Source organism: Peromyscus leucopus, chromosome 14 (genome assembly GCF_004664715.2).
Source record: "Peromyscus leucopus breed LL Stock chromosome 14, UCI_PerLeu_2.1, whole genome shotgun sequence".
Classification (NCBI taxonomy): Eukaryota; Metazoa; Chordata; class Mammalia; order Rodentia; family Cricetidae; genus Peromyscus; species Peromyscus leucopus.
This window is the reverse complement of record NC_051075.1, coordinates 30,168,955-30,313,133: the sequence shown is the minus strand read 5'-3', so window position 1 is coordinate 30,313,133 and position 144,179 is coordinate 30,168,955.

The window sequence follows — 144,179 nt, the reverse complement described above, 5'->3', positions numbered from 1 at the left end:
AAAGTAAAGACTCGACCTAAGTCCAACATGGTGAACCACTGAGTTTACAGGGGCTATTTGTGGGGATAAGCATGAGGGATTACTTATAAGAAAATGACCAGGAGAAAAGCAGCTGCATCATCACAAAGCCCATCACAATTCACAAATGCTCCATTACTGAAGCTTTCTTCAAGATTTGTAGGTGGTTTGTCATGTCCATCAGTATTCTCTCAACTAATAGAAGGGTCAAATTCTCCTTCCCTAGCCATTGTTTTTTGCTTCAGTAGCCTTGGGGAGAGCTTCAGCTGAATCTTCAAAGTTCCAGGTTTCCTAGGCCCCTGGAGCTTGTCAGCTTCTGTAGTCTCAAGATTCTACCCTTTCTTCTGGAAGGAAATGTCTATAAATGCCCTGCTACCACTCCCCTATATTAACTATGTTAAAATTGCTTCTGATAATGTATTTGTGTCTAAATTTAAATCAAGGTACACAATGGATACAAAAAAAATTCTTAGGTCCTATATTGTATCTTTGTGTCTTACAAATGACAAAACAAACACTTGTCTTTGCAGTGGCCAACAAGGTCTTACAGCATCTGGTTTCTTACTGTGTTTCCAGAAGTATCACATGACATTTTGCCTTAGGTTGCCCTCTGTACCATCCCTGACTTTCAGATATTTCTGCCTCTTGGAGATTTTGCAAGAGCTGTTCCTTCTGGTAGCTCACTTTACCCCATGGTTGTACATGAATGACTACCTCATGCTCTTTGAGCTCAGCAAGTTTGCCCAGCTTTGCTTTACTATGATATCTTACTTCGGGAATGAACCTCCTGTGTATTACATTGCTCTAAACTGTTGGGTTAAAAGGAAGCAGTTAATAGTCAAATTGTCTAAAGAAAAATAAAATTAGGAAATGTTCATGCTTTTCTTTATATTAATAGATGTACTGTGATTTTGTTCATTGAGAAATATATTGAAATCAAGTAATCTGCAAATTATTTTTGTAGGATTTTATTTTTTTGGTATCACCCATAAAATATACATGTAAATATGACCTTAATAAATATATAATTTGAATATTTTCTTTTCTTTCTTTCTTCTTCTTCTTCTTTTTTTTTTCTTGGTTTTTTTGAGACAGTTTCCCTATGTAGCTTTGCACTGTTCCCAGACTGGTAGCCCAGAATGGTCTTGAACTCACAGAGATCCACCTGGCTCTTCCTTCCAAGTGCTGGGATTAAAGGTGTGCGCCACCAGATATTTTCTTTCTTAGAATGGAGTACTAATAAGACATGGCAAATTGGAAATATTATGAATAGAAATTACACTGTGAAAGTTCATTGTATATTAAATATAATAACTTGCCTCACTTACACTAAATGTTCTAAATACATTATCCTAGAGTTAGGTAAACACTCCAGCAAAGCTGATATTATAATAGAGTGCAAAATATCTTATTAATGTTTTGAATAATTTACTGAAAGTTATGAGAATGATTGTATTATTAAATTTTTATAATATTTCAAAGTGTAAATGTTGAGGCTGGAGAAATGGCTGGGTAGCTGAATTCAGTTCCCAACACCCACATCAGGCACAAGGCTGTATGTCCATTTCCAGAGGATCTGATGCCCTCTTCTTGATTCCTTGAGCACCTGTACATACACACACATATACCAAGACACAGAAGAACACAAATAAACATACAATTAAAGAAATAAGTCTCCAAAAGTGAAATTTCAAAGTCATAATAAACAATGTCAGTCAAGGACTGTTCATATAGTCAATATGTCCTAAAAACTATAAAAGACTGAGTCATACTGGTTACTTATACATTGACTCCTAAATTTATTGATTGTTTTGTAAAATTTTAAAAATAATTTACCTTAAATCCAAATAATAAAAGATTGCTTCAGATAAGTATTATTTTTATTGTTTGTAAATTGAAGAAAATTTTTTTGTTCACTCATTCTCTTTTAGAAGAATTAATGAAATTTAGATTGTTTACTGCTAATAATGAAAGAGATATTGATACTAGACACTAAAATTCATAGAGCATTATGTTTGATAAGCTTATTTTACCACTGTATTATATTCCCAAACCACAAGTTACTATAAAAATATACAATAAAATGTTTTGATTTGAATAAGCTTTTAATATATATATATATATACGATACATACACACACGCACGCATATATTTATATATATATGTATGCATTCGTGTGTGTGTGTGTGTGTGTGTGTGTGTGTGTGTGTAGTGTATCACTGCTGCCCAGCTTTGTTGTATATTTTTAACCCTACAGATCAAATAAAAAGGCAAGGCAAGGTTTTCAAAGAAGACAAGTTACTAACTAGTGATATTCTTTAAAACCAATGACTTTATATGGAACATGAGTTTAGTTATTAAATGGTTTAAGAATATGACAAATGTTAAAAATTAGAAAGAACATAATATTTATTTAAAACGTCAAAAGTAAATTTGATGATTAATTATAATATTACATATTCATAGATCTGCAAATTGACAGTTTATAATATGTAAACAATTTTAACTTTAACAAGTGAACTAATATTATTGAATTGCTAGGCAATGATATGTAACTATTCAATTTCAGATTCTTCATCTATTTTATGGTTATAATGTTTCTTTAATTCTGTATTAATTATAATCCTCCAAACTAATATGTATTCACTATATATGTATATATATGCACATATACAAAATATAAAACAGCCATTTAATCTAGCTAAAGATATTAGGTTTAATAATGTGAAGTAAAACTAATACATATCTTTAATCATAGCACTCAGGAAGCAGCACCAAGCAGATCTCTGTGAGTTTGAGGCTGACCTGGTCTACAGAGCAAGATCCAGGACAGGCACCAAAACAACACAGAGAAACCCTGTCTCAGAAAAAAAAGGCCTATATTCATACTCAAAATATATAGGACAAGTAAAATACATCTGGAATTATTAAAGGGGATTCATCAGATGGACATATATAGTAGAAGGCTGGAAACTTGTCTTATATTTTCCATATACTGAAGAATCATAGAAACCTATAGCTTTTCTTTTTTTTTCTTTTCTTTTTTTATTTTATTTTCTTTTATTTTACAATACTATTCAGTTCTACATAACAGCCACAGATTCCCTTGTTCTCCCCCTCCCTGCCCCGCTCCCCTTCACCCCAGCACCCCCCCATTCCCACCACCTCCAGATCAAGGCCACCCCCGAGGACTGAGATTGACCTGATAGACTCAGTCCAGGCAGGTCCAGTCCCCTCCTCCTAGACTGAGCCAAGCGTCCCTGCATAAGTCCCAGGTTTCAAACAGCTATCTCATGCAGCGAGCCCAGGACCTGGTACCACTGCCTAAATGTCTCCCAAACAGATCAAGCCAATCAACTGTCTCACCTATTCAGAGGGCCTGATCCAGTTGGGGGCCCCTCAGCCTTTGGTTCATAGTTCATGTGTTTCCATTCGTTTGGCTATTTGTCCCTGTGCTTTATCCAACCTTGGTTTCAACAATTCTCACTCATATAAACCCTCCTCTTTCTCGCTAATTAGACTCCCAGCACTCCACCCAGGGGGCCTAGTTGTGGATGTCTGCATCCAAATCCCTCAGTCCTTGGATGGGGTTTCTGGGACAACTATTAGGGTGTTTGGCCATCCCATCACCAGAGTAGGGCAGTTCCGGCTGTCTCTCAGCCATTGCCAGCAATCTTTTGTGGGGGTATCTTTGTGGATTTCTGTGGGCCTCTTTAGCACTTTGTTTCTTCCTTTTCTCATGTGGTCTTCATTTACCATGGTCTCCTATTCCTTGTTCTCCCTCTCTGTTCTTGATCCAGGTGGGATCTCCCGCTCTCTTTCCCTCGACCCTCACCCTTCATTGCTCCCACTCATGTCCAGGCTGTTCATGTAAATCTCTTCCATTTCTCCGTCACTGGGTGATCCCTATGTCTTTCTTGGGGTCCTGTTTTACCGGTAGCCTCATTGGTGCTCAGCTATGTTTATATCAGCATTGTTTGTAATAGCCAAAACCTGGAAACAACCTAGATATCCTTCAACTGAAGAATGGATAAATAAATTGTGGCACATATACACAATGGAATACTACTCAGCAGAGAAAAACAATGACATCATGAGGTTTGCAGGCAAATGGATGGATCTAGAAAAAATCATCCTGAGTGAGGTAACCCAGACTCAGAAAGACAAATATGGTATGTACTCACTCATAGGAGGATACTAGATGTGGAATAAGATGACTGGACTGCTACTCACGAAACCTGTAGCTTTTCAATACAGTCCTTAGAAGAAGAGACCAATGATACAGTCTCAGCCTGAAGCAGAAGGTCTGAACACTGATTGTAGGATTGCTGGTAGTAGGCCATATCCAGAGGTTGAATAAAATGATCTGATGCCCAAGATCATCAGCAGCAACATCACTGTGCTAAAGAATTGGGCAGCAAGAGATATTGAGACCATGATTGGCAAAAGCACAGGGACAAATAGCCAAACTAGTGGAAACACATGAACTGGAACCAGTGGCTGAGGAGTCCCATGCAACTGGACCAAGCCTTCTGGATAAGTGAGACAGTTGATTAGCTTGAATTATTTAGGAGACCTCCAGGCAGTGGGACTGGACCTGTCCTTGGTGCATTAGCTGGCATTTTAGAACCTAGGGCCTATGCTGGGACACTTTGCTAGCCTTGGTATAGGGAGGAGGGGACTGAACCTGCCTCAGCTGAATCTACCAGGCAGGGCTGAATCCCCAGGGGAGACCTTGCCTTGGAGGAAGTGGGAATTAGGGGTGGATTGCGGGGAGGGGTGGGAGTGGGAGGAGGGAGGACAGGGGAATCTGTAGCTGATATGTAAAATTAAATTAATTATAAAATAAAAATATATAAAAAAGAATTGGACAAGGCAGGTTGTACCTTTTCACCATTTCGTTATATTAGGGTTCCAGCCTATTGGGTAGTATCAACCTGATTCCAAGTCAATTGTGCCTGGAAATGCAAACATTTCCTGAAACCTGCTTTGGAATATTGTTAGTCATCTCTCAATTCAATAAACTGATGACCAAAGTTAACTATCACACTGATATTTTAGCATTTAAGGCAATTACAATAAATTCCTTACAAAGACAATGGAAAAATGTAGTCACTTTCCTTATATGAATCTTCTCTACAATCTTCATATTATGTCTGAGATTTTAAATTATTAACATTTTAGTTTTATACTCACATTTAATCAAGTGAAGCAAGGTAATTAATTTTGAAGTTTGCTTATTTTTTATAGTAACATATTTATAACAGCTTATGTATCACTTAAAATTTTAAAGTCAAAACAAAAAAACATTTCCCTAAACATAATTGCACTTCTATTACTCTAGATACTATTTATAAAACAAAGTAGATCAAGTACAGTATATAGCTACCTATGCTAAGCAATTGATATTCCCATGTTTCTTGCATACAAATTGCATATATATTCAAATATGTATTCAAAATGGCAATTAAGTGCATGAAATACAAGTCAGAAAAACTGATTTACTTAAAATCTGAAAAGTATGATTTAATCTAATAATCTTGATTTCAATATTTAATTCATTCTTAAAACTTTAAAAATTATCTTTGTATAATTTTATTTATTTAAACATGTATAATTTTTGTGTAATCTTTGATTATTTTTTTTAAATTCTTTTTGTCCAAAAGGAGGATTAGTACAGAAATTATAAGAAGTTAAATTTTGAATAAAAATACTCAGTTTTCCTCATAACTCTTATATTGTGTGACTATTAAGATGAAAATATTAGGAAAAGGAATATTTTATGTTACTATATAGTAAGCTTATTTTTTCCAAAATCTACACAATTAACAAATATAGTAATTATATTAAACAGCTAATGTATGTGTTCCTTTTAACAAAATAAACAGATTTAAGAACTCAGTGAAAAAAACTCCAAAATAAATCCTTTCCTGAACACACATTATGTTTATTAAAAAAACGCAAAACTTATAAACATCAATAGGAGTGTCAATGAACTGTGGGAATAAAATGTTCCATAGCAAGATTCTTTGTCAATAAGTATTTATTGATTGATTAGATTATCTTTTTTTTTCATTTTTTCTTTTTCTTTTTTTTTTTTTTTTTTTTTTTTTTGGTTTTTCGTGTCAGGGTTTCTCAGTGTAGCTTTGTGCCTTTCTGGGATCTCATGATGTAGACCAGGCTGGCCTCAAACTCACAGAGATCCTCCTGCCTCTGCCTCCCTAGTGCTGGGATTAAAGGCTTGTGCCACCACTGCCCAGCTGGAATTTTAAAGGACATCCATAAAAAAAAAAAAAAAAAAAAGTATCTAAAATTGGCAAGGAAAGCACACTGACTTAGCCAGGCTAATTTGATTAGACTTACTTCAACTTCAACATGGGAACCACTGATTTCCATATTGTGTGGCAGACTACAAACACACAAGTATGTTTATAGTGTTTTAGAATCTATACTAGGGAATCTTAAAGTGAACTTTACAAAAATAGGAGCAGGGGGGGCTTGCTTATAGTTTATAGTAAAATAGCTTTGTAACACTGGGCTGCAGTGAAGAATACTTGAGCTAGTTTTGATGAGAAAACCTTCAGTTTTGAGGAATTTTTTTGTTGTTGTTATTGTTCACTCTTTTACACAAACAAGTTTGATGAGCAAAGTATTTTTCTCCAAAAATATAGCATGGGAATTTTGCATGTTATTAGTTTGGTTTAAAATGAGGCTCAGGAGAATTTGCTTAGTCCCCAAATAATTTTATATGAGCCAAAACAAGAGAATTAATTCTTGCTCAACATAGAGACAAAAAATAACATATTTTTACCTGCCAGACTTATTTATATTTTTCTGTACCTTTGTTGGTATATTGATCTCCAATATCTGTTTTTGACTCTTTTGGAGTAATGACAATTTTCATTAATCTAGGATTTGGGAGTATTGAAAATTGTGTCTCAGCATTATTAACAGCCCATAAAAATATAAGACCAAATGACATGAAAAAATAAAGCAACTGCTCATTCAGAGAAATATCAAAAGTATCTGCCACCACCATCACTTGCATCTCTGAAAGATTCAGAGACATATAAGTGACCAGGGGAAACTCAATAGTGAAGCGTAGGAAAAGCAAGTATCTCAGCTTTAGTCTCATTAGAAGTTATTGGTATGAGGAATACAGGGTCGTCGTACCTGTGTAGACCAGGAGACTTATCTACCTGGTTCATTTGTACTTGGAATTAAGCTTAAAGCAACAGTATCAGGCCATCATGGACTAAACACTAATAAACTAATGAATTATATTTACAGTTTCTGCCTCATTTATGGAAAAGTTAGGTATGGTTTCATGCCAGGTTTTGCCACAGAGATGATCTATCAGAGTTGATCAGTTGCTATATACTTCTGGTCTTTTCTTCTTATGTGTTCAGTCTTTCAGAATCAAAGAGTTACACTGTGGTATTAATCTTTATGGTTCCCCCAGGCCCCATATACACAAACACTACCTGTTCCTCGTTTTACTGGTTTTATTTTTTTAATTTAATTTCATTTTATTTTACAATATAATTTAGTTCTACATATCAGCCACAGATTCCCTTGTTCTCTCCCCTCCTGCCACCCTCCCCTTCCCCCCAGCACACTCCCCATTCCCACCTCCTCCAGGGCAAAGCCTCCCCAGAGGATTGAGATCAACCTGATAGACTCAGTCCAGGCATGTGCAGTCCCCTCCTCCCAGGCTGAGGCAAGCATCCCTACATAAGCCCCAGGTTTGAAACAGCCAACTCATGCATTGAGCACAGGACCCGGTCCCACTGCCTAGATGCCTCCCAAACAGATCAAGCCAATCAACTGTCTCACCTATTCAGGGGGCCCCTCAGCCATTGGCTCATAGTTCATGTGTTTCCTTTGGTTTGGCTATTTGTCCCTGTGCTTTATCCAACCTTGGTTTCAACAATTCTCGCTCATATAAACCCACCTCTTTCTTGCTAATTGGACTCTCGGAGCTCCACCTGGGGCCTAGCTGTGGATCTCTGCATCCAGTTCCCTCAGTCATTGGATGGGGTTTCTAGCACAACAATTAGGATGTTTTGCCATCCTATCACCAGAGTTCGGGCTATCTGTTGACAATTGTCAGCAGTCTAATGTGGAGGTATCTTTGTGGATTTCTGTGGGCCTCTCTAGCACTTTGCTTCTTCCTATTCTCCTATGGTCTTCATTTACCATGGTCTCCTATTCCTTGTCTCTTGGGCATATACCCAAGGAATGCTCAATCACACCACAAGGGCACTTGCTCAGCTATGTTCATATCAACATTGTTTGTAATAGCCAGAACCTGGAAACAACCTAGATGCCCTTCAACTGAAGAATGGATAAATAAATTGTGGCACATATACAGAATGGAATACTAGTCAGCAGAGAAAAACAATGACATCATGAGGTTTGTAGGTAAATGGATGGATCTAGAAAAAAATCATCCTGAGTGAGGTAACCCAGACTCAGAAAGACAAACATGGTATGGACTCACTCATAGGAGGATACTAGATGTGGAACAAGGATGACTGGACTTCTACTCATATCACCAGGGAGGCTACCTGGAAAACAGGACCCCAAGAAAGACACGGGGATTGCCCAATGAAGGAGAAATGGATTAGATCTACATGAACAGCCTGGACATGAGTGGGGGTAATGAAGGGCAAGGGTTGAGGGAAAGAGAACTTGGGGGAACGGGAGATCCCAGCTGGATCAAGAACAGAGAGGGAGATCATTTTACTGGTTTGAATTGCCTAGACAGTGTATATGAGCTCCAGGAATCTTACTCCATCATTATCAAAGCACAAATGCTAAGGTCTTATGTTGTTGTTAGTGTCATTGTTATTTATTTTATCACACTGAAACGTAATACTACTGCAGTACCCACAAAGATGAACTGATATATTTTTAATTTTATTTATACTTTGATAATTTCAATTTTTGATTTCCTTTTCTCTTTCTTTAATTTATGAGATTGAGAGTTGGAGAGGGGGTTGGTGAACATGAGATGAACATAAAACTGGGTTGGTAGGATATGGAGAGCATCTGAGAGTAATTGGGAGAGGGAATATAATTTGACCAAAATATATTCTATGACAAATAATCTCAATACCCATAAAGCATTTTGATAACATCCATCACCCACTGACCAACTCTTTCCAGACCCTTGTCTCTGCATATCCTTTCCCAATTTCATGTCTTCTCCTCCTCCTGATCCCACTTCTTATCCTTCTTCTGTTAACCCGCTGAATCAAATTCATACTGTTAATATGCACATGGAAATAGGCCTCTCTAAGGGAGATTGAGCAAGCTATTAGGACCCACATCCCTAAAGAAAATTGATTCACATTTTGCTCACTAGCTATCTACTGCCCATAGCTTGATATTTTACAGGCAATAACAGCTGTGGTGAGTTCATGGCTACAACAGCCTTATCTTAGTCAGAAGATAATGTTTCACAACAGTACTCTCTATCCACTGGACCTCACAGTCTTTCCAGCTGCCATTCCATGATGCTCCCTCCATTATGAGAATAGAAAGGGGTAGGGAGATGTCCTATTTAGTGGTGAGCTCTTGACAATCATTCTCTGTATTTATAATTTGTTCTCTGTCCTAATGTCGAGATCTGTATTAACCTCTGTTCATTTAATTCATTCATTCATTTATTCATTAAAAAGTTTTTCTGATCAGAAGTAAGAGTTGAACTGGTCCTTGGGTATAAAGGGATGATTTTAGAGGGTAATTTAATAAACTGATATTTTAAAGTTGAATTATTTTCTCATTTACATAAATGCAACCCTACTTACTTACAAGAGCCTAAATTCTGTTCTTTGTGATATAAAATGGATGAAAAATCTCAAACTATTTAATTTTTAATCTGATCATATAGATACATTATAAGTTTTTCAAATGTGGAATTTAAGACCAATTGTTTTTCTTTTAGAAATAATGTTTTTAGAAGCTAACAAAACTTGTGAATGAAAGGTTGGTCTTTCTCTCATGTAACATCAGTGTCTTGGATTTTACAGATAAAATATACTGCTTTCCAAATGAGACCACTTATTGGTGACAAATCTGTTTATTTATGTATTTAGAAACCAAGGAATATAGTCAACTTTATAATAAATGACATCCACTAGAATTGGGAGCTATATAAAACATTCTAATGAGCCAAAATAACAAACTGAGATTGACTATATAAAAAAGATATGCATGTACACTTGAAAAACATGTAGTTGATAGTTTCCAATAATCACTAACAACAAAATAATACAACTTGTAATGCACAAAAAAAATATCACACTCTAGCAGGAATTGAGTAGCCCTAGATTTGGAGCTTTGGAGACCAATATAGTTTCTTCCAGATCACTATAATTTGCTATGTAATTAGTGCTGTATATTTGTGACTGTGTCATAGCAAATTAGTCTAGATTTCTACTATAATTTTCATCTATAAATGTTACCAATTACTACAAACTTGTAGTGGGTAAATCCAATGTAGTACAGTATAGAAATTGTGTGGCTTCAAAGCCTCGTTTACTCATTTAGTTTTATTTAGAACTTTCTTGGAGAATACTTTTAGTTTTACAACAAATCTGAACAGTAAATAAAATTTTTCACACAATTTCTAGAACTTCTGCTCAAACTCCCTTCTACTAAGAGCAGATTGTTCCCTTTTTTACAACCCATGAATTAGCGTTGGCATAGCATTATCACCCCCATTCTGTGATAGTTCATTATCACTGTTGTATACATTGTGGATTTTACACACTAGCTTATATCTGCCTTTATAGCATCCTACTGAAAAATTCTCTCTGCTACGTATACTTGCTTTTTCAAACCACAAACCTGAAAACTACTAGGTTTTTATTGTCTTCATAAATTTACTTTTTCCAGTAACTTATTACTGAAACTGTGCTGTATGTGGAATTTTCAGATTTGCTCCTTTTACTCAGATATACCTACCTATGGCTGTTCAGTTCCTTTCCATCAATAGAAAGTTCATTTCTTTTTAGTTCAGAATAATATTCCCTGACCTGGATGTGCCACAATTTATTTATGCATTTACCTATCAAAGTGACTTCTGGCTCTTTTCTGCTTGGGAACTTATGAATAAATTTATTGTAATAGTCTGCACATAGCATTTTGTTTCTACACATTTCAGCTCATCTAGAAGAATACAAGAAAAATAATGACTGAACTCTACAATAAAATACCTTTATTTTCATAGAATTAGACAAACTATTTCAAAGTAGCCATGTCATTTTACTTTCCAACAAGTGAATGAGAGTTTGGTTGCTCTAAATTCTCATCTACATTGGTGTTCGTAGTATTTTAAATTATATTCTATCTTTGTTATTAAATTTGTTATTTGGCAGTTTTATAACTGTGTAATGCATTCTGATTATTTTCATTCCCACCTTCTTCAATATCTTTCCCACCCTTGTCAACTTGCCTCCTCTACACAGGCCACTTTCCCCTACCCATATTTTATTTTTCTTTGTGCCCCTGGGTATAACCAGTTTAAATAGTGCAAGAACTGTAGCTTCTGTGAGTTCATGGCTGCAAGCTGAGTCATGCCCAGAAGACAGTGTTTCATCATTATCTTTGTTAGGGCTACTATTGCTGCGACGAAACACCATGACCAAAGCAATTTGGGCAGGAAGGGATTTATTTGGCTCACCCTACCACAGCACTGTTCATCATTAAAGGAATTCAGAACAGAAACTGAAGCAGAGCAACCACCTGGAGGCAGGAGCTATGCAGAAGCCATGATGGGCCCTGCTTATTGGCATGATCTTCATGGATTGCTCAGCCTCTTTCTTATAGCATCCAAGGCAACCAGCCCAGTGGTGTCGCCACCCACAATGGGCTGGGTCCTATACCACCAGTCACAAATTAAGAATATGCCCTATAAACTTGCCTGCAGGTTGATCTTATGGGGGCATTTACTTACTGGTAGTTCCCTCCTCTCTGGTGGCTTTAATTTGTGTCAAATTGACATAAAACTATCTAGCACAATCACCCTTCTCTAAATCATTCGGTTCGTTTCTCACATCATATCTGCCCTTTTCACAATATTCTCATAGGTTTGAACATTCACCTGCATCATTTTCTCAACTGCCTTAAGCAAACAATAATGTCAGCATTTATCACCATTCACTATAAAGGCTAAGGGTGATATTTGTCTGTCAGTACAATTATAGATTAGTTATCAGTATAATTGTAGAAGGCAGTTTGATGCTTCTTCTTAGACCCTCCTTGGTTCCAGGTTTTTGACCAGGTTACAGTTACAATTTTGCATTTGTTCCTGTGAATCAGGCCTCAAATTGAATCAAAAAGCAATTGATTGGCCCTATAACAGTTGTTATCAATTTCACTAGTGGGCGTAACCTGCATGGTCAATTCCTATTTTGTTTCTTAGAATTCACATCTGGGTAACACTGCATAAGTCTCCCCATCTCTTCCAGTATCCCTCACTGTACCTTATAGCTTTGGGAAAGTTAGATGGCAAAAAGAAATGTCTGGCTTGCCTTCTCTGTACCTTGTAGCAAATGGGTGATATCTCAACTAGGAGGATTTTATCCTCTGTCTCTCTTGTTCAATCTGATGCACAACTAGATGCTTCACACTTATTGAGGAGGATTCATGGTACGAAAATATTCTCTACATGCTATTTGAGGAGAAATGCAATCAAAATATCATCCAGCTACAAACTTTGCAATTTACGACAGCAAGATGACTACAAGATACACTGGTATAATAGTGGTATAGCTGCTATAGGAATAACCATTTACTTTTTGATTAAATTTATGACCCACTCCATTTAATGGAGTCCATACTTGAGCCTTAGTAGAATTCTAGTACTATTATTCTGGTCAAGGAACAGAGCAATAGCATGACACTTATAAGCATACTGCTATAGCCATCAATCAGAGTATCACTAAACCCTCATCAGAGAAAATTCTTATTTCAACAGATGGTAATTAACATAGTGACTCAAAACTGGATACTGTGCAGAGAGTTACAGAATTTGGAGCAATTTGTCTTAAATGAGATGACATATCAAGCCCTTTACCTCAAGGATCAGGGATCTATGAAGAAGAGGAGGCAGAAAGCTTATAACTACTTTCTATAAGTAGAAAGTGGTGGATGACTACAAGGACATGGGACTTTTTAGACACAGCAGGATTGATACAGATACGAACTCACAAACACTGTGAAGGAAAACAGAGGAAATACACAGGTTCAAATTAGACAGTCCCAGCAGTGAGAAAAGCAGGTGACCATGAAGTTTCACTCCAAAATTAAAAGCTGATAGATATTAATTCTTTCTAGGATATAGAAAATTAGTTTTCTCTAATAGAGTGTCACTAGGTACACTCTAGGGAAAGCCCCATTCTCCCCCAGTGTAGGGGAGCAACAAAAACAGGAACAATGTTGATTGTTTTATGTTGGAATTGAATTGTATTTGATTTTGTTTGATGAGAGAGAGAGAGAGAGAGAGAGAGAGAGAGAGAGAGAGAGAGAGAGAGAGAGAGAGAGGGAGAACATGAAGTCACTTAGGTAGGGAGATACAGAAAATCTTGGAGTTGGGGGCAGGGAAAGAATGATGTAAATATAATGTATGCAACTTGTAAAATAAAAATGCTAACAAAGGAACAATATAGAAGAAATGAAGTTAGAAGTCATACTTAGTTTGGAGTAGATCTAGATGTATTTAGGGCAAAGAGGAGTGTGGGGTAAATACGGTCAAAGTACGTGATATAAATTCTCAAATATATAATAAAATAATTTTAAAGAAAAGATATTCTGCAGGGCGGTGGTGGCACATGCCTTTAATCCCAGCCCTTGGGAGGCAGAGCCAGGTGGATCTCTGTGAGTTAGAGGCCAGACTGTTCTACAGAGTGTGATCCAGAACAGGCACCAAAACTACACAGAGAAAGAGAAACCCTGTCTCAAAAAAAAAAAATTCTTGTTTAATGAGCAAAAGGCAAAATGTTGGAGGCATTATGATACATGATCTCAAACTGCACCACAGCAATTAAGAAAAAAATCATGTGAAAGCCACAAAAAAGTTATGTACATAAATGGAATAAAATAGAAAACCCAGATTTAAATCCCAACAATTCCAGACACAATATTTTTAACAGAAGGCCCAAAATATATTCTGGAGAATGCACAGCATCTTCAGAAAATAGAGTTGTGAAAACTGGATTTCTACCTGCAGAAGAATGAAATTAGAAGAATGAAATTAGAAGAATGAAATTAGAAGAATGAAATTAGAAGAATGAAATTTTGCTTACACAAAATTCAACTCCAAATGAATCAAAGATCTCAACATAAAACCTGAAATGCTGAACAGCTAGAAAAAGGTAGAGTACTTGCTACAAAACATAGGCATAGGCAAAGGGTTTCTAAACAGAACTATAGTTGTTCAGGACATAAGGTGAAGGACTGACCAATGGGAACGTATGAAACTTAAATCTTTGGTACAGAGAATGACAGATACCTGAGTGAAAAATCAGCCTATACAATGGAAGAAATTATCATTTATACATCTGATGGTAGATTATTATAAATGTACAATGGAAGAAAATATTTATCAGCTATACTACTGATGGCAGATTAATATAAGACTACATGAAGTATTCACAGATCAAAATATTAAAAGAATGAACAATTTAATCAAAATATCAACCACAGCTAAACAGAAAGTTCTCAAATGAAGAAATATAAATAGATATATTTATTTATAAATACTAAACATTTATTAGAAAGTGTTCAACATCATTGGCCATTGAGAAAATGTATTATAAAACTGCTTTGAGATTCCATCTCATCTAAGACAGAATGAGAATCATCAAGAAGTCTTATCAGCAAATGGTGGTGAGGATTTAGGGAAATGACTAATTAGTAATCTTTTTATTTGTTATCAAAATCATTATAATAATTGTCTCTCTGATTTATTTGAATTTCCCAATTACATATGGTATTAGTATTTTCACATACCTAATTTCCAATTTTATCTTTGGCAAAGTGAAGGTTCCGATATTTGGCCTGGTTTCTAAATGAGTACCATATTTATTATTAAATAATAAAAAGTGTTACACAATTTTTTGCAAATTTTATTTTCCAAATGTTATTAAATGTCTTTAGCAATTCTTTCTCTCCTGTTCTGTTGTCTGTAACCATGTTATATTTCCACTGACTTTTATTAAATAAACATGATTTTACTTTTTTTTTTTAAATGTAAGGTGATGTTTCATTTTATAGCTAATGGTAGCATCAAACTCACTCTGTAAACAGTCTGACCTGAAACTCATGATTTTTTTGCTTCAGCCTTCCCAGTACTGGAATGATAAGTCCCATTACTATACACATTTTAATGATAATAAAGTTACCAATGAATTTTTTTGTGGCTTATGCATCTGGTATAGAATAAAAAAAAAAACATTACTTAGTAAAAATATGCCACTCCTGTTTATCTCCCTAAAGGGCTTTATATTCTATTATAGAGGTGCTTATATATTTATTTTCATTTTATTCACAATAGCTAGGAAATGCAGTCAATTTAGATGTCCATCATAAATAAATGAATAAGAAGCAAATATGGTACAAATACACAGTGGAATATAACTTAACTATAAAGGAAAAAATGAAGTAAAAAATGCTTATAAATGCCGGAATTGACAAAAAGAAAACAAAAACAAAAAACAAAACTACATAGTGAGAAAGATAACTCAAGCTCATGATACCACATGCTTTGGTGGCAGGACATAAAAAAAAAAAATTTCAAATCAACTAGGAAATTTCCTCCCTTCTAGTTAGCATTTATGGTGCTATAACTTAATATTCAGGCTTCGCTTAGAGAAAAGACATCCAATATCAGCACATCTGAATCACACAATGCACAAGAAAATGTTATTTTAATCATCTTACTACAAATATCTTACTACATGTATTGTAGTGGGTAGCCATTCCAGCTTGGATCTGGAAGTTCCAACCCCCATTGAGACTCTGGCAACTGTCAAGCCTACGAGGCGGGGCAAGGGGAGGTGCCTGGAGACCTGAGAGCTGGATGGGCCAGCGCTCTCTCTGTGCGCACTCTCTGTGCTGGGACGCTGAACGTTGGAGGTGGACTAAGCAGAGCTCCAGAGAACACTGCTGGATTGCGATACACCTTTCCCAGACCCTGTGACCTACCTTTCACTTAATTTGTGAGTTACGCCATTAAATAAATATCCTTTTAACTACGTGGAGTGGCCAAAATAATTTCTGCAATAATGTATCCTTAAAAACAGGTGAAATGTTGATAATAATAGATATAAACATTTGGATTGTGGAAGTTTTACAATGATCACATGGATTTCCCATCAATATGCACACCTAAAAGACCTATAAAATAAACAAAATAGTAACAGCTACATATCTTAAAATAAAATTTCTGCATATAGATATAATGATTCATTTAAATATAAATAAAAACACTGGGGTTTAATGTCAAGGTATTTGTTTAAATGTACAAGACAATCACATAAATTTATTTATTAGGCAGTTACAATAAGTAATAATAATATTTTGCTCTTTCAGCATTAATGAGGCATATTAAGTGCCACTTTGCAAAAGACCTTCCAACATTTTAAGAGTATGTTCTCTTAACCAAGGTACCAAATTAGCATCAAAACCATTTATTTCATTTATATAATCTCTTTGGACTAAACTCTGTATAATTACAATTTGTCATTGATCATTTATTTTCTTTGTTTTACAGAATAAACTGTTAATGATATCTGTATTCTTAATTATTATTATTAATTATTCAATAATTTAAAAAATAAGGTATTCTTACTGACTTTATGAATTAATATGGAATCAATTCTTCCATATAAGATAAATCTTGGAAATATGTTTCATGTGAGCACTCATTTCTCTTTCATGCGGGAAATGTTTTTTTAGTTAGACATTATAATTGGTTGTGAAATAATAGCCATCATTAGTAAGGCTGACATTCTTTATTCTCACTAATAAAATTTTTATTTTTGTGTATTAAAGAACTAGGAATTCAAGTGAAACAACTGTGAAAATGAAATGACAAAATGATTAAAATAATATATTCATACAATCAATGAACCTAGAGATGAGAATATTTTGTTTCTATACTTATTAAAGAAATAGAGAATTTTTACCAAATGATGTCATTTTAAATGTATTTACCTAGATCTACATGAGAAACAAAGTGTCCTATTTTATTAATATGCAATTTACTTAGATGGAAACAAAAACTCAGTATGTTTTATGGAAAAGCAACATGTATCCATTATTGATGAAAAGTTTACCAAATTCTGCATTTCCAAAAAATACAAAGATTTCAACTTTTAACATTGCACTTGTTTTTTTTTTTTTTTTTTTTTTTTTTTTTACTTTAGAGAAATAAATAGTCCTTGAATAAAATGTATCACTACAAAGAAAGGTCAAGAGATGGCAATATCTACCCTACATTATAAAGGTAGTGAAAATGTATTCAGAGAATACCCTAAATAGAACTTCAAGAAATTAAAAGATGATGGGGTCAAACTCATGCTTCCATTAAGTCTCCCTAAATTCATAAATATATACACAATTTATAATGCATTTTTGGATATAGGTATATACATATATGTATAATACCAAATATACATATTATACAGAAAGGACTAATTTCATGTCAGGGTATATGCATTTTTCATAGTCTCTCCTGTCATCTTTTATGTTTGTTCTAATATTCTCTTGAAAAACTTCAATGAAATCCTATTAAAACACCTTCCAAACCACATCATGGATTTCAACATAAACCTAGCCTTCAACTATAGAATTATTACATAAATTATTCAAATAATGAACATAAACATTTAGTTTATTACTGTTTAAAGTAGTAAATCTGCTATACTGCTCAAACCTCTACGCTGAGCACAACATTATTGCTGTGGAGAAAAAAAAGTTAATCGGTTTTGCATTTTCAAAAATGCAGCTTATTTTGTGCTGACTAAGTCTTGGGAGTTAACAAAAGAAATAGTCCCAGCATACCAGATTAATAAGCAAATGCATATGAAATAGAGAAGATAAAGCAGAAATTAAGTGTGAGAGTTAGAGAAATTTTTGTATTATGTCAGTTTCTTCTGAAAATTATATAATTTAACAAGCGTTATCCAGGGGTCTTTCTAGTTTTTAATTATTAAAATCTATGTCTCAAAGCACATGGAGGAGGGTTTGAGACAGTTACTATTACCATGGAGCTAAAAATTATTTAAAATAGGTGCATCTCTTGTTATAGTTTATGTGTTCATTTGGAGACAATGAACTTGTCCCTATTTGTGGCTAAGATAAGAATAATTTTATTCTTCTGTTGAGAATTCTCTGTTTAGCTCTGTAGCCCATTTTTTAATTGGATTGTTTGATATTTTGATATTTAGTTACTTGAGGTCTTTATGTATTTTGAAGATCAGCCCTCTGTTAGATGTGTTATATTTTAGAAGTAGTCTCCTCTGCTCCAGGAGTCCAGTTGAAGAGAGAGAAAAGGGATTCTATGTACAAGGGGCGTCAAGACCATGATGTGAAACGTACAGAGACAACCAACCCAAAATAGTGGGAACTCATAAACTGTGTACCAATAGCTGTGGAGCCTCCATGGGACTAGACTAGGCCCTCTGCATAAATGAAACAGTTATGTAGCTTGATTTGCTTAAGGGGCCCCCTCGCAGTGGGTTCAGAATCCATTCCTAGGACATGAACAGGCCTTTTGGAGTCCACTGCCGATAGTGGGACAATTTAGACAGCCTTGGTGCAGGAGGAGGGGCTTGGTCCTGCACCAACTCAGGATTATCAGGCTCTGCTGACTCCCCACAGGAGGCTTTGCCTTGGAAGAGGTGGGAATGGGGGTTGGGATGGGGGGAAGCCTGGGGGTGGGAGGAGGGAGGAAAGGGGATCTGTGGTTGGTATGTAAAATGAATAGAAAATGTCTTAATAAAAAAATAGACCTGACCTGGGCTACCAAGTGAGTTCCAGGAAAGGTGCAAAGCTACACAGAGAAACCCTGTCTCGAAAAACCAAAAAAAAAAAAAAAAAAAAAAAAAATAGACCTGAAAAATAACAAATGAATTAATAATGAGAACTGTGGTACTTGATTGCAGAAGTTGAATAGTTACATTTATACATGAGACATAGCCTTTATTATTATTGTTGAATCATCAAGAGAATACATAGAATTTATGTTCTTGTGCCTCTTTATATTAGATACAAAAATAAGTTTGCTCAAACAACTATGCTTAAATATTAGACACTATAAATGTTCATTTAGTAACTTGGGAGTATTACTCACACGGATATATGAACTCATCAGAAATACAAAGTTAAAAGAGTTGAGAACAACAGAGAAATAAGCTCAGTGTTTATATCTTTCTCAAATTCCTATACTGAACCCTACCTCAGATGGCAGCTAATTCTTATGAGGTGAGGACATGATGTGGTGATTAAATGGGATTACCATCTTTATAAGAAACCCATGAGAGACCCCTTACTGTTTCTGCCAATGAAACGCACAGTATGAAGATAGTGAGAAGTAGGCAGTCACTAATAAATGGGTGTTAGTAGCAACTTGACCTTAGGGTTTCCATGTTTAGAGCTGCAATACAAAAAGTAATGCTGTGTGTATATATTACTTATTTTATTGCTACCAAGAGTAAGAGAGTATTCCTTTCAGCTCTTGATTAAATGTGACTAATTTACTCATTCTCATTTTCTGATTACATAATGTTTACCTTTCTAAAAAGAACAAAAGTTCAAAGGCCAAAGTCCTTAGTATATATTCATTTTTTTTTCTATTTTTCCCCTGTGCATTCTATCCATGATGAACTATTTTTCACTTTCATCCTCGTGAGTTCTTTCTTTGGGAGCACTGTTCAAAATGAAGCAGCTCAAAAGAAAGATGCCCTAATTTCTGCGGTTGCAGGAACTGTTCTTTGTTTTTCTCTTTTCTTCAACAGTGAAGTGTTTAGTTTTCAGTGGAGACTCATTTTCACTTTCTTTTCATTTTTTCAGTTTTCAGATCTGCCTCCTCTTCACAGTTCACATTAATTACAGTTAGGCATTAATTCTTCTTTTTTTAATAATTGATGCTCTATTACATGGCTTGATAACCATGAAAACATGATATGAAAAGCTGTTAAGGCAGGATGGTGGATGCTGTTACTGACTGTTATCCATATTAAACTAAATATTTGTTCAAATGTACACAGGGTATGAATTAACTTGTGGTTGAATAAGAATAAGTTGGTTCAATTTGTGCTAAGAAATAGTTAGAATGAGTATTTTGGAGATAGTAACAGTCATTTTTCAATCCCATGTGTTTACACAAAGTCAAGGGTTCAGTCTAAATGAAAGATGCAGACCTAATCAACTGATTCCTACAGTACTTGTAAACCTGGACAACCTGAGTATGAAAGAAATAGATGCTGTGCAGCTATCAAAAGGCCCAAATGTAAGATACATATGAAACTCTGTATAGATTTTTTTATTAGCGAATTACAATCACACCAGGCCATGTATTAAAATATCTCCCCATGAGACAAGCAGATAGGAGTAGAATGCTGGAGAGTCAGGATTCTGTCATGGGTTTACCTGATAAACCGAAATGAAGACAATTTTTTCTTTACCCATGGAAAGTCCTGAGGGACAAGCAATTCTGATGTTAGAAAGAACTAAATTTGATAAAATTACTTAGGTACCAAGTTTTAATATTAAAGGAGACATTATTTGCAGGCATAACATAAAGCCTTTTAATCAAATACAGATTTAGCCTGAATATCTATGTGAATTTTGACATCTTGAGGGAAAAAGTTTGTAGGTAAATATTAAAATCTCTATTCTCTCAACTTTAAAAATTATCAAAGCACACTTGCAAGGTTGAACAACAAAGAGAAGTGATGAATCTTTCTTCTGTAGACATCTGCTCTTAACAGCATGTACGATCAAAGATTTAGGAGTGAGTTTCCCAGTATAGCAGCAGGCACCAGAGGAAATGTTGATCTGGGGCTAACGCCTCTCACTGATCAAGACACAGTGCAGAAGCTGATTCTGCAGGTGTGATTTCAGAGTCAGAGAAGGATTAAATTCTCAGGAGAGTGCACATCCTTTAAAAAGTTGAGGGAATACAGCAGGAACAAAAAGCCAATGATTCTATAAAATTCTCAATTATTCAAATGAGTAATACCAATTTTTCAATACTTCATTTATACAATAATAAGGGGTTTAAGATGTGAGATAGGTAATTTTGAATACACATGCCTTCATTTTTAAAATATAAGATAATCCATATGTATTAAGCAGTAAAAAGAATAGAGTAAAGCTGTAGTCTTAACTTACAAAATGTTCATGATATGGACTCAAGATACAGCCTGATCACAGTGTACATGCCTAGCACTTGTGAATCCCTGAATTCACCCCTCAACACTGAAAAAAAATAGGATATATTAAGATTGTCTATAGAAAAGCCAGTACTGGCATTTATATTCACTAGTCACAAAGTAAAGTTCGATGTAGAAGGATTTTCACCCTGGCAGTATTAACACCTTCTTATTCCACAATACTTTTAGCATTACACTTTTACTTTGGCCATGTTATCAAAGTATTATGCAATGTTTACTAAATGACACTTCAGACTTATGCACCTGAAACTAAGTTCCCCCGAATATAAAGGTAATATTGGTAGACTGTGCTGCTATAAAGCTTAGAGAATAAAAGAATCTAGAGAACACATCCACTCACTGGCAAATGAGTTAGGTGTGAACGTAGATTATTGATGCTGTATAATTTATTTAGCTGACCTTTGCCCTGGATTCCACTTACCTCTTATTCACAGCGGAGCAACGGGCTACATAAGATTTGCAAAAATGACTTGACTCATACTGATGAGGTCCCAGCCAGGGTATAGGGTTACTGAGGATTCCAGATAGATATGTGGGGAGATATTCAGCACTGAATGACATTTGCTTAGTCTCTGTGAAGGAGAGGGCCTGGAGACTGAATTCAGTACTTCCACATGATGAAACTCTACAAATCTTGCCTTCCTGAGCATGATGCACGTTTATCTTTCTTCCTCATACATCAATGCTCACTAATGGTTGCAAGTCCTGTGAACATGAAGGCTTCCCGTTTGAGATTCAGACTTCACCATATGTATCTTTCCATTGGTCTTGTTTTTAATAGCATGCCTCATGATAAAAACTCTAATCACAAGTATGACACTTTCTGTACTTCATTAAAGAAAGATTATTTGCACAACATCATAGTACTAGGGAGTTCAGAAGCCTTGAGGTTAGAGTCAGTGCCTCAAGTCAAGACAGTTCCATGACAACTATTTGACCTGTGACATTTTAGCTAATTCAAAATAACTAATATCAAAGCTACACTACCCCTATCCAACTTCTAAACGGTCAACAATGAGTCCTGCCACTTGGTGTTCACACCTTGATAGACCCATGGGAAAAAGCAGAAGTAATTAAAGTTCTCTTTCCCTCTATTTCTGCCATTTCTTTTCTTGTTTATATGTTAGGAGCCAGCTGCTAGTAATCATCCCTATAGAGCTATGAATATAGAGGGCTGAATGCTACTCAAATGCCAACTACCATTTGAGGCATCTTGAAATAGTATTCTCTTGTACAATGAGAATTAGGCAGACCACAATCCTTTCTGACTTTGGGGGTGAAATATCATAAGATACACAAATGGAAATTCTGGTCCTAGATTCCTGTCCCTTGGAAACCATGTGAAGTAATGTTTGCTATCTAAACTGGCTAATGTTTGGAGATAGTTATATGGGAAAAGATAATTGAGACACAAAGCAATTTATGGCATCTTTTCTCTTTTAGTTATATTAATTGATAGTATTTCTTCATACATTTTTTAGTTAGGACTGTGTAAAGACCCATTGATCCTTGGCCTCTAATGGCATCTGGAACTTTCAGTTTGATAAGAAGGAAGCAGTTTAGAAGTGGGTCTTCTCTGCACTAAATCAAGACAGCTATTATTCCAAAGAACACGTGTGGTATCTACAGCAGTATGTAATTAAAATAATATCTAACTTTTATTTCCTTAAGAAATAATACAAATCATGATAGTTATATTCAATGTAAAATATAAAAGATATTTAAATGAAATATCAAGCAATTGTTCATTAACAATACAACTAAAATAAAGCATTATAGGCTAATATCCAACTTGTACTATATAATAAATCTTGGGGTGTATGTTTCTTTTTGTCAGAAAGCTATTTGAAAAAATATCACTGTTCTCTTGGTGGCTCATCTGCATTTCATTACAAAGTCCTTAATTACTCAGAACAAAGTGTTTATTGTTACTATTTATCTACTTGGTGCTTAAAGTTAATATGTCAGTTGAGTTTAAACTTTCATATCTTTATCTCTATCTATTATGTATTCAAATAACTTATTCTATTTAGGTTTGTATTAAGTTAGCTCTACATATCCAATTCACTTTCCTGTATTTCCTTTATATTTAGAAAATTAATTATAAATATTCTTACATGTTAAAAGCATGACTACTAACTTACAAACCAGTTTGGGTTTTGCTTAGTAAATCACAAATTTTAATCATACAAATTCTACATTTGGAATACAAGCAAAATTAAGTAATTGGATGAGGTTGCTGGACCACTGAAGTCTTAACAGAATTACCATTTTGTTTCTCTATGCTATGCTTTTGTACTTTTCTATTTATGAGAACCATGGTATGTCATCTTCATTTCCTCATACAGTTTGTAGAATTGTGGAAAACAGTCTTGAACTTGAGGTTTCCACTGAACTAAGACAGACATGACTCTTAGATGTTATGAAGGTAAAGACGATTATCACAGAAATCAAGTGCATAAAAAAAAGAGTAAAGAAAATTGATTCAAGCCCTTCAGTCTTTTACATATTATTTGACTGATAGTCTGCATTGTTTCTATACCCATTTCCCACAAAACCTTACTTTAAATGCTTTCGGCTCCTAGGATTCCCCAAGCATGCTAGGCTGACTGAAATTCCCACGTCTTTGTTATCTGTGTTTTTACATATGCTGTTTCTTCGGGTTCCACTGGACCCTCCACAGATATTGAAACCATCTCTCACAAGTGCGGCCTCACATGCACCTTTCATCTGAACAGAGTTTGGTTATTCTTCCCTCTATACCCATCAGCGCATTTGCACAGATGTTCCTTGTTAAATAGTTTCATAATGCAACAGTTTTATTATTTGTTTTGAAAATTTAGCAATAGTGTTTTTACTAGCATTGATATTTGTGATGGGAGAGTGCATTTCTTCTTCATATCTAAATATCATGGAGGTGGATAAAAATTGTCAATGAGAAGACCAGTTAGGCTTCATTCACACACTATAATATTAATGAACAACCTGTGAACCAGAAGATCTCAAACAAATGCTTAAAGCACTCCCCAAGCCACGGTGCTGTGTGCAAAGCATAAATATGAATTATTTTGACCTTCATGATCATCTGTTATACAAAAGCAAACTGAGCTACTTAAGTTCATTTGTCTGCAGTTGATTAGTGTATGGAGGTGGGCTGACATCGAAATGACACTTCCTTTTGTTTTGATTAGAACTCGAAGTCAGAGGTAACTGCAGAGCATAAATTTGGTGTTGCTTGCATAGATGTAGACAGGTGGTCTCAAGGTATCAAAAGTATGGCTCCCGTTTTTTTTTTTTAAGTAGGATTTATAAATGTTTGATAAATTGTTAAAAATAAAGAGAAAAACATGTCCATCATGAGATAGTCTTTGTCACTGCTCCATGTGTCTAAAAGTAGAAGAGACTGGAATTACTGGATGATTGTTTGATACTTATTCAAAAACAATATCTTTACAAAGATTATGAATAATTTTAGGAAAGTGCCTCATGTTTGCAGGCAAAATGTATAAGTTATTAGAAATTACCTCATGAAGTTACATGATTTTAGTGAGAGTTAACATTGTATTTTGGTTGGAAAAATCTTGATAACAATAATGCTTCAAATAGATGAATAAAAAAAAATTCCTATAATATTTATAAGTCAACAGAGATATCTTAGCCTAACACTTTGAAATCATTTAATATCCTTTATGTTTATATATTTAATAATTGAATTAATTAAAACTTTGATGCAGCTTCAAGGATATAAATAAATGCTATACATATGATTTAAAAAACATATGACACACAAGAGCACACAAACTGCATGAAAAACAACACATACCATGCATAGGGATGATTTAATACAGAATGAATCTATTCTGTAGATGGCTAACAGCAAAACAATTTTTATTCTTTTATTCTGTTAATATTTTCCATGATTTCTCAGAAGTTGGACCTTACACAGCAGAAGTAGAAGGGAGTTAATATTATTGTGATATGTGTCCATCAAATAGTACTGTAGTGAGTGGTTCTCCACAAACCAGAAAACTGATGGGAATTTGAATATTTCTCATCTTCTAATGGATAACACGTTTGAATCCCACATTTGACATAATAAGAATTCATTCTATTTTGAATCTTGGAAGCAATTTAAGGATTGGCAATGTGGATAAATATTACTGTTTAGGTATGAATATGTATTCTTAACTATGATACTAAAATCTACTAGAAACTATTCATCTCACTAATCCTGTGTGGGAATTTAGAATAAGCTGAATGAAAAAGTAAATATCTGTTGTTAAAGATTACATTATATGTACATTTTTCAATATGAGTAAACAGTGAATACAGACGGGATGGGTAATATTACATGCTTTTTTTTTTTTTTTTTTTTTTTTGGTTTTTCGAGACAGGGTTTCTCTGTGTAGCTTTGCACCTTTCCTGGAACTCACTTGGTAGCCCAGGCTGGCCTCGAACTCACAGAGATCCGCCTGCCTCAGCCTACCAAGTGCTGGGATTAAAGGAGTGCACCACCCCCACCCCCCAGCCTATATTACATGCTTTTACAGTACAGAACTATAAACCAAACCTGAGCCTTAGGCATGGGGATTGGAATGAGATGTATCCATTTGGGCTTGGCAACTAAGGTCTTGTTTTACACTGCATTTTGACCAGTTGTATTTTTCTGTAATGATATATCTTGACTGAAAAAAAAAAAAAACAAACAACTTTCACTGATGAGGCATGAGAGCTACATTTATCTGTGGTTATAAGGATAACTATTTAGAATGCAATTAGAATTACACTGATTTGGTAAAATAATAATGGTAGGTTTTCTTCCAAGATCCATGACTCAATAGCTATGTTTGTTTGTTCGCTATGTTTCCAGTACTAAATATAATTTTCTTCCTGTTGTGTTGGCTTATAGTCAACTAGACAGCTGTTGATTACCACCAAATTATTAATGCCACTCTTGCACCTTTAGAGATACCATAGCAAGCTAATCCATGTTGTAGTTCATAGACATTACATCTGGGTGATACAACTGATCACTTCTCTTTGTAGCTTGCATAGCACTTCCTGGTACCATGGAAGCTAGTTCTCAGGGAGCATGCTTTCAGATCAGATCCAGCTCAAATGCTCTGAATCCCATGCCAAAATTGTGTGTTGTCTTTAGAAATAGGGACTTAGCTTCCAGCTTCTGGGAAGCAACCAAGGGCAAGAGCAACAAACAACCTGTATTGCTTTGAGAGTCCTCAAAACTCTCCTGACAAGCAACTCTACAGGAAGTTTCTCAAACTTGTAAGTTCATCTATGACATCATCATCCATAGCAGCATAATTTCATTGAAAACTATATATGCATGTGCATGTCACATATGCATATATATGTATAGATATATGCATATATATATATAATTTAGGTAAATGCAAAATAATATGCCTCCTTAAGACTTTTTTTCAAACCCACCTCACTTCCTCTACTTCTGCATTTACCTATCTTTTCAATAAACCCTTCTCAATTTTTCTTATTTTCTTCTTAATATCATTTGTATCCTATTCGCCATTCTAAGATTCCCTCTCCTGTAGTGACTGTTTACTTTCTTGATTTCTGTGGTTTCTCTGAGTTATATAGTCATATCTGAGGATTTGGACTAAGAACCATAGTTGAGAAAGACTATTTGACTTCCTGGGTCTGGTTACCTCACTAAGTATAATATTTTCTATTTCATCTATTTACCTGCAAATTTAATTTCAGATGTTTTTTTCAGCTTTATAATATCTCAATGTACATATTGTTCATTATCCATTCTATTTGTGATGGGGTATTTGAGTTATTTCCACGTCCTCATTATTATAAACATGGCTGAGCAAATATTGGTGAGGTAGGATGTTGAATCCTTTGAGTATGTTCTCAAAGGACTAACATAGTTGGATCACATGGTAGAACTTAAAGAAATGAATCAATAGAGCAGAATAGTGTCTATATGGTCTATAAACAAGCTTAGATAAACACATTCATTTGATTCATGATGAACAAAATAGAAGCACTCCATGAGAAAAGAACAATATACTGGAAAAAATGATACCAAAGCAACTTCACATTAGCAGGAAGTGAGGTGGCCAAAGGTAGAAATGTACAAATCCAAATTTCTCAAAAAAAATAATTTATAAATAGCTATAAACTCACAGACAAAATTAAACTATACAACTCCTGAAACTTAACCGTCCTTGCTTTTGATCACAAAAATTCAACTATAGCATCACCTACAATAAGTATAATCATTGTGGTGTCAAAAAGATTGCTCAGTGGTTAGGGATACTTGTCTTAAAACCTGGTGATGAGAGTATGATAACCTAGACCAACATGGTGGAAGGAGAGAACTAACTCCTGCAATATGATCTTCCGTCTTTATCATGACCCCCATTTCACATACAACACATACAACACATACAACATAAAATGTTAATTTAAAATTTTAATTACTGACTTGAAACTAAAATACTTCTGTACTTTGACCAATATGGTCAAAGGATGTGGGAAATTGTTTCCTTAAGACATACACGAGTACTTTTCCAGTGTTGATAAAGACACTTCAGTTGCTTTTCTCCTCTCTATAACTAGATACCTGATAAGAAGAAACTTCAAAAGGGTAGGTTTATTTTGTCTCATGGTTTGACAGGTTACAGTCTTGGCAAGAAAAGCATAGTGGTAGAAATATTGGGAGGACAGGAGTATGTAAAACTAGCTACCTATCTTCCAGAAGTGCCACAATCTCACAAAGAAACATCACCATCTGAGGATCAAGCATTTGGACACTGGATAATATTCTACACTTGGCCCCTCTGGGCTCACAGTGAGTTTATAATATTAAATGCATTCACTATAGCTTCAAAATCCCAACTGTCCTAACAGATTTAACTTTACACAAAGTTCAAATTCAGAATATTTCCTGTAAGCCATTACAAAATCAAAGTATAACTTACATATTTCAACATAAAATGAAACACAAGAAGTATTCCTATTCCAAAAGGGAGGAAAAGGGTGACAGCAAACAATGACCAAGCCACAGGTGGATTTAAAGTCAGCATACAAACATTAAATACTTAAGCTCCAAGTCTACCACCCAGGGCTTGAGGGAATTATCTAGATTCCAACAGGATTCTTTAACCACATTTCTCTTCTCCTGCCTACAGTGACTGCAGCTTCTCATTTCGGGGTCAAGTATCCTCAGCAAATGCACCACATTTTTGTCCTATCAAATGTAACATGATCATGACTGAAGTCTGAGGTTCATCTTTAGAGCTTCATATGTATCCTGTTTAGAAGTTTCATGGAAAGAAATCCTGCCTTAACATACATCATTAGACTTCAGTGCCTTCTGAGAACCTTTCTACAAGCCTCCATAATTGGATATCCCTTGTATTCTGCATTCCAACAGAATAAGCACCATTCAGAGATAGTAATTTCTGCTGCAACCTAAAGCTGCAGTCTGCCCCTTTTGGACCACAGCTTCAGTGGCCTTCATACACCTCTTAAAGTATATCTGAGACAATACTTCCTTAGGTTGCTATGACTCAGAACGTTACCCTGGATGTTGGCGTTGTATTAAGAAACCTCTTCAAAAGTTTTGCAAATGTGTTTGTATTGCTGTAACTGGGAATTTTCTTAGTGGGATAGTTATACCTACAAGACTAATTTACTGTTGTCCTGGTGCAAAGTCCAAGGTTTTTCCTTATTGAATTTTCTCCCTTTAATAATGACAGCCATTTTGTCTACACACATCATATCTTCATCTTCAACATGTTTTAACTTTGTTTTTTGTCCCTCGCTTACACATTTCTGTCTATAATTTTCACTGAGCTCACACTATTTTACTTGCCAAACTGCATAATTTTTTAAAATCCACTCTGTTTCACTTTCTGCTTTCGGTAACCATTCTGGGTAAAAATTCAGTGAGCAGTAACTATGCCATATCCCAAATCATACTTGCTTTAAGATTCTTCTGCCAAACAAATTAAATGTAATATGTTGCTTGCAATTCACCTCATTCAAGTTTACTTGGCAAAAGAAAAGACAAGTAGATTGTTTGCCAGAATATTATATAAATGGCCTTTATGTCAGGTCCCAAATAGAATCCTAAATGTTCTCTGGAAACTCATGGGCATAGTTTTCCCATCCATGCTTCTATCAAGAGTTTCCTCCCCCTAATGGTATGCAGCAAACCATATTATGCTTAATGTATTTAATTCTTCTATAGTTGGTTGTTTCAAAGTATTCAAAATTCCTGAAACACAAGTTTAGATGTGAAGAGAAACATGGGTAGGTTTCTGGCAGTAATGACACAAAAATCCATATCAAATATTGAATTGATTGTTGTCATGTGACTGCAACCAAATTCATGAGAAGAAACCACTTAAGGAGGAAATACTTCTATTTGCTGTTATTTTAAGAAGACACATTTTATGTTGGGAAGCACACAGCAGAAAGAATGTCTGAAGCTAAGGCAGGAGAAAAGTATCGCTTCTTGCTCATAGCTGGACAAATCAAGAAGCAGAGAAAGGAGAATCCAATGTTAAGTGATTTTCTCCTTTATGCAGTCTCAATCATTTCACCCAGGACATTGGATTGTGTCACCACACTAAGGGTGGATCTTATCTTCTCAGGCAATTCATTGTGGAGACATCCCATAAACACAAAAAGATACAATTCACTAATGCTCCAGATGTATCTAAATCTAATTAAGTTAATGATGTAACTCTAAAAGTTGAGTAAAAAAATTTGGCAAATGAAAATGGGTCAAAGTCCTGAATATATATTTTATTTAGGAAAATATATAGAAGAAAATTCAACACATAAAAATATATGCATTGAATATTACTAGGGAACTGCATGATTATTATCAATGAGATAATAACCCAAATGTATACTAATAAAACCCCAGTAGACTGGATTATGTTTAACTTCAGAAAAAAATACATTGTTGCTGTGAATGAAAAAAAAATGGTACAATTACATTTCATACATTTGCAGTATATTACAAAATTACTTACACCATCTACTCAGATGTTCAGCACTTTGGTATTTACTTGAAAGACTGGCAGCTTAATTCAACCCAAAAATAGCACTTGAATATTCACAGTAAATTTACTATGATGCCCTTCAGTTAAAGAAAAAAAAAGACAGTCCATGGTATACACACACTGCTATTGTTTGAAATTAAAATAAATTGCCTTTCTAACCACAAAACATTATGAAGGAAAAAATATACTTTGTTAAATGAAACAAATCCATCAGAAAATACACATATTATATAATTCTAAATATATAATATTTCAGAAAAGATAAAACAATGTAAACAGCAAAATGATTAGTGGATAACATGGTTGCTAGTGAGAAAACAAAATGAATAGGTAAAAAATGATATTACTGGTAAAAAAATTACTTTGAGAATTATTGGTATATACACACAAACACACATACATATATATATATATATATTTAGTCTGTATATTCATTTATATATTATGTATATTGATCATATATACACACACATATATATCACTACTATATCTGCAATGTGGCACATTATCAAGTTTGAACCTGTCATAAACTATGGACTCTTATGTAAGTTGTCATGATATGTCAATATAAAGCCACGAATAGTCAACATTATACTACTTACTGTGATGCTTCTAACACTGTGTATATGAACCAATTCATGATTCAAGTTTGTATGAGAGTATCCAACTTGCACAACATAATGCTGAAATCTGTTCATTACAAAATTTGCTTCCTAAAATGTCTGATTTCATCTCTCACACAAAAAAGGTAAATATTTTCTGTGGACTTTTCTATATGTCTGGGTTGTTGATGACATGTAATTGGCAGCACAAATTTCACATCAGAAGACATTCATGATTACATCACTGAAGTATTTCATTATTTCATGCAGGTTAATTTCTTAGGTTGACAAATATTTTTAAAAGCTTAAGATAGACTTTTATAATTATGCATAGCCACCTGCTCTGAGTCATATATTTAGTTAGAACAGAAGCCTACAGATACACGGTTTTTTTTTGATTTGGACAGAATTCTGGCCTAAATCTGTCACATAATTTCTAAGTAGTTTTATACACAGAACAGCCTGAATCACAGTCCAAATTACTGAGGAAAAGTCACTAGCAAAGCTGGAAGCTAATGTCTCCAAGTCAGTCCATTTATAGAATAGTTATCTAGCAACAGAATCAATGTAAGAGAGCCCTAGACGTGAAAAGAATAGATGCCTTTCATCTATAGCTTACTGGTCTTCATATGTATAATTTTATATTAAATAATAATTTTAGTTCCCAGGGAAAATACAGAAATAAAGTGTAAAACAAGCATATGGATAAATACATTCTAGTTTCTCAGTATCCTCCAAAACATTAACCAATCCTGAAGCATTTTTTTCAAAATAAATTCAGCTAAAAAATACACATTGAAACACGATTTATACAGAAAAATATGAAAGCGCTTAATATGTGAAGAATATTCCTTATAATATTTTTCATTTCAAAATTCTTTATGGAGAAGGGGATCCTTCCTGGAAATGCCGTCTTAACAGCATGGCATAGTCCTTGTGCTCATGAACTCACAGCAGCTATGGTCACCTGTGGAATATGCCTTTATACTGTGTGAACATATGTCAATGTGATTGGTTTAATAAAGCTAACTGGCCATTCCCTAGACAGGTAGAGTTTAGGTGGGTCATCAAAGAAAAAGGGGAGGAGTCTCAGAACCACGAGGTGACACAGAGAGAAAGAGAGACACTTGCTATACTGAGAGATGGTATCAAGCCATGCTGTCAACATCTTTTTGTTCATTTCAGCTCACATACACAGATCTTGCTTAAAACCTATTTTGTACGTGTAAAGACAGATCACACTACAGATTCAAATACACATGGACTTGGCCACTTACAGTTTAATATGGGGGAACTGATTATACCGACTGAAAGGAATTATTGGGTAGCATCTGTACTAAATGATAGGGGAGATAATATGAATTTCATAATGAATTAGCTTCTCATTTTTCAAAGTAACTCTATGTTCCAATCTCAGCAAAACAGAACTCATGTAAATAAACTGTACTTGTATCCAACAAAGAATAAATTGATTTTGTGAGAAAAAAATTCTTTAAATTTATACTTTAGAATGTCAGAAAAAGATATTCACTTGAAATATTTCACTTTCTTTTCAATGTTTCTCCAAATCTCTGAAATCAAAAAATTTAGTAATAGATAAGACAGCATCATTTCCATATGCTGAAGACTATCCTTCATATTTCAGTGTTCACTAAGATATCCTACTTTACTTAGTAGGTGATAAAGGTGTTGATTTCTTTTGAAAAATGTCAAAAACAACAAATCATATGGATTCTTGTTTTTTTTGTTTTGTTTTGTTTTTTTAACTGAAGGTCCTAGGCACATTAGGCAAGATAAAGAAACAAAACTTATTCAAATTATAAAATGCATTAAAATATATTTACTTGGATACACCAATATCTTATACAAAGCACTAAAGATTCCACCAAAAAGTTAGAAGTGATAATTGTATTGAAGTTGAAAAAGTAAAATCAACTTTTATAAATCATCAGTATTGCCATACACAGACACTGACTAATAAAAATTGAAATAAGGAAAAACAAATTACATTTATAATTGCTATAAAATAATATAATTTAAAATAAATTTAGGTGCAGTCTACCATGTAATAGTTATAAATACATCACAACCTGACAAAATAACACATGAGTACAACACTTTTCTGTTCATTTGTGTCTTTTCCAATTTTATTGCTCCAAATGTGCAGATCATGTTTCTCTTGGTCAAATTTTATTCATTTTTAATAGGTTCCATAGTATTAGTGATCTTTTACTATATTAAAAAGTCCCATAACATAGTCACTTAAACAAGCAAATTATTATTTCACAGTTTGATGTTTAGCTAGATTGTTTTAAGTCAGTCTTCATGAGGTGATATTAAAAATGTTAGCTTGTTCATCTAAGGATTTAGAAGAATTGGCAGATTCCTTTCTAACATGGCTCTTTCATTTGACTGTTAATATAGAACTTTAGTTCTTTGTTGCTATGGGTATGATGCCTCACTTATCACCAAATAGACCTCTCTGTTAGAGCTACATGAGTGTCCTCATGACATGAAAGCAGCTGAATGTTTTCCATCAGAGCAGACAATTCAAAAGAGGAAGTACAATCTCTTGTACAACTTAGTTGATGAGAGAGAGTGAGAATTAAGCACACTCTTTCCTCCAGACTCTATCATTCATAGAAGTTCTTTAGGCTTGGAAGTTCAGGAACATGACTTCTTGTTTTTATGCATGGTGAAACATTCTTGTTTTGGTGAAATATGCTCAAATTTTGAAAACTGAACTTATATCTCTTTTCTTTAATACACTCAATGTGATCTGAAATTGCAGCATAAACAAGCCAGTTTCTAGCCCAAAACCAGAAAGACAACCACATATTTAATTTTCACACACTCTGTGTTAACTAAATAAAACCTGCAACTTGGAGGGAATGAAAATGGTATTGTGATTTGTTCTCATTCAGCTTGCACCTGCAATGCAGTATTATCTCTGAGTGATGCTTACATATGTTGTTCAGGATATTGTATTTAGTTGTAGCCCTGTGGCAAGGAGGTAATCACATTGATTTCTCACTACTGCAGTAAATACTCTTGTGTCCAACTGCTAAGCTTTGGCAAAATATAAATAAAACCACAACTAACAGATCTGCTGTGGAAGCAGGATTTCAAATGTGTCCAGATCATCTACTGCAAGGTCATTTCCAACAGCATTGTCCTCATAAGTGGTGTATATTGAATAATGTTTGCAGTTTTCCAAGCTTTCCACTCAGTGGTTATTTTGGGGCTATTTTGTTCCAGACTAGTTTTATAAGTGTCAACACAATATATTAAGGAGAAATTTTTTTTTGTGTGTAACAACATATAAGCAGTATGTTTGCTTCTTCTTGCAATGGAAAAATAATTTAAAATTAATATTGAAATTGTTTTTTATTTTCTAAAACAAATAACAAAATGTTTTTAGAGAACTCAATGAAATACAAATTTTACAAATGCAAGATATTTTACCACTTTTCTAAATAAAATGTATTATAAGTGCCACCAGTAAAGACGTCTTCTGTTGATTATAAATGCTGTTTGCAATTGGATGTTTTTGTACTATAGGAATTTTATATGATTTATAGTAAACAATATTTCTTAATTTCATTGGGACAGGAAAATATAGAACGTAATTGAACTACTTTAATCTTTAAATCAACTAGTTTGTATGTATTTCAGAAGAAATGTTTTCATAAAATATTATTTCTATGTTTTTATAAAAATATTTCTATAAAATAATATTTCTAAAAAAATATTGCTAATTTAGCTCAGGCTATCAATATCAACCTACAGTGATTCAAACTTCATTTTAAATATTAGAAGTTAAATGGGCTCCTGTATTCATCCAATGCCTGTTTCAAACATAAAACACAGGGGTAAAAAGGAAAATCCATGCTTGTTTCTGTTCAGCAACTTCTCGTGCTATTCTGGCTCACTGAAGTCTATTCTTCATAGTAGCTGCTGCTCCCAAGGTGGCTCCTACTTCTTCCCTTAACCATGCTAATAAAATCCATCCATGTGGGACACTGATCTGCTTTCCCCAGTCCTGATCTGTGTGTACTATGTCTTTTCCCCTCCAGTTCATTTTTCTTCTTCTTTCTATTTTCTCCTCTTATTTTCTCAATTGAGATTCCCTCTTTGTAGAGGATACCTAGTTTGTGTTAGGCTATTATTAAAAACTAGATATCACACTCTCCCAACTGCTCCTAGATCCAATTCCACCTTCCTACACACCCAAGTATCTCTTCTCTTTCTCTCTGTCTCTCTCTGTCTTATCTCTCTCCTATTCCTCCTCCTCCCTCTCCTACTCCATCCCTTCATCCATCTCTGTCACAGTCCCTATCTTCTGTTTGTGTCTGTCTCTCAAACCATTGAGTCTAGTTTACCCTGGCCAACAACTCTTGAGTGGGGGGCCTATCCTGGAGTGGAGTTTTGTCTATATACCAGAGCTCATACCATTAAAGAACACTGAAAGTCCCTCTGCCAGAAGCAAACAAATACCAATAGTTCCTCGGCTAGTGGTGGGATTCCCTCTCCAACCCTGACACTGGGATTTTGTCTGGCTTAGCTTGCACTGATTTCATGGATCCTGTCACAACTAATGTGAGTTTATACTTAGAAATGCCCAATTGTGTTGAGAAAACACTACTTCTTGAAGTCATCCACCACTGCCAGCTCTTAAAATCTTTATGCCCTCAGTACCCCCCTCTAAAAAGTCACTGAGCCTTGAGGGGAAAGGTGTAATATGGATGGCTCATTTAAAGTTACAATCTAAAAATCTCTTATGCTATACATGTTGACCAGCTGTAGGTGTCTGTGTTAAATACAAAATGGAAATTTAATACAGTGGAAGCTTCATAAAATTACATATACATGTAAGAAAAATAGTTTAAATGAAGTCACTCTATAATAACCTTAAACAGACAATACATGATACCAAATAAAAATTCCAGTACCAAGAATAGGCTTCCTCGTTTTGAATTTTTGGCCAATAAGGTCATAAAGATCCACAAATACCACAAGAAATGGACACTGATCTTTGTTATCTTACCATACTTGAGAGTAAGAGGTTATGTGAGAGCTGGAGAAATAGCCCAGGGACTGAGAACATTAGCTCTTTTTCCAGGGGATCTGGGTTCAATAGACAGCACCTACATGGTGGCTCACAACCCACTGTAATTCCAGCCACAGATCTATTGCCCTATGCTGGCCTATTCCAGCATTGCACACCTGTGGTACACAGATAAACATGCAGATAAAATATTTATATACATAAAATTATAAAATAAAAATACATTATTGCTCAGGATACTACATGCTTGAGTCGGAAACATGGGGAAATCAAGTGGGTACTGTCATCTTGGAAATTTCATCACTATTGGATAGATTTCATATTACTTGAAGGTTCTATGCATGCAATCAGAGGATAAAAGTAATCATCGATCTCACCCAGCCATGAATACTGGGACCTAAAAGTGCAACCTGTCAGGCAAGCCAGGCCCACGGGCGCGTAAGAGTGGAGTAACCCACCACTTTCTGACTGAGTGAAGCAGCTGTGTGTCTAGCTAGGTCATATGCCCCAGAAAAACTGCTCCTAATATCCTGCTAAGTTGATATAGTATTAAAAATACTCCAAACACTATATAGCTTTAGACAGAAAAAAGTGCATCTCTCAACCCTCATAAGAGATGCTTCCCTTTGTTGAAATGATAATTTTAATGATGCACACCCAGCATATGCCTTCCATGGGATTGTACTGGAAAAGAGATGGAACACCTTGGGAAATCTGTGCTTGGAAACAGGATTCCCAAAAGAAACTCTCTTTAAATAAATCATGGAAGTCACTGAGGAGATACATGATGAAACTCCCCAAGACAAAGAGATATTGATGTATATATTTATCATGTTATATAGAAAAGGATTGAACATGCTCTCTTGTGAACTTTTTGGCTGCTGCATGTTCTTGGCTGAAAGGAGTGGCTATGTAACCCTGAAGAATGTACAAGTTATGAGTCAATTTTTTTCATGAGCCTATGTGTGTTTTGTATGCATATGCATATGTATGTTTAAATATGTGTATGCCAATGAGCACGCATATGTGTGTGAAAGCTCAAGACTGACAATAGTAGTCTTCCCTGATCAGTATCTACCATATTTATTTCTTCAGGATCACTCAGTTGAACCTGGAAATCTCTAATACTGATAACCACCTATTCAACTTTTGATGATCCCCAGGCTCTGCCTTTTGTGTGCTGGGATTACATGTATGGGATTATCATATCCACTTTGCATTTAAATGAATCTTGGTGGTCCAAACTCAGTATTTCACTTTACTCAAAAGTAATATTATTTTGAAATTAATATACAATTATTTTTATCCTCTTTTCCTTTTCTTTCTCCAACCTCTTCTATGTACCCAAATGTTTTGTCAAAATCACACACACACACACACACACACACACACACACACACACACACATACACACACAATGACTAAGTAGGCTCTAATAACAGTGAATTGAGAAAAACTGCAAGAATGCAAAGAGCAAAAGATTTATTCTTCAATGTCCTTTATAAAACCTGCCAACAGAAGGTGTGGCCCAGAATAACAGCATATCTTCCTATCTCAAAAGATTCATCTTAAAGTCGCGTTTTGTCATGTCAAATGATTTAGTCAAGAAAAATCTCTCAAAGTATACCTAGGTACTTGGGTTTTATTACTGCATGTTATAATCAAGTTTACCACCATGAAAAGCCATCACACCCCTCATCAATAAAATATATTTTTGCAACAGACTGGGACCATACAGAAAACAAATAATCAAAATGTAGAAAAGTGATTGCTTGATGCCCAGCAACAACTAACAGAAAATCCATAAAAAATTGAGATAGTATTAAGAGAGAATTAAGTTCAGTGTAATTAGGCTCAAGTAAGGTAAAGTGGAAATGAAGAAGATTGAATGGTGTTTTACATTGCTAGGCAGTTTTGTCCAGCCCATAGGAATCAGCATATGGCTTTGTACATGACTTACTGTTCTAAGCTATAATGCATCCTGCCTATATCAGAATGTTAAATGGGGAGACTATGACATATTCCTGGTATATTCAAAATAAGTTGCTCATATAAAATAGTAAAAAGAAAAATCAATCATTAGTGTAGGAAGAAAAAAGGTATCAATCTTAAAGGAAGATGTCTGATAATAAAATTTAAAATGAAATAGATTTAAAGTTGAAGCAAGGTGATTTACTAATTAAATTAAGAAAGTAATTTCAATGTTCTTAAATTTTAATTTGTTTAGGCATTTCTAAGAATCTCTTTTTGATCAAATGATATGTTAGACGGCTTTTAAAATACAGATAAACAAAATAATCATTTCTCATGACCAACACTGCCTTCATGAATATTAAGTTAGAGAGCAAAGATGCTTCAAGTTGATAATGTACTTATAGTTTATTTTTATTTTAGAAATATGTAAACATCTTTGTGCTCTTATTTATTTCTATTGCAAGAGACATCCTAACAACATGTCTAGAATAATTAATTCTCTGGAAAGTGTCCATAATGCTTTGATTCTTTATTGCCTGGGTATTACCAAACTTGCCACTAAGCTGTTAGAGTTTCTGAATTGTAAATATGCATAAAACTGCTTATTGAATTGTGAGGGAGACATGGGCTAGGATGGAAACCTGAGAAAGTGTTCGTCGCCAAAGTTAAAATGAAGTGAAAAGCACAGCCAACCACTTGCTTAATTCAAGCATTAAAACTGTTTGCCTTGATAGCCAAAATCAAGGTGCTGGGAAATTTGCTAAATTTTCCAAGCAGTTTCTTTCATTTCTAAGTTGATTCGGCTGTGCAAAAGTAAGACCTAAGTTGTGTAGTGTTTGTGTTCATAGGGAAAGCAAGAGACTTTGCTATCCTCACTACTAAAATGCCCAAACGGTGGGGCAGTTTTCAATTACATGGAAAAAAACAAAGACTTTCCATGTGTTTTAAATGACACAGGTAATTTTGATTCTCCATTTGTCTGGATTTCAAACACACATTCTGTATTGATACACATATTTTGGAAAGTGCATGTCATAGGAGAAGGCAGGGCACTTAATAACAAATGCCTTCCTAATTAGTCAAGTACTCGGTAGGGTCACACAAGCCATAGCAACATGTGTAGAGTGGAGAGTAGAGTTGTCTGGAATATTGCTGAGGAATAACAGACAGAAACAACAGCATAGAGCCATCAGCAAACACAGAAGAAAAAAAATTATGTTAACACACAAGGAAGAAGTAGACCAAGAAAAAATAATAGAATAATGAGACTAACATCAGTAGTAGATGACAATAAACACACAGAAAAAGCACCATGAGGAAGTTCTTTGTATCTTGGTTGTGGTGATATTTTATTTGTGATCTAACAAATAAAACTTATCTGGGAAACAGAGGGCAGAGCCAGCCATTAGATTAGACATAGAGGCCAGAGAGTGTTGACACACACAATTTGATCCTATCACTCTGGAGGCAGAGGCTATCTGGATCTCTATGAGTTCAAGGCCACACTGGAAACAGAGCCAGGCAGTGGTGGCCCACTCTTTTAATCCGAGCAATTGAGATTTCATGTCTTTGCTTGAGAAGGACACATGCTTTTAATCCCAAAAAGTGATGGCAGGAAGCAGAAAGTTATATAAGGCAAAAAGACCAGGAACTAGAGGCTTCTAGTGGCAGTTCCACTGAGACCTTCAGGGGTGAGCACTCAGAGGCTTTCAGTCTAAGGATTCAAGGAAATAGGATTGGCTGAGGAGTTCATGAGGTGAGGTTGGCTGTGGCTTGTTCTGTCTCTCTGATCTTTGAGAATTTACCCCAGTATCTGGCTCTGGGTTTTTTCTATTAATAAGACTGTTTAGCCGGGCGGTGGTGGCACACGCCTTTAATCCCAGCACTCGGGAGGCAGAGCCAGGCGGATCTCTGTGAGTTCGAGGCCATCCTGGGCTACCAAGTGAGCTCCAGGAAAGGTGCAAAGCTACACAGAGAAACCCTGTCTCGAAAAAAAACAAAAAATCCAAAAAAAACAAAAAACTGTTTAGCAATTTGTGTTATACTTGTTCCTTTTTTCAATCTTTCTGTCAAAGCAGGTATGCTTAAGATTCTGTTTTCATTGATTATTACCAATTCCCTTTTTCTTGGTTTCCATTCAAAAATAGCTAACAAGAGAAGGGGTAAAATATTTAAATGTGTAATGAAATTACCAGTTTTCAATATACGAGAAGGGAGAATTTAAGAGAAATGTATTAATTGTAGAGTTTTCTCTGGGTTATTTTGTAATATGTGATTAAGTCATGTTTTTATTTACTTGAGCTTCTATTTTTCTGTAAAAGAGAGCTTTTAGGCTACTTATTTGAAAATCCGAAATGCCTGATTCCAATCTTCTCATCTTATTTTTATACTGGCAATACTTCAACATATAGATCCCTGTCTAGGGAGGATAATATATTGAGGTGATATTATAAATTATTTTAATCAGGTATTTCATAATCCAGGGACCTCAGAGTTGACTTGATACCCAAAGAACAACTTCTCAGCATAAAAGATATTTACTTTCTCTAGAGGAACAAAGGGCAGGTAATAAGAGGCAAAAATAGGTGATAGAGTATTAGGGACTAGGGGAAGGAAACATATGGTGGCGTGGAGAGGGATATTTGTCCCAGAGGGACAAAGGGATGTCTTTGGATAGAGAGGAGACAGATGTGGCCCATGGGCAAATAGCAGTTTATAAAGGTAAAAGAGGAAACCCCATGTTATGATGAAATGTTTAATTTTGGTTGGACAGTTTAAGTAGGCTGTCAACAAGGGGGCATTTGATTGCTGAACTTCAGTACTTTGATAGCCTAACCTGGGCAGGCAACCTCCAGAGAAGGAAGTGGTCAAATATGGGTATAGACCATGCAGAGGGAATGGGGGAGAAGGGCAAAAACTGCCAGAACCATGTTTGCCATGCTCTGGCCCACTAGAGTCCCTTCACATATGATGAAATACAATTCTTAGACCTTATGGCATTTAAAATATTAAAGAAAGAAAACGCTATGCAAACAACTCTAAAGTGTGTAATTCTTCATTTTCAATATTGTCATTTTTGAATTTAGGGCTTATAAGGAACCTGAGTGAATGAAGTCTCGAGTGAAAGCATTGTGGACATGGGCACACAATTGTGTCAAGAACCCTAGCTTTAGACCCAGTGGAAAATGTAAAATCCTTTTCCACCAAGGTCAGTCTTGGAGGGGTGGCAATGTCTTCTTCAGTGTTGGGAGGGGGAACCCAAGTAAATATTGATGGTTTATGCAGAAAATGTCTACCATAGTTTTCTCTACCTGAATATTTTTAGTTCCAGACTGCTCCCCTACAGTGACATCGCCTACCTGTCTCTTTGATCTAGTTGTATAACTTAAGAAAACCAATGCCTTGTTTATTTATATATAATAAATCTGCCTGCTTGTTCAACTGTGTGCCATAACACCATCTTTCTGTCTGCCTGTACATAATAAACAATTGAGCCTCTAGGATATTGTGGTTTCTCCCAGTCTGCCAGACTTCTGCTTCTACATATGTCCATTTTTCTGTGTGTCTGTCATTCTGCCTTTTCTTTATGACCTTGTCGCCCCTATTCATCCATCCCTTGAGCTGTGCTGCAACTCAGAACTGGTCTTTCGAAAACTTCTTCCTGTTTATGAATGGCTTTTTCATTGTCTTTGTCATACTTTTAAAATTCATTATTCTCAATCAGTGTGTTTAAAGGATTTCCTATGACAGTATCATATATCTACATTTCATAAATAGAATGAAAGTATGGTAACTTAGCAGCTACCAAGTCCTGAGAAGTTTTCACACCTGAGGTAATCTTAATCATTGTTATCTCATACATCAGAAATGCTTCTCCTCATGTACTTTCTATGGTGCATTTTTGGAAGGTTTCCACTGCTAACAAAAGTTGCTACTGATCAGAGCACAAACAATTTAACTAGCAAAAACAATTCAAAACAAATGAGGGACCCAGTACTATGGGTCTATGCATAATTTCACTGGAGACAAAGGCTTTCCATGGCAGTTAGGGATGGATCTCTTCCTGCTTGTTTTTAGGTTTTTAATCTATATTCAATAGAAGAATGATAATATCTTAAATCTTACTTCCCTCAAACATCATATGTGTGATACCTGCCAAAGCATCACTGAGAAAGGCTATGCACTTAGATAGTTTTCTTTCTTCTGACTCTCCTTGAGAATAAGAACATATACATATTTATGATGTGGTTTCATTCATGTAGGAATCAAAAATAGCTACATAATAAAAGCAATGATGCATTTAAAAATGAATAGCAAATATCATTGCCCTTAATGTGAATGCATGCTGATAACCCTCAGTTCCTAAGCTTTAATGGAAGCTTCCAGATCTCATGTCCCTCCTAGGACAAGATATTTAACTTTGTGGCAATTAAACTGAATTTAAGAATATATGACATATGAACAATTACACTCAGAAAGGCCTATCATTATAATAAGTTCCCTGGCATTTCTAACAGTTTTAGACAGTAGAAATTTTTAGGAAAATATGAGCACCAAAGCCACACTTGGCCCAAAATGTGCATACTGAGTGTTTCATTTTTATTTATTTATATCAAACTCTGGTACTTTGATTGTTTTTATTCATGTTTCCTTAGAATAATTATGTGATGACAACATGTTTTTTTTTCTAATTTTTTCATTCATCTCTTATCTTTGTGTAGATGTAACTTCATTTGAAAATTAAGTAATAGGAATGGCTAAAGTGTTTCATAAGCCATTTTTCTTAAGTAAAAGCAAGGCTTAGCTTGCCGGGGGCCTGCTCCAGTACTTAAGAGGTTCCAGAGAGGACGCAAGTAGGCAAAGGAAGAAGTGAGGCAGACCATGGTGGTAGGGAGAGTCTTGCAGTCTGACTAATTAACAGTCAAAGTGCTTCTTTATTTCTATAGAATTCAGTAAGCAGGGCTAGATTCATGTTATTCCAAAACATAGATCATATTGTCTTTGTTTTTGGACACCTTTCATTTCCTCTTACATATCATTTAGTCATCATTGATAAATAGTATTATATTTTACAAACATTTTTACTTATCAACTCTATAACCCAATTTTTAAGAATCTAGAGGCGTATGACAGCCTGTTCTCAGGCTGGTAGCTCTTGTGGTTTCAAGAATGCTAGACAGAAAGAAAATCTCCAAGCCAACCTGGGCAGATTACCATGTCTTAAATAATGGAATATTAACTCTTAATAGTGAGAGTGCCCAAGAAAAAAATCCTCAGGCCAAAGCTTCTGCAGTTATTATTCAATTCCTGGCATAATACAATGTTTATATTTTATATTTTATAGAATATGTTTATATGTATAGTTCTGCCCTTGTTTTGTTCCGTGGTCATATGACACCACAGTGGATCTGCACAAGTTCACTTTTCTAAGAAAGGGAGGTCTTGATACCTCATTCTTTTATCATGTTTCTACATCATTCTTTGTTCATCAATAAAGTCTCTGTGTAGTGCAGAGATAACTTCAGCTAATCTAACTTTGTTGCTGTACATGCCATGTAATTGCCTGATGTATAGTAGGAAGAGGCTTGCAATCTGATCTGCATCCAACTTTTCTAGCCCACTGGATCTTGATGACCTTTTTAAGGTTACTTTGTTTTGATTATCTTGTTCCTGAGTAAGCACAGAGGCAGATGTTTCAAGAATACTTCACGACCTCATAAAAAGATCTCTGGGTGTTTTATGTGCGTCATAACCTCTAAGATATAAGGAATACCTTTAAGTAGATAAGCATATCTCCCTAAAAGCAGAAGGCATAGAATGCTCAGGATTTTCCTGGGGAAGCTTAGAAGAGGTACTACTGGGAGAAGATATAAATAATCCATAAAAAATTTTCCATCAATCCAATACCCCCCAAATTGACCAAATATTAAAAGTGCCCTCCCAGGCACACAACATGTAGAGATCACAAATAAAAGTGATACAATGGCCACCATGCAACTTAACTTTACTGGATCTTTGTCAAGCAGCTGTGCTGGCATTGTCTTTTACTGTTTCCATCAGATATGGCTAAGCCATTAGCTGACTAAATAAAATGGAAGTTTGAATTCTGAGTTTTGAACAGATGTTTTTAAAATTTTCTACTCTCAGATGAGTATGTAGGTGATCATTTGCTCTATTCAATGGATGTTTTATAGTTGAGCTCAATCATCTATGCTTATATTTTATAGATACATCCCATAGATCTATATATACTCTCATGGAAAACTTGCTTCTCATGTGGAATACTGTCCAAAGAAAATGTATTCATTCTTAGCAATTAAGTTATTTTATTCATTTTTACATAATGATTGCTTTCTATCTAACACAATACCACCAAATCTCTGGGACACTTTGAAAGTAGTGCTGTGAGGAAAATATGTAGCTCTAACTGCCTACACTAAAAGAAAAAAAAATTAGAAAGAGCACAAGCAAATGGTTTAATGATGCAACTCATAAAGTTGGAAAAACAAGAACAAAACAAATAGAAACCGAGACTATAGCAAGTAATAATAAAAATCAGAGCAAAAATCAATGACATATAAACAAAGAAAACAATACAGAAAAAAAATATGACACTGGATCATTGCATACTCAGGCATATAGCAAGACAAAACGTGAAGTTTCTCCACTACTGTCCAGAGAATCCCTGCCTCATGTAAATCCACAACTAGATTTGAGCATTGTGAAGGCTGCAGGCTTGTAAGAAATGCTGTCCCACTTTTCTCTTACCTCTGAATGCTGAATGTCCTCCTGCAGACAGGGAATGTGTCATTTAGTCCTGCTAAACTCAAGCCATGTGCCACGGCCTGCTGTTTTCTGGGGAATGAACTTCCTCCTACTTCATGGATTTGCAAGCTTGTCCTCTGTTTCTGTCTTTAAGATTATGTCTATTTTCTGTTATGACTCTTTTCTCTTGGTTTACACAGAGGAAACCTTTTGTCTTCTTTTATATGGAAGGCAATATCCATGTTTTAAATAACATAGGTACTATAGAGAAGAAAAGTTAGTCTAGAACATGATGAAATATCCTTGCATATTTCAGCAAACAAACTTTTTGTCACATTTAAGGAAGCCCCAAATTCAATAAAGAAAAGATATTTAATAAAATTACAAAAATAGGGAATAGTCATGACCAAAAGTTCCAAAGGTCAAGATATTTTATAAAATAATCATTCTATGAAAAGACACTCAAATCATTAAAACATAATGTGGAAGTTACTTATATGGACCATTAAACATGAGGTCCAACAGCCAACAAAATGATTTAGTGGTCATATTTTCATAGAACAAAACTACATATCCCATTCTTAAATTTTGTATGGCTACATATGTACAACTTTGAATTTCATATATAAATTTCACAAACATAATTTTATAGTTAGACACACAGAAAGGTAATAATCTGTGAAGTATAGACAGGTGGATGATAGATTGAAAGAGAGATGATGGATGATAAATATATAGATGGTAGATAGATAGATAGGTAGGTAGATATGTTATAGATAGATGATAGATAGATAGATAGATAGATGATAGATAGATAGTAGATAGATAGATAGATAGATAGATAGATAGATGATAGATAAATAGATACATAGATAAATACATAGATAGGTACATAGATAGATAGATAGATAGATAGATAGATAGATAGATAGATAGGTAGATGGTAGATAGAGTGATGGTTTGAATGTAAATGGCTCCCACAGGGTTTCATATTTGAATTCTTGGCCCAAAGTGGAAATATTTGAAGAAAAATAAGTATTGAATTGTTGAAGTAGATGTATCACTGAGGGTGGGCTTTGAGGTTTTATTTTTACCCCCACCCCAATTGCCTGGTGTCTGTGATTCAGGATATAAAGCTTTCAGCCACATCTCCAGGACCTTGTCTACCTGTGTATTGCTGCATTCTCCCCATGATTAAAAATAGACTACCCCTCTCTGAAACTATAAGCAAATCCTCAGTTAAATGTTTCCTTTCATGAGTAGCCTTGGTCTTGTCTTTTCACAACAATGGAACCATAACTAAGACAGAGAGGGAATCAGACCATTGACCAAATAAATTCTCTGTGTCTCAAGCTTTGGCAATGCTTTCATTATTTTCTTAGCATTGTATTATGACTTTATTACATTCTATTATCTTGTCTGTACATTCTCAATTGGTTTAATCAAGTAAGACAGAAGATTTGGGGGAACATTATTTTGGCATAGGTCATTTATCTTGACTATGTGCTCTGTGTTGCTTATGCTGTGTATTTATATTTTCTGTTTTGTTATGTATCTTTCCTCCTGTGTTAAATACTAAGTAACCTCCCTTAGATCATTTTCCTTTTAAAATATGTTTTAATGAGTGATTTCTATCAATTTTCTGGTCATATGGATTGAATTATTTCCTTAAATTGGGAATAGATGGAGATGTATCTTTCCCTCTGATTCAGTCTTTATTTTGTTCCAGATATTACCAGCTTTGCCCACTGCAGGCTTGTCCACTGTCTCCCTTCCAGGCCAACTAGACTTCTCAGTGTCCCCTGCTATTCTTGTAATTGATGTGTTTCTGCTGCTTTGTGTGTGTGTGTGTGCTCGTGCACGTTTGTGAGTGTGTGCATGTGTGTGCTGGAAGTGCTCAAACAGTGCCAGTTGACAAATTGGCACTTCTCTTCTCTTGTAATGTGGCTCATATCTAGTAACCTTTACTTTATTAGTGAGTTCCTGGAAGGAATAAAGAGCCACCTGGGTGTTTCAGAACAAAGAAGAAGTAAAAGGCACCTAGAGACCCAAAATCCTAATGTTTGCAGAATACATCTTGGGTGACATGACATTTGACTGAAAAAGCAGATGTGCTATTTGGAAAATCACACATGGTTATAACATATAACATTCAATCTTTCTTTCTAATTATTCAATCCATTATACTACTGCAACTACCTTCTTCCAACAAAGCATCACTGTTCAAGTGTTGGGTTTTTGTTGTTAGAAAGTCCATTTTAAGTCTGATTTCCCCACCATTTCATTTTTTCCCCCAGACTCTCCTCTAATCTGTAACAACAGAGTTAATGAGGAGAGGCTTTAAATCAAAATGTGGAATATTTTTTTAAAAGCCAATCCATCTACACAGTAATAGAACTATGACCCTTTACTCATTATTTCATTAATCATGTACATTATGTGACTATACTAAGTAATGCAGCCAGTAATGCATCAAATGTTAAACATAGAATAATTTGAAAGGAAAAAAAAACAGCACTAGTGCTTAATAAGTACTTAACCTATGAAAAATGCACACTTCAAAATTTTGTTACTACCAATATTTTATATCATATATATTTTCACACTAAACTAAATGAATATTAACAATAGCTTAACTGTATTGTCAAACATAAATCTTTAGGTTGGGATTCAACAGGCACTTTCTGTGTAAGCCTGATAGTCTAAGCTGGATCTCTGGTGCACATATCAAGGCAAGAGAAAACCTGCTCCATGTAGATGACCTCTGATTTCCACATACATGTGTGTCACCACACTCCAGCACTGACATCACACACAAAAAAACAACAACAACAACAAAAAATTCACAACACACTAAATAAAATTTAGGAAGAGAATCTTTCTGTGATAGCATATGGGTTATTTCCAATTTAAGCACGTTTTACTGGTTATACTTAGATTAGATCATTCGCACATGATTTGTATTGCACTAAGTTTTTAAGGTTTTAGAAGCTGTAAAGAATATGCTTTTGAATGGTCGAGAGACAGCCGGGACTGACATACTCTGGTGATGGGATGGCCAAACACACTAATAGTTGTGCCATAAACCCCATCCAAGGACTGAGGAATCTGGTTGCAGACATCCACAGCTAGGCCCCTGGTGGAGCACTGGGAGTCTAATTAGTGAGAAAGAGGAGGGTTTATATGAGTGAGAATTGTTGAAACCAAGGTTGGATAAAGCACAGGAACAAATAACCAAATGAATGGAAACACATGAACTATGAACCAATGATGTGGGATGGTCTGTATGTCAAATCTGTTGCTCTGATTGGTCAATAAATAAAACACTGATTGGCCAGTGGCCAGGCAGGAGGAAGTATAGGCGGGACAAGGAGGAGAAGAATTCTGGGAAGTGGAAGCCTGGGAGAGACACTGCCAGCTGCCGCCATGACCAGCAGCATGTGAAGATGCCAGTAAGCCACCAGCCACGTGACAAGGTATAGATTTATGGAAATGGATTAATTTAAGCTGTAAGAACAGTTAGCAAGAAGCCTGCCATGGCCATACAGTTTGTATGCAATATAAGTCTCTGTGTTTACTTGGTTGGGTCTGAGCAGCTGTGGGACTGGCAGGTGACAGATTTGTCCTGACTGTGGACAAGGCAGGAAAACTCCAGCCACAAATGGCGCCCAACGTGGGGCTTGAACCCACGACCCTGAGATTAAGAGTCTCATGCTCTACCGACTGAGGGGCCCCCAACTGGATCAGGCCCTCTGAATAGGTGAGACAGTCGATTGGCTTGATCTGTTTGGGAGGCATCTAGGCAGTGGTACCAGGTCCTGGGCTCATTGCATGAGTTAGCTGTTTGAAACCTGGGACTTATGCAGGGGCGCTTGGCTCAATCTGGGAGGAGGGGACTGGACCTGCCTGGACTGAGTCTATCAGGTCGATCCCAGTCCTCGGGGGAGACCTTGATCTGGAGGAGGTGGGAGTGGGGGGTGGGCTGGGGGAAGGGGAGGGGGGCAGGAAGGGAGAAAACAAGGGAATCTGTGGCTATTATGTAGAACTGAATAGTATTGTAAAATAAATAAAAATAAATATAAAAAAAAAGAATATGCTTTTGGAGACATGTGATGATAACTTAAAGTGTAGGAGCAGGTCTCTTTTTTTAAGTCCTTTCTCAAACATGTACAAATTACTGGTACCTTGCACTGATTCTTTGACACACCATAGTGAACTGGAAGGCACAGTCTAAAAACACAGAGAACTAGCTGTAGACCTAGACGGCTGCTCTCAGAGAATGTTAAACTGACATTTCCCCTTGCATTCATGCAACCCATGCTCCCTATCCTATTTATCATTGAACACTACACTTAGACTAATTGCTGTAAACTCATTAATTTTTTGCTGTTACAATTCAGGTTTTCCAAAGAGTTTCATGAAGTCACAGAGGATTCCAACTTGTATTTAGAAATGGAGCCTGGGGCTAATGTTCTACTGATTGAAACAAAATATTTTACTTAAGTGCACTTTCAAAATATGCTTTCTAAAATATGTATTATTTCTTGTATATACAATATGAAATGAGATGTTTAACATTGTCATGGCTTTACAAAAAAACCCTCATACCTGTTCTCATCATTAATTAGTTGTATTTATAGATGTGAATAATTTTTTGTATATTGAATTTTATAGCATAATGCTTTTATGTAGGATATCTTCTGATTAATAGCTATAACACAAATTTATAGAGATTTACTTCACATATAAGGGGAAAGTTAAATTCATTTAATTAAATTTTGTATCTTAATAGTAGTATAATTAAGATATATTCTTTCCGGATGGAGGTATGGCTCAGTGTTTAAGAGCACTGGCTGCTCTTGGAGAGAATCAAGTTTGATACCCAGCACGCACATAGTACCTCACAGCTGCCTGTAACTCCTGTTCTAGGAGGTCTGATACACTTTTCTGACTTCTATAGTGACCAGTGACACACATGATGAAGAGTTACATGCAAGACAAAACATTTATCCATTTAAAATAAACAAAGACAGAAATAGCTCTGTTTCTCTCCTCGACTGAATCAATTGCATGTAGTCCAGGGTGGCGTTGAACTCACAGAGATCCAGACTGACCGATCTGTTTCCTAAGTACTAGGATTAAAGGTGTGTGTCACCTCTGTCTGGCCTCTATGTTTAATCTAGTGGATTGTTCTGTCCTCTGATTTTCAGGTAAATTTTATTAGTATATACAATATATCACATTTCCCTTTTTGTTTAAAATAATAAAAAAAGGTTATAACTAATATAAGAAAAACTATATACAATAAATATATACAAGGCATAGTCAAAAATTACATTAATAATGTCCAGTTCATAAAAATTTGACACATTCAGAGAAAATACTCCATTATTTATCCTATTTTGGTGAGTCCAAAATGTTGTACCTACTTTAATTTCTATCCTAACTTGTATTACTAACAGAAAAATATCTTTGATGCCTTTATACAATTTAAAACTCTTTAATGAGTTTCTTTTCTGAATTTGTTAGAAAGGAAAATTATAACTATAATTTCCTAATTTAACTATCTAATCTTCAACTCCATCAGAGACCCAAGAAGGAAATAATATTAACTGAGTAAACAGGAAGTACAAACAAATGAATTCCAGAAGAGGTGAGAAATGACAGAAACTGTTGGCTACCTGAATAGTCACCCAAGGTTCCTCTGCAATCTTGGGGCATACATCTTTAACCTACAGGCCTAGTATATCTAACAGACTTACCTGTGAACTAGTATGTTCTGAAGGGCCTTCCTACCTTGATTTGGCAAAATTTGGCAGTCCTTTCTTATGTGTCCTTCTTGTCCCTTTTGGATAGCATACTGTCAGCAGTTGAGACAAGGGTATTTTCTTGCCCAGTGACTAAATTTTGCAACAAAGAAAAATAGCTGCATATGGAGTTTCTTCAATGACCATTATCTCCTCTGAAGTAGATGGGTACTGCTGGTAGCAGACATGTTCTCAGAATCATAACAAAATCTATATTATTAAAACATCTTAAATGACGTGTTCTAAAGATCTCTGAAGTATTTGAAGATCACCTGTCTTTATAAAATAGATCCCTGTTTGATCTTGAAAACATACCTAACCTGACAAATTCTATTGTAATACGTGACTAACAACTAACCTGCATTTCTTTATTATCCAAAATAGGTGGTACTAATAATTTTGAAGGACTAACAATCTGTATTACATAGTTAAATGAGCTGTATGGGCACAATAACTAAAATAAGAGCTGAAATATATGTACAGTATATTCTAATAAAAATTAATCTCAAATTGGTATCAATATATACAAATCAAATCAAATGTAAAATATTTAAAACTAATAGTTGTCTTTTAAAAGTAGATTCAAGAATCTACCTATTTATCTTCTCATATCTATATTCTCTTTTTTCTTTTCAGAGTAGATTAAATAATCTACCATTTTATCCTCTCATTTCTATATTTTTTTCAGAACAGATACAGTAATCTACCCTTTAACTTATCATATATGTATCCCCCTTTTTTCCTTTCAAAACAAGAACCCTGAATCTCATCTCCTTTGTTTATCCTTTTTCCTCACCATTAACAATAACAACTTGTAACCAACCATCCTAAGCAATGACAATTATCCATAACCCATTGAATGACAAAAAATCATTCACCCCACCTCTTGGGAATGTTGGTATCATGTTCTTAAAACTATTTCCTGCTGTTAGGGGGTCAAGGTATCTTTAGAGGATCCTGCAAAGAAAAATTTTGTGTTCATTGTCAAGTCCTGGGAGAGGTAGCTATATCATTTGTTGTCCAGTCTCTGAATAATCAGTCTCTATGTAATGGGAAAGTGCAGGGCTTGTCTCAAGTCCTGCCTAGAGTAGTCTGTGAGGATGGATCATCTCACCTAGCCATCTTGAAAATGTCTTCAGCAGTTTGTAGTCCCAAAGCTGATGTTTGGGTGGCATTTTTCAGTGTAATAGTGTTATCATAGTCTGTGTGGAATCATTGGAATCATTGTTGTGGGATTCCATCTTCTTTTTGGAGCCCTCAGAGATCAAATTAGATCAGATTATTCCTTTTCTTGGTGATTTTTTAAGGGTAGGTCTCCCTTCTTCTTTAGATGCTTATTTGTCCAAAGGTCTTTAAATTGTTTGAGATGGTTGCTTTTATTTTCCTGCAAAGACAAAAACAAAATTCTGCTGCAACTCTAACTTTTGGTGGTTCCAAATTTAATCTTTATGGCTTTTGATTTATGTTTTCCCCTGAATATTTATTTTCTCTTCTATAGCTGTTCTATCATCCAGAGCAGTATGGTTTCTTACAATAGGCATTAGGTTCTTTATTTGCTCTGGGAAAGACTTTCCTCCATGATGACAAGAAACCACTGAGCTGAATTTGATATGGGGGGCCTTCATGAGGCCCCTCAGGGCATTTTCCAGTGGCAAAGGATTACCTTGACTATTCTTTATTGATCTACATTCATTAGTTTAATGTCTGCCTTTGCCATAACTTCTGCATAATCCAGAAGGGAGGGGTTTTCTGTTGGGATTATTCTTAGCAAAACATTGTTTATAGGAACACCCTGTTTACAGTCCCTTTTTAGGTGACCTTGTTTACCAAAATACATTTGGCATTTTCATTTTTCTTCAAAACTCCAGAAATTACCTCTCCTATTCAAGCATCACCACAGTCATGAGATTCAATATTGATTGTATCTCAGATCCATTCTTCCAAGGGTGTTACCCTTGCCTTTAATGGCCTAATTATCATTTTTCATTATGCATTAGTATTTTCAAAAACCAGAGATTCAATAATTGTTTGTCTAGCTTCTAAATTTGGTATCAAACAATACCAACATTTCCAATTTGCTACCTTCACCATCAACATAGCAGACACACCTTTAGTCTCAGCTATTAACAGGAATATTTTAAGAAAGATGTAGAAGAACTCTATCCCAGAGAACACACATTAGTGAAAACATTGGCTCCCCCTTGGAAACCTTTTCTGGGGTCACAAAGATGAACAGAGGAATTGTTAAAATGTCAGAGTATATGATAGGTGAGGCAGAGGCTGGAAAAATGTTCTATTCACAAGGCCAATCATTCCTGTTCAAACAGAAATGGGGGAGACTGGATAAAAAACAAATTCAACCAAATCAAAGGAAAATAGTGTTTCATATAACACACTATGAAATAGTAGATGGAACAGACTAAATGTGCCAACTGGTGGCAGGTAAGTCCATGGCCTATTGTGAAAGGTCCTTCCAGCATCATTCAGATTTCTTCTAATATTTTCTCAAGGCTATTTTTTGTAGTAGTGGTGACTTTAACAATAGTCTAATGGGCAGGCAGGCAGAAAGGCTTCAATCATTATTTTCAGGATCTGCCTGTGCCATATAGTCATCCACCTCAGCATCCAGGCATGCTTTAATTTTCAACATGTATATATACAATTGGTTCTCCAGCGGCTCCTTGGTCAATACAGGGCAAATGAGGGTACCTCTCCCTGGGCCACAACTTCTGCTTTGGCCTCCAAAACCCCTTGTTCCCTGACCTATCATACTCCAGCCCTGTAGCAACATCCTGCCCCTAAGCAGGGTCGTATCATTTTGAGATGAGGCAAAGACTCTGCTATGCTTGGAATCCAAGGTAAGATTAGGACAAGAGACTTTTTGTTGCATTTCAGGGGATTGAATAGGACATAATTGCTGGCAGTAAATGCCTTAGTTACTCTTTGTTCTGTTAGCATTGAAGGGGAATGAAATGGGTTAGGTATCACCATTGTAAAAGACACTACCTTAATGATTAGTTTACTCAAGTGCATAGTTGAGGGGTCAGTCTAAAGTATGAAGGAGACAGATCCAAATGCCAGGCTTTTGTTCTACTTCAGTGACTTTGGGGGCCAAGTGAGGAGGCCAGAGAGGTCTTTGGAAAAGTAGTCTCTAATTACGTGTGAGAACACCACAGTTATTTTCTTTCTAAGTTAAGAAATTGAGAAGTATATTCCAGATTGACTAGTTTTTCATGAAGAATGAATATAGTTATCTTCCTTCAAAGCTCCCTATAGATTAAAATATTTGTTTAATGCAAAATATCCTTGTGAAATGAAGTTATACCATAAGAGAATGTCTTTTTTGTGATTTTAGTACCATCAAAGTTTCATATTACTCTCACACTAAACAATATAATTTATATAATACAAAATATGTATTATCATGAACAGGTTGCTTTTTGGAACAAAATCTGTCCTTTAGGGTTTGATGTGAGTTAAGAAATAAATTTTGGTACATTTACACAATGGAGTATTACTCAGCTGTAAAAACACAATGACTTCATGAAATTTGCAGGCAAATAGATGGAACTAGAAAAAATACTTATTTTGAGTAAGATAACCCAGACCCAGAAAGACAAACATGGTATATACTCACTCATAACTGGATATTAGGGATAAAGTACAGGATAACCAACCTCAGTCCACAGTCTCAGAGAGACTAGATAACAAAGAAAGATGCATGGATTTTCCTGAGAAGGGGAAATGTTGCTGGAGGGCTTCTCTCCAGGTTCCCCAAGCCCCGCAGTCCCACAATCCACTTATAAAATAATCACTCAGACGCTTATATCACTTATAAACTGTATGGCTGTGGCAGGCTTCTTGTTAGCTGTTCTTTTATCTTAAATTAACCCATTTTTATAAATCTATACCTTGCCACGTGGCTGGTGGCTTACCGGCGTCTTTACATGCTGCTTCTCCTGGCGGTGGCTGCAGTGTCTCTCTCCCCTTCTTCCTGTTTCCCCAATTCTCCTCTCTCTTTGTCCCGCCTATACTTCCTGCCTGGTCACTGGCCATCAGTGTTTTATTTATATAGAGTGATATCCACAGCAGGGAAATAGAGGAGATCTCCTGGGTAAACTGCGGTTGAGGTGAGCGGGTTGGGTGATGGGAACTTGATGGAACAGGTTGGGTGGACTGGGCATGGGAAGCAGGTTGGGGTCAGACAGTGGGGGAGAGTAACAAAAGAGACATTTTGATGCGGGCGGGGACATCTCAGGGTTAGGGAGAAATCTGGTGCCAGGGAAACTCCCAGAAATACCCAAGGATGACTCAGCTAAGACCCCTAGCAATAGTGGAGAGGCTGCTTGAACTGGCCATCTACTGTAATCAGATTGGTGAATACCCTAATTGTCATCTGAGAGCCTTTATCCAGTAACTGATGGAAGTGGATGCAGCAATCCTCAACCAGGCACTGGGCTGAGCTGTTGGAGTCCTCCTGAAGAAAAGGAGGAGGGATTGTACAAGCCAGGGGAGGTCAAGGTCATGACAGAGGAACCACAGAGACAGCTGACCTGAGCATGTGGAAGTTCATGGAGACTGGACCTACAGTTAGGGAGCCTGCCTGGCACTGACCTAGGACCTCTGCAAGTGTGTGACAGTTGTGTAGCTTGGTCTGTTTGTAAGGCTCCTAGCAGTGACACCAGGTCCTGTCCCTGGTGCTTAATTGGCTTTTGGGAACCCGTTAACCTTGCCTTGCCTTGATGCAGGGGGAGAAGCTTGGTCCTACCTCAAATTAATTTGCCATGCTTTGTTCAAGCCCATGGGAGGTCTCCCTTTCTGAATGGAGACAGAGGAGGAGTGGATGGGGAGAGGGGTGATAGGAGGGTGTGTGTGGGGGGGGGGGACAAAAGGAAAGGAAGGGAGGGGAAAACTGTGGACAGTATGTAAAATAAATGAAAAAAAGTTAAGTAAAATAAAAAAGGAAAAAAAGAAATAAAATTTGAAAATCAGAAAGGTCACAGGCAAGGACAGAAAGAAAATATTCTCCACCTCTGTCTCATCTCTGGCAAGGGTCTGGCCAGTCTTGACCATGTGTGGATATTGGTCTAGTGGGAAAGCCCTCTTCCTCTGAGATCTCCTGTCCCTTGTGTCTATGCCCAAAAAAGAACTGTACCAAATGTGGAAAACAAAGCTGTCTGGAGATTGAGAGCCTCATTTTGGCTTACTGCTGCTTTTAACAGTTGTTTGAAAAGCCAGCTGATGTCCATCAGGGACTGGAGCAGCAGTAAAGCCATTAGAGTCTGTAGGAGATAACAGATGCACCTGCAGGCACAAAGGCCAGGAGTGTTGTGGAAAACAGTTTAGGTTTCGAGACATGAGACCCACCTCTCATCAATGAGTTGGCTAGATATTTGGGGAGACTTACTTAAAGTCATCTTTCAGATAATCTTTCTTGTGAAGCATGTTTTCAAGTTGATAAACAAAAATTTTAAAGCTGAAGAGATAAAGCTAAAATCACTAGTGGGGACAATGTATTAAGTACAATTTACTGAGCTGATTTTTACTTTGATCATTAAAAAATAGCTGAAGATTCAGAACAAGAAGAAAAACATCCGTCTATCTCAAAGCATTATAAGCTTAGTTAGATCATCATTCTCTACATAATGAATGACTATGAGTGTTATAAGAGGAATCATGTATTCTGTAAATTTTGTGATGTGTGAAGCCACATTGGAAAATAAACCTTCATGAATAAACAAAATATAAATAGTAAAGGATTTTGTACTCAATGTAGATGTCTAAAAAGCACAAAAAACTCACTATTTACTAGGATGTGAGATATAAAGGAGACTTTAGATATAAAAAAAATAACAAGGATGAATGAGAACATGATATTAAAATGCCATTAACAAAACAGGGTTTATATCTTTGCCACAGCCTCCTCAATGTAAAATCGGGATAATTCATTGTACAGGCATGTATGTTTTGTGCAATGTGATAAAAAGAGTTTTAAGAAGACTTTAAGTATACATACACATTCTATGCCTCCATCACAAATGCTCATGGATCTTTATAACTCTATGAATTCCAAAGACAGAGAAATGTCTCTTTAACTTTGAATTTCAAATATTTATTATGATTGTATTTGTGTGTGTGTGTGTGTGTGTGTGTGTGTGTGTGTGTGTGTGTGTGTACAGTCCTGCCACAGAGCATACAAGAGCACCTGAAGTCAACTCATGGGAGTCAGTTTTCTCTTTCCACCATGTGGACTGTAGTTCATGTTCAGGTGCCCAGGCTTGGCAGTAAGTGAAATTATCAGATGAGTCATCTTGCTGGACATTTTCTCATTCCATAATTCAAATATTTGTCACTAATAACCAAGGCAAGGAAATTTGAGAGATGTTTAAATTTTACATTATTTTAATTTTCATTTTGGAATTGAAAATTACTATTACTTTTATACAGGTAAATACACTTCAACTACCATCAAAACAAACACAAAATAGATTGTCACTCTGTAATTTTCTACTCATTTCTATATCTATAGGGAATTACTGCTTATTTATATATTTTTAACTTGATGAACTCAAAACATTTGACTTATAAATTTAGTGAATGATGATAGACATTCCTTTTGAAGTAATTTTTGCTTTGTTTGCTTTTGAAATGTCACACGCCTAGAGCTGTGTACCAGATCCTGCAAAACAACAGCTGTTTCACTCATGGGCTTCTATATAAAATCTGTGAGAAATGAGAGTTATCACATTCAGGGAGAGTTCAGAGCAAATATATTTACACGACAGGGCTTCTTACTTTCTCTTCCTGTCGACACCAATTGTACAGATCCACAATTCACTAAAATATAGAATTCATGTTTACGGAATGCCTTGGTTTACTTGAGGTCTGACCATTTCCATGATCCAAAGCCATATACCCTGCAGCCTGCTGCTTCCATGACTACCAGCACTGCAGTGAGAACAGTGTTCCGGGAGCAGCAGCAGCACACTGTTGCTTCCATGTCAAACAGAAGGGGAAGATCCAGGAACCTGCATATTTTCTTCCCTATTACAGGACCCATTTCCTGAGTAACTAAATTTGCGTTTACACACACACACACACACACACACACACACACACACACACATGCACACACACACACACACGCACACACACACACACATATACACATTTAAACTGTTTCAGATTAGCATATAGGCTCTTTTTGAGTGATAAAAATAACCACAGGATTACAGGATTACAAACATAGACTATTTTTGGTATATGGAACTAAGCCAAATTCTACTTCCTAACCATAAGGGAAAAATTTAGTATCTTCTATAGAACAATCACACTTTCTAGGGCTGATGATAACACATTTTATTAGTGAAAGTCTGTTAAGTCTAGTAGAGTTAAAAGAATTATGAAACATTACCCTCTGTAAAGCTCTTGTCTGTAGCTTGAAAATTACTCATTTAAAATATCCTTGGGAAGTGGGGCATGGTGACACATGCCTGTACTCTCAGCTTTCCAGAGGTTGAGAAATAAGGTTTGCTAAGAGTTGGAGGCCAGCTACATGGTGAATTAAAGGCCATATTAAGCTATATAACCAAGCCAAGTCTCTGAAAATCAAACAAACTAGCATTAAAGTCTAGTTAGAGAACACACTATATCTAAATACATTCTAACTCATTCAAATGTATAATAAAAATTTCAGATCACTTTTATATTATAAAATAACTTTTCTGTAAAACTAACAGATAAAATACTGTTTAGTTAAGTCAAAATAATGTTGAGAAGGGTAAATTTATATTTGAAGCTTCAGGGCCAACGAGTAATATGCAGTACAAGAAACCCAAGTCCTTAAGGAAAAGCCCCTTTCTCTGCTATTTTATTTTTTTATTTAAGTTTGCAGCCTTTCATTTTGAATATTTCTGATGTAAGATCCAACTCAGCTTCTTTAATTAACTGAAATACTGTTCTTGATAGATTCTAAGTAAACAACTATTTTATGAAGTTTTCTTTTTAAATTAAAATGTAGCTTGCTATTTTGTTGTTTTTCTAATTTTAATATAAGACTTCCAGAAAGCCAGAAAAAACATAATTTAATATTTTTAATGACTAAATTAAAATAAACAAACAACTTCAGTGCCCATGTGTCAGATATCATTATGGCCATATTTACTAAATCTCTGCATCTTGGTTACTTGAGCAAGAGATGATAGGGTAAATAATTATTATATGTGTACTTAAAATTGTTATTTATATTTTGAGAACCAGATACAATTGTGCTTTTATAATATACTTTACCCCAACTTTTCCTGAATCCATCCTCCCTTCCCCATCCAACCAACTTTGTGTCCAAATAAACAATAACAAAACAAAATATCCAGACCAATTTGTGCTGCCTGAAGGCATAGAAGTTTATTAGACAATATAGAAATTTATTGTATTTTTAAATAGTTTACTTGATGTTTATTAAACTATATAAAATTTAAAATATATTTACAGAAATCAAATTATAAATTGGTATCAATTTATGTTAGTTGACACATACAAAACAATTCTGAAATCTCCTTACTTTTTATAACTGATAAAATCAATTAGTTATCAAACAAAATGGAGAACCATAAACTGCAGACAGATGGAAAGAAATCAAGTTTCAGAGCTGAGAAAAGTCTTCATTTATATTAGTTATATAACTAATTCACTCTGAATAACCCTAAGAACCAATCTATGGAAGACATATATTTATCTAATGTAGAAAACATTACAGAATGTAAAAATGATGTTCTTTATTTGACTATTGGTATCAAAACATTAATGTTCTAATTTATGTTAATTTTTTTATGTAAGAGCCTCTAAAATTAAATTCCCTTCCTGTTCACCAAAGGCCAGACACAACTTACCTAAGTCCAGCTTCATTTCATCAATAGCTTCAATCACTTTCATTTAACACAAGTCTAAATTATGATTTCCTCTTTAAATTAATTGTCTTCTGTTAGTGGGGGAAATGTGATTTCTTTCTTTCATTTTCCTTGGTGTTTATATATGAAACACATACTCAAGTTTGAATTAGTGATGAGCAATGTAGAGAACTTTTATGTCCCTAACGTCCTCCTCCCCTCTTTCCTACTCTCACTCTTTCTCTAAATAAGAAATAAAGTATAATTATGACAGTATTAACTTCAGCAAATCTTCTAACCCTCAAATGTTACATTTTCTATACAGCTATAATGACAAACATAATAACATTTTATTTTGAAATGAGTTTTAAAATAGTGACTAAGATTATGACATGCTTTTGAGATGTGAGAAAAGTTGTAAATAATAATTATGCATAAGAAGTGTGTCTCAATTTTTATTTCTCAAAATGAGAGCTTAGTGATTTTATAAAGCCATCTCATCTGAGAGTCACTCTTAAGGACGAGCAAAGTCTTGATGTTTTCATAAAAAGTAATAACATATTTTCTCCTTTGCATCCATGCTTCTGTTTTGAAGGGGAAGCAAAGAAGGACTTTGGAATTGGACTCTTGCAAATTCAAGTAAATTCTGTTTGTTTCCTCTTGGAGAAGTGACTTTACTTTCAATTGTTATTTTTATTTTTTGTATCACTTTAAAAATAAATGAAAGATTTCCTAGATATGAAAGGAATATGCAAATCATTTCTGACTATAATACTTATTAACTTAATCATATAAGAAATGAACATCTTGGCCGGGCGGTGGTGGCACACGCCTTTAATCCCAGCACTCGGGAGGCAGAGGCAGGCGAATCTCTGTGAGTTTGAGGCCAGCCTGGACTACCAAGTGAGTCCCAGGAAAGGCACAAAGCTACACAGAGAAACCCTGTCTTGAAAAACCAAAAAAAAAAAAAAAAAAAAAAAAAGAAATTAACATCTCTGTTTTATTTTAAATCAAGGTTTTTTTCTATTTTGAATTAAAATACTATTAAGGTAACAATAATTATTCATAAAAATAATCATAAGATTCTTAGATATCTTTATAAACATGAGAAAGTATAGTTTGTTTTATATTAGATTTATCTCTATTCAAAAAAAATATTTTTAAGAAAAAGTAGATTGTTTTTCAGTTATGCTATGTAAGTCTCAGAAAAAAAAGAGAGCTGATGAATGTGTCCAGTCCCAGACAGCTAGCCAAGGTTTATTGTCTCTTTCTTTTTACACCGATAAGGTGCTTGCCAATGACAATAGGTCTATGGAATAAATAAGATTCTGCTGACAATTTAAAATTTTTCATTTAAGAAGTTAACATCAATCTATGAAACAGTTAAAATGACAAATTTGTAGAATCAATTCATAATTTTGAGTCAGCTTGGTAACAGTTCAATTTTACAAAAGGTTAGGTTTAAAAACCAAACACCATTCAACCTAGTATATATTCACAGATACAATGTATTCACATGGATGCTTTATCTATGAATATTTCATACACATAATATAAATGTGTGTGTGAACTTTAAGATGGAAAGATAATGAAAATTATCTATAAAATATAAGATATATAAATATGTAATGTCAGTGTTAAAGGACATTTAAAATATTATCAAGTGCATTTTTATATGTTTGAATAATATTTAAATATTTACATTCTCTTCTACTTCCATCTTCAGAAGATTCATTTTCTGGTGAGGAAACTGAAGCAGAAGTGAGGGAGTGTACCCTACAGGTCCACTTTCATCTTTGCTCAGCCTCACTTGAATGCCCTTGGGGACTATGTCCCTTTTTCCTGGACTGCTCGCAGAGTTACAGACTATAACCAGGATGGGGATTCTCACAGCAAATAAAGCAATCAGGACATCTCTTGAGGTCATACTTCATACACAGGTGACTTTAATTTTTGGCAAGTTGACATTAAAAACAACAATAGTTGGGATAGGAAAGCTAGGATTCACAATCTCCTTACAATAAGTGAGATTGCAAGACAATATTCTATGTAATACTGAAATTTGACCATTATGAGAGAGAAATGCACATCTTGACTGGAGTATTAGGATAGATTAGTGTAGAGATCTTCATGTCATCTTATGAGATGACATGGGAGCTGAGGCTTGAGTCATCAGGGAAGTCTTGTCAAGGTCTCCTGCAGACTTTTTCATACAAATGGAATAAAAATGTAAAACATTATTGCTTGAGGAAAAAAAATGAAAGACAGTTTCAAGATAATCTGATTTGAATTTTGAGAGGAGTACAAAGGCTACAGTTATTTCTTGTTTAATCTAATTTGGCAATATTCATTCTATAATACCCGTATGCATGTCAACATCAGAAACAATGCAGACCATGGATAGGGGAAAGTGATTTTAATATTTACTCAATTACCTGCTAATGTAATGATTGAATTTATGGAAATACATTTCAATGACAATAATCGTCCTGATTTTAGAAAGAAAAAAAAAAAAGGTTAATTTTACTTGAATTAGTCAGCCAAGTGGAAAAGGGATCCAGCAGAAAGTGTTTCTTATTCTCAATTGTATGAAAGATTTCTGACTCATAAATGTGATATATCGTAGGCACCATTCCCCTGTCACTTCTAGGAGTCTGACTACAAGTCTGGGACGATTGTTCTTTTTGACAAAACCACCTTCCTTCCTTGCTCTACTTTAAGAACATTATATTATATTACATTATTATATAATATATTATAAAACAAAACTTTTATTGTCTCTTTAAACAGTGTGGACCAGTCTACTTATACCTAAACAGAAAGAGTATTCTATCTTAATGGATTTAAATTCTCATGAAATTCATCATATGGATTCTTCACTTCCAACTTTCTACCCATGTTCTATTTCCCAAGGTTTATTTGACTCCTCAGGAACTATGGTGATTTAATATGAATTATTATTTTTCCCATTTCTGGAAACACTGACATAAACATTATGACATCTTGCATCAAGTCTGTATATCATTTGAATAATGAATTTTCATGATACTAAATCTTCCAGTCATTTTACACATGATGCCATTATTGTTATATGTTTCTAATTTCATTCATCAATGTATTTTTTTTTGGTGCACAAAAATTTTGTCTCTTTGAATAAACTTATATCTAAGAATTTCATTGTTATTGTAGAATGGATTTTTCTTAATTTTCTTTTTAGTTAATGGGTTGAATTTATATAAAAACATCAAGTGGGCATGGTAATTTTTGTCTCCTACAAATTATTGAATTTATCCACACTAATATTTTTTCTTTATGATTTTTTACATTTATAAACAAGTCATCTGCAAAGATAATCTTTATGTTTATTTTCTGATTTGGTTTATTTTTAATGTGTTAAGTGTCTGGTTAGAACTTCTAATACTACAATGGACAGAGATAGAGTAGTCATTTTAGCTGGTATTGGACATTGAGCAAAAACATTCACATTTGTGATGTTGTTTAAAATATCAGCTGTACATTTTCTCTTATAAACATCATTCAGTTAAGACAATTTTCTTCTGTTCCTTTCAGTTGAGAGTTTTATCATTAATGGATGTTGAAATTTGTTAGATGATTTTTCTGTGTCTAATGATGTTGTGGTTTCTCTCAGGCTTTAAGTTTGGTGTTTCATACTGAATGACATCATATATCAAAATATCCTTGCTTCACACAGGTAGGCCATAGTCTGTCCTGTTGTACAGTGCTTTAATGTGTTTTCTATTTTCAGATCTTATATGCATCTTATCTTTTGAGAAAGGAAAAACAATACACATGCCTCCAAGCCTCAGCAAATCATAGAACAGTTCTTTTCACAGTTTCAGTTTCCCTTAATATTTAGCTTCATTCCAGAAGAGCCTCAAGGAAATAGCCCTGCAGAATTCTATGAAATTTTAGATGTGGACACTTTTAGGCTCAGAACTTGCTTCTCTTTTAAGACAGAAATGGCTCTTAGAAGATGTTCAGTGTCTTAAACCTAGTCCTAAATGGCTGGTTAGTGCAGTAACTTAGTGGTGGAAAGGAGAACAACAATTATGGAGATCATTTTATGCCATCCCTGACATTAAAGAAATTGTCCTTTCTTTCTTCCGAGGAGACTCCACAAAGATCCTGATATTCATGATTCCATCTCTTAAATGAATTTACAGACAGGTGGTCAGAGAAGACATGGAAAGGAAAGTCTCTCGCCTAAGCAGCACATATCCACACTTACCTGCACTGAGGGCCATCCCAGCAGAAGAAACTACTATTTTTTTCAGTATGAACTTTTTGTATCTCTTATTTGGTTAGCACATTTGTTCATTAATTTTCTTTATTATCAGACTTTTTTATCTCCTTTTATTATGACTTTTGTGTATTTACTACTTGGTTAACATGTCACTTTCTCTCTTTCTCTTTTTTTTTTACTTCCATTATCTTTTTAATGTTAACCACAAATAATGCTCCCTTCTCTGTTTCTTTTATAGTATTAATTATACCTTTTATCCTGTTTTCTTTCATTTCTTCTATGAAATTTTGTAAGATTTAATTCTACTGTCCTTTGTTTTATTTTTATTTCTCTTGATGAATTTTCTGTTTAGTAACATTACCTTGTTATTTTCCTGGCAGCATCCTTGTTGTTGATGGCACAATAGAAGAAATACTAGCTTTCTTCCACTTCGTTTGTATGTGCCATTTGTCTGCTCTGGGGGTTGTCACTGTCATTTGTCTCCCCTATCAACATGATATCAACCCTTCAGCCATGTTTGCTCTACATGCGAATCTACATTCTGAACTCAGCTGAAAAAAATCCTTACCTCATTTCATCAATACTCAGGGCCTGTTCAAACCATAGTGAACACAAAGAATAAGGAAGATATATTAAAACAACAACAACAACAAACAAACAAACACCCATGATGCGAATCCAGGTAATCAGTCATGCTTAGGCCCAAACACAATCCTGGAAACCTACCTCCATATATTGTTGTGGAGAAGCAATCCAAAGATTGTAAAAACCCACCTATGTTAGGTGTTTCTGTGTATGCCAGTTTCATGTCCTTTTAAGACATGCTTTGTTACTAGACTGGAGACAATTACAGAGTGGTTTTACTTCTTTTACTTGGCTGCCCATGACAGAAAATCATACATTGCTACACATAAGAAACTTACCAAAAATAAGGAGTGGGGCTTTAAGATCACATGCCATATAATCTCTCTCTCTCTCTCTCTCTCTCTCTCTCTCTCTCTCTCTCTCTCTCTTCTCTCTCTCTCTCTCTCTCTCTCTCTCTCTCTCTCTCTCACACACACACACACACACACACACACACACACAAAACCCCTTATTCTCATCAAAATGACCTATACACTGCACTAGGAAGTAAAGCTATATTTGAACACAATGCAGCCTTACAAACTGGTATCCCAGAATCTATTTCATCTGATATGGTTGCTCTTGTGGGTTTTCCCCCTTCCACATTGACATGTTTATTGGTGTCATCCTTGTTCCAGACATGCTTAGACCACCATGTTGATGAGATTTCATGGACAATGTTACAGGAAGAACTATAAGCAACTACGAATACTTAGAGTAGGTGAAATAGTCCTCATCATGAAAGGCACTCTGATTGCTTATACAATGACAAATGGTCACACCTGAAAATGTCCACATGCAAGTAACATTATATGGACCAACCAGGTCATATTTCTATATTTAGAAGTGTGTGTGTGTGTGTGTGTGTGTGTGTGTGTGTGTGTGTGTGTGTCGCATGTGTAAGAGCAAATCAAGAAAAACAAGTCATTAATTAGAAAGATAGAAATGAACCCAATGCGAGCATTTTGAGGGAGGAAAGGTAATAGTATAACCTCAGACATAATATATGTTATTACTCTTATTATTATTAAAGAAAAGATAAACTTGTGACCAAACTAGACCCTCACATAAAAGTAAAAGAAATAGCTATCCGAACTGAAATGCATACTTGAAGATATGAATTTAAGATATTACAAAAATAAGCTAAGCTAAAATGAAGCAAATAAAAGGGGTTCAAAATTATTTCAGAAAATTATAAAACTAATAATTACAACAAATAAATTAGTATACATATTGATGAAAGACACACGATTCAAATGTTTAATTTTAACAGTGATCAGTGAATTTCAAGAAGCTAGGAACACACTGCTTACAGAGTTAAGGAAGATAATATAAGATATAAATGAGCAATTTTATAAAGAGCTACACTTTTTGAAACAAAAGTTAATGGAAATCTTGGATATCAGAAATATAATTAAGTTAAACAAAGAAAAACTCAGTAATAGACAAGATGAAGTAGAAGAAGGAATTTAAGGATGTGTGGGCAAGGGTTAATGAATTTTGACTTTCATATAATACAAGAAAAAAGACGTTAAGAACAAAATATATAAGATTTACATGATGTGATTTTAGGGTAAATCATAGTCTGGATGACTGAGCTGAGATACCAGTTAAAGGCATATAAATATAAATAATCAAACAGTACCAAGAAATATCCAAATGTATGAAAAGACATAGGCTTTGCAATGAAAGAGTCATTTAGATTTCCAGGTAGATATAACTAGAAAACAACCATTCCTGTGTGGCAAGGTCCTGTACTGTTCCCTTTGTGGGAGGGGACTAGTAGGCAGAGTCAACAACACAGATATATACCCTCCACTCCACCCTGGAGGAAGGCCTGATGAACATGCATCTGCTGGGATAACGTGGCTGTCTCTCATTCGTCCAGGTCATCTCAGATCATATCTTAGCTGCTGTTGCTAAGGCTCTTAGGCAGACCAAGATTGACTCTCAGGGAGTATCTTATTACTGGTTTGGGCTAACTGGCCCTCTGTTCTATTAGGGCTGAGTCATCCCAAATTACACGTCATATTATAACTAAACTTCATAAAAGTACAGATCATGTGTTTTTGTTGATTGTTTTTCTTTGCTTTGTTTTCTTTTTGAAAAAGCCACATAGTCTAGTCTATGACATATGAATACATAATCTCTAATTGGTAGTGTGGCCTTGATAGAGGTCGAATATTTCTGGGACTGGCTTATAGACTGAAGTGCCTCCATTAATTCTGGAATGCACTCACTGCTTTATGTTTTTTCTTCAAAAGTGATTTCCCAGCACCTAATTGCTGCCACACCTGTTGTTTCCTGCCACACTTCTCTGCCATAATGGACCATATTACAAATAAATTTTTCTTCTAATAAATTGCCTTAGTCATGGGGTTTAGCACATGAATTTTAAAGTAACTCATACAGAAGTTGATACTGAAGAATGTCTATTGCTGTGAAGAAGCTAACCATGTTGTGTGGGTTTGACTTTTTTTTTGAGGAGTATGGTAGTTATTGAGGCTTTAGACTAGAAAAGCCATTGGATATTGTAAGTAGAAGTTAATGGACCATTCTAATATGATCTTGGAAGATACTTTGGAAAGTAATATAGACTGTGAAGGTTCAAGAGGTTTCAAATTAAACATATTAACATCTGGGCTATAAACTTCTATGATATTTTAACTATGAATCTGGCAGCTTTCTGCTCATGCCCTGGAGATTTACCTGAGGCTGACTTGAAAGGTAGTGAAATACATTTTTTGGTGGAAAAGATTTCAAGACACAATAATACTGACTCTGTCACATGATTATCAACAACTTCTTCTGTAAGTCTACAGTGACAAAGAGTTGAAAGAAACTCAAAATATTCAATTTGAAGAGTAAAAGAACATGAGGAAACTTATTGTGCCAGTCAAGATTTGTATAGAAATAGATGTGAAGGTTAAGGAGATACCTGATATACACTGCAATAAAGAAATAAAGAAATGGTTTCATCAGGCTAGACTCATTCCCTCTTAAGTTTCCAACTCTTGAAAGGAATAAGACTAAAGAAATGCCTAGGCCTTGAATGTACCAATAAACAAAATCTGCTGCTAATGTGATACAATGGCACCAAATTTCATGCCACACTAGTAGCCAAACTTAATATAGTTCATGCGGGCATATATTTAGAGTAATGAAGGGTAAAGAGCAAAGGAATCATGGAATCTTACATCATCATTTCAGAAAGTCTATGAAACAAGTGTTGAGTGGCAGCTGATCACTCCTGAAGGTCCCAAGAGGACAACAGGTCCTGTGCCATCATGCATGATACAGTAGAAGTGAAGCCTGGGTTGTGTTGGAGAATCCAACCTGATGGAGCTGCAAGAACTATGAGATATCTTCCTAGAAAAGGTACATAAATGAAATGCAATGAAACCAGTCCAAGAAAGAGATGTTTCAATCAGCAAAGGTGGAGGCCCTTTGAAATTGAAGTTCTGAACATTAGACATGAAACAACAAAATTTGGTGTTTTTCTGGCTTGGTTTAAGTCTTGCTTTAGTCCAGTATTTCCTCACTATAACTCTATTATCCCTTATGGAATAGGAATATATATTCTGTGCCATTATATGTTTGAAGTGTGTAATTTCCTTTTTGGTTTTATAAGGGGGACAGGGAGTTACATAAGAGATTTCCTTGAGTCTCAGAAGAAAATTTGTGCTTTAAAACAGTATTGTGAAATTCTGTGGAGAACTATGTAGTTAAACTAAATGCATTTTATATTATGATATACCCAGGAACCAATATGATATTCCCATGATCCAATAGGATTTGGAGTGTGAAATATGGTGATTTGAACCATAAATGTCCCTCATAATCTTGGGAATTTGAATAGTTGATCCTTCATTGGTGGCACTGTTTGTGCAGGCTTAGAAGGTAGAACCTAACTAGAGAAAGCATGTCACTTGGGGTGAGTTTTAAGAGCAAAATTCTTCATCTACCATTAGTTCAGGATCTCTGCTATATGCTTTTGTTTCAAGACTTGAACTCTCTGCTTGATACCATGACTCTGCTCTGCTATCATGGCTGTCATGGACTCTCATCTTGCTGGAAACAAAGCAAAGTAAACTCTTCCTTTCTTAAGTTGTGTTGATCATGGTGTTTTATCACAATAGAAAATAATTAATTCAAAAAGAACATCAAAAGAATATTGAAAACTGCAAGAAAGGTGGAAAGAGTCTTTTATGAAGTTGAATCAATTAAATAATTGTTTTCTAAGCAAGAACTCAGAAGGCTACGTGGAAATGGGATGCTGTATTTCAAGTCATGAAAGAAAATAACTGCCTACCTAGATTAGCATATTAGGCAATACTATCCTTCATGGTCTATGGAAAAAATTACTTCCTAAATTAAGATATAAAGCACAAGATTTAAAAGAATTAATGACAACCAAACAAATGTAACCTAAAGGAATCCTAAACATAGAAAATGAAATGAGATGAAGGCAATGAGAAGAGTATGAGGAAGACTAAATCATGCTACTAAAGTATGTAAGCAATGAGATTTATCCAAGAATCAATTAGAATTAATTTAGTAGCTGTCAAATTTCTAAATTGATAAAGGAAAAAATAAATATAGATAATTTAAAAGTGTCAGGAGAAATAAATAATTTGGATGTATTGATATCTTTTGACAAATTCCTTGAAAGTTAATAGCCTTAATTCTCCATTAAAAAGTGAAGACTGGATGCTTGGATTAAAAACTAATACCCTAGTCTGGTCCTACACAGGCTCCACAGCTGTTGGTCTAAAGTTCACAAGTTCCCATGAGCTTAGTTCAGTTGTCTCTGTAGATTTCTCCATCAAGATATTGACCCCCTTGCTCATAGAATTCTTCTTCCCTCTTTTCAGCTGTACTCCCAGAACTCCACCTGGTAATTGGCTCTGGATCTCTGCATCTGCTTCTATTAGTTCCTGGATGAAGGCTCCATGATGACAGTTAGGTTATTCACCAAACAGATTACCGGAGTAGACCAGTTCAGGCACCCTCTCCACTATTGCTAGTAATCTAAGCTGGGGTCATTCTTGTGGGTTCCCGGAAATTTTGCCAGCACCAGCTTTTTCCCATAGTGTTTCCCTCTATCAAGATATTTCTTTCATTGCTCTCCTACTCTGTCCTTCCCCTGGATCAACCATCCCTCATGCTCTCCCCTCTATTACCCACCGCACCCCTAGTTTACTCTGGAGATCTCATCTACTTCCCCTTCCCAGGGCAATCCATGTGTCTGTCTTAGAGTCCTCCTTGTTAGCTAGCTTTTCTGGAGCTGTGGAATGTAGTCTGGTCGTTCTTTGCTTTATATCTAATATCTACTTATGAGTTAGTACATACCATGTTTGTCTTTCTGAGTCTGAGTTACCTTACTCAGGATGATATTTTCTAGTTTCAATCCATTTGCCTGAAAATTTCATTATGTCATTGATTTTTACAGCTGAGTAATACTCCATTGTGTATATGTACCATATTTTCTTTATTTAATCTTTGGTTGCAGGATATCTAGGTTGTTTCCAGGTTCTGGCTATTATGAATAATGTTGTCTCTCTGCATACAAAAGACAGCTATGTAGCTAGGTCTGTTTGAGGGTCCCTTGGCAGTGGGATCAGGATGTATGCCTGGTGCATGTGCTGGCTTTTTGGAGCCCATTACCTGTGATAGGATGCCTTGCTCAGCCTTGATGCTGCAGGGAGGGCCTTGGTCCTGACTCAACTGAATGCACTAGGCTTTGCTGACTCTGCATAGGAGGCCTTGCACTTTTTGAGGAAGGCTTTGGGGAGGGTTGGGGGGAGGCAGGGAGGGAGCATGAGGAAGGATGAGATGGGGATCTGTGGATGGTATATAAAATGAATTTTAAAAATTCTTAAATAAAACAAACAAAAATCTCATACCCTCCTTGCTTTGTTCAACAGGACTCCAGGAGCTCTGCACAGTGCTTAGTGGTGGATCTCGGCATCTGCTTCCATCACTTACTGGATGAAGCTTCTAAAATGACAATCAGCGTAGTCACCAATCTGATTATAGGAGAAGGCCAGCTCAGGCACCCTCCCCACTATTGCTAGGGGTCTTAACTGAGGTCATCTTTGTGAATTCCTGGGATATTCCCTGGCACCAAGCTTCTCTCTAACCCCATAATGGCCCCCTCTATCAAGATATCTCTTTTGCTGCTTTCCTTCTTTGTCCCTCCCCAAACTCAACCATCTTGATCCTTCATGTTCCCATTGCCTCTCCCCACCCCCAGTTTACCCAAAAGACTTCATCTATTACCCCTGCTCAGGTTGATCTATGCATCCCTTGTCCCTCTTAGGGTTCTTCTTGTTACCTAGTTATTCTAGGCTGTGTATTTTAGCCTGGTTACCCTGTACTTTACATCTACTATCCACTAAGCAAGTTGAGGTCAAGATCCTGATGGGGAAACTCACAGAAACAGATGACCGGGACTTGTGGAAACTCATGGTCTCTAGAACTATAGTTAGGAAGCTTGCATGAGACCAACCTAGGCCCTCTGCATGTGATTGGCAGCAGTTTAGATTGGTCTGTATAGAGGTTTCTAGAAGTGGGACCAGAATCTGTCCCTGATGCATGAGCTGGCTTTTTGGAACCTATTCCCTATAGTGCAATGCCTCACTCAGCCTTGATGCAGAGAGGAGCTTATTCTTGCCTTAACTTGATATGCCATGCATTGTTGACTCCCAAGGGAGGTCTTACCTTTTCTGAGGAGTAGATGAGGGGGAAAAAGGTGGGAGGAGAGGAGGGAGGGGTAACTGTGGTTTGTATATAAAATAATGAATAAATGCCTTCTTAGACTTTCCTACAGGTAATCCGATGAAAGTATTTTCTCAATGGATGATCTCTTTGCCAGATGACTGTTGCTTTTGTTGCATTGATAGCAAACTAACCAAGATAGCTTCTAATATTTTTTGTTGGTTGAGTCCATCTTGTGTTTCGTTTTGTTTCAGCTATTCTGTTGATGTAACTTTTTAATTGTACTTCCAATTGTTTCTATGATCATTTTTCTTAAGCTAGACATATTAAATTATTATTTTAAATTGGAAGATAAAGAAATAAATATCATAGTATTCAATGGTGCTGATATTATTATCCTTTGGTAGCATATATATATATGTACATATATATGTATATGTATATATAATGTATAATGGAAGTCTTGGTAACACCTAATTAGCAAACAGTACTGATAGATCCCCACTTCCCTCAATTCCCATTGCAAATTAACTGTTTAGTATTTACTAGAACACCAACAAGACGTCTCTCTGGTTGAAATTTCTTGATTTCTTTTTAGGCTTCCCCCTCCTGTTTTTTGTTTAGTATTTTTTTGTTTGTTTTGGTGTTTGTTTCTTAGTGTAATTATATAACTTGACCTATCTTTTTTTTTGTTTTGTTTATTTGTTTGTTTTTTGTTTTTTGTTTTTTCGGGACAGGGTTTCTCTGTGTAGCTTTGCGCCTTTCCTGGGACTCACTTGGTAGCCCAGGCTGGCCTCGAACTCACAGAGATCCGCCTGCCTCTGCCTCCCGAGTGCTGGGATTAAAGGCGTGCGCCACCACTGCCCGGCTTCAACTTGACCTTTCTTTATTCACAGCATTTATTTGCCATAAATGCTTCAATTCATTCATATGAGTTTATATAGGTAGAAACTGAAATAGATAGTTCTAATATATAGAAAAATTTCACAACTCAAAATATACTTCTAACTCAACTTTCCCTGATATGATTTCAGAAATTGGATATGAAGCTAGGTGCTGAAAGCTACATTATAAAGTCCACTTGACTGCTATTTGTGTTTGCTAGTCATGGTATCATAATAGCTCTCTTCTATGTATTTGACATCTCTTCTTGTTGTTTAGCACTATACTTCAGTATCCTTCTCCATAGGGAAGCTCCTTAGGACCAGGAAGTTCAAACTTGAAGCCTTCCATCCTACATAAAGGCTTAGTAAAACATAGCAAGTGGTACTGGTTAGATTACTCGGTGGCAAAGAGCAATTGCTGCTCTAACAGAAGGCCAAAGTTTGATTTCCAGTATCCACGTTAGACACCTCACCACTGCATGCAACTCCAGCTGCAGGAGATCTGTCTCAGTTGTTTTACAATTGATATGACAAAACACCATGACCACAACAATGTATAGAAGCAAGTGTTGAATTGGGCTTACAGTTTTATAGAGTTTGAGTCAAGAATGACAAAGGAAAGGCATGGTGGTAAAAACAGCAGAAAGCTCACATCTGGCTCCACAACCATGAGGCAGAAAGACAGAAAGCATTGGTAATCCCACAAATCTTTTGTTACTTTAACTCCCACCCCCAGTCATATATCTCCTCCAATAAAGTACATTTGCTAATCCTTCCCAAACAGTTGTGCCAATTCGGGACTAAGTTTTCAAACATATGAGCTGATGGGAGCCATTCTTTTTCAAACAACCACAGGATTTAAGGATCTCTTCTAGATTCAGAGGCACGCATAAGCATGTGCATATGCATACACAGCTATACACACATTCACCTAAAAATTATCTTTAAATTTCATGAAGTTAACAATATACAAACCTCAGAAAGTCCATAAAACTTCTAATATTCACAAGGTCTATCCCTAATGTTACAGAGAATGTGAGGACCCTTGGCATGATAAGAGACTGCCTGACTGGTCATACTGCCTGCATGGTATACTGTAATTCATGCAGAGATAGGCAGGGCTACCACTTTTTTAAGCTGTCCCTAAGCTGGGGTGTACTCTTACTTGAGGAAGACTCCTTTGAATAATCCATGTTTCTGTAAGTAATTCTTTACCCACCTTACTCTAAGAAAACCTAATAAATTAATGGGCTTACCAAATTGGACATTGGTGAAATCATTTCTTTACTTTGTTGCTAGCTTCCTGTATGGATTAGGTAGATATTTATTTGTGTTGCCTTGAGAAAAATAACACAGAATTTTTTTTTTATATTTTCAGCTTTTTATAGAAATACTCAGACCACATCTCTCAAACAGTACAAAATAAAGCTTCTTTTCTTACCTTGCTGATAAAATTAGAAAGAAATCTACAACTTTACTTTTCTTTTTTGTTATAATGCATTAATAAAAATGATAAGAAAATACAGATATTAGCTTCCTGATATTCTTTTTCTTCCCTACAGAATGTAAAATTTCAAAGACAGATACTAAATTATTCACATCTCTTCAGTGTCTATATAGGTGCATAAAAATGTGAAGTGCCTTGCAGAAGCAGCAAGTTCTTTGTTAAGAAAGAATTTGCCTAATAATTCCATTAAAATATCTACGTATCAACCTAGTTTTTGTTGGAACATATTGAAGTATTTGTCCTATCAGAGTTTGTGTTATAGCAGAGCAGTTCTCAACAACATATTTTCAAAAATGTATGTCACTCAGCTAGAATTATTCAGTATTCACATAGGGAGCTCAGCCGTTATGCTATGCATGCTTGTAAACCAATTTCACAAGAAAGACTTCCAGTAATAAACTTCTCCGTCACTAAAGATGATTTTGTGCCATTTTGTTTCATTTTATGATAAAATTGGTTCATATAGATAGCTAATCTGGATTTCTAAGACAAACAACAGAAATTTCTCTGGTAAAATTGGGGAAACAACTTCTTGCAATTTCATAGTTGTGCTTTGCCATTTAGCTCTACATGCCACGTGGAGTGATGGGAATTGTTTCATAGCCTTGGAGATTATGTTAATCATGTTATGGCTATAGATCTGCACTAACAGAAATACAGTCAGCATTTGAATAGTTGGATATGTTCTAACTACTGTAATTGCCGTGAGACTGGCATAGTGAAATGGTTATCAGCCAGTCAAATTGTTTCATTTGTTTCTGCTATGCTCCACTTGGCATCTTGCTACAAGGCTACATGACTTTCAACTTGTAAATATGCCATGTGCCTCTTCAAGGGAAGAAAGATGACCTTTTTCCGAAGGTTATCTCCAGGGAGAGAACAAAGGAAGGCAGCACATGTCAACAAATACGAAGCATCTAAAATAGAACACCAATTACATGACAACATGAACATATTAATTTTTCATCATAACTGGGTAACACTTAAGCTTAGCTAGTAATGTGCTGGTTTATGCATGTATGTATAAGAAATTTTTATAAATTTAAAGTACCGTTTATTAGGTGGACAATATCCATAGATCTGAAAAATTATAGTACATGCCTTAATTAAAATATTTTTCCAGAAATTACAAAAAAACATGAGATATTATAAACATGGTAGTGATATATTATATTTGTTCTACTATTGCAACAAATGTTTATTTTATAAATTGTTATATAATATCGGAAAGGTGAGAAGGAACCATAGCATAAGAAATAAAGCATACCTGTATTTACCACAAAAAAGAACAGAATAATGAAAAGACCCAAAAATTGTGTATTGATACATATTTGCAAATATTGAAGTTAGATATCTTTACTGTAAAACACTTTATTTGAAAGATAAAATGTAGAGGTATGCAGCAATGAGTGTGCTCTTGTTTTGTTTTTGTTTTTTAAGGTGTCTTAGTCTATGATTTTGTTCCTAATAATTTTAAATGCCATTCTGAGTACTATGTATATCAGCATGCATTTGTGATTATTATAAATAATGAGAAACTTGTGGTGAAATTAGAATTCTACATAAAAGACTTCATTTTAAATGAATGAATTTTGGTGACCCTTGAAATAACAAATAGATAAAATTAAAAGAAAAGACATTGTCAGGGGATGGGATTTTATATTATGGCTTTGAAACATTTAGGCAGCTGCATTAGGTACTTATCATGGACAATACCATGAAGAATACTTTTCTATGTATGTAGAAAAGTATCATTCTATGTATGTAATAAAGTACCAAGACCAAGACAAGTTATAGAAGAAAAACTTTACACATTCTCACCTGAACACTTGCACCCTTAACTCTACACAAGACACAGAGAGAACTAGAAATAGACTGAACTCTCCAAGTCCAACACCACTACACAGAGAAACTCTGTCTTGAAAAAGCAAAACAAAAAAATTCTATATCTCCCTTACAAATCTAGGTAAAATCCATGGGTTACAAGGAAATAAAACAAATAGTCATGAACATGAGGGGGCAAGGGAAGTCACCAAAAAGGCAGCAAGCCTCCAGATAAAGGGCAATAGAAGATATCAACTGCATCATCAGATGTCATATCTGCCTAAATGGGACCGAGTTAAGGCCCTGTGCACTGAGGGAGAAATTATTATATGAAACACACAGGGTCCTGTGTCACCTGAGAATCTCATTCTGGCGATGCTAGTTGCTTTGACTTGTGCATCTGAAATGAGTGCTTCTGAACACATGTGGTGGTCTCTCAGCCTCTTTACCTTCGTCTTGTAAATTGGATGGATCCAGCTCCTGTGATTTTTCACTAATGATTGTATGCTCATGACTAGATTTTGCTACCATAATAGATGCATTGATTCAGCTGAAAAAAGGACTTCATTTAATTTTTCCTTGGAATTTAAATCACTTCTTATTTACATAGGACATCATAATATTTTTATACCTATTAAAGATCAAATATGAGCTTGCACTCTACAAGGTAACAGAACTACTAATCATGTAGATCTCTTTTCAAGCTATTCTCTGGACTTTTCTGATCAATATAATAATGTAACCGATAGTGTAGTTGTAAGATTTCCTGTGTCCCACGGCTAGGCCCCGGGTTGAGCTCCGGGAGTCTAATTAGCAAGAAAGAGGAGGGTTTATATGAGCAAGAATTGTTGAAACCATGGTTGAATAAAGCACAGGGACAAATAGCCAAACGAATGGAAACACATGAACTATGAACCAAAGGCTGAGGGTCCCCCAACTCGATCAGGCCTTCTGAATAGGTGAGACAGTTGATTGGCTTGATCTGTTTGGGAGGCATCCAGGCAGTGGGACTGGGTCCTGTGCTCATTGCATGAGTTGGCTGTCTGAAACCTGGGGCTTATGTAGGGTCACTTGGCACAGTCTGGGAGGAGGGGACTGGACCTGCCTGGACTGAGTCTACCAGGTTGACCTCAGTCCTCGGGGGAGGCTTTGCCCTGGAGTAGGTGGGAATAGGGGGTGGGAGGGTGGGCTGAGGGGAAGGGGAGGGGGCACGAGGGGGGAGAACAAGGGAATCTGTGGCTGATATGTGTAACTGAATGGTATTGTAAAATAAAATAAAAGGAAAACAAAATTTAATAGCAGGCTATCTATAGTAATTTTGATATGAGATATTGGAGATAAAAATAATTGTCATCTGATGCATGAGTATTCTATAATCAAGCAAACTAGAAACATAATAATATTGGAACAGTGAAATCCTTGTGTGTTATACTTTGACTACAAGAATAAAATTCCAAACTACATCCAGTACTATTGTGCTGTGGGATGTTCTGTGTGCTATGAATATGTGTTGCTTTAATTGATTGATAAATAAAAAGCATAAGCCAATCATGGCCAGTCGCCAGGCAGGACATATAGGCAGGGCAAGCAGATGAGGAGAATTCTGAGAAGAGGGGGGTTGAGTCAAGAGTCGCTAGCCAGACACAGAGAAAGCAAGATGACAAGGCAGAACTGAGAAAAGCTACTAAGCCATGTGGCTAAATATAGATAATTATGGGTTAATTTCAGTGTAAGAGCTAGTCAGTAATAAGCCTGAACTAATGGCTGAGCAGTTATAATTAATATAAGCCTCTGTGTATTTACTTGGGTGACATGAGTGAGATTTGTCCTAACTGTGGGCCAGGTGGGACACAGGAAATCTTACAACTACACTATCGGTTACGTTATTATATTGATCAGAAAAGCACAGAGAACAGCTTGAAAAGAAATCCACATGATTAGTAGTTCTGTTATCTTGTAGAGTGCAAGCTCATATTTGATATTTAATAGGTATAAAAATATTATGATGTCCTATGTAAATAAGAAGTGATTTAAATTCCAAGGAAAAATTAAATGAAGTCTCTTCTTCAGCTGAATCAGTGCATCTATTATGGTAGCAAAATCTAGTCATGAGCATACAATCATTAGTAAAGATCACAGGAGCTGGATCCATCCAATTTACAAGACGAAGGTAAGGAGGTTGAGGAACACAAGACCAACACATGTGTTCAGAGGCACTCATCCCAGATGCACAAGTCAAAGCAACTAGCATCGCCAGAATGAGTTTCTCAGGTGACACAGGACCCTGTGTGTTTCATATAATAATTTCCACCTCGGTGCACAGGGCCTTAACTCAGTCCCATTTAGGCAGATATGACGTCTGATGATGCAGCTGATATCTTCTATTGCCCTTTATCTGGAGGCTTGCTGCCTTTTTGGTGACTTCTCTTGCCTCCTCATTCTCCATCATTGTTCTTGATGGATCAGGCCTTGGGAGCCAAGAGGAATCTGTAATGTTTCATTGGATCCATCTGTGATCACAGATGCATACTCTTTTCCAGTTTTCTTCTGGAGAAGTAAAACTTAGGCAGATTAGGGAATCAGTTTGCTTATTTTTTTTTCTTCAATAAAACTGGAGAGGTTAGAGTATTCGCAAGATTGAGTCTATTGCCAGAAATAATTCTACAACATAAGCAGTCTGAAACTATATTTAAGGATTTATGAATTAACAATAATAGATTGAACAAAACAGTCAGTTCCAACTTATGGGCTGAGGAAAAATAAGTACTAGTATATTGATGAATATCTGTATCGTGAATCCTTCCTATTCTCTTAGAAGAATCATCAGTAAAATAAGTATCTGCCTGTAGAGTGAAAGAAGTTTGGACAATTTTTATAACCACAAATTCAGTTCATATACGAAAATCCCATAGCTTGCCAGCTGGAAAATGATTTTCTATCCTTCCATTATGATCTGGAAATAAAATTTGAAAATCCATAGAGTTCTGTAATGCTTTTAAAAACTGATTGTTAGTTAAGGATAATATAATACAGCAAAGATCAAATCCACATAACTGTTGACATTGAGTCCTCCCTGATTTACTAATTGAGCAAGAAGAGTAAGGTGAACAGTAATTTGTGGCCTTTATGCTGTAAATAAATCTATTCTAAAGGTTTACCCTCATGCTATAATACCTATAGGAGACAATTTAGTGGGGAAAATAAGTAAATTTAAAGGGAATGGAGGATGCACACGAGACACAATGCTTCTTTTAGTCTGGACCCAAATAGCTGTGGTTCCTTTCTTGCCTCTCAAGATAATATGCAAGGACTGTCCAGTGATACTTCTGGTTCAAGATTTTCAAATTGATTGGTTACTGCATTGGAAATACCAAGGGCACATCACAGGGCCAAGTAGAAATTGCTAAATGAATTCTTTTTCCTGCTGTGCCCTAGATTGCCTAGGCTGTAAAATCAGCAATTTCATAGGATTTCAAAAATTCTAATAAGAAAGTGGACAGAATATAAGATTAGATTGATTACCAAATTCCTCACCCCATGCTTTAGGATCATTTTCAGGCAATGGAGAATATGTATTAAAAGGAGGCTCCAGTAAGGGAGGCATAATTATTAGTAGCACTGTTTATACTTTTGATTTTGCCTAATATAGAAGGAATTTCTATTTTACTCCTTTACTCAATTTAAGGTTTGATCATCTAGCTTATATTCATTCATAGAATTAGCCATCCTTTCCTCATAATTAGCATTCTCCTTTATCTTTTGTAAATATTTTGATAACAGTCTAAATTAATGCCCAAATTACACAAAATTGAATGATGATCTTTTCCTCATAGCTTTATGCCTTTTCAGTGTTCTTCTGGACCCTATCCCATACTGATCAGTTTCCCTGAGGGAATTCTGGAAATGGGAAATCTAGGTAAGTGAACAGGCACTATGGACACAAGCATCAACAACAGAATACAAGATATCGAAAGGGAATCCCATGCATTGAAGATACAATAGTAAAAATAGATTCATCGCTAAGTAAAATATTAATCCTAAAGTTTTTGACACAAACATCCAGTAAATCTGGGACACTATGAAAAGTCAAAACCTAAGAATAATAGTAATTGAAGGAGAAGAATCACAGCTCAAACCCCCAGAAAATATATTTAATAAAATCATAGCATAACCTAAAGAAGGACATGCCTACAAAAGTACAGGAAACTAACAGAATCCCAAATAGATTTTACCAGAAAAGAAAGTCCCTCTGCCACATAGTAATAAAAACACTAATCATACAGAACAAAGAAAGATTATTAAAAGTTGCAAGGGAAAGAGAAGGAGGCCAAGTAACATATAAAGGCCGACCTATTAGAATTACACTTGACTTCTCAACTGAGACTCTAAAAACCAGATGGACATGGACACGTCTCACAAAAGTCAAGAAAACACAGATGCCAGCCCAGACTACTATCCCCAGCAAAACCGTCATTCATCATAGATGGAGTAAACAAGATATTTATTTTTTAAAAAGTCAAATTTAAATAATTTCTATCCACAAATAGAGCCCTATAGAAGGTCCTAGAAGGAAAACTCTAACCAATGAAGGCTAACTACACCAATGTAAACACAGGCAATAGATAGTCTCACACTTGCAAGACCCAAGGAATGGAAACATACACAGACACAGACATACAGATGCACACACACACACACACACACACACACACACACACACACACACTACCACCACCACCCCAAACAACTAAATAAAAGATCTTGTTGATTGTTTTTGCTTTTTTGACAGGCCTGCTACCCAGCTACCAAATAGATACCACATGCATGGAGGCTTATTATTTATTATAAATGCCTGGCCTTAGCTTGGCTAGTTTCTTGCCAGCTTTTCTTAACTTTAAATTATCCCATCTACCTTTTGCCTCTAGACTGTTTCCTTTTCTTGTTTCTGTGTATCTTACTTTCACTCCTACTCTGTGGCTGGCTGTGTGGTTGAGTAGCTGGTGCCTAGCATCCTCCTCTCCTTGTTCTCTTGCTCTTTTCTCCCTCTTCTTCTCCTCCTTCCAGACTTCTCCATATATTTATTCTCTCTGCCTGCCAGCCCTGCCTATTTTTTCTCCTGCCCTGCTATTGTCCCCTCAGCTCTTTACTAGACCATCAGGTATTTTAGATAGGCACAGTAATACAGATTCACAGTTAAACAAAAGCAACATAACAAAATGCAGCACATCTTTGCATCATTAAACAAATGTTCCAGAACATAAACAAATGTAACACATTTTCAAATAATATTCTACAACAAAAAGGAATTACGAATAATTGGTCAATAATATCCCTCAATATCAATGGACTCAAATCTCCAATAATAATAATAATAAATAAAAAACAGGCAAACCGAAGGGACATGAATACAAGATCCATCTTTCTGCTGCATACAATAAATGCATCTCAACATCAAAGATAAACATTGCCTCAGGGTAAAGGGACAGGAAAAGATTTTTTAAGCAAATAGACCAAAGAAGCAAACTGGTATAGCTGTTCTAATATCTAACAAAATAGATGTCAAACCAAAATTAATCAAAAGAGATGGAGAAGGACTTTTCATACTCATCAAAGGAAAAATTCACCAAGAAGAATTTCAAAATTCTTAACATCTATGCTGCAAATGTTAGAGCACCCACATTTGTAAAAGAAACAGTACTGAAGGTTAAATCACATATAGAACCTCACACATTAATAATGGGAGACTTAAGTACCCCACTTTCAACAATGGACAGGTCATCCAGACAAAAACTAAGCAGAGAAATACTGGAGCTAACAGATGTTATGAACCAAATGGGCCTAACAGATATCTACAGAATATTTCACACACACACACACAAAAAAAAAAAAAAAAAAAAAAAAAAGAGCACGCCTTCTTCTCAGTACCTCGTGGAAGCTTCTCCAAAATTGACCACATACTCAGTCACAAAGCAAGTCTCAACAGATACAAGAAAATTGAAATAAACCCCTACTTCCTATCAGATCACCATGGCTTAAAGCTGGATTTTAACAATAACAGAAACACCAGAAAGCCTACAAACTCATGGAAAATGTACAGCTCCCTACTGAATGACTACTGTATAAAGGCAGAAACAAAGAAAGAAAAAAATTCATAGAATTCAATGAAAATAAACACACAACATACCCATCTTAAGGTACATGTAAAGAGTGGTATTAAGAGGAAAGTTCATAGCACTAAGTTCCTTAATAAAGAATTTAGAAAAAAAAGAATTTGGAGAAGTCTCATACTGTAGAACAAATTGTTAAACCATTTCATTTATAAAGTACCCAGGCCAGATATTGGGATAAAAGCTGAAACATCAGAGAAACAGAACAAGCCAGCCACATTCCATACCTCTATGAAATCCTTAGCCTCAAGCACACGATTTTCTGTTTTCTCAGGCCTTATATACCTTTCGCTGCCCATACATCACTTCCTGGGATTAAAGGCATGTGTGCTTCCCAGGACTGTGGTTAAAAGTATATGTCACCACTGCATGTCTCCGTTTCCAGTGTGGCCTTGAACTCACAAAGATCCAGACAGATCTCTGCCTACTGAGTGATAGGATTAAGGTTGCGTGCCACCTCTGTTTAGCCTCTATGTTTCTAACCTAGTGGCTAACTCTGTTCTCCAATCATCATGCAAGTTTATTAGGGTACAAAATATATCACTACATTTCCCCCTTTTTTGTCTAAAATAATAAGGTTATAACTAATATAAGAAAAACTATATACAATAAGTACAGTAAGTATATACAATATATATAGTCAAGAATTACATTAGCAATATCCAGTCCATTAACATTTGGCAAATTCAGAGAAATACTCCATTATTTAGCCTATATTGGTGAGTCCAAAATGTACCTAATTCACTTTCTATCCTAACTTGTATGACCAACCAAAAATATCTTTTGATGTCTTTCAAACTTATACACTTTACACCTCTTTAGTGAGTTTCTGTTCTGAATTTGTTAACAAAGAAAACTATAACTATAACCATCTAATCTTCAACTCCCTGAGAGACCCAAGAAGGAAATAATATTATCTGAGTAAACAGGAAGTACAAACAAGTAAATTCCAATAAATGACAGAAACAGCTGGGGGCCTGGAGAGTTACCCAATATTTTTCTGCAACAATTGGATATCCATCTTTGACCTACAGGACTAGCATATCTGACAGACTCATCTGTGAAACAGGATATTCTAAAGGGCCTTCCTACCTTGTCTTGGCAAGGATCAGCAGTCCTTTCTTTGGTGTCCTGCTTGTCCAATTTAGACAGCATACTGTCTGCAGTCGATGCAAGAGCATTTTCTTGCCCATTGGCTGAATTTTGCCACAAAGAAAGCAAACTCCATAAGGAGTTTCTTCATTGACCATCATCTTCTCTGTAGTAGCTTGGTGCTGCCAGGAGCAGACATATCTCATTGTTAAAAAAAAAAAGAATATATGTTATTAAAACATCTTAAATGCTATTTGCTGTAGATCTCTGAAGTGTTTGAAGATGATCTGTTTATCTAAAGCATATTTGTTTGACCTTGAAAACATATCTAATATGACTACAAGTTTGATTGTAATAGGTGACTAAATACTAATTTGCATTTCTTTATATCCTAATTAGTTGGTAATAATAAATTTCATGGACTAGAAGTGTGCATTATATTGTTAAATGGGCTGTATAGGTACAATACCTTGAATAAGAGTAGAAATATATGTACAGTATTTTCTAACAAAATCAACCTCAAATTTGTATCAACATATAAATTATACAAAATACAAAAATCCAATCCAATGTAAAATATTTAAAACCAGTAGTTTCTTTTTAAAAGTAGATTCAATAATCTAACTTTTGATCTCATCATATCCATATTGTCTATTTTTTTTCTTTTCAGCATAGATTCAACAATCTACCTTTTATCCTATTATTTCTATATCTCTTTTCTTCAAAGTAGATTCAATAATTACCTCTTATCTATATTCTCTTTTTTTCTCTAACAAAAACCCTGAATCTAATTTCATTTTTTTACCTTTTTTTCCCTAACTATTACCAATAATTTATAACCAATATCCTAAACAATGACAATTATCCATAACCCATTGAATGACCAAAAACCATCCACCCCACCTCTTAGGAATGTGGGTGTCATATTCTTAAAATTACTTTCTGCTGTCTGGGGTCAGCAGCATCTTTAGGGGATCCTGAAAACAAAAACTTTGTATTAGTTGTCAAGACCTGGAAGAGGTGGCTATATCATTTGTTGTTCAGTCTCCACATAATGGGAATATGCAGGGCTTGTCTCAAGTCCTTGCTCAAGCAGTCTGTGAGGCTGGGTCATCTCAGCTAGCCATCTCTAAATTGTCCTGAGCAGTTTGTAGTCCAAAGCCTATCTTTGGGTGGTGTTTGTCAGCTTACTATTATTATCATCGTCCTGGAGGAATCATTGTTGTGGGGTCCCATCATCTTTTTGGAGACTCCAAAGTTGCTGTTAGGCCTGGTCATGGTTCATTGCAGAAAATCTTTTTCTTGGGACATTTTTTATAGGTTTTTTATCCTTTTTCCTCAGTTGTCTCATTTGTCCAGTGATCTTCAGATTCTTTAGCCTTCATTTTCCTGAAAGACAAAAACAAAACCCTTCCCCATCCCTAACTTTGGGAGGTTTCCTGAAAGCTCTAGAACAAAAAGGAGCAAATGCACCCAAGAGGAGTATATGGCAGGAAATAATCAAATGAGGGCTGAAATCAATAAATTGAAATAAAGAGAACAATGGAAAGACCCAATGAAGCAAAGAGTTGGTTCTTTGAGAAAATCAACAAGATATACAAACTCTTATACAAACTAAGTAAAAGGCAGAGAGAAAATACCCAATTAACAAAATCAGAAACAAAAAAAGAAGGACATAACAGCAAATACTGAGGAAACTCAGAGAATCATTAGGTCGTACCTCAAAAACCTGTACTCCACAAAGCTGGAAAATCTAAAAGAAATGAACAATTTTCTCAAAAGATACTACTTAACAAAATTAAATCTAGATCAGATAAATAATTTAAATAGACCTATAATGCTTAAAGAAATAAAGGCAATCATTAAAATTCTCCCAGCTTGTGAGCATAGTGGGGCATGCTTTTAATTCCAGCATTTGGGAGGCAGAAGCAGGTGGATCTCTATAAGTTTAAGGCCAGTCTGGTCTTCAAACCAAGTTCCTGGACAGCCAGAGCTGTTGAACAGAGAAACCATGTCTGGAAAAATTAAACCAAGACAAAACAGAACAAAAAGTATCCCTACAGAAAAAATGTCCAGGGTCAGGCCAGAATTATACCAGACTTTCTAAGAAGACGTAATATCCAATACTCCTCCAATTATTCCACAAAATAGAAACAGAAGGAACATTGCAAAGTTCATTTTATGAGGTCACAGTCACCTTGATACCCAAACTACACAGTCAACAAAGAAAAGAATTACAGACTCATTTCCCTCATGTACGTTGATACAAAAATACTCAACAAAATACTTAAAAACCAATCCAAAACCACATCAAATTGGCCATCTTCTATGACCAGGCCAGGCATCAAGTGGAGGGACTGGGACAACAACCTAGTCATAAAACCTTCGATCTTCAATTTGTTCTGCCTGCAGATTATTCTGGGCCTGGAGCCTAGCAGAATCCTAATCAAAATGACCAGAAAGACTCCATCCAGCAACTGATGGGAGTGGATGCAGAAACCCACAGACTAACATTGGGCAGAGCTGAGGGAGTCATACTGAGGAAGAAAAGGAATGATCAGAGGTCCTAGAGAGGTCAAGGACACCAGGAGAACATGGCCCACAAAACAGAATCTAGTGACCAGGACTCATATGGGCTCTTAGAAATTAGATAGCCCATAAGGATCTGACCTATGTTCACTGCATGTATGTTATGGCTGAGTAGCTTGGGGCTCTTGTGGGATTCCTAACAGTGGGAGTTGGGGCTCTCTGTGACTTATTTGCCTGATTTTGAGACCCCTTTCCTCTTACTTAGTTGCCTCATCTGCCCTTGATGTGAGGTTATGGCATGTTTGGTTGATTTCCCTTTGAGGCCTGCTGTTTTCTGAGGGGAGGCACAGGAAAGGGAGTGCATCTGGCACAAAGTAGGGTGGCTAGGAAAGACTGTGGAAAGGAGAGGGATGGAAAATTGTAGGTGGGGTGCAAAATATGAGAAAAGGATAAAAATTAAAGTAAAAAGTAAGTAAAAAAACTCTAAATTTACAACCTCTGTGTCTTCAACTATTAGGTTATCAACATTATTATTAACAGCTATTCAGTAATATATAGAAAATAATGTATATAAACCTTTTCCAATATATTTACTTTGATCATACTGAGAACATAATCACAGCACTAATTTGTATCATTATATCAAAATGTAACAACTCTTTAAAGCTACATTTGAACATCTCCAACTTTAGCTTCATTAAGGACTGAATATGATTTACTATTTGTTAAAGGTATTTTACTTAGCAAGATTGAGAAAAGATGGTGCTGTTTAAATTAAACCTTTCAAAAGTATTTTTGATATCATACAACAAATATGCCACTTTAAGGCATTCTAATTAGAAGGCTATGAAGTTAGATTGGATTGTTTCTGTAAGATTGCTTTAGCATTGTAGAAAGAAAAAAACAACATTGTTCTTACTATGAAGCAATAAGATGCTACCAAAAGCAGTAAGAACACAAAACTAAAATCAATTTCACCTGAAAACTAAGCTCTAGAAACTATAACCAAACACATAATCAATAAATAAAATGTTTAAAGTTTTAAATAAATTGTTTATTTTATATTTTGATGTTTTATTGAAGTGACAAAATTTATATGAAAATGTATATCTAGAAATACATGACAATATAGTTTCTTAAAAAGCATAGAAGAGCAAAATGCTTATATAAAATACCCAATTATATAAAATAATTTATTCCCACTCTTATTTAAATCAGTGATCACAGTGCTAAAATTAAAAAAACAAAATTGTTCTAGCAGGCCAAAGCAAAATAATTTTATATAAAAGGAAATAAAAATAATCAAAACACTTATAACTATTGTCTAAAACATGAAATAATACTAATCACTACTTTAGGTAGAATGGTATTTTTTTCACAATGTGTTTTTCCAATTTGAAGTGGAGAAAGAAGGCATCAAAAAGCATCTTGAAAATATCCTCAGTACTCACTAAGGAAGGTGAGGCCTTGAAATGCAAAGAAACTTCTAACATTAGATGAGAAGAATGTTCACAATGCCTGTGGCAGGTTCACAAATGTAAAGAGAGATGAGAGCTATTGAAGGACTTGAGGACATGAGTAAAATGAGGAGTTCCAACAGGGCAAGGAAAAATATTATATTGAAAGATGTTCTCAGAAAGAAAAAATCATTGTGTGATGATTCTTGTTCTCAGCAAATCATGTCAATACATTCAACTGGAGATAATGTCTTATAACTTCTAAGAACCAATTCTCATCAGTAAATATGTCTGGTTCATGAGTGGTCACAAATGGTTGAGAGTTAATTGTTCCTTCATCTCAAACAGAAATAAACTTGATTCACTGATTGTGGAAATAGACTAAATATGCAATTCCAAATAATGTTATTCAAATGGATTAGCATTCTAGTATGGGTATATTTGAGCATGTCTTGCAAATGACGAAATACCGAAACCCTTAACAGTTTTAGAATCGTTACTTTCTATTCTGTTTCATTTCAATTTTAAGTCCTTTATCCTTATATAATATATTGGATCTTCTCCTGTAATGTTGTAGGGAGTTCACGTATCATTCTTTGAATGCAGAGATATTGAGGGCTTTTTTATGCTACGGTGTTAGTTGTCTTGTTCATTTTACTGTGATCCCTCTACTGAACAATGGTTGGGCAACTATCCAAGTACTTAGTCTCTGGAAAGAACAACGACAAAGATTAAAACACCGTGGAAAGGTGACTCCAAAGTTGAGAGCACTTGCTGCTCCTGCAGAGGACCTGAAGTCGATTTGCACCACCCACATTGTGGCTTACAACTGGCTATAACTCCAATCCCTGGGAAATCTGATGACTTGTTCTTTCTTCCACGGGCATTGCGCTCACATTTGCATGTGTTGGAAACACACACTACACCACACACACACACACACACACACACACACACACACACACACACTTTTAAAAATTAAGTTGCTTTTAAAAACATGTACTATCTTCCCTCATTAAGTTTACACCCAGGCAAGGAAGAAAGATGGAGGAGTAAATGACTTCTCAGATTTAGTAGCTGTTTCAATATTTCAAGGATTATTTGACAAGAAGTTTCCCCTGCTTATCTTGATTGTTTGAGATAGGATTGATACCATGTCATATACAACAAGAAATACTTTGCTGAAGCTCTGTAACAATATACTTATTTAAACCTCTTTATAATAGATGTTGCATAATTTACATGCATTTCATGTTTTAATCATCTTTTCATTTCTTGTCATACAGTCAGTAATGCTGGATAAATCTGAGAGCTCAGTTCTATAGCATAGTACCTGTAGTTAAAGCACAGTATCATACACTTAATTAAGTGAGAGGATGCATCCCATTTTTACTTCATGCAGACATGATTAGACTTAGATCCAGACATATAAATAAATGAATACAAAGCAGATATGGAAAGTGGTACACTGTTGTAGAATATTATTTTAAGGCATGTTACATTTATTGATGTTGTAGTTGTTTAACTCTGTGAAGCTGTGTTACTTTGCCTGTCTAAAACACCTGATGGTCTAACAAAGAATTGAATGGCGAATAGTAAGGTGGGAAAAAGGATGAATATATAGAAGGAGAAAACTGGAAGAGAAGGAAGAAGTAGTCAGAGAAGGAGGAGGACATCAGGAGCTAGCCACCCAGCTACACAGCAAGCCACAGATACACAGTAAGCCATAGAGTAAGAATGAAAGTAAGACAGTAAGATATACAGAAGAAAGGGGGAAAGCCCAGAGGCAAAAGGTAAGCAAGATAATTTAAGATTAAGAAAAACTGGCAAGAAACAAGCCAATCTAAGGCGAGGCATTTATAGTTTAGAATCAGCCTCTGTGTGTGATTTATTTGGGAGCTGGGTGGCAGGCCCCACAAAAGAGCAAAAACAAACAGCAACAATACACACACACACACACACACACACACACAGGTATTTAAATTTTATCTAGTATATTAAATATATAAAACATAAAATAATATTTCTATATTATTTCCATTTACTTAATTGTGGTGATAGCATTACAAGTGTTTACATATAAATCAAATCCCTCAAACTGCATATATTATGTGTCCTCGATGTTTTGAAAATCAATTATATTTCAATTAATATGTTGAAACAGTTGCCAAAATTATTAGTTAGAGCTGATAAAAATGAGGCAGAAGAATAGTGACCTCATTGGATATAACAGCAGCACATAAGCTTATATGTAGCATGGTTAAGAGCAGAGCATTTCTTCAAAGAAACATTACATTTAAAGTTTGGATGGTTACAGGTGTGTTCCATGTGGTTATCTAGTAGAGTGTGGTCCACACAATAAACCACATTCAGACAAGTGTCTTAACTCATTCCTTAGCACTCTGCTGTAGTAGGGCAGGCCCATAGGGTCAAGGAAATTGGCTCAAACCAGTAGCCAAGGCATGCACATAATGTATTCATTAAGAGCCAACCTGAAGTCTGCCTGAGGGCCTAGCAACAGGAGCTGTCAGAGTTCCTAGTCGAAGTCAAGAGTTCCTGATCCTGCAGAGTCTGCCTGAAGGCCTAGCAACAGTCACTGTCAGAGTTCTTGATCATGCCATGTCTGTCTGATAACCTAGCAAAAGACGCTGTCAGAGTTCCTGATCGTGCCCAGACAATGAGGGATGACCACACAGACTGAGTATTGGGAGGGTATATAAGGCCTTCCCTGTTATTGATTAAATGAGTTCATTATTTACTTTCAATGGACTCCCGGTGTCTGTGTCATTGAAACCACAGTTGACCCCATATCTTTCCACCCCCTCCCCTGAGGGAGCTGTTAAAATCCAAACAACATCTGGTGCTTGAATATGGGGCATCTGTTACTTTGTTTCTCCCAGTACAAGTTCTGATCATCTCCCTCTCTTCACTCATGGTGCTTGACAGTGCCCCCAAAATGGTGTGTTTCAGTGAGAAGGTCCCTCAGTGTTGTGTTCTTTTGGTCCCTTTGGCAGGTAAACATTGGGACCCCCACTTCTTTCCTTCTTTTGTGTTGTTTGTCATGTTTGTCTGCCCATTCCGTTAGGAAGGCACATTTTCCCCCCACTTCACTTCACCTGGCACCTCCACATAAGAATTGACGCCCCCAGGAGGTGAAACCAAGGCTCAGCTACCAATCACCATTTCTTGTCCAGAGACACTGTATGGACATATGGTCATGGCCTAAAAAAACATGCAAGTCCCCCACTAAGCACAGAACATAAGGGTTCAATACAATTTTTCACTCTGTTGAAAAGATGAGTAATCTTTTCATCACCCCCTACCAGTTCCCTGTCAGATATCTCTATGATATTCAACGATAAGGAGACAGATAGGTTGGGCCCCTGGAAATGTGTCAGTTTGGGCCCCACGAAATCTATCAAGAAGAATGTAACTATCAGTTTGGGCCCCCTGAAATCTGGCAAGGTGAACATAGCTTTCAACATGGGTCCCCTAAAATGTGTCAAGGAGAATGTAGCTGTCAGTTTGGATCCCACCAAATCTGTCAAAGAGAAAGCTGTCATTAAGTCATGTGCTGCTATCCCCTCTACTCTACCACCACTGCTGGCAGATACTCCTCTGCTGCTCAATACCAGCCTGCCTCAGGAGGTGGCTATACTTCTGCAGTGCCAGATGTCTTATAACCCTCACAGCCTGCACCACTGTCAGTCCATAGGCCCATAAAAGCCTTCCTAGTTAATATGGGCCCAAATGCCAAAGACCAGCCCTGAATTTCCACCCCTATAGCTGATCTCTCGCTTATCAGGAAGGCAGCCAATGAGTCAAGCTCAGATTCCTCCTACCTTCAGCAGTCCTTGCTCAATGGCTGATGGAGTTACAAACATATTTCCATCGGTACCATTTGCTTAAAGCTGTATTGGAGTCTGTAGTCTTTCTCAGTTGGAGATCAGCATATGATAATCATGCAGAATCCAAGGCCTCAACAAACAACTTGCTTAATGTCCCAGTGACCTATGATATGCTCACAGGGTATGAGAAATATGTCCATCCTGTGCACTGGGCACAGATTGGTTTAAATGCCTATTTCAACAGGTATCAGATCTGGCCCTCAAGGCCCTACAAGGGGCTCAGCCCAGCCAACAAGCATTAGGTGTCTCTGCCAAGGAACATGACCCTGCCCCTGGTGAGATGGAGAGATCCTAGCTCCAACCAATGGCAGTTGCCAGCCCCCACTGCTAACCCATGGGAGAGGGTATGCTTATGTTTTTCCTCAGAGTGCTACTACACCAATATGGATCCCAGCAAGAGATGTGTGCTTGATCATAGATCAACCTGCTTCCATAAAGGAGAAAATTACCCAGGATGGGTAATGTATATCCTCTTTCTTGCTCTTATTGTCCCTCCAAAGGCTGAAGACTTGTGGAGCCTTGGTTTTCCTCATTTTATATGATGTCTTTTGAGATGAGGAACATTAGTTTAGAGGCTGGGAATTAGCTAAATATATTAAGAGCCCATGGCCAGCTAAGTTTCTCTATTATCCATTACAACTAACACATGAAACTTTCCAATTAAATCAGAGCACAGGTTATGGACTTTGACTATTTTTGGAAAGGTTTGGCATGATATAAAGAGACTGTTTGATACTCCTGGATTTCATTTATATTTTGATTGGCGGGATGGTGCTTTCAATCTTTCTCCCTTTTAAATGTCTCCTCCAGTACATCCAACAACAACAGGTGGCCACTAAGGTGACTCTCTAGGTGTTAATGGCTGTTAGACATCCAACTCATAGCCCTCCACAGGAGGTTATGCATGTCTGAAATTCAAAAGGCTATTGTCTGACACTCCCACCTGGGGTGACTCCCCAGGGATGGATGCTCTTCAAAGGCTGGTAGTCAAAGACAGGTAAGAGCTTGTTTGGCAAGCCAACCTAATATAGGCACAGTCCAGTTGCTGATCTCCCCTGAGGCAGGATCAACAAGGCCAAAGCAAAGACCTCCAACTCTTGCTGAGTGCCTATGTAATAAAATAAAAGGGTGGATATGTGGTAGGACAGGCCCATAGGGTTGAGGAAATTGGCTCAGACCAGTAGACAAGGCATACATATAATGTACTCCTTAAAAACCAACCTGGAGTCTGCCTGAGAGCCTAGCAACAGGAGCTGTCAGAGATTCTAGTCGATGTCAGAGTTCTTGATCATGTAGAGTCTGCCTGAAGGCCTGGCAACAGTTGCTGTCAGAGTTCCTAATCGTGCTCAGCCAATGAGGGATGATCACACAGACTGGGTACTGGAAGGAGGGTATATAAGTCCTTCCCTGTTATTGAATAAGTGAGTTCGTTATTTGCTTTCAACTGACTCCAGGTGTCTTTGCTGTGGTTATCACTCTATATAAATAAAACACTGATGGCCAATGACCAGGCAGGAAGTATAGGCGGGACAAAGAGAGAGGAGAATTGGGGAAACAGGAAGAAGGAGGAGAGAGACTGCAGCCACCGCCAGGACCAGCAACATGTAGAGACTCTGGTAAGCCACCAGCCACGTGGCAAGGTATAGATTTATAAAAATGGGTTAATTTAAGATAAAAGAGCAGTTAGCAAGAAGCCTGCCACGGCCATACAGTTTATAAGTGATATAAGCGTCTGAGTGATTATTTTATAAGTGGATTGTGGGACTGCGGGCCTTGGGGAACCTGGAGAGAAGCCCTCCAGCAACATGTCTTTGTCATTGATACTGCACCTTCTCACCCTCTCCCCTGAGGGAGCCATTAGAATCCAAGCAACATTCTGTATGCTGCATTTGTTAAGAATAAAAACAACAAAGTTTAGAAATATTGCAAAGGGGAGCTGAGAGATAGCTCAGTAGTAATGTGACTGCTTCTCAAATATGAGATCTGATTTATCATACCCAGTACTCACATACAATGTCAGACATGTTGGGCTGTACTTAGAATTCCTGTGATAGCCAGACAGAAACAGGTTGATCTCTCAGGTTCTCTGGACAGTCAATTTATTGTATTTGGTGTAAGTGAGATACTCTGTTTCAAAAGAGAAAAACAGTTGAATGACACCTGAGGAGCAATGTTTGATGTTGTGGTCTGGTTTCCACATACACTTGAACACAACTGAAGTGTCTAAAAGGGTTATGGATTGCCTCTCAGTTCTACACTGGGAGCTATTGAACAGATCTAAATTGCAATTCTAATTCTCTACATATAATGTATAAATTTTTGAATTCCTATGTGACAATATTTACCTTTAACAAATCCATGTTTCCTATACAACAAATGATTATTGATGAATAGAAAAGCACATGATAAAATTAATATCCATAAACTTATAGGAAATTCACATTGAATCACTGTGTTATTTTTAAGTTGGTTGTACCCTTTATATTTTCTTATTTCCATGCTAGATTCTTAAATGACATTTGGACCACCATTGCCAAGGTGCTGCACTTCTCATTCGTGAGGTAATTGATGTCTTTTCTGTGTTGGATACTTGTTCTTCTTAGAGCCATAATACAATATTTGTAGCTGATTTCATGTGACTGGATCTCACTCTTTCCTGCTTTGAGTAACTATTTCTGAGCTTCCAACATGCTAGTCGGATAAGCCTGGCATCTCACAATCCTGGTTATGAATGTAGGCACATGCTCCAATACCCTGCCATTATAATATTATAATTTAATTATTCCAGGCATGTGCACTTAAAATTAGTAAATCAATATGCTTCTCCAGCTTTGTTTGTTTATTTGTCCATAAAATCAGAGAAAATCCACTTTAGGTAATGAGGCCACTAGGTAAATGAAAATAAGGGGTGAGAGATGCCAAACACACTGTTCTTACCACAATAAGAAACAAGAGGCAAGGAGAGATAAAAGACTTGATAGCTTCTTCAGGTTCCTATGTCAATTTGTTTTCCTACAATCATATTTTTTCTAGACTGCCAAAATCAAGGTGGAAAAAGAATTTGAACACTCTTGGACCCTTGTCCATGCAATTGCTCCTTTCCTGAAGATTGAACCTAGCTCCTTGTACAAACTGGCTATCTACCATTGACTAAATTCCCAACCATTTATCTCTGTTTCTAATAGCCAAAGAATTCTATCTGGAGAATTAAAATGTAAGCATATAAACACAAGTGTACTTAAACAGAACTAAATTTGAGCACGTGCCACATAAAAATATGAAAGCCTAACTTAAATTTATTAGTTCTTTTGCCATAACCCTTTGAATAAATATTCAAAGTGCATTACCTTCTTACTATCCTTGATGGGAAGATTACATTATATGCTGTCTGATAGACTATAGGCTCTAGACAGGAATCGTCATTTATACCTCTGAACTCCATACAGAACTAACAGAAGAGTCTGATTTGCTCATCATTGAACATTCACTTGTAGAAACAACAAATTTCTTAATGAATCTATTAACCTATATTAGATTTTCAAATAATCTTAAAATTAAACACTTTTGGAAAACATCAAGTATCTGATTTCTTAAACTGAAAGAAAGGGAAAAACCTTTAGAAATACTATTAACTGATAGTCAGACATAGAGAAAAATACTTAAAATCTATTTCCAATCTAAGTGTTAAAAATACACTCTTTTACACTAAGGACAAAGAGTATTGAAGAAAATCTATAGGAATGATTGGTAAATTGCTATGACTCTTGACTGGGGTAAGAGAAAACAGATCTTAATCAGTGATCATCTTTAACTTCCATTCATCCATAACACCATTTTTTTTTTTTTATAGGAGCAGATGCAGAGACCCACAGCCAAACATTAGGCAGAGCTCAGGGAATCCCACTGAAGAGGGGAGAGGAAGGATTATAGGAGCCAGAGGGATCAAGAAAGCCACAAGAATTTGGCCCACAGAATCAAGGAACCAGGTCTCATAGAGACTGAAGTGACAATCAGGGAGCATGGGTCAGAGGATGGGTCAGACCCACATCCTCTGAATACATGTTATGGATATGTAGCTCGGGGTTCTTGTGGGACTCCTAATAATGGGTGTGGGGCTATCTCTGCCTCTTTTGGCTATTGTTTGGACCCCTTTCCTCCTACTGAATAACCTCATTCAGTCTTGATATAAGGGTATATGCCTAATCTTATGATAACTTTTTATGGCATGCTTGGTTGGTATCCCTGGGAGGCCTATACTTTTCTGAAGGGAAATGGAGGAGAATTGGATCTAGGCAAAAGGGAAGGTTTTAGGGGACTAGGAGGAAAGGCAGAAGGGGAAACTGTGGTCAGAATGTATTATATAAGAGAATAATTAATTAATTAAAAAATTACTTTTGTTGGTTCTTCAATAGTTTTATACATGTATATAATATGTGTTGATTTCTTTCTCCCTGATGCTATCTTATCTTCTAGTAAGACCTATGAAACTTCCCCCTTCCCTACCAATTTATTTCCCATTTTCAAGAATTTTGGTTATTTCATGATTCATTTAGTTTTACCAGGTCCATCTGTGTGATAACAACTATCCAATGGAGACTGCCATGGCCACCCGTGAATAATAATTTAAGAAAATGATGCCCCCTCTCCATGAACCCATCTTTCATCCATACATGACTATACATAGGGCTGTTCCTGTGTAGACCAGGTGCAGACTTTTTGAGTTTGCAATTGCAATGATAGTGTTTTACCCAGAAGGGAGCATTTCAGTCTCTTACCTTCTGGCTCTTACACTCTTTCTGATTCCATTTGCAATGTTTCCTGAGTTTGGAGGACATGGTAAAATGTCTTATGTAAGGCTGGGTACTCATCTACCACTTATTTTTAGAACCTTGTATAACCCCGAAGTACTGCATAGACCACTATTCTCTGGAAAGAGAGGTTTCTTTGATCAAGATTATTTTCTTTAGTTAACAAGGATAAATATTTAGAAGACGTTTCAATTTAGGTGAACAACAGTAATTCACTACCACACACAAAAGTTGATGACTTCATGTGCCATGGGCTTTTCACTATATTTGCAATATTGGACAAGGAATCCCTCCCATGGAACAGGCCTCTAACTCAAAGTATTTTGTTGTTTTGTTTTGATTATCTCCATAAAGTTCTTGCCACTTTTGTATAAGTATGTACATCATGTCTGGCAGGGTTGTGTTTCATTTTGTAGTGCTCAAAACTGGGTAAGACCACTGGAGCTGTTTCTCCCTCAGCATCCTGCATAGAATACTCCATGATGGTGAAAACTAGCCGGGGGAGGCAGGGAGCTTCCAGCTTAGATATAGTTTGATTTCTGTGTACTAGGAAACTGAAGCTTGCAGTGTCTTGACTAATAGTCTTTTTTTTTTTTTTTTTTTTTTTTTTTTTTTTTTTTTTTTTTTTTGACTAATAGTCTTAACCAATAGAAAACACAAGAGCTTATAATGTCTTGAAAGCCTCTAGGACCTCCTATACCAACAGCTCATAGTTAACTCAATCTTGGCACTGGAGAATATGTTAAATCATTTAACCTTCTAAGAACAACTTTTTTTCTCCCATACTCAGTATCACCCATTTTTATTTGTTAGTCTTTGTTTTGTTTTGTTTCATCTCGTCTTTTAGTTTGGTCAAAGGTTCATAGGGCTCCAAATGATGCCTTTTTCATACCTTCTCTGTTTTGGAGAACTATCTGCCTCATATACCACCCATTTTGTCCTATCAGAGGGTATGTAAGCTTGACTCCCTAGTTCATTATTTAGAAGCATAGGGACTATATTTAATAAAATATATTAGCAAAAGTACTTGGACAATATGGACATGTAAATGTTCAAGCTGTTTCTTGAAATATGCAGGTAAGAGCACTAGCTTCTCTTTAGGAGGACCTACACTCTATTCTCAGCACCTACATGGTAGTTTACAAACATCTGAAATTCTATTTCCAGGGAATGCAACACCACTTTCTGACATCTTAATGAACAGATATACACATAGTTCACAGGGAAAAAATGCACACAAATACTCATAAACAGAAAAATACAATAAATTTTTTTAAAATAATTTCTGTACAGTTATGGTGTGGTAACTTAGAAAAGTTTGCACAGAGATACCATACTGTGTATTTCTAGACTGTTAATGAGGACTATAGGCCCATAGACAATTACTCTTTTACCTACATTACCTAAACACCTTAGCATATCCATTGTCTAAATAGTGTGAGAACGTTTTAACAAAATAGAAGCAAGAGCCTTGGAATTCTTTTGCAATTTTTATACAAACTATCAATAAATACTGCCTAGCCTTTGAACTTTCTAAATCACTTGCAACCAGGCTAACACAGTGACTAAGGAGATCTGGTTCATATTTCCTAGCAAATATACAAGAACAGTAAACATTGAATATTATGACTTTTCTATTAGCTATTACTGGGTTTGAACACATAAAAATGGGCTATAACCCTAATGAAACATGTATTTAAGTGTCTTATTAAATTATTTATTTAATCTGGACCACTAAATAAATGATTCTATTACAAACTGTTAACATAGATTTAGAGGGGAGGTCAATATGAACAAATTCACCTATTGGGGCATCCAATAAAAACAGCTCTGGAGTCGGGCAGCGGTGGCACATGCCTTTAATCCCAGCACTTAGGAGACAGAATAGGCAGAATTCTATGAGTTCAAGGCCAGCCTGGACTACAGAGTGAGTTCCAGGAAAGGCGCAACTACACAGAGAAACCCTGTCTCGAAAAAAGCAAAAAAACAAAAAACAAAAACAAAAATAGCTCTGGTAATGTAATTATATAATGTTGAACTAATAGCAGTACATCCTATATTTTCATAGAAAATATTGAGACATGATTTTTTTTAATTGATGGGCATTTTAATTTGACTGCAATTATATAGGTGGGCATTCAAATCGCAAAACAAAGTATAAAAATTTGCAACCTTGTGCTAAAAAAAATGTTAATGATTAAAAGTCACAGAAGAATCTCCTGAAATCTGTGTTGGAATAGAGTTAATGCAGAATGGAATACCTGTAAGAATTCCCTTGTTTGGCAAACTTATTCACTTTGTATTGTACACTTTTGAAAATACACTTCACACAAAACTCAAATCTACTTCTTCCATAACTAAAAGGCAACTTACTCTTATAGAGCTTTAAAGAAAATTGAGTTCAAATTTATAAATTTTAAACTAAAATTTATACTATTTAAAGTCCTATTTATAAATGCAAAATAATAGTATAACAATTTGGGAGTATATTTGCTAATAGCATAATTAACTTATGTGTGTTGTTTAAATCCAGATATACCTATTAGAATAAGGAAAGAAAATACTTCTGAATAGTATATTTAATATATTCCATAAACAAACATGTTATTTGTTGAATGGAAAATAAAAAATAGAAGTACACATAATCAATGTTTGTGCCATGCTCTACTCCAAGTTATTGTATGACATCACTATGTTATCATCAGAATCTTCAAATTAAGATGATCATTAATTAATGAGGGAATCATTGAACATAACTTGACATGGGGAAAATTTCATGAATATTCTTCTATATCTCTCTTAAGGTCCCCAGGATTAAGACCCTAGAGAAGTTCACATAAAGTTGACATACAAGAAGATAATCCCACCCTGACAATAAATCAAGTTCTTCGTGCCATTTTTTATAAAACAGTTTCCAAACTGAAGTGTGACACCTCATCTCCAATATGATGAGGAAACCAGAATTCACTTGCGTTGCACTCTTATCATCCCTGTCAGTCTGAACTAATAAGTTAATCGGTTCTTGAAACATGTTCTTAAGTGCCTGGAGTGGTGGAAATGTGACACTAACCTGCTTTCCTTCTCAGCAGTGTTTGTTTGGTGGACATCAGTCTACAGAGTGGGCATTCTCTTTGATATTTCTGAAGTCCCTTGATAACTTCTTCAGAGGTTCCTTTAATTTAGCATCATTTAAACAACTCATCACAGTTTTATGGATGACCTGTTGTTACTGCCATGCTACATGCATGTTAATTAATGCTCTTGCTTTGCAGGTGAAAGCATCTTACTTGCTTATGTAGTACAGAACCATATTCTCTCCACAGAGCTTGATCACTCACCAGCAAATGTCTGGTTAATACCTCAGAGAATACTCCCTTAATCAGCTTAGTGTGCTCTCTTAGAAAACTCTGCTCACTCATGCTCTCTTGTACATCATTTGAAACATGCCAGAGTTCTGAATTTAGATTAAAGAAAAAGAAAAGAAAAGAAAAAGAAAAAAACTTTTCAGAAATGCAATCTTTTTTTTTTTGCAGTGATGCTTCCGTTTGGGATTCCAGAGTCCAGTGACCTCATCAATCTTATTTATTTATACAATAAGAGGTTTATTTCTTTTTACAGAGATTCTTTTTATTCATGAAAATCAAAATGTGACCAGAACGTGAATCAGAAAGTGTGCCTCAACTTCAACTCAGCCAAGAGGCTTGATGCATTGACTTCAAATGACTGCTTTACACATTTACCAGATGGTCACCTTCATCAGGAAGCCTTTGATTAGTGCTATAAGAGAGCTGTAATGATACCCAAAGCATTGCAGGCAGCAGAAGGAAGAGATGATGGTGAAGAGTTCCTGAAATAGTCCATATGGCAGCAAACATTTATCATTTACTTCCTGATAATAAGGTTCTGTAAGGTAAAGATAATTGGAGCGATCACTCTCTCAAGAAAATCCCAAATATATAGGGAAAATGAAAAAGAAACAATACTGCAAAATTATGACACTGATGCATTACCTTATGAGGATTCTTAACTTAGTCATTTATAACTTGTATTAACTTAAATGAATATATACTATGCAATAAGAATATGAGACTAATGATTAAAACAACACATTTATAATTATTTACAATACAATGTTAAACCACTATCTCCTTTCCTTTATATTTTCTTTTATTATTTTCATTTTATGTCTATTTCTTGTTTTTCATTTGTTTGTATGTTTTAACATGATTTGTGCCTTTTGATCATTGTGAGAAATCTAAGAATTTTTAGTCGACTTTACACAATTAAAAAGCTGAGTTTCTGAGAAACATGGACACTTAGATTGGTGAGAAATGGCAAAGAGTAATAAGTTTTTGAACAAATCCAAAAGAAATGTTGAGTAATATTGTGAGAAAGATTGGAAATTTTGGGAATGGGAGAGTTTCTACTATGTTTTTTTTATTCATTATTTTCTATAATTTTTTTGGAATTCATTAGAGGACTTCAGGAATCTTTCCAAAGTTCATCAACATTTCAGAATCAGTTCACACACAATAGAAAACACCCAATGTTTAAAGATGAATGATATTTGACAAACTCTGAACCTATGTGGACAAAACCAAAATCTTAATACACAATGTGTTCATTAATTAGAAATAGTCACATTCTTTTGAAATGAGTTTCATATACCAAATGTCTGCACACTTGCCCTGTAAGGTGCACAGCAACCATAGTGAAGCCATAAGTTATTGGTGATTGGAAGCAGCTTTGACATTCCCATATTATCACCTGCCCTAAATTAGAATTTGTGTACTTCTTTTGTTAGGCAGTTTTCCTGCTTTAATGAATTAAGTTTATCTATATAGCAATGTGTATGATTCATTAATTTTGAGTGTAGAACAATTTCCTCATTATATGACTATGTAATTTTTTTTCTTAACTTTTATTTCTGTTTCCTTTCAAGTTAATATATCTACATTTAAGGTGGACATGAAGATATTTAATTAAATTTAAAATTTTACACATAAATATATATTTACAGGGTATACTGTGATGTTCAGGTCAAATTCATCATAACACCTTAAAAAACATGATTGGTGGGTTTTCATCTTGGATTTTGGTCATCATGCATCTTTTTTAATGCTCTTTTATGAATAAATCTTCACATAGTCTGTGGTTTCATACTTCATTAATAAATACCTATGAATGTAGTCTCTGGCCATGTGGTGTGTGTACAACTTTATAATAAATTTGCAAAATACTCTCCAGATTTATAGCATCTTGGCTTTCAATGTGAGTCATGAACAAAGTTTACAACCCTAATCTATGTTCAACATGCATGCACTAAATTCACTGTGTCTTTCAGTTATGTGTAGCCTTTCCTGAGAGTTAACTGATATTTCACCATGGCTCTCTTTCACTTTTAGGTGAATAATGAAAGAGTATCATTTGTACAACTTGCATTGTAAATATTGGTTTAACTGTTTTTAAATTTAATCATTTGCCTTAATTACTTGGTTTACATAGGGAGAAGTATTTTCTGATGTTTCTTTCAGATATTTACTTTCAGCCTATGGCTTGTTTCTCAGAATCTTAAATGTACCTTTTAATCAAACAGAAATTTTATTATTGTGCTGATGAATTTTAATGTAAGTTTTTAATGCTTGATGAAAATAGAATTAAATTTTGAGTATCTCAAGGTCATAAATATTTCCACCAACACTTCTCCATAGTTTTAAAGATATACCTGTGTATTTATGACTCATTTTCATTTAATTTTAACTTATTGTACCAACTGGAAAAGAGTTTCATATATATCCACAGGATCATGTGTTATCTTAGTACTCCTCTTTTGGATTGTTTTATTTTGGATTGATTCAGATTTTATGCTTAGTATAATGCTGAACTTAAGAAATAATTTAGAAAATGTAGATTAATATTCATATTTATATACTTATTATAGCTTTAAAAATTTTAAATTTATGATCAGTTAAAGGATTTGATTTTACGGTATGATTTGTTATGACTTTCTCTACAGAATGTTGTAAAGTAAAATTCATTTTCATTAATAAATATAGTGATAGGAAGACTTTATTTATCCTTGATTCAATATCTATAGCATATGATTCCCAAATAACTTGCCTATTTTCTCTCATTTTCCAAATTTAAGGTGTTCTATATAAAAAAACTAATCCTTTGCTGGGCCTTTTAATGTCTGTGTGGTTGATAGGATGAATCATTCTCCCTTTTTTATGTTTTCCAATTTTTATCTTCAGTATAGCAAGGCATGTCAGTTAGAACAAGCATTTCAAAGAAGCACGTTTTAGTTTTTGTAACTTTTCCTATCTCCTCTTCTCTTGTTCTGGATTCCCTGAGCAGAGGGATTTGATTAGGCATCTGTAGCTGAAAGTTTTCCCATGTCCCACCTGGTCTGTAGCTGCTCAGATCCAAGTAAACACACAGAGGCTTACATTAATTAAAACTGCTTAGCCATCAGCTCAGGCTTATTATTTACTAGCTCTTACACTTAAACTCAGCCCATTTCTGTTAATCTATATGTTGCCACGTGTTACATGGCTTTAGCTGTTTGCTGTTATATGCTGCTCCCTGGACTGTAGGCTGGTGTCCCCCCCTCAGCCTTCCTCTTCCCAGAATTCTCTTCGTCTGCTTATCCCACCTATACTTCCTGCCTGGCTACTGGCTTATCAGCATTTTATCTATCAACCAATCAGAGCAGCACAACCTTTCATTTGCCCTTTTCTTTCTATTTTATAGGAAGGTTTTAACATAGTAAAATTATATATAATAGAACAGTTATCAAACAAGAATTACGGTTAAAATATGTAGTCTATTTGTATTTTGTATAATTAGAGGAAATATTCTATCTATCCTATATTTCCAAGTTTAAACTTTCCTATCTAATTTATCTTTTATCATAACCAAGGAAAATCATAACTCTCTAGTCTTCAACTATACCATAGACCTCAGAGGGATATAATATTCCCTAAGTAAACTGTAATTTTTCTACTATTATGAATCATAATATAAATATCTGTATTTTCTAATGGCCTCCAGGGATCACAACTTACAGATTGAAAGCCACTACAATAGAACATGCAGGCAAGTCATCATTATAGATCAAATAGTTTGTAGCTGGATTGGCATTTACCTTTCTCTTTTGGTATTGTAAAGAGAACTTTCAAGTACTCGGGACTGTAGTCCATAGGAGTGAAGACTCTTGGTAGGCACCAGCTTGATTTCTCAATGTTCAATGAGTTATATAGGTGTTTGAGGAGAGTAATCTATAATCTTGCAAAAATCTGTTTTGTTTAGGTGTGTCCATTAGATCCATTTGGCTAACAACTCAATAATATGTAACCCAATAGAGGTGCTGGAATCTTCATTTGCTGACAAGAAATGCCTAGCTGGGCCTCTGACCCCTCCATTATTTGGGGAGGATGTGGACTAAGGGAAGTAATCATCTGTTATTGGTGGCAATGCTAACTTGAACAACCACTGTTGAAATCAGTGCCATACTTCCTCAGGAAGATAGAACTCAATCTACCTCAAGATCCAGCTATACCACTCTTTGGCATATACCCAAAGAACACATAATCCTATCACAGAGACACTTGATTAATCATGACTATTGCTGCTCTATTCATAATAGGTAGAAATGTGAAAAAAACTTAGATGTCTCTCAACAGATGACTGTATAAAGAAAGTGTGGTACATTTTTAAAATGGAGTATTAGTCACTTGTTAAAAAATGAAAACATGAAATTTTCAGGTAAATGGATACAACTAGAAAAAACATAATCATCATAAGTGAAGAAACCTACACTCAGAAAGACAAATAGAGTATGTATTTGCTCACATGTGAATATTGGCTGATAAGTTCATGATAATGAAGATACAATCCATAGAACTCCATTAATCAACAGATGTGAATTAAATAGTTAGGCATAAATTCATATACCTATGGACACCTGATAATTGATAAAGAATCCAGAAATAAAAATTGGGGGAAAAAGGCATCTTCAACAAATGGTGTTGGTGAAATTGGATGGCTGCACGCAAGAACCTAAGCAGATCTGTACTTATCACCTTGTAAGATATTCAATTCCAAGTGGTTCAAAGACCTCAATATAATATGAAAATTATTTATTTATGTATGTGCTATATATCTAACAGATGTCTGAAATAAAATATTCCAGACTAACATCAGTAACCATTACAAATCATATTCAAATGTTCATAGAAAGAATATTACATATTAACTTATCCTGATCAATATTCAATCCTCAGCTTATATTTGTTACATGTGTAGCTGTATTTAATTTATTGTTCATTTAGGTTTTTTGTAACTAGTCCATAATCAAGACACAAAATCCACATCATCAAAATAATAACTTTCTCTACAACTCGCACCAATAAGTAAAATATGGAGCCTTGAAATTATACTTCAAAAGTTTCTATATTCTATATTATTTCTACTTATCTACCATGGCACTATTATGATTTCATTAATATCAGATAAGGGGTATCACATTGTCATTTCATTAAATTGTTTTTCTTTTGAGACAAGATTTTTTTTGTTCTGTATCCATTTTGATATGTCATTTTATTATTTTACACATTGTAAAGTTAGTATCATGTATAGTATTACTTATGTTTGATTATCTGTATAGGACCTGGGTTTAGCTTACTTTGTTCATATTTCTGTTCGAACGTATTGATGATATTACCAGTTTCCTGAAGTAACACTACCCATTTTATATTTGTTTTTATAATCTAAAAAACATGTCCAGTTTTGAATGCATTGATTAAAATAAATTATAGGCTTATATTTTTCTTTCAATTAGGAAAGACTTATTAATTGTACAAAATGCTTCTAGTCTGCATCTTTTCCAGTCTCTAATTATACACGACAATATATACAATACAAGTCATTAATTTATTTTATTAGCTGTGTTTCAGATTTTTTTTCTGTCTTGAATATGGAAAAATTTTATTGAATTTTTTTAATTAATTAATTTATTTTTGTTTTTTTGAGACAAGATTTCTTTGTGTAGCTTTGCGCCTTTTCCTGGAACTCACTCTGTAGCCCAGGCTGGCCTCGAACTCACAGAGATCTGCTTGGTTCTGCCTCCCGAGTGTTGGCATTAAAGGCATACACCACCACTGCCCAGCTTATTGATGTGTTTTTAAGTTTATTGTTATTGACTTCTGATTTGTCTACCTAGGTAATAATTCCACCCAGTAAAACATTTGGTGGTGGGGCCCTACTGCAGCCAGGGTCTGTATTGGTGTCGAAGCCCCATGTTACTACCAAAGGCTATGTGGATATCTGTGGTGTTGGCTACCACCATAGGTCACAGTCATTCGGGGCTTCAGCTGCAGCTCAGGTCTTTGGGTCCATGACCCTACCGTGGCCAAAGTGTGTGTTGATGTCTGCAGCCAGTGTTACCACTAAAGGCCACCTGGATGCCTTGTGGTCTGGATTGCAGCCTACAGCCCTGTTGATGTCCTGAGAACTGTGGTGAGCTGGACCCACCCCTCACTGGCCCTGGCACAACTGTCCTGCCCCTCACAGAAAAGTTAGCCCCAGAGCCTTGGGAACAGGAGAGCTAGCCGAGTCCCTTCCTGGCAGCAGCTCCTTGAAAGCCGACCTTGCCCCTTTGTGACTGCAGTTAGGCAGCACAGGTGGTGGTATGAGTGCAGGAATGCTAGTCCTGCACCTTTCCTGAAGGGAAGTGTTCCGGGGGAGACCCCAGGTGGACCAACTCAGCTCCCACCCAGGCCGACATCCAGGGTTTAACAGATGCCTTAACACTGTACTGTGGCATACAGTATTTTTCTGGTTTCTCTTCTTCCCATTGTGGCTCCAAGACCTGGTCCCCTCTCTTTCTACATCGTAAGCGTGACTGTGTCTGTTTCCACTAAGCACAATGTGAACAGATCATGAGCAGTAGCAAGCCCCATTCTCACATTGACCTATGTGTCTTCATCAGTCATCTCTCCTGTTCCAACACATGCAGGGCTGGGGAACCTCCATGCCTGATTGAAATTTAGCTTCCACTGAGCTACAACTTCATGCTTCTTTTTTTTTGAAATTAGGCATTTTTTAATGTTTGTGCATTTTCTTGCCAGAGTAGGTGATTATTTGTATATTGAAGATGAATAAAACTAATGGAAAAAATAGAGGTTCGGAACCTTAAAACAACACAAAACCAACAAGAGTAACAACAACAAACATTTATTGCAAGTATATAGTTTTTTTTTTCTTTCTTTTTTAAAATCTATATTGAATTTTTCTTCTCTGGTTTTCATTCAGTTCTCAAGCACATTCATAATCTTTGTCATTATGAATCATTATTTTATGTTATCATTTTTTGCTTTGTGTCAATAAGGTTTGAAGTTTATTATCTTATAGCTAATACTTGATTGACTTATTCATATCATTGGTTTAATCCTCCTGCTGTCAATAAATGGTCTATACAATTATCAAGTTGTTTCCTTTGGGGTGATTTGAGCTTGACTAACTCACAAGCCCGGCTACCTCTCAGGAACCATTCATAGTTTGACCCCTCTGGATCATCCTGCCCTTTGTTCTGTGCTGGCTTCATGGATATGCACATGGCATCAACTCAGAGACTCAGAGAATTTGTTTCGATTTTCATAGTCTGTACTTGGCATTTCTCCTTTCCAGAACTTTGTCCTCAAGTGTCTCACTACAACTACCCTCCTGAGCACTGTTTTTGTCTCTGTAGGTTGTGGACGTTGTTAGGCTATGGGCTCGTCCTACTTTGCATTTCTGAAAACTGTCTCTAGGCAGGAAGCAGGACATTTAAGGTCTGTATCATTTGTTTTTCTGCTTTCAATGGTGCACTGCATGCAGTCTTGTAATAGCTATGGCAAAATTTCAACTTTCTGTAACACAATTTTCTGGATTTCTAAACAAAATAAGCATTATTTTTATAAATATATTTTTTAAAAAAATTGTGTTTCTCTTAAGGCGAGTTGTCCATGGAGTTTTAGACAAACAGAGGGGCAGAACAGTTCTGCCAGGGCCAGTGAGGGGTGGGTCCAGCTCACCACAGTTCTCAGACAAACTTTGGCCCAGATGTGGTGTTATGTACCCAGAATTCTGGTACATGGGAGGTATGAGCAGGAGGTTCAGTGGATCAATGTCAACCTCCAATGCATATTGTGTTTGAGACCATTCTGGGCTACAAAAGGATCTACCTTAAACTAAATGAAGCAAAAAGAACTATATTTGCAGATATGATTACACCAATTAAGGTTTCATAATTACAACTTTTGATATAATTAATAGTGAAAACTAATAGTAATGTAATCATCATTTATACTAACTAAGCCTTTACATGTTTTACAAGGATTGCATGTTTTCAGCAATTTTGATTGATACGGTATAGCATCCTTTCAATGTAGTTGCCAATACACAGATAACTAAGAAGACATTGGTATTGCAATGCTAAGGAATTAATCATCATTACAATTCACTCATTATTTTATTCAGCCATTACACTTAAGTTTCTAGTGTAAGAAAAATATTAGAGATGTAAAATACAACAATAAAAATGAAAAAAAAATTAAAACTCATGACGTTTGGATTCTAGCTGCTATAGTCGGAAAATAATAATATTAATAAACAACTGTATCCTATTATATAGAGACAAATGGAATCTAATGGGATATAAGACAGGGAAATGTCTCAGCAATGAGTTGGAGTTAATCGTAATCAATAGAGTTAGCTAAAAGATATCTGAGAGAATGGATTATTTCCCTGAGAAAAACTGGAATGACAGGGGAATGTCTAAGGGAATCTGGGGAAGAAAGTAGTGAGAGGTGAAACTGAGTATCACAGTGGAGTGAAGAAAGGATAGCCTGTAAACGTTCCATTCATCCGACGGGTTTGGGGTTAACTATTGTGAAGGGAAGCCACACAGCAGTGTTTTCAGTAGATCCAGAAGGGAGATCATGTTCTGTTTTAAAGGGTATTTCTGGATGTAGTATCTTAAAAACACTCAGACCATTTTTACAGCTGTAATAAATATCAGTGGTTGAGCAATTTACAAAGAACAGAAATTTATCCCCTCAGTGTTAGAGCTTGGGATGTCCAAGTCCAAGTCTCCAGTGCATTTTATTGACTGTTGAGGGTTCTCCTTTTCTGTTATGCATCCTTGAGAATGTGTCCTTTGGAGAGGAGGAAACCTTAGCCTTCAGATATCAGGAAGTAGAAAAAAAAAACTAAAGTATTCTTTACATGGACCTTAGTTGTATTCCAAAGCAAGACGCCCTCATGACATAACCTGACATAACCACCTGTTGTATCTCAGAATCTTAATTATATTACATTTTCTATGAAGTTTCACACTTTGGCTTTGCAAGAGACATCCAAATAGTGGACTAAGTACACAGTATCCAAAGGAGGAAGGAATCACAATAGTACTTGATATAGGTAGCTTTGTCACATAGAGATAGCAGTGAAGGTATTTAAGTGACCAAATTGTAGATGCACTTATAAAAGTTCCTATGAAAATGAGGTGTATCTTTCTCCAAGTAAGTATGCACAGTTGTTCCTTTCCATCATTTAGAGGTCCTTATAAATGCTTAACATGTTTTAAATGTATACATATTTATTAGATAAATTATATATGACTTTTAAAAATATTTAAATGATATGAGAAATTTCAAATATAAATAAAATTATGTGATTAAGGGACAAGCAATAAACTTTGATACATACATGTATGATACATACATGTATGTGGGTAATTTTTAATATTTTAAATTTATATCTCACAGGCCATTATAATGCAAAAAAATGAGGAAAAATTACTTTGATAACAAGTTACACTATGGGTAAGATTATCATCACATGAAAGTTCTTAAATAATACAGTACTAACACTTAAGTATTGGGGATCTAAAAGCAAAGGAAACACAATCATTCTAATTCTATAAGATATAAGACAGGGTGAGTATTTTTTCAATCAATTGTTTTGTTCTTTATAAATTAACCTTCAAAATTCAGATTCTACATGGAGATAATAAGTATCATGAATGAAGTAGAGTCGTCCAATAATAAGTATCATTCAATCATAATGTATACATTATTCATATCTATTCATCCTACAGGACCTAAGGTTTTCATGTCATGAAAAATAATTTAGTTCAGGCAAGGTTTTTAAAGAATTTTTGACTCTCTTTATCTGTACATCAAACTGTCTTCTTAAAGCTCTGTCTCATTTTATGCAATAGAATTTCTTCCTTCCAGTAAACATGAAGGCATAGATTGACTAGTAAAATTCATATTTTTTATTTACTGCTCGTACCTATGACAGTAATTGCAGGTAATTGCTGCCTATATAATATGGTAGCTCATTACATTATTTATCCCGTATTTAATAAGAAGTCTAGGCAAATAATTAAAGACAATCTTCATGTCAAATAAAATTAGTGAAGTAATACATCAAACATTTTATTGTAAGTGAAGAAAATCCATGCATTACTTGTTTATATCTCCAGTACATGAAATTTGATAGCAAGTACAGATAATGCATCTATCACCTCAGTTTGTGATAAACATTTTGAAAAGAAATTTCTAAGCTTTATTTTGTCACATATTCAGTTCACTGAATTATCAAATAATTCTATAATAAATATATTATAGCTTATGTATTTAAATATAATATAGTCTGTACCATTCCTATGTATATTTAATACATTAACCATATTTCAGTTATTATATTATTTTGCTCTTTATGAAAATAACAAATTATCTCACATCTGTGGTTGATATATTGTGCACACCAATAAACTTATCTGGGGGTCAGAGAACAGAACAACCATTATATTAAACATAGGTTTAGGCAGTGGTAGCACACTCCTTTAATCTTATCACTTGGGAGGCAGAGATCCACTCCAATCTCTGTGAGTTCAAAGTCACACTGGAAACTGCCAGGCATGATGACACACACCTTCAGTCTCAGGAAGTGATGGCAGGAAGCAGAAAGGAATACAAGGTGTGAGGACCAGGAACTAAGTTTTGTTATGCTTTTAGGCTTTTAGCAGCAGTTTAGCTGAGATCAATTTGGATGAGGACACAGAGGCTTCCATTTTGAGGAAACGATCTCAGCTGAGGAATTGGCAGGGTGAGTTTAGCTCTGGTTTGTTCTGCTTCTTTGATCTTTCAGAATTCACCCCGATAGCTGGCTCCAGGTTTTTTGTGTTTTTTTTTGTTTTTTGTTTTTGTTTTTTTATTAATGAGACCTTTAAAGATTTGTGTTACACACACCTCCTTGCATATAAGTTACACAGCAAAACAGTCAGAACTAACCTTGATGAAAGATGGTTAGTCTTCATAAGCAAATACTCTATTTGTCTCTAGTGTTACCAGTTATTGCCTTATTCCATAAATTGTATTTCATTGTCTAATAACAAGTAATCATACTGTCTATTTACTTTTTAACATTTTGTCAGAATCCATAATAAAACAAAGATGTGTAAATTTTTAATTTAGATTTATAAAAATGCATATTAGAGCCTCTGGGAAACCTATTGATATCCATAGTATCAAACTGGGAATTTGGGCCAGGAATAAAGCATATAGGGATATAAGGCCTATTCTCAAATGTATCCATTGGTTAAAATTTTAAAAAAATCACAAATTCATGTTTAGCAACTACATATACTAATCTTTAACATACAACTTTATTAGTAAGACTGAATTATGTATATATCACAAACTACCTAAGTCAATGTATGATTCACTCAGTGAAAAACCTGTAAAATTCTTATTCCTAATTCTTATAGTGGATTGAATATTAAAGGTACAAAGTGTCATAGCTGATTAAAGATTTGTTCTAAATTTAAACAACAATATTTGAAAGTATTTAATTATATGTCCTTGTAATTTTTGTTACATTTTCTTAAAAAATACTCTATTTTAATGCACTTCAATATCGATATCATGCAATAAAGAATGTGAAATCACCAGAAATTTCCAATCACTTTGTGAAAATATGATTAATGAGCTATATTTTTCAAACACAATTCAGCATACAAGAAGAGCTTCTGTGCTTCCATGGAATCATATCATGTCATTATAATTTATATGCTTGGTGGAGGGTCTTCAAAGAACTATCACTCAGTGTGATGTGTTTGATAACTGGTATGTGAAATAAAGAAGTTAAAGTTAAATTTGAACTGAATTTCTTTTTTCTTGTTTGAGTGTCAGAGAAACCATTGAAACACGTTTGCTGTCATTTATATATCTCTATAATTGTCACTAGAAACAATGAATAATGATGTAGCCTCATATCATTTTTCTTTGAATTGATGATCCCAAATTAAACCTTAGTACTACATAATCAAAAGGGACATTTTCTTTATTAATTAATAAAATGTCATCCTATAATTCCCTGTGTTGAATAACACTGCTATGTTTGAATAAAGTTTTAGAAAAGATTTAATGTCGGAAATGTTTAATGATAATAATGCAAAGAGAAATTCTTCAATAACTTTTTGTTTGTTTCTTTTAGAGAAGGCCACATTGTGTACCTATGGATGTCCTTCAACTTGCTATGTAGACCAAAATGATTTCAAACTCCCAGAGCCCCACCCAACTCTGCCTCCTCAGTGCTAGGTATGCACCACCAGGTCCAGAACAAAAAGAATTCTTCCTGGCACTTCCATTTGTATTGCACCTATCTATCAACTACAAGAACATTAGTCGATAATTTGGGCATCATTACTAACACCTGAAATTTGGTTTCTATCATAAATGTCCAATTTTCAAACATTCCATAAAGAAATTACTTACTAGAATCAAGGCATGAAATATATGCCATGAGCATGGAGACCCTCATAGCATCAAAACTAAGGCATATGCTTTGTTGACTCCCATGGGAGTTATGCCCTATTCTGAATGGAGACAGAGGAGGAGTGGATGGTGCATTGGGTAGAAAAGAGGTACAGGGAGGGGAAAAGGGGAAACTATGTTAAGTATGTAAAGTACATGAACAATTTTAATTAAAATACTAAGGCATATATATATATATTATAATGATGTATATAAAAGGCATGATACACATATAATGTAAAATCCTAAGAATTTTCTAATCACTTTGTGAAAATATGATTAATGAGTTCTATTTTTCAATCACAATTCAGTGTACAAGAAGAGCTTCTGTGTTTCCATGGAAACAATTACATCACTATAATTCATGCACTTGGTACATGGGTCTCTAAAGAACTATCACTCAGCGTGATGTGTTTGATAACTGGTATGTGAAATATTGAAGTTAAAAAATTAACGTTAATTTTGAACTGAATTTCTTTTTTCTTATTTGAGTGTCAGAGAAACCATTGAAATATTTTACTGTCATTTATATATCTATAATCTTCAATCTCTTTGTATGTTGTGTATGTTATATTATATATATATATATATGGATATATATGTCATGATGTACATGAAAGGCATAGAGGTAAATATTGTTTTTCTCAAGAAAGAAAGCAGTGATACCATGAAGTTACAAAGAATTACTTCACATTAACACAGAAGAAATACTGGCTTTGAGCTTAGACTCAATGCTGGCAGAGAATCAAATAATAAATCATTGTATCTGAATGCTTAAAAAAAATCCATGATCTCACCAGCCAGGGAGTTGGCTAGGTTTATACTATCAGGAATGAATTTCCTCTCAGTGCATGGCCGTAATACATATGATAGTTACACCCAAGGTGTAAATGTTGTGATTGCATCACTGAGGATGTCTTGGCTAGCTAGTCATTGTTGCTGTTCATTGGTATGTAGGACTACTGATTTTTTTCTCCTTTGGCAGCTTGGATAGGACTTTCAGATACTATAATAACCTATCCACAGTGAGAAAGCTTCCAGATAGGTTCCAAGTCAATTACTACAAGACTTTTGACCTAGGTGTGTGGTGTCTTCAGCAACTGAGTTTTATCTTCAGGTTTGGGGAGGCAACCAAATTCAATGGCAATAATCTATGTGGTTTTGGGAAGTCTCTTGAACTCCACGGAGCAATAACTTGAAGGGAAGTTTCCATCTTCTGGCACTGGGGTTTTGTTAGCCTATGACTCTTAGAAAGAGTGTTATCACCTGACTGGTGTAATATGTGTGAATATACACATACATTTATATATATTTCATATGTATTTTAGGAAGCATAAAAAATGCATTTATCTGGAGCGTTTAAAATATATGTATTGTTATTTATCCCACTTCCTTCCCTAACTTCAGGTTTGCCTTCTTCTGCTCTCCAGTTAAAAATCTGTCTCCACACTGCCCCAAAGCACATGTGTCCTATTTTTCCTCATTTCTTGATTTCTATGTTATGATTACTCTGTGATCAATACTCACATGTACAGATTTGGAATTGGCTCCACAAACAGAAAGAAAGTGCAGAATTCATCTCCCTGTTTTGGGTTACCTCACTCAAATAGTATTTCCTAGTTCTGTGCATAGGCCTGCAAATTTCATTATTTTCTTTTTCTTTACAACTGGGCAGAGTTACATATTCCTTTTCTAGCCACAGGTTGAAGGTCATTTGGTTGCTTCCATTTCCAAGCTATTCTGAATAGAGTACCAATGAACATGTCTAAGCAATTATCTGCAGAGTTGGATAACCACTCATTTGAGGTCATGAACCCTAGAGAAGAAGCTACTACTTCCACTCTCTGATACCTGTATAATTTCTAACTCTATTCCAAAAATATATGTTTTTACCCACTGATAAGTGTTGCCCTCACCTGTCATTAAAAAGCTCCTTCCTCCAGCAGACAGAGACCATTACAGAAAACTACAAATGTTCAAAATTCATGGAACAATTGACTGTAAGGAGTCCATCCTTAATTGATACATTTATAACATGAGTCCTATACTTAAGGCTCAAAATACATCATGTAAGAGCAGCAGAAAGTTTGTAAGAGTAAAGGGACTAGGATTTATACTTTGAGAAAGTATCTTTTATATATGACAAAGAAGCTACAACAATGAATCGTCTAAAATATTTTTCTGGACAAGACCTAAATAATGATAACAGCAGTGGACATGCAAACATAATCTCATAAGGTAAAGAACTATGGGAAATCAATGGCTGCTAAGATAAGATGAATCCATATTCTCCAGGAATGAGTGCCATGTAAGGTCTTCCAATCCCAAGTAGTCAGTCTTAAACATATGTACATATAAACAACACTACATTTTGTGTGTGTGTGTGTGTGTGTGCCTGTGTGTTTATTTGTAACAATAATAATAAAAAGAAAAGGTCATGCATTTGAGAGGCAGTGTTGGAAACAAGAAGAGTTGGAAGGGAAAGAGGTACATATGAAAATGTGAATTCAGCACATATATAGGAAATTTAACAAAAAACCCTTTTCAAATCAAACACAAAAAAAAGAAGTGAAGAAAAATAATTCAAAAGAATTCTCTTAAGGTTTGTCCTTAAGCTTGAGGTAAAAATTAATTAAAAATCACTCTTTTTCACAGATATAGTAGAGGTCAAAGTCAATATTAAATACTTCAAACCATTTGAATTGCCAAATGAATAAAGGAATGCATAGCCATCGCTGCATTCCCTGTGTCTTCTGTTAATTGTGCCAGGACAGGGTCATTATGAATAGTTCTCTTTACTGGATACAATGTCAACTAATCACCACCCAAACTAATTTGGACAAGAAACATGAAGAAAGATTCATCTTTCGGTGACACTGGAAGCTTCAGCCTTAGAAACTGTGATGGCTGTTTTTGATTGTCAACTTGATTACATCTGGAATTAACTAAAATCCAAGGGTCTGGACACACCTGTGAGGAACTTTTGTCTTAATTAAATCATTTGAAGTAGGAAGATCCACTTTTGATCTGAATCCTTTGAAGTGGTAAGTTACAACTTTAATCCATATCTTCTGATGTGGTAAGATCCACCTTTGACCTGGGCCACACCTTCTGATGGCAGTCTATATACTGGATATGGAAGAAGGAGGCTCACTGTTGGCTTGCTTGCTCTAACTCTTGCTGGCAAGTCCATTCCTTCACTGACCCTACTTCTTTTGGGTTCTGGTTTATGCTGAAGACCAGCTAGGACAACCAGTCTTAAAGACTGAGAAACTACTGGATTTGTGGACCTTGCACTGGTAGTCAGCCATTTATGGACAAGCTGAACCACAGCCAGTAAGCCATTCTAATAGATTCCCTTTTATAAATAGATGTAGGTTCATTCTATAAGTTCTGTTTCTCTAGAGAACCCTAATAAAGAATATATGGAATTATAAAAATTACTTTAAATATCTCATAGCATGCTAGTACTCCTGTTTTTCACTCTCTTAATTAGTATAGAAGCTTAAATTCTGTAATTGATATTTATTTATTTATTTTTCCCTGGAACTAGATAATAAGAAAGGCCTTCATTTATGAGACAATCCTGAGAGACAAATCAAAGGCAGAAAACTCTAAAATTGCATTCAACTAATGATGGATAAAGGAGGTTACGCTTGTTTAGAACCAATGGCAGGTATAGTTAAGGAGTCAATTCTCACCAAAGTAAGTATTTTTTAACAGAAAAATTATTACATTACCCAACATAATATGTAAGAAACTGTAAATTCCTTGCTAATTTCATTTCTTTTGTGTCAGTATATCACTAGAAAGTCTTTATTCAAAGTAATTATAGCATCAGAGAATGAAAATTATTAGCAAATTTCAAGAATTAATTTATTGTTTAAATAACTGCTGTGGAAAATTATGAGACTTAAAATATGGTGGTAAGTCATGATAGAAGACAGGAGAATAACTATGGAAACTGCTGTATATAGTAATTCAATAGCAATTTGTAGTAGACTCTATTGTGGTTTTCTTTTTCTTTTTCTTTTCTGGGGAATGGGGTGTTGAGACAGGGTTTCTCTGTGTAGCACTGGCTATCATCGATCAAACTTTGTAGACCAGGCTGACCTCAAACTCACAGAGATCCACCTACCTCTGCCTCCCAAGTGCTGGGATTGAAAGAAGCTTCTACCATGGTTTGTAAGGCTATATTTCACTAGAGAGTGACCTTGGAGGTATGCAGAATATCTGCAGATTAACTTTAAAGCTTCTTAGAACCATCCTGCTTCCTTAACAAATTACTTGATCAGGTACTTCACACACACTCATATTGTTGAAATAAAACAAACCAAACCTAATACATATTGTCTGCAATAAAGACTACACACAGTTTTCCTGTGTCACTGAGGAAAATTTGTAAACTGACCCAAGACATGTCTTCCTACTATGTATCATCAAATCATAGTTGCACTCAGGTCTATTGAATATGCACAGAAGCCAAGTCATTAAATACTACTTGGCAGGATTAGCATTATTATTAAAGCTAATGTCTTTGAAATCACTTCATCTGTTCTTTCATGGTTATAGGTTCTACCATTTGGAGGATTAAAAAAAAAAAAGCACACACTCACTTCTCTTAATTCATTCATATTAGGTAAAGTAGAAGATGGTAAGACACATGTGAAGATTTTTCTAACTAAAGTGTTAATAAATGAGCACATTTGGAATGTCATTTTATCTGTTTCCATATTAGTAGCAGAAAATGAAAGCATTAGTGTAACAGGTGTAGGCAAGGATGCTCATGCCAGAAAAGATGGCAATAGAAAGCTATTACACAATCATATATAGCGAGGAATGGTGCCTTTTGACACTGAATCTTGGCTACCAAACTAAGACAAAGAGCCAAGAAAATTCTACTTAAATAAACCCACATAGGATAAGTCAGTTATTTTTGAAAAAAAAAAAAAACCTTAGAGGAGAAAAACAAGTTAGATAAAAATAGATTTAAAATATAGAGATAACTGTGGGAAGCAGGAGAGGTAGTTAAAAATATTGAAGCCAGTAAGTAATCCAATTGTATAAGTAGCTAAGTTATTTTTTGAGAACCAAATATGGAGATAGGTTCCTGTGAAAATTGTTCCATTGCTATATCTACTTTGTGGTTCATTTTATATCCTAATAATTCAAATTCTGTATTGTCCATGTGTACTGTCATCTGAAATATTCTTAGCCTCTACCATTATACATTGTATTTTTCAAAAGGTCACTTCCTATGCTGGGAAAAATAAAAATACCAATGACAGTAGAAGCAATAATAATAAGGTAATCATTAAGTGACAATTCATGCTTTCTCTAATTTGCTCATCTATTCATTTAGTAATTACTACATCATAGTTCCTCAGTAGGTTTGATTTTTTATTATTCTTTATAAGGCTTCAAGGAAAGTCACATATGGAATGAAGAAGACTTTTCATTTTGTAAAGAATAGAAGCCAAAATAATGAATTTTCAAAGTTTTTGTTTCCAACATTAATCATCTTGACCATAACCCAAAGGTCAGACAATAAGTTAGACACTTTCGGACACAAGAATATTCAGTGACCAAAATTTCCTCCTGAAGTGCATGAACCTTAAGGAATCAAAGACTATCGAGAAGGCAACTCTGAATCACTTTGAAAGGCAGTTATTCCAATGCTGTGAAAGGTCAGTAAGGCCCATATCCCCATCTGTCATTTAATTCTCATGTGATAAAAGAATATCACTGCCAGTCATGAAGTGTGAAGTATTAAAATGTTACTCAAATAGAGTGGACATAAAAATTACATTCAAGGCTCATCATATTGCAATCAAGATCAGAAATTCAAGATGGTATAGCAGTCCATAGCTTGAAGAACTTATAAGTGATAAGACTTAGGGAGCATGACACAACCAATTTACAGATGTGAAGCACATGTGAATAATGTGATGCCAGGATACACACTGTGCTGGAAGAAAATCTAATAAACTTCTTGTGAGAGTCATCACTCCTGCTTACAGTTTATGATGATGGATGTGTTGCTAAAACGTTTCTCATCTATCCAACCCATACTGGTAATAATGTAAATGCAGGCTTGATTCAACCCATACATATCATACAATTGTTATTTACCCTATACTTATGTGAGAAAAAAAGAAAATTCTAGAGATAGCCATGATTTTTCTCTCTATACTTCATGACCTCAGAGAGGGTTGCATTCGATTTGCTGGCCTTGCTGTATCTATATCTCATTTTAGTTTAAAATGCCTTTTGCATTTTTGTTTGTGTTTGGGTACATCACAAAAACTCTGTCTTCCAATTGTGTAGCTTGATTTGCTTAAGAGACACCCTGGCAGTAGGATCAGGATCCATCCCTGATACATAAGCTGGTCTTTTGGAGCCCACTACCTATATAGTGGGACACCTTGCACAGACTTGATGTAGGGGGAGAGGCTTTGACATACCTCTACTGAATGTATCAAGCTTTGTGCTCTCCCCATGGGAGGCCTTACCTTATCAGAGGAGGGAATGGGGGTGGGGTTGAAGGGGAAAGGCTGGGGGTGAGTGGGAGGAAGGAAGGGAGGGGAATTTGTGGTTGGTATGCAAAATGAATAAAAAAATTCTTAATAAAAAATAAATTAGTCCTTCATTACCTCCCCCCACGTTCAGTTTGCTAATGCAGATTTCATCCATTTCCCTGTCCTATCCCTGTGTCTTTCTAAGGATCGAGGGAAAGAGAGTTTAGGGGAGTTGGAGATCCCAGCTGGATTAAGAACAGACAGGGAGAACAAGGAAAAATAGACCATGATAAATGAAGAGCCCACAGGAATAAGAAGCAAAGTGCTAGAGAGCTCCACAGAAATCCACAAAGATACCCCCACAATAGACTGCTGGCAATGGTCGAGAGAAAGCCCGAACTGACCTACTCTGGTGATAGGATGGCCAAACACCCTAATTGTCATGCTAGAAACCCCATCCAATGACTGAGGGAAGTGGATGCAGAGATCCACGGCCAGGCCCCAGGTGGAGCTCCAGGAGAACAATAGACGAGAAAGAGGAGGGTTTGTATGAGTGAGAATTGTTGAGACCAAGGTTGGATAAAGCACAGGGACAAATAGCCAAATGAATGGAAACACATGAACTATGAACCAATAGCTGAGGAGCCCCCAAATGGATCAGGCCCTCTGGATAAGTGAGACAGTTGATTAGCTTGGACTGTTTGGGAGGCACCCAGACAGTGGGACTGGGACCTATCCTTAGTGCATGAGCTGGCTGTTTGGAACCTGGGGCCTATGCAGGGACACTTTGCTCAGCCTGGGGGGAGGGGACTGGACCTGCCTAGACCAAATCTACCAGGTTGAGCTGAATCCCCAGGAGAGTCCTTGCCCTAGAGGAGATGGGAATGGGGTGGGTGGGGGGGTTGTGGGCGTCGGGAGGAGGGAGGACGGGGAATCCTTGGCTGATATGCAAAATTAAATTAAATTATAAAAACAAACAAACACACAAATAAATAAATAAATTAGTAATGCTACCAAAAAAAACTCTTGTCTTCATTGATAAGAACTATTTGAAGTATTTAATTTAATTGCTGTAATCATATTATCTTAATATCTCATCATTCTTTCTAGACTACGGTGATTGGTGGTTCTACCTTATTCATTTCCATTTCTTCACTAAAATTCTATTAGTGAGACAGTGAAATACCGATTTTACTCCATTGTGAAGATTGTCACAGAGGCAAGAACATGGGCTATAAGACCTTAGCAATCCTCTTCTTGTCTCCTAAAGTGGCTCATACAGTATTCACCCTTTTTATAAGAAAAAAAAAATGTTCATCAGGATCTAGCATTCAAAGACTGTGACAGGTTTGGGACTATGTTCCCTGGAAGTAAAGGGAGCCTATCACGATCCTTGTATATTTATAGAACACAGGATACTCAGGCAGAAACAAGGATCAGTTTGCCATTCACAGCACACAAATTTTGTAGAGGGTCATTAGGTTTTGATTTTTCATAATTGTTGCAAACTTGGCAGCTGGCAAGGTAGGTTGACAAATGTGTAGTATCAGTGGGGTCAGTTGAGAAGAGCATGTGTTTACAAAGACGGGTTTTTACTATAGCCTTTGGCTCTGGAGAGACTATCTGAACATATGCTGTGCGGAACAATTGATTAAGCTATAGACTAAGGAGAAATCTAGTTTAGAGACTTTCTGCTACATCAAACTATTTGGAAGACTCAAAAACAAAGTCTGGATTGTTTCTGTGTGGAAATCCTGTAGAAACATGGGCAATCTGCAGAGTTTCCCCTCCCCCCAATAATAAAAAGACTTAGCCAGATAATCAAGAGTTCACAGAATATATTTGCCAGTATGATATTTTTTTAGACAAATTTAAATTAAATATTGGTATTTTGATCATTTTTATTAAACTTGTTAACAACATTTCAAGATGACAGGCAGAGTGACTTCTCTCAGTTAAATTTCAAAGGAATTGAGTATACATCGTCTTTCATCTTCAGCAGCTTTCTCTGAAATTATATATGCATTTTAAAATTTGCATATTTTAATAAATATCACAAAACTAAGAGTCCTTATTTATTTCAGAAAGTCTTTTTGAAAAAAATATCAAATATAAAATATCATTAGGGATATGTATTTCTCTTCTGTAAAATTCTAAAAATACATTTGTCATAATTCACTGTTCTATTTCACACTGATATTTTATTTATTTACCATTTTGAGTAATATGAATGCATTTTGTTTCTACAGCCAGTTGTTTTAATAACATAGATACTGGATTTTCCTTTTAATAGTATTAATTTATATCAAATTTTCAAGAGAAATGAAGGCAAAAAATTTCATTGTTCCAATAAAAGGTGCATTTCGCAAGGCCAGTTTAAAAAATTAGTTCAACTTTTAAATTATGACATAAATGATATCTTGGGAATATTTATAAGACATAACTTCCTAGAATTATATCATATCGTTATCTTATATTACTGAGTTTTAAAGTTAATTGGACACATTAAAAGCAATCATTTTCTAAGTAGTCTTTCATAATTATCATTTCAAATTTTTATTATTTCTGTAATATTATATGACATATCAAAAGATTGTTACCTAAATGTTTAAAATTTTCACTTAAACCAATACAATTGGTTGAAACTAAAAGTTTCGATACAAAAAGTGGGAATGAAAATATTAGTGCATTTTTTTGGCAGTATGTGAAAGCAATTCATCTTCCAGCTGCATAAGTAAACTGAAACAGCCATACAAGTCATATTACCCACTGATAAAATATAAATAAATTACTTAGCTAGCCACATAAAGACATAGTTTAAACTTACATTTTTTTTTTTCACTAGAGGAAAGAAGTAAATATGAAGAGGCCACACAATGTATGGAAACAAGTGTGGCCTGCTGTGAGAACTATTACTATGGTCTGATGGAACTACAAACTGTTAATATTTGTAGTTGGCAGGTGTTTTAGAAAACAAGTACAACTTTTCACTAGGCAACAAATCTGCCCGCACCTTGCTGCTGACTTTCTCAGCTTCCAGAACTATGAAGAAACGCACGCTTGTTGTTTAATATGCTGTATTATGATAGTTATATAGCCCAAAATGGCTAAGAAAATCATTAAAATTATGATAAACCCTACCCTGGAGACCATCTGTTTAAAAACATCAGATATTTTATGTGGTGTAAATGTTCACGTTTGTGTATGTTTTCAGTGTGTTTAGCTTACAAGAACTACATTTCCTTGAGGGGAGATCCTGTCTGTGATGATATACTTTTGTTTTAGAGGGTAGTCATGGTCTTTGACTTCATATACACAGAAACATTCCTGTGGTGGTTTCATTAAGAACTTCCCCCATAGGAACCAGAAGGGTCAAGGACATCACAAGAAAACCCTCAGAAACAACTAACCTGTCTCAAAGGAACTCACAGAGTATGAACCAACATCAAGAGAGCACGCATGGGTCCAAACGAAGCCCTTTAAATATATGTTACAGTTGTGTAGTTTGGTCTATTTGTGAATGTCCTAACAAAGGGGAACAGGGACTGTCCCTAATGCTTTAGCTGGCTCTTAGGAACCTATTCCTCATACTGAATAGCCTTGTCCTGCCTGAACACAGGGAGAGGTGCTTAGTCTTATGGTAACTTGATATGCCACACTTGGTTGATATCCATGGAAGGCCTGCCCCTTTCTGATTAGAAACAGAGAAGGAGTGATTTGAGGTAGGGGGCTGGGCAGAGGGGAGGTGGAGAGAGGGAATGGGAAAAGAAGACGGAGGGGAAACTGCAGTCAGGATACAAAATAAATAAAATAATTAATTAAATAAAAGAATGCCCTCCATAGGCTCATATAGTTGAATGCTCAGTCACCAGGGAGTGGAACTGTTTGATAGGTGCTGCGGGCCGCAGGAATATATCATAAGAACTCAGCTGGTTATGGCAAAGTCACTACCTGGAGGGATCAGGGAATTCCTGCAGAGGAAGCCAAATCGCAAGGAGTTTTTGGTGATACTTGGCTTGTTATATATCAGCTGTCTTCTGTTATGAAAATCATATGTGCCTTCATAGTTTTTCCAATTGACTTTTCCCTAAGAAGGGCTAACAGTGTAGACTGATCACTCTCTGGACATACACATTCCAGGTATTTGGAGAACAGCCTCAGGAAAGGCTTTCTCTGGAATCAGATTATCTCCCTTGGCCACTTTCAAGGACTACAGGAAACACCACCCAGGTGGGCGCCCATTGTTAGTCCCAGGTGGACTAACAATGATAACAGCCCACATGCAAGTCTCCTGACTTACTGTAAATTCCACAAGGAGACACCGCCTAGGAGAGGTGGACGTTAAGTAATAGCTTTACACAATTTAGCTCGGACCCTTCCTTTATATACTGAGACTTCCAGGGCATGGGGAGAGAAGAGAGAAGAGAATGGAAGAACTACATGGGCAAGAACTTGAGAGGAACAAACTGAGATGGGGAAGAAGTAGATTGAAGGGCTACAGGAGAGTACTAGAGGAACGAGATGGAAGATGAGAAAGAGCCAGATGGGGAAGAACAAGATGAAGTAGAACGAGAAGAGGAGAGAGGAGATGGGAGAGGAGATGATATGGGAAGGAACAAAGTGGATGAGAACCTAGAAGGGGCAGAACTAGATGAAGGAATTAAGACACAACCTAGAGGGGACAGTAGATAAATATAGAGAGAAATCAGGCAAAAAAGGAGCTAGACATGAGAACAGAACTGAAGCTGTGTATAAAGGATCTTATGCCAGAGGAATTAAAGCAAGTGGATGATAGAGCTCTGTGTGCTGAGATTCGATTTCCTGAAAATAGTCCTCGCCATTGTTAGTAGTTCTCTCTCCTGAGCCCCTGGGATGTATAATATTAAGGCTGGTCCCTCTAATATTATACAAGAGATAGGAGTAGTAAGATTAGGAAGTTTAACCTTGTTGGAGAACGTGTATCACTGGGCATGGTCCCATGCCAGGCCCACTCTCTGTCTCTCTCTCTTCCTATGGATGAAGATGTAGTTCTCAGCTATTGCTCCAGCGCCATGGATGCTGCCATGATTCCCACCATGATGATTATGGACCAAACCTCTGAAATTGTTAGCAAATCCCCAATTAAATGCTTTCTTTCTTTTTTTTTTCTCGAGACAGGGTGTCTCTGTGTAGCTTTGCACCTTTCCTGGAACTCGCTTTGTAGACCAGGCTGGCCTCGAACTCACAGAGATCCACCTGCCTCTGCCTCCCGAGTGCTGGGATTAAAGGCGTGCGCCACCACTGCCCGGCAAATGGTTTCCTTTTTAAAATATATCTTGGTCATAGTGTGCCTAGCCTTTTAGATGGTAGCTAATATCAGTTGTAGTCAAGTTGAAAACCAAAAATAGCCATCCTTGTACCCTTTGTGTAAAGCTGTTGGTAATAGAATAAAGTAATAGTTTGTACAACAGAACATTCAAAACATATCACAATGTGTCAGCAATTAAATAGAAAATACAGTTCCTTCTCCTGTCTGTCACCCCATTGGAGAGAAATAAGCTCTCAGTCTGGCTGTGATACTTACGAAACCACACTTTTTTGGTGTGATTGACAGGCTGCCGGCTATTTTCACTACAGTCCAAATTTTGTGCTTGCATTTTTATGTATTTTTTTGTGCCAGGGATGCTGGATGAATGTTGAAAAGTCTAGATATGTCACAGCATACATGCTCACTCTCTTTCTCTCTCTTTCTCTCTCTCTCTCTCTCTCTCTCTCTCTCTCTCTCTCTCACACACACACACACACACACAACATAATGAAAGCAACCATGACAATTAACAAATAGAGCTAAATCACTTACACGTCAGATAATCATTCTCCTGCTACTTAATTATAACTAATGAGCAGCATTCTTCATCAACCATATGCTTTCTCTCAAGACTTTGTGACTTTTTTATGATTCTTCTTTTCTTATCTGAACAATATCTCTATCATAACTTTTTCTTATCTGACCTATTTTTTCTGCTCTCTACTTTGTCTCATTTTCATTTTCCTTGTACAGATATCCAGACAGTCATGCCAGCAAGAGCTGCCGCACTGACATACACACATGAATACTTCAGTACCTTCTTGAGTGTAAACCTCTGTGTGCACCATATTATCTGTGATTCACTGCTACTATATGCTTAAGACTTTGCTGGTATTTTTATGGTCATGACAAAAAGGCTTGAATGAAAGGCCTCTACAGGTGTTTTCCTATAAACACAATGATTTCTTTGTGTGATTTTGTGGAGCATAGGGGGATTTAGCAATATTTGTAGCAGATAACATCAGATCTACCTGAACATATTTCAATGAACTCAAAGGATGTCACATATTTCCTATATTTCATGCCTCCAAGTCTTTGTACACAGCCAAAATTCTGCACATACAAACAGAAGAAATCTCTATGCCCATCACTTCCTCAGAGAAGCTCACTTTTTATCATTTTACACACAAATGATTTCTCTCTCCACATGTGTGGTTCAGTCAAATTTTCCCCCCTTTTTTTTTTAATTTGGTAATGTGTTTCTTTTTTTTTCTTTTCTTTTTTTTTTTTTTTTTTGTTTTTCGAGACAGGGTTTCTCTGTGTAGCTTTGCGCCTTTCCTGGGACTCACTTGGTAGTCCAGGCTGGCCTCGAACTCACAGAGATCTGCCTGCCTCTGCCTCCCAAGTGCTGGGATTAAAGGCATGCGCCACCACCGCCCGGCGGTAATGTGTTTCTATTACTTTGTTTTTGCCTTGTTTTATCTATTAAATAGAAAATGTTTGTGAAATTAACACCAAAAATACAGTGTAAACAAGACTATTCTACAAACCATATTACTAATTACTTTGTCTAATGTGTTAAATGTGCAAGAAATTTTGAGAAAGGATTGGCAACACAGAAGAAATTAAACTCAATGTGTGTGTGTGCATGTACACGTTCTCTCTCTCTCCTCTCTCTGTCTTGCTCTCTGCCTTGTTTCCTTTCTCTCTATCTCTATTCTTATGGTGATGTCATTAGAAGAGAGTGCCCTCAGACTCAATTTTTCACTCCCTTGTACACTGAAATTACAGGCTTAAGCCATCACACTTGACTAAATTTGATTTTCAAATCTTTAAAATATCAACTATGATTTATAAATATATCCTATAATTAAAATCAGCCCTACACACAGTTCCCTCATCTTTCTACATAACAAGTCTAATTGACCAATCATAAACTAATATTTTATATATTATATATTTTCTATGTCTATTGCATGTGTGTATTATATAACCATTTTTCCATTTCTAGTTCAAATCTCACTTTCTACCATAAAAACACAAGTTCATTTATACCCTGTGCAACTCAGGACTCAATATGACCCTTCTTTTAAATAAAATATAAAGTTTATGAAAAGGGGGTACTTTTGTGTCCTAACTACATTTAGGACATTTTATCGACAATGGAAAGAGTGGTCACACAAAGCCATATCTTGAAAATAAATGTGAGCAAAATGTTATGAACAGGATTTCTCAAAGAAAACTAATTTAACTTATCTTTGTAAATAATGTATATCTCCTTGACATCTAGCAAGAATATTTGATAACTTGCTAGGACTAGTCATGCATTTTTCATGTAAAAGTTGAATTTTCTTCAGTAAAGGTAATTTGTCCCAAAATTTTATCAACATTTTTTATATTTATATTTATTTATAACTGTAACACTATCAAATGGTATGACCATACTCCATTAATTAAAACTCATAAATTTTGTTTTATTGCCTTAACTAAAATGCTAACGTTTGTTATTGAGCCCTCTTTGTTTTGTCACTCTTAAAAAATTTAAATAACTTAGAATATGATTTTATGTGTTGAGTAGTTGATAAAAAGGACTAGTCCAAAATTATTTGGTAGAGTTACCCATAGAGGGCTTAAGACTTTAATAGGCATCAGTAGGGACAAAGGAGAAAAAGATTAAAGTCAGTATTACCAAATGGCACATACATTAATATTATCTCCATTTTAGTTTTTAAATACTTTTAGAAGAAAAATATAAAATTAAACATTTTATTTCAGGCTTAAGTATTTAATCACCACATGGGCCCCAGGCTGGAATTTCTGTTGGTAATAGAATTCTTCCAATTTACATCTTATTACCCTCTGCATGAATTCCCCTCAGGCACCTCTTGGGGAAGACAGTTTGATCAAGGAAAAGACATAGGTATTCCTGGGGTGATGCTGCCCTAAAGTCTACCGCAGGGCTGAGTGCATTTTTATTTGTAACTGTTCAGCACTTCACAGCCCTCTCCTTCTGCCCCACACCCGTGCACAAGGCTAACGGAGCTCAGTGTCTTCTCCTGTGATAGGCACTCCTCCATGCACAAGAGCCTCACACCCCGTGCATGCCAACTAGAACCCAAGCCCATCTTCTTCCGCACTGCCCTCAGCCAGGTGAAAGTCTGCATGGGAGAGAGCTCCTTTTCCTGTTCCCTTCATTCTCTCAGCAATAGACCTTTACTGAGCAACTGTGGCATCAGCAGTCTCAAGATCTACATGAAATTTAACATATTGTAACAGAAAACGAACATAACACCAGACACCTGATTTCAGTTACATCCTATAAAAACTTGTGACTTGTAAAAAAAAAATGCTAGTCTCTGAATTTTTCACAATACATTTTACAGCAATTCATTAAATATCATTACATTAATTGAAGGCCTGCTCAATCATTGTTCTTCATCTTTACTTGTGAGCAATTAGGCATATAAAATGATTGAAAGTAAGTGTTTAATAAAGCAGATGTGTGTGTGTGTGTGTGTGTGTGTGTGTGTGTGTGTGTGTGTGTGTGTACTGTGTTTATGTGCACATGTGTGCAGGTAAACACGCACCTGTGTACAATTGTGTGTGATGGCCAGAGGTCAACATTGGGTGCTAGTCCTCAGGAAGGCTATACAACTTGTATTTTAAGATAGGGTCTCTCTTTGGCCTGGAACTCAAAATTTACCTAGGCTGGCTGGATAGCAAAACTGAGGAATCAACTTGTCTCCATCTTCTCAGGGTGGGATTACAAGCATGTACCATTACCCTCTGGCTTTTTATGTTTTGTTGTTGTTGTTGTTGTGTGTGTGTGTGTGTGTGTGTGTGTGTGTGTGTGTGTGTTTAAATTTGCTTGTGGATCAAGTACTTTATGGCCTTAGCTAACTCCCCAGAATCTCCCCACTGAGCAAATTTTAATCAAAGTTACTACCACATGCTGAACAGTAACACCTTACTTTTCTCTGTATGCTAATATCCAAAAATGTGTGAAAATATCTTATAAAGCCAAATGGCTTAGCGGGATATGATTAAAGATTTCTTGATATGGGGAGACATCCTTGCCTTATCTGAAAGAACTCAATGCAATTACAATGATCATAATAAACTAGATATATAGGATCATAGTTAGAGAGAACACCCCAGAAGGTGAGACAGGAGAGTTAGTCTTAGTAATATTTTCAAGGCTACACACAAAGGCTGAAAATTTATCATATGAAAGAAACCCATTGACAAAGAGGAATACTGAGAAACCAGGCCAGAGGTGACAGATAACAGCATGCCCAGGCTCCATACAAATTACTTATAAAAAACCCAATTCTTTCTGCATGGCCACAGTTGAACTTCAAAACCTCTTCTTTGCTCTGGCCAACATCCCTTTGATGGGAAAATGTAATATTTCTTATTAAAATATATTTGTTTTCACTCTCACTACATGTGTCCACTCAACATTTATACTGGGACACAGGAAACTGAACCTCAGTATCCAGCATTTTCAGCTGTTGAACCAAGGAGGAGGCAAGTTGTATGTTTATTTTGTTTTTTGTTTTTTTGGGTTTTTGTTTGTTTGTTTGTTTGTTTTTATTTTTTGAGACAGGGTTTCTCTGTGTAGTTTTGGTGTCTGTCCTGGATCTCGCTCTGTAGACCAGGCCTATAACGAACTCACAGAGATCTGACTGGCTCTGCCTCCCATGTGCTGGGATAAAAGGCGTGTGCTACCACTGCCTGGCAAGTCTTATGCTTCTAATCTCTTAAATTTTCTACTCATTTTGTGGACATCTGATAGAATCTACTCTAAATGTGAGCATCTGTTGGACAACTGTAAGCTATTATGGTGCCCACTGATTGAAGTTTCCTAAAACAGCATAATCAGGGCATGAGCTGGGATAATAAATTAGCTATCACCAGACACAATAAAATGCTCATATATTAAGATACCCCATGTAAAATTAAATAGCATACACAACCCAGAGCAGCTTCTGGGAGAGAACTAATAATCTCAAAGGAGCCTGTCTTCTCTCTTCTCCTGGCAAGTATATATTCTTCAGCATCCAATCTCTTCCTCCATATTTCCCTTCCTTCACCTCCTCCTTTTACCTTTCTTGAGTTCCATGAACATGGTGGGTTCTAGTATTGGGGGACTGCCTTGGGGTTCAATGTAATACTGATGACAAGGTTCCAGGTTACAACTTCCAAGTAGAGTATCACTGTCTACACAGGTGTATGAAGTTGTGTGGTGGCCCTGAACCCCAGGCACATCTGTTCACTGGCTCTGTCATGTGCCATACCTCACCAAACTCCCCTCTGCTCTCTTTTTGGCACTCCTCATTAAGTTTCCTTATGTTTTGTTTACTTGCATATTTTAGAATCTTCCTCCTCTCTTATTCTCCTAACTCACTGTACATATTCTCATCCCTGAGGGTATGGTTTTCCTCTCCCAAGTAGTAAGGCACTCACTCTTTTGAACATGAAGTACAGAGGAAAATAACTAGTCCATCTTCATGTTCAACCTGATGGTACTCTAGAAAATAAATGAGAACAATTCACACAGACAAGACACTTCTCTGATAAATTTAGTAATTGTTGCCTATGTAAGGCATCTAAAGTGAAAAACTTTATTCACACAGGTATAAGAAATGATCTCAGGGATGTCGGTGTCAGGGACTTGATCATAGCATCCCAGGACTGTTTCCAGAGTAAGCACAGACTCCAGCTGGGAATGATTAAGATGAAAGGATCTAGGGCCTCAAATAAGTGTTCCTAACATTCATGTAGACTATGTTCCGATTCTTCAAAGAAACCTGGTAGTGTGATATGATTGCATAATATCTCAACTGTCACCTGTCCTTGAGAACTTCACATATATGTCAGAGGGACACCTCTTTCTCCAGAGGCAATCCATCACTTGCCTCCCCCTCCAACCCCCATCCCCCTAAAAAGAGATGTCATGAGACATCTCAAGAACTGGAATCAGTTTTTAACAAGGGTAAAAGAGGATGGCCAGTATTTTACCTGATGCTGTCTAACTGATAAACTAAAGAATGGAATGTTTGATCAAATGATAGATGGATCTAATCTTGTTTCTACTTGCTGCACCCATGAGTAAGGATATTTGTTCAACACCCCACTGACCCTTTCTGTGAAGCACAAGTCCTCCCGAGTCAGAACATAGCTCTTGTGTTATAACAGTTCATCAATGTGGGCTGATGGAAGACAACATTCTTGCATAGAAGACAAATTGGATTAAGAAGTCTGTTAACTATGACAAGATCATATAGGATATTGACAAACCTTGTATCTCCTTCCCTCCCTTCCTCTCTTCTTCCCTCCCTCTCTCCTTCCTTCTTTTCTGTCTTGATTGATTGGTTGATTGATTGATTGATTGATATCTCTTTCTTGTTAAGGCCTTCAGAAAGTAACACCTGTTACTGTTGCCGTTCCCTGTTGTTTGTATTAATTTTACACAATGAGCTTCATATTTTGACCACAGAGCTTTCACTAGCACACATTTCCACCTTGTCAATGGTTATGCATGTACAGAGTCTCATCTCTGAGTCAGAAATTTAAATTTTCTATTGTGCAACTATTAAAAGTCTTCTTTGGGGGAGCATATGGTTTGGAATAAACATTGTTCAATGTAATGGATAAAATAATCTGAGTGGCAGGAAAGAGAGCTCCATGGATAACGCAATTTCCACAAAGCATGAGTCCATTGAACAAATGAAAAAGTTAGGTAGATGTGGAGGCCAGTTATAATCTCAAACCTCAGGAGACTGAGATTGGGTGTCTCTGCACAAGCTTGCTAGATAGCCTTGCAGAATAATTATGGTCTGTAGTCTAAGAGAGACCTTCTCTGAATATAGTGGAGAACAATGGAGGAAGGTACCAATATCAACTTCAGGTTGCTACATGTAATAGCATTAATAATAAAAAAATATTTGTAAAATCAGAACAACAGTTTAAGTTAACTAACAAATAAGACATCTAAAGAGAAGCTGCAAATCTTCTGTGGTTTCAGGGATTGAGCTTAGTTCATGAGACTTGCATGGCAAAATCTTTATACTGCTGAGCCATCTATCTAGCCCAAATCTATCTTAAGGTATGACAATAAAGCACAGGAGACTACTAATGTTTTGCTCTTTCAAAGGATATATTCTTCAGTGTCTTAATTTTAGCCCTTTGTGGACTAGACATAAAAAGAAATATTTACTGACAAATGAACCAATCCCTGTGTGCTAAGCTTGCTTAGAATGTTAGAAATAGTGCCATATCTCTGTTCTTGAAGAGGCAATGGTAAACAGATGTTTTAGTTAGGGGTTTTATTACTAAGAAGAGACACCATGACCATGACAACTCTTATAAATGAAGACATCTAATTGAGGGGATTGCTTACAGTTTCAGAGGTTCAATCCCTTATCATCTTGATGGGGAACATGGTGGATTACAGGCAGATGTGGTGCTGTAACTGAGAGGCTTACACCTTGACAAGCTGGCAGCAGGAAGTCAACTGACAGTCACAATGAGAGAAACTTGAGCAAAAGAGAACTCAAAGCCTGCCCCCACAGTGGCACACTTCCTTCAAGAAAGCCACACCACCTAATAATGCCACTCCCTTTGGGTGTCGTTTTCTTTCAAACCACCACAGAAGGTAACCCCAGAGAAGAGGAGACAAGAAAGAGAAAATAGACACTTGTTATAGAGAAAATAGAAATGTCTTGATACCCTTACCAATTTTTTTTCCAAATACGACTTCCTGTGTTTTCATGGGAATATAGTAATTGTTTAAGAATTCTAAAAACAGGACAGAAAGAAACTATCAGATGAAATACAAACAAAAAACAGATACACAAAGTTATTGGTATGGCATTTATTTTTGATAAAGACAGTGGAAGAGTAAGGGTCATGATTTTATAAGATAAAGAATTTCAGATGGTAGCTCCGTACTAAAATAAAGGATTGTTCCAGAAAACAAAATAACAAAAAGTGAGGACACAACAAGAATAATTCAGCACATTACAAAAAAATTTTACTAAGTAACAAAAGAGTTATTATATTTTTAAATGATACATATATTATGATTTATTTGCTGAAATTAATGCTTAATGATTTTTCCCTGTAATGTGAAGTATTTCTCTATGATTATTTTCTTCAGTCAGTCTGCTTTGGAGAAAAGGAGCCAATAGGATCTTAGGCACTCCAAGTTATTTAACTTTATTTTTTTAACTTTTATTAATTCACTGTGGATTTTACATCATGCATTCTGATTCCATGTATCTACCATCCTCTCCTGGAATCTGCCCTCTTCCCTTGTAACCTCTTCCCCAAATCAAAACAAAATTTAAAAGTAAAACCAAAAACCAAAACAAAACAAAAACGAAATAAGAAGAAAAGAAGTCTTGTCATGAAGATGTAGTGTGTCCTGTTGAGACACACAGTTCACCCTTTAGTCTGTTCATGATTTCTTACAAGTGTTCATTGTCTCAAGTCATTGGTCTGGCTCTAGGACTATGGTTTTTGCTACACAACCAATAATGGGCTCTTACTGGGGCTTCTCGTGGATATACTATTGTTGTCCAGTGTCATGAATATCTTGCTCATTTAGGTCTATCCCTTTTACATGCTCCAACAATTTATGAATTTGATGGATACTGGGGTGGGCCAACTCCTAGCCATGGTTCTGGAGCTGAGTGGTATTTGGGTTGGTCATCTTGTTAGTTTTGCCTCTTCATCACTACCCAAAGGAGCTTTCCAGCACTGCCAATGTAGCTCACCCAGTGCAGCCTACCACAAGGAGAGGGACCAGTTCACCTGCTCTCAGGCCCTCAGATCCAGTCCCCCTCACTAATATCACCACGGCCAGGGGCTTTCCCAAGCAAGGTACAGGGCTCTGTACCAGGGTTTTTCTTTTTGGGCTGTCAACCAGCTTGCAAATCATGAAATGGGGACTTGTTATTAGTTATGAATTCTCTGCTTAGATTAGTCTCATTGCTGGCTATCTCCTGTAACTTAAATTAACCTATTTGTCTTTATCTATCTTTTGTCACAGGGTTTTTTACCTTTATTCCATCAATATATCTTACTTTTACTGCTTCTCCTGGCTGGCCAGTGACAGACAGCCTGACTGCCCCCAGGTGTCTCCCTCTTTTTCTCCCTAATTTTCCTCTCTCTTCTTTGTATATCTTTTCCTTACCTATGCCACCACATGAGAGAATGAGGGGGCAGATCTGCTTTCATCCTCTCAGGGTCAGCTCTTCTGCATCCTTGAACACAGGGTCATCTGTAGTATGCTTCCCAGGTGAGTGGTGGGACCATCTCTCTTGAGTGCAGGGGCAAACTCTCCCCTGAGGGGTAGGACTAGCTTGTTTTCTGCAATATCCAGAGAGGGGCAGGACCAGCCATCTCAGGACCAAAGAGTGCAGGGCCAGCTCAGCACAGCATGGTTCTACTGACGCCCAGGCTAAGTGCTCACACAGGCCTTGAACATCACCACAGACCCCAATTGTAGCAGTGCTATGGACACAGACATGGCCCTTGACTGTAGCTCAGGAGCTCAGATGCTACCACAGCCCTGGTGGCAGCACAAGTCACTCAGATCAGCAAGGCCTCAGCAGCAGCATGGCTCCCAGGCACCAACATGTTTCCAGGTGGCTGGCCAGACCCTGGGCATCCACAGAAACCTCATTGGCCACTGGAGCCATGGACACGACCCACACTAGACTCTGACCTACACAGGGCCATAGACCCAGCATGGCCTTAGGCAGTGGCCCATGACAAGATGTCTCTATGGCTCTAGGTGGCAGCATCAGCCACCATGATCAGCATGGCCCTGGCCACAACATAGTCATCGAACCATGACATAGTCCAAGTTGGCCTACCAGACCATGATCACCAGCATGGCCCTCAAGGACAACAGGAACTATCTGCTGCGGAGTGCCATGTCTGGGTTCATGACGCTACAGTGGCCAGGGTCTGAATTGATGTCCAAGTTATATTTTTAAATTTAATTTAATTTCTTTTTCTTCATTCTCCTCTCATACATTATATCCCAACCATAGCCTCTCCTCTCTCCCCTACTCTCAGTCACTCCCAGTCACCCTTCTCCCCCAGAACTAGCACTCCTTCATTTAACTTTTAAATTAGGATTTCAGAGTACTTAGTCCCATAGATAAAACAGACAGTTCAAAGACACTGAGAAAATAAGTATAGGTACAAAAGAAGCCTCATTTATAACCATATATCAGACAAATAATAACCTGCTTCTCTAGAGAAACATGAAGTTGAAGAGTCTAAAGGGTCATGTTTAGGACAGTTAGTATAAAAAACACAAGGACAGGCCAGCCATCAGCAGAATTCTAAAACACAGAGCTTTGCTTCCTATTTGTGAAGAAAACCACAGCAAAAGGTAATATTTCCCCATTTGAAGTAAAGATGAACTTTTCAGCTCTAACACTGATTTCCCTTAAAAACTTCAGAATATCATTATTCCCTATGGAATCCAACTCAAGTAACTATATCCAACCATACGACAGGTAAAAATATTTATTTTCTTCAATACTGGGGATTTTCTCTCCCCTTTAATTGATAACCCAGGGACCCATTCTAAATGACCTTGTATAATAACTCATGTCAATGTGATCAAAGCCAAAGAAAATATTGTTTTCTGGCACAGCTATTCGAATTGCCTTTTGAGTGGTCTAATAACAAAGTATAGGAATGGAGGTCCTCATTTAAAACCTGTATTGCATTACTGGACCTGTAGCTTACTTTCTCAATTAGATTATATGACATGTGCATATGTAGGATGTTTTATAGACTGTGAGAGTTTTAGCAATGTGGATGATAAATTAGATTTTATTCAAATGCTTGTCAATGACATAAGTATCTTCTGATGTTTACTGATATCTTCAAGGTGGATAGTGGTTTAAACAACCTGTGATAAATTACTGAAGAAGTCACTCTCTGAAATAAAACCACCACCTTCTGAGTCTCCACAGACTTATAAGCATCTTAAAGACAAAGGTGATTATACCTTATACCTTGCATATTTTCAAGTGAATAAAAGTCTTCAAAATTCTCTTCAATTGATATATAAGTTCTCAACATCCATAATGACTAATAACTAAAATTATTTAATATTTATATAATTATTATATAATAAGTTTGTTATATTTTTAATAAATCTTTAAATAGTTGTAACCTTACTTTATGTTTGGTTTGCTCTGTGCTTATTTTGACCCAGTTTCTCTGAGTATATTCTCAATGATTATGATCTGACACCATTAGACTCCTTGGAATTGTTTTGCGATATTGTTAATATATAGCCATAACACATATGCCATCCCTACACCGTGAGAGATCTCATTCTTAAAATCAAAAGATTTCACAATTATAGCCATACTACAAGACCTGCTGGCCCTTATGTTCTAACAGCAATCCAGGGAATATGATTGTTAATATCAACAGTTAACTTGATGAGAGAGTATCTACAGAAAGACAGGATTATAGGACATACCTGTGGGGAATTATTTTGATTAGGTTAATGATGTAGGAAGACCCACTCAATGTGAGCAGTACCATTACCTCTAGTGGGACCAGTAGTAAAAAGAAGAAAACAATCTGAACACATTTATTCATTGCTCTTTGCTTCTTGATTGGATGCAATGTTACTAGTTACCTAGGCTCCTGTGGCTATGACTTCCTGGCCATAACATACAGGAATCTCAAACTCTGAGATAAAATAAGATTTATTCCTTTAGGTTTTTGTGGAATATTTTATCTCGGCAAAAGGTAAAGTAACTTGGACAAGGGGATCCTGGCTGATGTTTAAAAAAATTAATGCTGTTTCAGCATCTTCCAATATACTGCAGTTTCAGACTAAATTCTTTGGGATTCAAAGGTTCCATTTAATTCTTACTTCAAATCTCCCTCTCCAGTAAACTATGTAGGGTAGGGAGAAACGGATGAATTATATCTTCAACAAGAAATAGTTAAATTATGCAAACCATTGTCCTTCAGCTTTCTCATCCCCAAAAATTGAACCATGAATCTCAGGGAGTGTTGATGCAGGAAAATAGGATAGAGATTAAGTTTCTATACAAAATTGCAAAATTAGTCTTTTAAAGACACTTGTTAAAGATGAGTTTGAGATTATCAATAATACAAATGTTGCACACATGCACACACACATATATGTATACATATACTCTATATACATATATGTATACATACACACACACACACACATATCCCAATTATTTGTGCATTGCCCACCTTGAGCTTCTAAATATTTTCTCTTTCCTGGATTCCCTCCTTCTCTGAAATGTTCTATTTCTTAACAAACTGTCTCTGTTTCTGTTTTTGCTCATCTGTTTATCTTAGCTTCTTTGTTCCTTGATACAAGGACTGGAATCCTCATAAATATCACAGAACACCATTATCTGCTGATGTCAGATGGATGATGAGATGACAAAAGATGGCTGACTGTAGGCCCTGAAGATGGACAAGGGGGCAGTGAATGGGGAATATAGATTGCCTCTAGGAGCAGGACAAAGCAAGGAAAGGAATTCTCCTGAGAAAACCTGCAGGGAGAGCCTCTATCAACATTTTGCTTCCTTCTTCCTTGCAGAGCTGTAAAGAATTATGTGTTACAAAGACTGATACCTCTGTGATAATTTGTCAGAGTATCATTAAAATGTTAAAATATAATACCAAAAAGAAAAGATAGATTAGAGATGATATTTCAAATCTAATGTTAATCTTCAGAAGAGCAAATGATGCAGTTCTGCAGCCTACAATCCTTCCTGATTCTCTGCTGTGTCTCCACCACCCCATTCCCAGCACCAGGCCTCAGAGTAAGGGGCAGCAATTATGCAGTGGAGTTTAGTGTGTGTGGGGGGGGCGGGCAGAATAAACTAGAACTTTACACTGGGACTAAGAATTGAGTCAGACTTGCTGATATCTAGCACCAGGCAGATTTCAAAGATTCAGATTCATATCTCCTGAACAGTATTTGCACAGATAGTCTCTATACATCCTGGCAACAGGCAGAATACAAGCTTCACTAAGATGAAACAATGCTTCATCTTAAATCTCTAACAACTTTTGTCATGGTCTTGGGAATACACAACACTCCCCAATCCCTCAAGTGTGAGAGTTGCTGCTACCCATCTTAACCACACTCAACAAGGCTAACATTTGCCCTCTACTACCCATTTGACAGGTAGGGCAGCAGAGCAATAAGTACAACCACTCATTAAAAACAAAGGATAGGCTAAGAAATTTGTGTTGTGATATTACATGAAGGGGAAAATATTCTGTGCAGATGTAGTAGTGGGCAATGGGAGCTATACATCATGTGGGCATGACAGCAGTGCATATGGCCAGTCACTCACAACCCAGGCGCTGCTTCTGCATTGGAATGAGTTTACTATAATAGAAAGATAGAGAAGCAGATAAGAAAAGTGGGAGAGAGAAAGGAGAGGGCGGGGATATAGGGGGCAAGGGTGCACATCTCATGGTGGGGAAGAAAGGAAGGAAGAGAGGAGAGGAAAGGGATGGGTTTTTCCTTAAAATGAGGCTTCTATGTCAGGACGCAGGGTGGTCCCAAAGGGCAAGTTTCCAAGGGGCAGGTCAGAATACTAACATTGGTTTCCAAGGGATGGGTCAGGATACTAGCATTCCTCTATTTTGGTTATTATGTAAAAGTGAGTTATAGATAGCAAGCAGGGGAGTCTTTTTCTTTTCTTTTTTCTTTTTGTCAAGACAGACTGAACAGATAAAGTGAAGCATTTAAAAGATAGTCAGAAACACGTTAATGTCACCATCCCTCAAGACCCAGAGGCAGAGGGAAAACAGGCTAGGCTGGGGGTGGGGAGGGTGAGGGGTGGCTTGATTCTGAGTGGTGGCAGAACAGCTGGTGGGGCAGGGGGAGGGTCTTGGCGCCAAGGTCACATGGAACTGGAGGTCCTAGCAATCAAGCTAAATGACAGACAGAATAATGAAGGAACTGGAAGAGGAGAAGGTAGGCACATTTTCCACAGTGAGATATAGGTCCAGCAGACTGACCTCCAGCATCGAAAGGGTCAGTAAAGATGAATGAATGGTGAACAACGAAAGATAGTCAGTGAACCATTCATACCAAAGGCTATCGACTCTGAAATTGAGTGGGCACAGGCTATTTCCATACACCATCACATAGGAACAGGGGCCGAAGTGCTTAAAGCCTGAAAGACACAGGGTGCTGGCACCAGAACCTTGGAAGACCATGATTGAGAGATGAGAGAATCCTCAATTGTGGAGAAATTGCAGAAGGGAAGGGAGAGATCTTACCAATCTGTTAGGATGAAGAGTCCCCAGCGGTGCTCCATCTGGAAAAAAAGGTGGGTGGTATAGGGTCCCATAGCTCCTCAGATTGCCAGCAAGCAGGAGAAAACAGTGAGGGTATCTTTCAATATCAGGGCACCAATGTCATGATATTGCATGTGGGGGAAAACATGCTGTGCAGATGTAGTGGAGGTAGGTGGATGAGACACAACATTTATTTCCTGATGGCGGCAGTGGTGTGTGGACAGTTGCTCATAACCCAGGCACTGCATCCATGCAGAAATGAATTTATTTTAATAGAGTTATTAAGAGAAAGATAGTGAAATGGGGAGAGAGAAGGGAGAGAGAGAAGGGGAGGAGAGGGGTGGGGGTTACACATCTTATGGGAATGGAGGGGAGTGGAAGGGGAGTGAATTTTCCTTTAAATGAAGCTTTTACATCAGGATGCAGGGAGGTCCCAAGGGGAGGGTCAAAATGCTAACAACATGTGACTCTGTCTTAGATTCAGTGCCTCATAAGACAGATCCTCAGAGTGGTATTCCTGAGGTCCAGTAGACAGAATCTCTGAAGACTCCTAGGGGCCAGATAGAGAACCTTGATTCATATCAATAAGACTGCAATAACCACCAATATATCTGGTGGCTGCTTGCAGCAGTATGGAGCCATGCCTGTGCTTTAGCAGCACTCAGTCTACAGCACCAAAGGCTTTATTACTCATCCATTTCAAGGATGGCCTTAGCAGACAACAGACACAGGAGATAATCAATTGTTGTTAGTGTTGGTAGTCAAAACCACCCTTTTCAAACCCAAGGCAGCACAAAAATGGATACAGTCATTTTTATTGGCCAGAAGAAGGAGAAGAAATTGGGGCTAAATATTGAGTTATAACACGAGAACTTAGAACAGGTCCCACTATGGTGAGGCTCAGATATGGAGGAATCTCAGAGTGTGAGAACAAAGAGCAGTGACAGTGATGTGACAACTGGTCAACCTCCACCCCAGGTGGAGTGTCAAGGTGAGGACTGCCCTTTTAGTCACACGCTGAGTTCATTCTGATTCATAATAGTACTGTGGCCTTACAGCAAACCCAAGTTTAGACACACTAAACTGCTGTAGTAATGATAACAAAGAAACTGCAGACTTCATTGACACTCAGACTTTAAGGTTTCTGCAGGACTGAAATAGAAGAAATATCCACAGTGTGAGAAAAAATAAGCACCACTAGAAATTCTGGAACTATAGATACAAGTAAAATCAGAATATAAAGAATGAGATTAACATCTTAATTTTGCATTCTCCAGATCATGTCATACACCAAGGATCATCAAAATTGTAAATGAAAGATTAAAAACACCTAAATTTTGGAATATAGTATTAGACAGTAAAGATAATAATGAGTATTGGGAAACTCTATGATAGAGAATGTGAAATAACTACTTGAAAAAAATCAAGAAGCAAAAATAAAAATAAATAAATGAATCATAACAAAAGCACAAGTATGACCCAATACTCTACAAAAAATTAAATAAAGGAAACAAACTGACATTGAATAGTTAAAATATAGAGTTATAAATATATTAACAAAATATAAAATATCCCAAAAATCATTAAAAGCATAGTAAATCATAGCAGATAGAATAAGGTAGAAAATAGGTCAAATGATAATACAATGTTGGAGGAGAAATAAGAAAAAAATTAAGAAGAACAATTGAAGGAAGTATATTGGAATTTTGAGTCCATTACTAAGTGAACAAATATTTGAATCATTTTTTTCCCTTAGGATGTACTTGCAAATATCAAATGGCTGGAAATTTTTTTCAAAGAAATAACAATAAAAAATGGAGATAGACACCAAATATCCAAGAAGAGGAATACCAAAGTTGTCACTAAAATAGTTGGAAGCCTACCACTACACATTTCTAGCCAGTGGCTAGTATACATAGTGCCAGAGGGTGCTATGAAGGCTGCTGGGAGACAAAAGCCTATCACTGATTTTAACTAGCTATAGACTTTGATTGCTGAAGAGTCAATCTGAAAAGCAGAATCAACACCAACCTGAAAAACAATCACACCTACTGGATCAATAATGTCATAGCATAACAATTATGGGGTAATTGATCATTTTCTGATGGAATTTGAGATGTACTCCACAGGAAAGACTTGGTAACTAATAGTGGAAATCTGACTAAAAACTCAGGTCAGGCATAGGCCCTGGGATTGGGGGTAGGGAGCATCTTAACTGTTCTTTTGTTAAAGGGACATGATATTAAACTTCCTTTTGTTTACATTTGTACCAATACACAGATATTCCTTTGATAAGCCTTCATCAAAGAAGCTTCTGTTTACCGTGAATGCTGGCTAATACAGAGACTATGGCTGATCAAGGTACTAAGAATAAGCATTTATTGAATGACCAGCCTGAAACAGGCATTGATATCATTCCCTCTAAAACTCAGACAGCACTGAAAAAGAGCTTGAATATAAAGTAAGTGCTAGATTATTTCAGAGCCAGAAAGAGGGCTATGCAATGCTGTCTTCTGGCCATGACATAGACCTGAACCATGGACTTAAAGCAACAATGGTTACTTGAACTGGATCTACAAAAGACTGAACCTGCTAACACTCAGTCCTGAATGTAGGAGAGACTCACTGGGCACTACTCATTCATGGAAAACTACTAGTTACTACTGGTAGATGTTGTGGGAAGAGGAGTCGTTGACTTGTTTGTGGAACCAATAGGGAACACACTATACTTTAATAAATAGTTTTATAACCATGGTCACGTGGACTACTCTAGATAAATTTACAGGTCACAAAACCAAAGGGCATGAACATGAGAAAAATACATACAGAGAGAAGGGATGAGTTGAAAGGCAAGGTGTGGGAATCATCAGATGTGTCAGGCAAGAATAAATCTAATTAAAAACATATAACTGGACCAAGTAAACCACAAAATATATCAAAACCTCTATTATATAAAAAAAAGAATGGTTTCAATGGAAGAATATCAAGGAAGCAAATAAGACAGGTTATCTCAGTTCACAAGACAGCAGTCTTTTTTAGCAGAAATATTGCAGGTAAGGAGAGTAGGAAGTGATTGCAAACCACTGGAGGGGAAAGACATCAACCAGTCAAACAAGAAAAATGTATAAAGTAGAGAAATACTTTAGAAATAAAAGGTAGAAGCCAGGCATTGGTGGTGCACGCCTTTAATCATAGCACTCAGGAGGCAGAGGCAGGCACATCTCTGTGAGTTCGAGGCCAGCCTGATCTACAAAGCAAGTTCCAGGAAAGGCGCAAAGCAAAAGAAAGGTAGAGAAAATTATTATTGGAAAACAAAAGCTGACAGAATTTTATTGTCACATGTCTTTACTTCAAGAAATGCTAAGGTGACTTGTAGAGATAATAGTAAGTCACGGGAAAACTTGAGAATGTGTAAAGCTTGCTTTAAACAGCAACTACACAGATAATTTTAGCATGCTCTGGTATTAGAAATATCAAGCATAAGCTATTTACATTTTTTATTATGAAGGCTAAAAAGTAAAACAATATGAACAGAATTATAGTCACATATTCAAACATAGCCAAGGAGGAAAGATTGAAAATGAGACACAAAAAATTTAAAATGAAGCTGAGAGTGGTGGTGTACACCTGTAATTCCAACATTAAGGAGATTTAGGAGTACTATGACCTTTAGGAGGCCAGCCTGAGTACGTATGAGGACCCTGGTTCAAATACTCAGCCATGCAAAACCTTAAAATGAAGAGAAGAATACAGTTCCTATGTAGTTCTTCTGTTACTTGTTTGTTGTTTGTTTTGTGTGAGAGATCCAAGAGAGATCTCATAGATGATAGGGAGCTAAGGCTTCAACCCCAGAAATTAGAATAAAAACTAACAAAAATGATTATATCAAGCAAAATGTATTTTCATACTCAAATAAAATTAAAATTCAGTGAATAACCAACATACATAATTTGATAAATAATTTGAAAGCTACATGTCTGGCAAGAATTTAATGTCGATGCTGTCTGAAGAATTCAACAAAATAGTTAAAAAGACGATGATACACGTGTGAAATATATGTAACTGATATTTCTCCAAGGAAGAAAAATAAATGGTCGACAAAAAAAACGTTTAGCATCCTTATCACTAGGGAAAATAAAATCACAATGACAATAGTGGTCCCTTCACTCCAGTGGGAATAGCTGTTGTCAAACATAAATTATACCAAGTATTGAGAGGAAGAGAAATTTCCCCATTGACGGAATGCTATTCACTAATCATAATTAATGTGTAAAACAAAAGGGAAGTTCCTCAGAAAACTTGAAATAATAATAAATTGCCATGTATCAATTCTGGATGTACTGAGTACAGAAAAGAAAACACAGAAAAGAAAATCCTATGTGAAAAAGATGTACATTTTCATGTTTCTCGATTACTATTCACATTAGTCAAAATCAGAAATTATGAGTGCTAAACAACCAATGGATGGATAAAGAAACTTTCATATATATCATATATATATATATATGTATATATATATATATTAAATGAAATGCTATTCAACTATTGAAATGAAAGATTCCTGACATTAGTATAAATATAAATGGAATTGCAATGAATTACACCAAATAAAATAAGCTAAACACAGAGGTTATGTACTAACTGATCTCGTATGGAGAATCTCAAAATGTTAATTCCTTACTAGTTGAGAGCAGGATGGTGTTAACCAAAGGCTGGGAGGGCAGAGAGGTGGTAAGGCTAGCAAAAGGTTAATTAATGGATGCTAAGTTGCAGATGGATAGGAGCAATGAGCTCTGGACCTCAATTGAATGGTTGGGTGATAACTGATAATGAAAATGAACTGTGTACTTTCTTAAAAGCTAGAACAAAGGATATTGAATATTTTAATATAAAAAAATGAGGAATGATTTTAGAGATAATTTAGCATGACAAAACATTACTATATATACATATACTAAAATATATAATAGACAATAACTGTGCAAATTTATATAAAAGATAAAAAATTTAGTATTTTCAAAAACACATTTATTTTTTCCTGCTTTTAATTTTCATTTGATTGGTGCATGATATTCATTTACATAAAAATACAACATAATGTGACATCTCTGTAACCTTACCTAATTTCATCCCAGAATATACTCCAATAACATTTTTATACAATTCTTGAACTTGATCTGTTTCTGCATTGAGGAGAATTCACTTCACTTTATAATGACACAGTTACCTTGCAAACATGAGTCAAGTTAATATTCTCTGGGTGCACATTTCAGCCTCCTTCTGAGAGCTTTAAATTAAATGTGTATTACTGCCGGAACTTTGGCTGGTGCATATGTTGATATAATATGCATTTATGTGGGCTACATTCTTAAGAATATAATTTTCTCTTCAACAGTGATTAAAATATTTGAATATAAATGGATAATGGCAAAAGCTTCTAAATATATTATCTATGCCAGTTTTTTTGCTGAAAGCACTTGAGAGTTTCAATTTGTCTTCTGCAATATTCCTCTATTTGAAACATGTTCTCTTCACAATCCGGCTGGACTGTGATTTCTCAGTAAGTGTGGAGCTTGTGTTTCTGTGTGGCTGAAAAGGTCAAGCCAACTATTTCATGCCAATATCTCATCTTAGTGTTTATGGAGCCCGTTCAAGAATTTTGAATTTTATCTCTGCTATATTCATAGATAATTTTAGGGAACTGTTTTTTGTTTGTTTGTTTGTTTGTTTGTTTGTTTTTGTTTTTCGAGACAGGGTTTCTCTGTGTAGCTTTGAGCCTTTCCTGGAGCTCACTTGGTAGCCCAGGCTGGCCTCAAACTCACAGAGATCCGCCTGGCTCTGCCTCCCGAGTGCTGGGATTAAAGGCGTGCACCACCAACGCCCGGCTGGGAACTGTTTTATATAAATTTTCATAACTATTTTGCTGAATTCCCATTTTTCCCTTTTGTTTCATATTTACATATGTTAACTCTTACTTTCTGATAATTATGAAATATTTGTTATCATTTTTTGCTTTATAGCTGTATATTTTATCCCATATTTGAAGATTCTATCCTTATTATAAAATATAGAATGTATTATCTTCTCTTTCTGTATGTTTGTATTATGTTGTTTTTCTAGTGAAATTTGTCCTTTATTTGCATACACTTCTGGTGGGGATGAGAAATGAGAAAATAAAAGTTAACATTATGTGTCTGTTTTTTTAGTCTTTACATGTTTTAGTCTTTACATGTTTTAGTCTTTACATGTTTCCCAAGTAACCTGAATGCTTTGTAGTTTAGTCCTCATAAAGATTTTGTGTTAGTGACTGATAATTTCCCCACTTGGAGTGACAAGGTGTGTAGTATGAATTTGTCAAGGCAGATTTGATGAATAAGACTGGTGAGGGAATGCTGGCACATTTTAGAAATTCTGCATTCTCCTGGGCAGGGAGGCAATGCCCATGGGACAGGTTCTCATTATAGAAGCTGCTAGTGAGGCTTATGAGCTCATGCGGTTAGTCAACAAATATTAATATAATCTGAGGTTCTTAAAAATTTCAAAATTTCCTACTTCACAATAGATGTCTAAATGGATGGAACCATGCATCCAAATACTATCATCTTCCTCTGCATAAGCACACCTATGTAAATAAATATATGAATAAAAGTATGTAAATACTACATGCCTAAATGGTGGGTTGGAAATGTAACACAAATACTTTTCAACTAT